The sequence below is a fragment of the Artemia sp. Qi Xiang Cuo genome, chromosome 14 (genome assembly GCF_049724085.1).
Source record: "Artemia sp. Qi Xiang Cuo chromosome 14, ASM4972408v1, whole genome shotgun sequence".
Lineage (NCBI taxonomy): Eukaryota > Metazoa > Arthropoda > Branchiopoda > Anostraca > Artemiidae > Artemia > Artemia sp. Qi Xiang Cuo.
The window spans coordinates 55,232,832-55,354,081 of NC_142807.1; the positions used below are offsets into that span (position 1 = coordinate 55,232,832).

Below are 121,250 nucleotides of genomic sequence, written 5' to 3' on the forward strand. Positions count from 1 at the left end.
TTTCCAAAGTCACTGGTGTTCACACTAAAAGTACAATATGAAAAACCAAATGTCGGAGTTCAGTTCCCATTTTATGACGAAATATTTGTTTCTGCAGTAAAAGAAGACTAAAAGAGAGAAAAAAGATGCAAGACGGAACTACAGTAAAGAAATGCAGTCAAAGATAGTGGACACTGGAGTCCAATTCAGATTTCATGACAATTGATTTAATGCTACTACAAAAGAAAAGAAAACTAAGAGGGAGAAAAGAAATATTAAACGGAGCTACAATTAAGTAATGCAGTCAAAGATGGTGGACACTGGAGTCCAAATTAGATTTAACGGTGATTCATTATTTTGTACGAATGACAGAATTGAGAAAAGTAGAGATGAAAAGAGAAGTGTACAAAAGATACAAAATTTTGAGATTCAGCCTAGAGTGGCGAGAAATAAAAAAATGTTAGATGGCTGTGCCTTGATAACATAAATAATAGGGGGGACAAAGAGGTCCATGAGCCACTGGGAAAATTACGAAATTACAATAAGACGAAAAAACTTAAGAGGGAGGAAAAGACCCATGACGTATTAAGAGAAACTACAGATAATCATGACAGATATTTGACTTGTCAACAACGGGTTACGGAAAGATTGAAAGGTACTGAATTTTGGGTTGGATCGAAGAAATTTGGGAAGAAATCTGATATAGATCTGATCAACTTAAAAGAGGGTTTGTTTCTTTATGAGGGGGAGGAATCCCTTGGGGAAGATTCCCTGCGGGAAGACGTGAAAGATAGCCCTTTTGCTCAATGCACAACTGGCAAACAAGTTGTGACCCCTTTACTGAAGCCTTGTCTTTCCAGTATTCAATATTATTTTCATCCCTCATCGCTGAGCATTATTCATTCGATTATTTTAGGGGATGGGACCCAGAAAAAAGCGATTCATGGTTCGCTCACATTTTACTTCATTTCCCTGTACCCCTATCGTTTTCAGAGGCCTGTGTATTTTTGGCCTGGGATTATTTGAAATTATGCGAAGGGGTAATTTATATTTTAAGTGAGGGGTGGTGTTGTTACCACCGATGGAAATTAAGAGGGTGGTGCAGCCAATTTTTCATGTGGCTGGCATCACCATATGTGCCAAATACTGATTCTCTGCTCCTCTCAAATGTAAATTCGTGAGAGCGAGAAAATTTTTTGTTTTTAATTGTGCTGTGCACAATCATTGTCTGTGCATCTTGGGAACTTCAATTTTCAAAACCAAATGCGGATGCTATATGATCTAGACCATGGTGGTTCTACGGTAGGGACGTGGGGATGACGACGAATCGTGAGCCAAGCGATGGAAGTACAGGCATTGGTGGAAGAAAGAAGCAAAGATACAAGTTTGGAGATTTTGAGTTTAATGTTATTTATTTTGTGTCTGAGTTTCCAGCCAATCCACCGGAGTAGCGGCCATTTATCTTAGGAGGGAGGAGTTGGAACCCTTGGTCCCAATTCGTTCAGATAAATGTCCTTCCCAGATTCTTTTCTTTTGGTCCCTTAATTGTTCTTTTCCCCATGTAATAACTATTAATTTTCCTTTAATTTTGGTGGCGCCATTTTCTGTCCTTTATAATTGCGTAGTTTGTTAAACAGACCACGAGGCATTAAGTGCGCAGTTGGGGATGATTGACCAGTAATTAATAAGCCCTTGGATTGGCTGGAAAAAATTCACCCACCACCCCATCACCCATCGCAGGCACGCGGCCGGCTGAGCGGGCTGGGGAAAAATTGGAAGTGTGATTTAGTTAGTGCCTTTTATAGCGTGACTGAATACAGTAAGATTTCTTATACTATATAATTTTTGACTTTTTAGCCTAGGTAGAGTCCAAGGAGATAGTTAGAAATATTACCGGTAACCCATGGCCTTAAAGTGGCCCCTGGGACCATTCGATCATGCTATCGTACCCTAAGGCAGGGTATATTGTAAATCGGGCACTGCCATACCCGATAGATACGGAACCGTTGGGGTAAGCGCGGGAATCCCACTAACATTTGGGCCGGCAAGGGGTTCTCCCCTCGAGTAAGTGGCATAGCAACATTTTTGCGCCATTTTTGCACCAATAAGTGGTGACCCCCGTATCTTACACTCCAATAAGTGGTGCCAGCGGTATAAATCAACACAATACAAGAGTTGTAAGTTATGCCCTGGGGCATATAAAGTTTTTATTGAAAGCATTGTCGTAGATAATTCAAAAGAGCTCATTCCATTGGAAATTAAAAGGGCTAGTGCCTTATTTAATAGTTGAAAGTGATTGGATAGCGACTAACGCCCCTCTCACGCCCACCATTTTTGAAAACACATCCAATCAAAATTTTGAGATATCCATTTTGTTCAACGTAGTTAAACGTTCTGGAAATTAGGTTTTAGGTTTTGAAAGGGTTGTAAGATATGCCCTGTGGGCATATAAGGTTTATATAGAATGCTGTTGTATAAATCATAGACAGCGCGATTGCGCTGCCTAAGTAAAGAACGGGACCACTCAAGAACGATACAACAAACGGGGACTAAGCAAAGAGGAGGACACTCCCCCACAGTCCTCAGGGCAAGGGTTTTGAGTTATGCCCTGAGGGCATATAAGAGCGATGTTTGCAAAATGTATTTTTTATTAATTTTTTCCTTTAGAGTAGGGCACTTAGTATCGAAGCAGTTGTCATAAAAACTTCGAAAAGCGCTCGTTCAATTGGAAATTTGAGTGGCTTGTGCTCTTTTTAATAGTCAAAAGTAATTGGAAGGCGACTAACACCCCTTCCAAGTCCACTATTTCCCAAAACACATCCAATCAAAATTTTGAGACAGCAATTTTTTTCAGCGTAATTGATTACCAGATAGAAATTGTTTTTGAAGACAGTCTCCTTAGGGCAAGGGTTGTAAGTTATGCCCTGGGGGCATATAAGGTTTCTTATAGAAGGCTTTGTCGTAGAAACTTTAAAAAAGACTCTTTCGATTGGAAATTCAAAGGGCTAGTGCCCTTTTTAATAGTCGAAAGTGATTTGAGAGCAACTACCCCGCCTCTCACGCCCAACTTTTCCCCAAACATCTAATCAAATCTTTGAGATAGCCATTTTATTCGACGTAGTTTTTAGTTTCGAAAATTATGTTTTTGAGAATGATAACCCCACCCCCTCCACAGCCCTCAGGACAAGGGTTTTAAATTATGCCCAGGGGGCATATAAGGTTTTTATATAATGCGTTGTCGTAGAAACTTCAAAAAGGGCTCATTCTATTGGAAATTGAAACGGCTAGTGCCCTTTATAATAGTCGAAAGTGATTAGAAAGCAACTAACACCCCTTCCACGCCCACTATTTCCCCAAACATATCCTACAAATATTTTGAGATAACCATTTTGTTCCACGCAGTTCAAAACTCAGGAAATTATACCTTTGAGCAGGACACTCCCCCCACAATCTTCAGGGCAAGGGTTATAAGTTAGGCCCTGGAGGCATATAAGGTTTTTATTGAAATCTTTGTCGTAGAAACTTGAAAAAAGGCTCATTTGATTGGAAATTCAAAGGGCTAGTGCCCTTTTTAATAGTCGAAAGTGATTTGAGGGCAACTAACCCCCCTCTCACGCCCATTTTTTCTCCAAACACATCCAATCAATATTTTAGATAGCCATTTTATTCAACGTATTTGAAAGTTTTGCCAATTAGATCTTTAAGGAAAACAATCCCCCCCCCCCACAGCCCTCAGGGAAGGGGCTGTAAGTTTTACCCTGGGGGCGTATAAGGTTTTTATTGAAAGCGTAGAAACGTCAAAATAGCTCATTCAGTTGAACATTTAAAGGACTAGTGCCTTTTTAAAAGTTGAAAGTGATTGGATAGTGGCTAACGCCCCTCTTAAGCCCACCATTTTCCCAAACAAATCCAATCAAAATTTTGAGATATCCATTTTGTTCAATATAGTTGAAAGTTCTTGAAATTAGGTCTTTTAGGATTATAACCCCCTCCGAACCCTTAGTGCAAGGATTCTAATTTATGCCCTGGGGCATATAAAGTTTATATAGAAAGTTGTTATAGATATTTCAAAAAGGGATCATTTGATTGGAAATTTGGAATTGCCCTTTTTAACAGTCGAAAGTGAGTGGAAAGTAATTAAACCCCTTCTTACGCCCACCATTTCCCCAAAAACATTCAGTCAAAGTTTAGAGATAGCCATTTTATTCAACGTAGTTGAAAACTCTGAAAATTATGTATTTAAGGATGACAAACCCCCCAGAACTCCAAGGGAAAAGGTTGTAAGTTCTGCCCTGGGGGTATATAAGATTTTTATAGATAGAGTTGTCGTAAAACTTCAAAAGGGGCTCCTTCAATTCGAAATTGAGAGGGCTAGTGCCCTTTTTAATGGTCGAAAGGGATGGGAGGGTAACTAACCCCCTTCTCACGCCCACAAATCCCTCAAACACATCCAATCAAAATTTTCAGATAGCCATTTTGTTCAACGTAGTAGAAAGTTCTGGAAGTTAGGTCTTTGAGAATGAAGATTATTATCTTTTTCCCTGAAAAGACTATGTCAATATAAAACGAACAGAAAATAATTAAAAAAAACTTTTTCCACAAAAAAGTTTTTCAAAGAAAAGTAAAGAACTCTATTAAACAAAAATGAGCAAAAATAAAATAATCTACCAAGCGTGAAACTACCACAAATCAGCATCGATAAATAAACAAAACCCAAAACGAACAGAAATTACAATAATTAACCGAGGCAAACTCAAAACGAGCAGAAATTAACACAAGTTGGGCGCAAAACCCCTATGCCTTCCCAAGGCCAGAACAAAATTTGCACTTTACTGAAAAAATACAAATGTTTTTACTTTTACAACTTTAATACTGACAATGCACATTCATTTGTATTTTTTTCAGTAAAGTGCAAATTTTTTTCTGGCCTTGGGAAGGCAAAGGGGTTTTGCGTCCAACTTATGTTAATTTCTGCTCGGTTTGAGTTTGACTCAGTTAATAATTGTAATTTCTTTTCGTTTTGGGTTTCATTTATTTATCTATGCTGATTTGTGGTAGTTTCACGCTTGGTAGATTATTTTATTTTACTTTTGCACATTTTTTGTTTAATGGAGTTCTTTACTATTCTTTGAAAAACTTATTTTGTGGAAAAAGTTTTTTTTTAATTAATTTAACGAAATGGTCATACGTAAAGGAGTTTTTGTTATATGATCTTTGAACTATTTTTAACAAAAAGGCTACCTCAAATTTTTTATCAGATATATTTGAGGGGAACGGGCTTGGGGGGGGGGGGCATCTGCCCTCCGATCACTTTTGACTCTTAAAAGGGGCACTAGAACTCTCAATTTCCAATGAAATGAGCCCTCTTTCAAGTTTATACAACGACCCCTTCTATATGAAGTGCCCCTGGTAAAAAATAAATGGAGTGTGGGGGGGCCCTAGGAAGTATGAGCCCTCTAGGAAGTTTATACGAGCATCCCTTCCATAACAACCATATATGCCCCCAGGGCATAACTTTCAGCGACTGTCCCTGGCCCCCTGGGGGGTTGTGTCGACCCTAGAGTTTTAATATCTGATGGTTGAATTATTTTTAACAAAATGGTCACCTCAAATTTTTATCGGAAGGGTTTATCCATCCGATACACCCAAAGGCATGGAGGGCAGGAGGGGCTAGTTGCCCTCCGATCTTTTTTCACTCTGAGAAAATGCACTACAACTTTTAATTTCCATTCCAATGAACCCTCTCCAAGTTTATACGAGCATCCCTTTCGTAAGAACCAAATACGACTCCAGTATATACCTGACAATGCCTGTCCCCGGGCCCTGGGGAGATGAGTCGACACCGGGTTTTTGTTATCTGACCTTTGAACTATTTTGAATAAAATGGCTCTCTTAAAGTTCCTATCGGAAGGGTTTGAGGAAAATAGGGCGTGGAGAGGTGGGTTCTGATCTCTTTTGACTCTTAAAAAGTGAACGAGAACTTTCAATTTCCAATCATATGAGCCCTCCGAAGTTCATACGAGCATAACTTCCATAAGAACCATATATGCCCCCAGAGCAATGCTTACAACGTCTTCCCCAAGCCCAGGGGGGTGTTGACACGGTAGTTTTTCTTATCTGACCTTTGAACTATGTTTAACGGAATGGCCATACGTAAAGGAGTTTTTGTTATATGATCTTTGAACTATTTTTTAACAAAATGGCTACCTCAAATTTTTTATCAGATGTATTTGGGGAAAAAGGGCTTGGGGGGGCAGTTGCCCTCTGATCACTTTTGACTCTTAAAAAGGGCACTAAAACTCGCAATTTCCAATCGAATGAGCATCCTTTGAAGTTTACACGACGACCCCTTCTTTAGGAAGTTCCTCTGGGAAAAAATAAATGGAGTGTGGGGGGAGGCTAGCTACCCTCCAATCACTTTTGACTCTTAAAAAGTGAATTAAAACTTTCAATTTCCAATCAAATGAGCCCTCTAGAAAGTTTATACGAGCATCCCTTCCATAACAACCACATATGCCCCAAGGGCATAACTTAAAGCGCCTACCCCTGGGCCCTGGGGGCTGTGTCGACTCTGGAGTTTTTTGTTATCAGGACTTTGAACTATTTTTAACAAAATGTCTATCTCAAAGTTTTTATCTGATGCATTTAGGGCGTGGAGGAGGGGGGGGCTAGTTGCCCTCCGATCTCTTTTGACTCTTAAAAAGTGAACAATAACTTACAATTTCCTATCAAATGAGCCCTCTCCGAAGTTTATACGAGCATCCCATCCATAAGAACTATATATGCCCCTAGAGCATTGCTCATAACCTCTGACTCGGGACCCTGGTGGGTTCTGTTGACACAGGAATTTTTCTTATCTGACTCTGAGGGGGAAGTTTTTGTTATTTAATTTTTGAACAATATCCAAAAAACTGGCTATCTCAAAATTTGTAGCGGATGGTCTTAGGGGGAAAAGAGCGTGGGGCGGGGGGTAGTTGCCCTTAACTCTCTTGGCTCTTAAAAAGTGAGCTAGAACTTTCAATTTCCAATCAAATGAGTCCTCTATGAAGTTTAAACGAGCATCTCTTTCATAAGAACCATACAGGCCCTTAGGGCATAACTTAGAACGCCTTCCCCTTGGTACTGGGGCTTGTATTGACGCCAGATTTTTTCTCATCCGACCTTTGAACTATTTTTAACAGAATGTCTATCTCAAAATTTTCATCAGGTGGGTTTTGAAAAAGTAGGCATGGGGGGGGGCTAGCTGCCCTCGGATCTCTCTTGACTATTAAAAAGTGAGCTCTATTTTAAATGAGGTGAGCTCTTATTTTAAGTGAGCTTTTTGTAAGTGAGCTCTTTTTTTAAAAGTGAGGCTTTTTTAAATGGCTCATTTCCCCAACACATCCAATCAAAATGTTGATATTTCCATTTTGTTCAATGTAGTTGCAAGGTCCAGAAACAAAGTCTTCGAGGATGAAAGCTCCCTCATAGACCTCAGAGAAAGGCTCGTAAGTTATTCCTGGGGCTTATATAGAAAGGTTTTTATAGAAATTGTTGTCGTACAAACTTCAAAAATGGTTCATTTGATTGGAAATTGAAAGGGCTAGTGCCCCTTTTAATAGTAAAAAGTTATTAGAGGGCAACTAACCCCTTCCCGTGGCCACAATATCCCCAAACATATCCAATGAAAATGATGAGATAGCCATTTTGTTCAACGTAGTTGAAAGTCCTGAAATAAGTTGTTTAAGGATGACACCCTCCCCCGACCACAAGCTTCAGGACAAAGGTTGTCAGTTATGCCCTTGGGGTATATAAGGGTCTTATAAAAAGCGTTGTCGTAGAAAATTCAAAAGGACTCATTCAATTGGAAATTGAAAGGGCTAGTGTTTAATAGTCGAAAGTGATTGGAGGGTAACTAACCCCTCTCTCACGCCCATCACACCCGCAAAAACATCCAATCAAAATTGGGAGATAACCATGTTGAAAGTTTTGGAAATTAGGTCTTTGAGGATGACAACCCCCTAAGAACCCTCAAGGGAAGGGTTATAAGTTATCCCCTGGGGCATATAAGATTTTTATAGAAAGCTTTGTCGTAGAATCTTCAAAAAGGGATTTTTCGATTGGAAATAGAAAGGGCTAGCGCCCTTTTTAATAGTCAAAAGTGATTGGAGGGCAACTTACCCACCTCTCACGCCCACCACTTCCCCAAACACATCCAATCAAAATGTTAAGATGTCCGTTTTGTTCAACGTAGTTGAAAGGTCCAGAAATTATGTCTTTGAGGATGACACTCCCCTACATCCCTAAGGGCAAGGGTTTAAGTTATGCCCTGGGGGTATATAAGGTTCTTATAGAAATTGTTGTCGTACAAACTTCAAAAAGGGCTCATTCGATTGGAAATTGAAAGGGCTAGTGCCCTTTTTAATAGTCAAAAGCTAATAAAGGGCAACTAACCCCTCCCGTTCACACCAATTCCCCAAACACGGCCAATCAAAATTTTGAGATAGCCATTTTGTTCAAAGTAGTTGAAAGTTCTGGAAATTAGTTCTTTGAGGATGACAACCCCCTCCCTAGCTTCAGAGTAAGGGTTGTCACTTTTTTCCCGGGGGTATAAAAGGGTTTTATAGAAAGTGTTGTTGTAGAAACTTAAAAAAAGGGTTAATTCGATTGGAAATTGAAAGGGCTAGTGCCCTTTTTAATAGTCAAAAGTGATTGGAGGGCAACTAACTCCCCTATCCCGTCCATAATTTCCCCAAACACATCCAATCTAAATTTTCAGATATCCATTTTGTTCAACGTAGTTGAAAGTTTTGGAAATTAGGTCTTTGAGGATGACAACCCCCTAACAACCCTCTGGGCACGGGTTGTAAGTTATGCCCTGGGAGCCTATAAAGTTTTTATAGAAAGTGTGGTCGTAGAAACTTCAAAAGGGCTCATTCAAATGGAAATTGAAAGGTCTAGTGCCTTTTTTAATAGTTGAAAGTAATTGGATAGTGGCTAACGCCCCTCTCACGCCCATCATTTTCCCAAACACATCGAATTAAAATTCTGAGATATCCATTTTGTTCAACGTAGTTGAAAGTTCTTGAAATTAGGTCTTTCAGGATGATAACCCCCAGCAGAGCCCTCAATGCAAGGTGTTGCAACCCTTGGTCCCAGTATGTTCAGATAAATGTTCTTTCCAGATTCTTTTCTTCTGGTCCCTTAATTATTCTTTTCCCCAAGTAATAATTATTAATTTTCCTTTAATTTTTGGTGGTGCCATTTTCTTTCCTTTATAATTGCGTGGTTGGTTAAACAGACCACGAGGTATTTAGTACGCAGTTGGGGACGACTGACCTGTAATTAGTAAGCCCTAGGATTGTCTGGAAAAAATTCACCCACCACCCCATCACCCATCGCAGGCACGTGGCCGGCTGAGCGGACTGGGGAAAAATTGGAAGTGTTATTTAGTTAGTTCCTTTTATAGCTTGACTGAATACAGTAAGATTTTTTATACTATATAATCTTTTACTTTTTAGCCTAGGTAGAGTCCAAGGAGATAGTTTAGAAATATTACCGGTAACCCTTGGCCTTTAAGTGGCCCCTGGGACCATTTGATCACGCTATCGTACCCTAAGGCAGGGTATGTTGTAAAGCGGGCACTGACATACCCGATAGATACGGAACCGTTGGGGTAAGCGTGGGAATCGCACTAACATTTGGGCCGACAAGGGGTTCTTCCCCTCGAATAAGTGGCATAGCAACATTTTTGCTCCATTTTTGCACCAATAAGTGGTGACCCCCGTACTTTACACTCCAATAAGTGGTGCCAGTGGTATAAATCAACCCAATAATTGGTGGCAGCAAGAAAAGGTCCTATCAGTAAACCTTATAGTAAAAGAATTCCGCGTTTTCGAAGAGACAAATTGAGTTAGCCTACACAGTAGCCATTATGATTATAAATAGAGAGAAAAAAATACGGAATCAATTAAATACAATTATGAAAATCTATAATGGGCTGTACCTTGTTAGACAAATATAAAAAAGAATAACGTGAAATTAATGAATTGAGTTTACAGTAGGGGAATCTCCGTATTGAAAAGTATTACAGGTTTTAAGGACAGATAAGAAAACGTTGAAAGTTGGGTTATTATTTGAGTGAATTGGCGGACTTAGATATAATCTTCAGTGACGAAGGGTATAAGAGTCTTGAAGACGGCAAGTTAGGAGAATTTGTCAGTTTGTGCGCACATTGGACAAGGAAGGTGGGAGGAACCTGTTCTATTGAGTAATCTGCCCAGGAGGGATTATATTTGGAATACGAGTATCCAGGGAGGACACATGATTTGTTTTACAGGGTAGTTCCCCTGTTTGAGTTTAGTCCAGCTAATTCACTAGTGGACCATTCGCGCGGTTTTTCGGTTTACTTTCTCGTCCAACCCCTTTTAATTCGTTTTTTGGAGATATATTTGACTTGCGTAAAACTGCTTGCGGTGAAAGAAGTCGTTAATCACTAATGATTTCTAGATATTCCGGTTATTGGAAATTTGTTGAATATTATTACACGGAGCTGATAATTGATAATATTAATTGCGTACCATAATTTTCGCGTGGCAGTTTTTGAGCTTACCACGATTGACCAATTAATTAGGAGATAATATAATCGGAAAGGAGTATACACGGTAAAATGAGAGGGTACGAAATAAACAAGGAAGAAATAATATGTGAAAAAACAAGACGAACTCATCCCTCAGAGGCTGTGCCAAATGAAGGGGAGATGCGGGATAGAGATACTACAGATATGGAACATATGAATTCAGAAAATGAATTAAGAAGAAATAATGACGCATGGAGTTTTGATATAATGTCAGAGAGAGATAAGATTAAGTCAAGACCGAGAAGGGCGAGTGAAGCCCATAGAAAAAGTTGGAAAATAGAAAGAAAGGCTAATATGGAGGCCTTTGAGAGAGAGCACCGAGAATGTAAAAAAAAAATGCACGCTGATAAAGATGAAATTAAAAAGAATGGAAAACAGGACGAACGGGCTAAAGTAGCCTACAAAGAAAGAAACAATACGGATAGAGAACGAACAGATTCAGAAAATGATATAAGAAAAAATAATGGCAGACTGAATCAAAGTAGTCCGAGTAGAAGGAGCAGTGTTGAATCGAGATCCAGCAAGGGCTCGCAAAAAAGTACTCAAATAGATACGACACAACAAATATTAAATTTCATGAAGGAAGAAAGAAGGGCCAGAGAGGCCCATAGAAAAAGTAGTGAAAGAAAGCACCTAGAATATAGGAAAAAATTACAGGATGAGATAGATCAAATTGAAAAAGATAGTCAAGCCAATGAAATACTTCATCAGGCTCGTATGAAAAAAATTGAAGCCCGTAAGGGAATGTCAATGAGTGAGAGGTTATCAGACATTTATTACACATTAAATGCTAAAACGGAAAATCATGCAACTCCGTTGACTGCGGGGGAAGGTGTACCGGCCCATAAATCAAATGGGGAGGCTGCGCCGCCCTGTTGGAAAAACGAAATACTTGATACGCGTGTTCAAAATGTTTATAATCCACAAAAATGGGATGAGGAAGTAAAAAGACCACACAATATTGAAAATAAGAAGCGCGAGAATGATTTTTGGGAAATTTTCCAGAAAATGGAAAACTTGAAAACACTTTTAATGAATATGAGACGCTAACAAGTACAGGCCAAAATGAAACACAGATTGTATCAGAGAATAAGGAGACGAAATTTATTGTACGCGCTTTTCCTCGTAGAGTTCGAGAAATTTTAGTACAATATGAAAAACCAAATGTCAGAGTTCAGTTCCCATTTGATGAAATATTTGTTTCTACGGTAAAAGTAAAGAAGACTAAAAGAGAGAAAAAAGATGCAAGACGGAACTACAGTAAAGAAATGCAGTCAAAGATAGTGGACACTGGAGTCCAATTCAGATTTCATGACAATTTATTTAATGGTACTACAAAAGAAAAGAAAACTAAGAGGGAGAAAAGAAATATTAAACGGAGCTACAATGAAGTAATGCAGTCAAAGTTGGTTGACACTGGAGTCCAATTCAAATTTAACGATAATTTATTATTTTACGCGAATGACAAAATTGAGAAAAGTTGAGATGAAAAGAGAAGTGTACAAAAGAGACAAAATTTTGAGATTCAGCCTGCAGTGGCGAAAAATAAAAAAATGTTGGATTGGCTGTGCCTTGATAACATAAATAAGAGGGGGGATAAAGAGGTCCATGACCCACTGGGAAAATTACGAAATTACAATAAGACGAAAAAACTTAGGAGGGAGGAGAAGACCCATGACATATTAAGAGAAACTACAGATAATCATGACAGATAATTCACTTGTCAACAACGGGTTATGGAAACATTGAAAGGTACTGAATTTCGGTTTGGATCGAAGAAATTTGGGAAGAAATCTGATATTGGTCTGATCAACTCAAAGAGGGTTTGTTTCTTTATGAGCTGGAGGAATCCCTTGGGGAAGATCCCCTGCGGGAAGACGTGAAAGATAGTCCTTTTCCTCAATGCACAACTGGCGGACAAGTTGTGATCCCTTTACTGAAGTCTAGTCTTTCCAGTCTTCAATATTATTTTCATCCCTCATCGCCGAGCATTATTCATTCGATTATTTTAGGGGATGGGACCCAGAAAAAAGCGATTCATGGTTCGCTAAAAATTTTACTTTATTTCCCTGTACCCCTATCGTTTTCAGAGGCCTGTGTATTTTTGGCCTGGGACTATGTCAAATTATGCCAAGGGGCAATTTAATTTTTATTGAGATTTGGGGTTGTTTCCACAGATGGAAATTAAGAGACTAGTGCAGCCAATTTTTCATGATGGCTGGCATCATCATATGTGCCAGAAACTGATTCTCTGCTCCTCTCAAATGTAAATTCGTGAGAGCGAGAAAATTTTTTGTTTTTGATTGTGCCGCGCACAATCATTGTCTGTGCATCTTGGGAACTTCAATTTTCAAAACCAAATGCGGATGCTATACGATATAGACCATGGTGGTTCTACGCTAGAGACGTGGGGATGACGACGAATCCTGAGCCAAGCGGTGGAAGTACAGGCATTTGTGGAAGAAAGAAGCGAAGATACAAGTTTGGAGGTTTTGAGTTTAATGTTAATCCACCGAAGTAGCGGCCATTTATCTTAGGAGGGAGGAGTTGGAACCCTTGGTCCCAATTTGTTCAGATAAATGTCCTTCCCAGATTCTTTTCTTTTGGTCCCTTAATTATTCTTTTCCCCAAGTAATAACTATTAATTTTCCTTTAATTTTGGTGGCGCCATTTTCTGTCATTTATAACTGCGTAGCTTGTTAAACAGACCACGAGGCATTAAGTGCGCAGTTGGGGATGATTGACCAGTAATTAATAAGCCCTTGGATTGGCTGGAAAAAATTCACCCACCACCCCATCACCCATCGCAGGCACGCGGCCGGCTGAGCGGGCTGGGGAAAAATTGGAAGTGTGATTTAGTTAGTGCCTTTTATAGCGTGACTGAATGCAGTAAGATTTTTTATACTATATAATCATCGACTTTTTAGCCTAGGTAGAGTCCAAGGAGATAGTTAGAAATATTACCGGTAACCCTTGGCCTTAAAGTGGCCCCTGGGATCATTCGATCACGCTATCGTACCCTAAGGCAGGGTATATTGTAAATCGGGCACTGACATACCCGATAGATACGGAACTGTTGGGGTAAGCGCGGGAATCCCACTAACATTTGGGCCGCCAAGGGGTTCTCCCCCCCCCCCCCCCCCGAGTAAGTGGCATAGCAACATTTTTGTGCCATTTTTGCACCAATAAATGGTGACCCCCGTATCTTACACTCCAATAAGTGGTGCCAGCGGTATACATCAACACAATACAAGGGTTGTAAGTTATGCCCTGGGGCATATAAAGTTTCTATTTAAAGCGTTGTCGTAGATACTTCAAAAGAGCTCATTCAATTGGAAATTGAAAGGGCTAGTGCCTATTTTAACAGTTGAAAGTGATTGGATAGTGATTAATGCCCCTCTCACATCCACCATTTTCCAAAACACATCCAATCAAAATTTTGAGATTGCTATTTTGTTCAACGTAGTTGAAGATTCTGGAAATTTGGTTTTTTAGGATGATAATCCCCTCAGAGCCCTCAGTGGAAGGGTTGTAAGATATGCCCTGGGGGCATATAAGGTTTATATAGAAAGTTGTTGTATAAATCATAGACAGCGCGATCGCGCTGCAGTAGTAAAGAACGGGGCCACTCAAGAACGAGACAACAAACGGGGACTAAGCAAAGAGGAGGACACTCCCCCACAGTCCTCAGGGCAAGGGTTTCAAGTAATGCCCTGGGGACATATAAGAACGATGTTGGCACAGTGTATTATTTATTAATTTTTTCCTTTAGAGCAGGGCACTTTGTATCGAAGAGGTTGTCATAGAAACTTCGAAAAGCTCTCATTCAATTGGAAATTAGAGTGGCTTGTGCCCTTTTTAATAGTTGAAAGTGATTGGAAGGCGACTAACACCCCTTCCATGCCCACCATTTCCCAAAACACATCCAATCAAAATTTTGAGATAGCCATTTTTTTCAGCAAAATTGATTTCCAGATAGAAATTGTTTTTGAGGACAGTCTCCCTTAGGGCAAGGGTTGTAAGTTATGCCCTGGGGGCATATAAGGTTTCTTATAGAAGGCTTTGTCGTAGAAACTTTAAAAAAGACTCATTCGATTGGAAATTCAAAGGGCTAGTGTCCTTTTAAATAGTCGAATAGTGATTAGAGGGCAACTAACCCACCTCTCACGCGCACCTTTTCCCCAAACATATCTAATCAAAATTTGAGATAGCCATTTTATTCAACGTAGTTTTAAGTTCTGGAAATTAAGTCTTTGAGGATGAAACCCCCCCCCCCCCACAGCCCGCCGGGTGAGGGTGGTAAATTATGCCCCGCGGGCATATAAGGGTTTTACAAAAAGCGTTGTCGTAGAAAAATCAAAAAGGGCTCATTCGATTAAAAATTGAAACGGCTAGTGCCCTTTTTAATAGTCGAAAGTGATTGGAAAGCAACTAACACCCCTTCCGCGCTCATTATTTCTCCAAACACATCCAATAAAGATTTTGAGATAACCATTTTGTTCCACGCAGTTCAAAATTCAGGAAATTATACCTTTGAGCAGGACACTCCCCTCACAGTCTTCAGGGCAAGGGTTTTGCAAATTAGGTCTTTAAGGATGACAACCCCTCCCCCCCCCCCCCACAGCCCTCAGGGCAAGGGTTGTAATTTATGCCCTGGGGGCGTATAAGGTTTTTATTGAAAGCGTAGAAACTTCAAAGGGCTCATTAAATTGGAAATTGAAAGGGCTAGTGCCTTTTTTAATAGTTGAAAGGGATTGAAGAGCGACTAACGCCACTCTCACGCCCACCATTTTCCCAAACACATCCAATCAAAATTTTGAGATATCCATTTGTTCAACGTAGTTGAAAGTTCTTGAAATTAGGTCTTTTGGGATGATAACCCCCTCAGAGCCCTCAGTGCCAGGGTTGTAAGTTATGCCCTGGGGCATATAAAGTTTATATAGAAAGTTGTTATAGATATTTCAAAAACGGCTCATTTGACTGGAAATTAGAATTGTCCTTTTTAACAGTCGAAAGTGAGTGGAAAGTAATTAACCCTCCTCTTACGCCCACCATTTCCCCAAAAACATTCAGTCAAAGCTCAGAGATAGCCATTTTGTTCAACGTAGTTGTAAATTCTGAAAATTATGTATTTAAGGATGACAAACCCCCCAGAGCCCCAAGGGAAAAGGTTGTAAGTTCTGCCCTGGGGGCATATAAAGTTTTTATAGATAGAGTTGTCGTAAAAATTCAAAAGGGTCTCCTTCGATTCGAAATGGAGAGGGCTAGTGCCCTTTTTAATAGTCCAAAGTTATTGGGGGGTAACTAACCCCCTCTCACAACCCCATTCCTCCAAAATTATCCAATCACAATTTTCAGTTAGCCATTTTGATAAACGTAGTAGAAAGCTATTTAAGTTTGGTCTTTGCGATTGACAACTCCCCAGCCCTTAGAGCAAGGAGTGTTATTTATGACTTTGGGGGAGACACGATTTTTATTGAAATTTTGGTCGCAGAAACTTCAAAATGGCTCATTTATTTGGAAATTGAAAGAGCTAGGGCCATTTTTAATAGTTGAAAGTGATTGGAGAGCGACTACCCTCCCTCTCACGCCCACTATTTCCCCGAACACATCAAATCAAAATTTTTAGATAGCCATGTTGTTTAACGTAGTTGAATGTTCTGGAAATTCGGTCTTAGAGGATGACAACCACCCTAACAGACCATAGGGTGAGGGCTGTAATTTATTCCCTGGGGGCATATAAGGTATTTATAGAAAGTGTTGTCGTTTCCAAAAGGGTTCATTTGATTGGAAATCGAAAGGCCTAATGCCCTTTTTAATAGTTGAAAGTGATTGGAAGGCTTGACATTTTTATAGTAAAGATCGAAGTGGGTATAATGTATTATTTTTGTTCTTGTTGTTGTTTAGACCACGGCACTTCGTATCGAAGGAGTTGTTATGGAAACTTCGAAAAGGGTTCAATCGACTGAAAATAGACAGGGTTGATGCCCTTTTTAATAGTGGAAAGTTATTTGAGGGCAATTAGTCCCCCTTCCATTCCTACCCTCCCACGCCAACCCTCCCATTTCTGCTCTTAAAATTTAACCAAATCAAAATAGCGTAAGTGTATCCCAGCTATCAAAGAAAGTAAACAGAATTTTTTGCGAATGGTATCAAGTTTTTCATTTCAGGTCATCTAGAGGAGGTATGAAACTAAATTAAACAGTACTATTTGTGTCCAGATTTTTAAAAGGGTGTATGTGGTTAAAAATTGCTGAAAATTTTTCTCCAGCATACAAATAGCAGGCCAAACTATAAAGTCTTAAAAAACTAAAAGATTTAAAGTAATATTTTCTTTCTCCCTGAAAAGACTATGTGAATATAAAACAAACAGAAATTGATTAAAAAAAACATTTTCCAAAAAATAAGTTTTTCAAAGAAAAGTAAAGAACTACATTAAACCATAAATGAGCGAAAATAAAATCGAATAATCTACAAAGCGTGAAACTACCACAAATCAGAATCGATAAATAAATGAAACCCAAAACGAACAGAAATTACAATAATTAACCGAGTCAAACTCAAAACGAGCAGAAATTAACATAAGTTGGGCGCAAAACCCTTATGCCTTCCCAAGGCCAAAACAAAATTTGCACTTTACTGAAAAAATATAAATGTTTATACTTTTATAACTTTAATAGATCAAATAATATTAAAATTTTGATTACTAAATATAAGTATATGTGTATAAAACTGACAATGCACATTCATTTGTATTTTTTTCAGTAAAGTGCAAATTTTGTTCTAACCTTGGGAAGGCATAGGGGTTTTGCGCCCAACTTATGTTCATTTCTAATAGTTTTGAGTTTGACTCGGTTATAAATTGTAATTTCTGTTCGTTTTTGGTTTCATTTATTTATCGATGCTTATTTGTGGTAGTTTCACGCTTGGTAGATTATTTGATTTTACTTTTGCTCATTTTTTGTTTAATGGAGCTCTTTACTTTTCTTTCAAAAACTTATTTTGTGGAAAAAGTTTTTTAATTAATTTCACGAAATGGTCATACGTAAAGAAGTTTTTGTTATATGATCTTTGAACTATTTTTAACAAAATGGCTACCTCAAATTTTTTATCAGATATATTTGGGGAAAAGGGCTTGGGGGGGGGGCAGTTGCCCTCCGATCACTTTTGACTCTTAAAAGGGGGACTAGAACTCTCGATTTCCAATTAAATGAGCCCTCTTTGAAGCTTAAACGACGACCCCTTCTATATGAAGTGCCTCTGGGAAAAAATAAATGGAGTGTGGGGGGGGGGGCGGCTAGCTGCCCTCCAATCACTTTTGACTCTTAAAAAGTGAATTACAACTTTCAATTTCCAATCAAATGAACCCTCTAGGAAGTTTATACGAGCATCCCTTCCATAACAACCATATATACCCCCAGGGCATAACTTTCAACGACTGTCCCTGGACCCTGGGGGGTTGTGTCGACCCTAGGGCTTTAACATCTGATGGTTGAATTATTTTTAACAATATGGTCACCTCAAATTTTTATTGGATGGGTTTATCAATTCGATAAACTCAAATGCGTGGAGGGCAGGAGGGGCTAGTTGCCTTCCGATCTTTTTTCACTCTGAGAAAATGCACTACAACTTTTAATTTCCATTCCAATGAACCCTCTCTAAAGTTTATACGAGTATCCCTTTCATAAGAACCAAATACGGCTCCAGTGCATACCTTACAATGCCTGTCCCCGGGCCCTGGGGGGATGTGTCGACACCGGGTTTTTATTATCTGACCTTGGAACTATTTTGAAAAAATGGCTCTCTTAAAGTTCCTATCGGATGAGTTTGAGGAAAATAGGGCGTGGAGAGGGGGGCTAGTGGCCCTCTGATCTCTCTTGACTCTTAAAAAGTGAACGAGAACTTTCAATTTCCAATCATATGAGCCCTCCGAAGTTTATACGAGCATACCTTCTATAAGAACCGTATATGCCCCCAGAGCAATGCTTACAACGTCTTCCCTAAGCCCGGGGGGGTTGACACGGGAGTTTTTCTTATCTGACCTTTGAACTATTTTTAACGAAATGGCCATACGTAAATGAGTTTTTGTTATGTGATCTTTGAACTATTTTTAACAAAATGGCTAACTCAAATTTTTTATCAGATGTACTTGGGGAAAAAGGGCTTGAGGGGCCAGTTGCCCTCCTATCACTTTTGACTCTTAAAAAGGGCACTAAAACTCACAATTTCCAATCGAATGAGCCCCCTTTGAAGTTTACACGACGACCCCTTCTTTAGGAAGTTCCTCTGGGAAAAAATAAATGGAGTGTGGGGGAAGGCTAGCTGCCCTCCAATCACTTTTGACTCTTAAAAAGTGAATTACAACTTTCAATTTCCAATCGAATGAGCCCTCTAGAAAGTTTATACGAGCATCCCTTCCATAACAACCACATATGCCCCCAGGGCATAACTTACAGCGCCTACCTCTGGGCCCTGGGGGCTGTGTCGACTCCGGAGTTTTTTGTTATCAGGACTTTGAACTATTTTTAACAAAATGTCTATCTCAAAATTTTTATCTGATGCATTTAGGGCGTGGAGGAGGGGGGGGGCTAGTTGCCCTCAGATCTCTTTTGACTCTTAAAAAGTGAACAAGAACTTACAATTTCCATTCAAATGAGCCCTCTCCGAAGTTTATACGAGCATCCCTTCCATAAGAACTATATATGCCCCTGGAGCATTACTCATAACCTCTGACTCGGGACCCTGGTGGGTTCTGTCGACACATAAATTTTTCTTATCTGACCCCTGAGGGGGGAGTTTTTGTTATTTAATTTTTGAACAATATCCAAAAAACTGGCTATCTCAAAATTTGTAGCGGATGGGCTTAGGGGGAAAAGAGCGTGGGGGGGGGGGGTAGTTGCCCTTAACTCTCTTGGCTCTTAAAAAGTGAGCTAGAACTTTCAATTTCCAATCAAATGAGTCCTCTATGAAGTTTAAACGAGCATCTCTTTCATAAGAACCATACAGGCCCTTAGGGCATAACTTAGAACGCCTTCCCCTTGGCCCTGGGGCTTGTATTGACGCCAGATTTTTTCTTATCCGACCTTTGAACTATTTTTAACAAAATGTCTATCCCAAAATTTTCATCAGGTGGGTTTGGAAAAAGAAGGCGGGGGGGGGGGCGCTAGCTGCCCTCGGATCTCTCTTGACTATTAAAAAGTGAGCTCTATTTGTAAGTGAGCTCTTTTTTTTAAAAGTGAGGCTTTTTTAAATGGCTCATTTCCCCTAACACATCCAATCAAAATGTTGATATTTCCATTTTATTCAACGTAGTTGCAAGGTCCATAAACAAAGTCTTCGAGGATGAAAGTTCCCCCATAGACCTCAGAGAAAGGCTCGTAAGTTTTTTCTGTTGCTTATATAGAAAGGTTTTTATAGAAATTGTTGTCGTACAAACTTCAAAAATGGTTCATTTGATTGGAAATTGAAAGGGCTAGTGCCCCTTTTAATAGTAAAAAGCTATTAGAGGGCAACTAACCCCCTCCCGTGCCCACAATTTCCCCAAACATATCCAATGAAAATGTTGAGATAACCATTTTGTTCAACGTAGTTGAAAGTCCTGAAATAATTTCTTTGAGGATGACACCCTCCCCTGACCACAAGCTTCAGGACAAAGGTTGTCAAATATGCCCTTGGGGTATATAAGGGTCTTATAAAAAGCGTTGTCGTAGAAAATTTAAAAGGGCTCATTCAATTGGAAATTGAAAGGGCTAGTGTTTAATAGTCGAAAGTGATTGGAGGGTAACTAACCCCTCTCTTACGCCCATCACTTCCGCAAAAAAATCCAATCAAAATTGGGAGATAACCATATTGAAAATTTTGGAAATTAGGTTTTTGAGGATGACAACCCCCTAAGAACCTTCAGGGGAAAGGTTATAAGTTATCCCCTGGGGCATATAAGATTTTTATAGAAAGCTTTGTCGTAGAATCTTCAAAAAAGGATTATTCTATTGGAAATAGAAAGGGCTAGCGCCCTTTTTAATAGTCGAAAGTGATTGGAGGGCAATAAACCCACCTCTCACGCCCACCACTTCCCCAAACACATCCAATCAAAATGTTAAGATGTCCGTTTTGTTCAACGTAGTTGAAAGGTCCAGCAATTATGTCTTTGAGGATGACACTCCCCTACACCCCTAAGGGCAAGGGTTTAATTTATGCCCTGGGGGTATATAAGGTTCTTATAGAAATTGTTGTCGTACAAACTTCAAAAAGGGCTCATTCGATTGGAAATTGAAAGGGCTAGTGCCCTTTTTAATAGTCAAAAGCTAATAAAGGGCAACTAACCCCTCCCGTTCACACCAATTCCCCAAACACGGCCAATCAAAATTTTGAGATAGCCATTTTGTTCAAAGTAGTTGAAAGTTCTGGAAATTAGTTCTTGGAGGATGACAACCCCCCGTCCTAGCTGTCATTTTTTCCCCGGGGGTATAAAAGGGTTTTATAGGAAGTTTTGTTGTAGAAACTTAAAAAAAAGGGTTAATTCGATTGGAAATTGAAAGGGCTAGTACCCTTTTTAATAGTCAGAAGTGATTGGAGGGCAACTAACTCCCCCCTCACGTCCATAATTTCCCCAAATACATCCAATCTAAATTTTCAGATAGCCATTTTGTTCAACGTAGTTGAAAGTTTTGGAAATTAGGTCTTTGAGGATGACAACCCCCTGACAACCCTCAGGTCAAGGGTTGTAAGTTATGCCTTGGGGCATATAAGGTGTTTATAGAAAGATTTATCGTAGAAAATTCAATAGGGATCTTTCGATTGGAAATAGAAAGGGCTAGTGCCCTTTTTAATAGTCGAAAGTGATTGAAGGGCAACTAACCTCCTTCTCACGCCCACCTTTTCCCCAAACACATCCAATCAAAATTTTGAGATGTCCAATCTGTTCAACGTACTTGCCAGGTCCGGAAATAAGGCTTTTAGGATGACATTACCCCCATAGGCCTCAAGGAGAGGGTCATAAGTTATTCCCTGGGGTTTATATAGAATGGTTTTTATAGAAATTGTTGTCGTAGAAACTTCAAAAAGGGCTCATTCGATTGGAAATTGAAAGGGATATTACCCTTTTTAATAGTCGAAAGCTATAAGAGGGCAAATAACCCCCTCTTGGTCTCATCATTTCTCCAAACACATCCAATGGAAATTTTGAGATAGCCACTTTGTTCAACGTAGTTGAAAGTCCTGGAAATTAGTTCTTTGAGGATTACAATCCCCCTCCTCCCCACACACATTCACAAGCTTCAGGGCAAGGGTTGTCAGTTATTCACTTGGGGTATATAAGGGTTTTATAGAAAGGGTTGTCGTAGAAAATTGAAAAGGGCTCATTCGATTGACAATTGAAAGGACTAGTGCCCTTTTTAATTGTCAAAAGTCATTGGAGGGTAACTAACCCACCTCTCACGCCCATCATTTCCGCAAGCACATCCAATCAAAATTGTGAGATAGCCATGTTAAAAGCTTTTGGAAATTAGGTCTTTGAGGATTACAACCCCCTAACAGCCCTCAGGTCAAGGGTTATAAGTTATGTCCTGAAGCATATAAGGATTTTATAGAAAGCTTTGTCGTAGAAACTTTAAAAAGGGATCATTCAATGGGAAATAGAAAGGGCTATTGCCCTTTTTGATAGTCGAAAGTGATTGGAGGGCAACTAACTCACCTCTCACGCCCACCACTTCCCCAAACACATCCAATCAAAATGTTGAGATGTCCATTTTGTTCAACGTAGTTGAAATGGCCAGAAACTATGTCTTTAAGGATGACATTCCCCCCAGAACCCTCAGGACAAGGGTTGTAAGTTATGCCCTGGGTTCATATGAGGTTTTCATAGAAAGTATTGTCGTAGAAACTCCAAAAAGGACTCATTCGATTGGAAATTAAAAGGGCTAGTGCCCTTTTAATTGTCAAAAGTGATCAAAAGGCAACTACCCCAGGCAACTAAAATATTTTGTAAGATCATTTTTAATTAAATTTGCATATAAAGCATTTAGTGTATATTCCCCCAATTCCCTATTTAAAGAAATATTATTATTAATCTTAAGTCTGATTTCAAAGGGACTTGGGGCAATATACACAAATGGTCTATACAGAAATTTAATTAAAAATGATCTTACAAAATATTTTAAAAAACCAATAGACATTAACACAGAACCGGTCACAAAAAGACCTTTGAGGTTAGCTGCAAGAAAGGCGGGATTCTGATTAAGAACGTGTTTTTAAAATATTTTTCTTTCATCATATTGAATCGCTTTATTTCACCTTACTTTTTATCAGTCCTGGCTGAACTTCACTGAAGTAAAGATGCTAGGACTGTTTTGAAAAAATTATTAATTTTTGGTTTTATTGGTTGCATGTTGTTGTGAGTCTTCTTTATTTTATATATTTTTGTCTTGTTGAGGACGGCCCTTGGACATAGGGCCAAAATATTCATTCCAATTATCTCCACTGTCTTGCAAAAAGATTTCCCTATTGTTCTTCGTGCTTTTGTTGTTAGAGAAATCAATTGATATTTGGAACTTCTTTTTTCTAAAAAATTGACTTAGCACCTTTTGGCAAAAGGCCATAGACTTCTTTCACTCAGTTATCGCCACAGACAAGAAGTATTATAATATTACATACCTCTTGTCTGTGGTTATCGCTTTCGAGTTGTGCTGAAACCCGATTTTGTTTCATTGTAATTTTTCCGTAAAATGTGCGGCAATCATAGAATGAAATTTAAATCTACAGAACGTGGAGAATCATTGACAAGACAGGTAATTTTTTTCGCAAAGATTGCAAAGGTCAAAATCTTAGTCAAAGGTTTTTGAGTATGAAAAGCCAATTACCTAGTATATAATACTAGATGTGATAATTTAATGGAACTCCCGGAAAGGGAGCAAGAGCATAAATTGGGCTAAGGTTAGGGCTAGGCTAATTTTGATGTTAGGCCTATTTTCTTTTGCTGAATTGAGAGCTAGGTAGACAGACACATCAGAGAATAATTTCTTTTCTTATTATTACGCCAAAGTGACAAAATAACAACTCAATTCAGTCCTCAATCAACACTTTCAAATCTAGCCTATCCACTCACTAGCCTACCTTCTAAAAAGCTTGCCTCATCCTTCCCCTAATGGTTCCATATATAGCTTTAGGCTATATGCCTACTTCATAATATGCTTAAAATTGCAGTTTAAACATTTTGAAAGCTCTTCCTTTTTACTTTATCCCCACCCCCCTTAATGTGCAAATATAGGATAGGCTAGCCCAAGTTATAGCCTATATTTCCCATGTGTTTTCATTTCTTAGTTTTGTCAGATTGATTCAATCTGCTGGTGCACAGGTTGAAATAAAATTGATGCATTGGTATAATGCATAGACAATGTTTAATTTAGGCTAGGCCTATATATTTGGTAAATTTTTCATAGTTTATATTATTGACTTACAAATAAAGTAAGCATGCTACTCAATGCCTTTTTTATGCTCTTTCCAAATGTAATAATAATTTTTGTCATAAATGAATTTTACCCCTAACCCCTATATATACCAATTCAGGGTATATATTTGCACATTCGGGGGGGGGGGGTTAAAGTTTAAACTTACCTCTCATTTACATCAGAAATATAATTTAACCCCCCACCCCTAATGTGAAAATATATACCCTTAATTGGTATATATACTGGTAATATTAATTTCTGACAAAAATGATTTTTATATTTGGAAAGAGCATAAAAAAGGCATCAAGTGGTATATTTACTTTATTCAACAGAAAAAAATGAAGGTAAAATGAATGTTTTTTTTTTAAATTAAATCATCTAAAGATAATGACAAAAAAAGAAAATACAACAACAAATGAATATAACTCACATTAAAGAACTTCCAGAAATGTAAATCTGTCCAAGATAAAGTGCTGTCTGAGTACTTGGACTCTTATCCCACTTTTAACTCATTTAAAAAAATTTTATCATTGGTATTTCAATAATATTACCTTGACAAATATTTAATGTTTGATACAGTTTATTTCTGGTATTTGCTTGTGAGTGCTTTTGAATACACCAACCATTTATATTTTTAATATTCTGATATATTTTGTATAAGTGGTCCCTATTTTAACCATGAAAAGTGACTCTTGACATATATTGATTTTATATTAATTTTGTTTATGACTCATCTTAATTTATTGAACCTGAAGCAACACATGCTGCTTTAATATTTTTGTTTTACTATTTATTTGTTTTTTGTTTTTGATCCTTTTTTGTATCATGACATGCTCATGTTAGCTCCAGCTATTGTAGTGTATAGATATATTCTATTTTAATTTATCCTAACAGATAAATACATCAACAATTTTCTATCTAGAAAAGAGGTAATTGCAGCCTATTTAGCTCTGACTCACAATAAATACTTAATTAATTTAATAGCTATCAGTAATTGAATGCAACTCAATGATTGTAATTGCCTGTTGAGCACCAAGTGCTACCAAAATTAATTACAATAAGCTTACTGAACATGGGGAATAATTAGCATAGCTGTGTGCTTGAAAAATGAGGAAATTATGTTAAAAATGCCATGTTTATAAAAAAAAAAAGTAGGGAACCACTTCAAGTGTCCAATCACAGTGCAATGCTACCTTTATGCTGGAGGGGGAGGGACAGGTAATAATTTCTTCAAGATTAGTTTGAACTATAAAGAACAATCCCAGAGATATTTACAAGAATTGAGGTAGAAAGAGGCTCATTATCAATATTTCAACCCTCATCCCCTTGAAATGTCCTTCTGATAACCCATCTAAAAGTTAAACCTGTATGTTTATTATTGCAGTTATACTTGCACACTGGATGGGAAGGGGAGCCTGGCCCCTACCTGTCAAAGCTGGTGGGTAGGATTCCCTAAAAAAAAATGGAAAATAGTTGCATGAATGCATTTTTTTCTACTTAAGATGCCTCTTCTCTAAAAAAAGCTCTTTGAATTCCCCCCATTCCCCCCCCCCATATAATATTTATTTCATGTACCTATAGGTATAATCAAGAGATCTAATGATTCTAACAAGCATGTTTTATTTTCATAAAAAACATAAATTTTCACATCCTTTTCTTAAAATATAATTAAAAAATTATTCATATAATAATTTATTTAATATGCAACTCCCCCATCTGTATTCTGGGAAATAATACTGCTTTGTATTTAAGCTGAGATGAATCAACCTAAAGAAGAAATTGAGACACTGGCACAGAGGCTAGATAGAGAATTAGATGAATATATAGACAGTTTGCCATCAAAACCTTATAGGCCTCCTGAAACAAGGGATCCAGAAACATTGCTAAAGGTAAAGTCTTTTCCTTTTGATTATAGTTTAGTGATTTAAGGTCTCAGAGCTATGTTGTGTTAAAAGAAAATTGAATATGCTATGTAACTTATATACAGGGTGTGTATATTGCATATAGATGATATTATGGTGTATATAGACAATAAACTCTTGTTTTTGTGATGTCTATTAGCTAATAAAATATGTATACAATTTTTGGGGAACCTCCTATTTACATAAACCAAGTTTTCTAAATTAGAGGGTGATAAAAGATTTGAAGTACTCATTTTTCATGCCCAAGCTACATTTTGTTATTACTCCACCCCCAGTCCTTGGGGGTGGAGCCACCAGCTAAGTCTGACCATGATGGAGAGAGCAGCAAAGGTGAGTCAAATGAAGTCAAAGCATATTTGTTGTCAATACTTGTCAATATACACTTGTTACAGCAATGTTCTAAATTTATGGTGGCTCCAAGAACATACATCCTCTACCAAAACAACTAAAAAGAATACAATAAATCATGCATTTTGTTTAATGAATGTTCACTTGCATGGGTGAAAGATCCAAAGAGGCTGTTCTTTGGTATGTAATAGACCCAGGAGACACATGTGAGTTTGAATATGGGCAGAGAATGGGGGTTTAAACTTTACTTTTTTTTCCAAAGGGGAATTTATCAGCAAATTATATTGGTATTGTATTGGTACAATACTGATATATCAGTATCAGACACCAAAAATCCATATCAGTTGGGCCCTAGCTGTGACAACTACTGCATATTTTGTTGTCTACTAACTATTTTTTTTACAGTATTATATGATTTCTGATATCTCTGTTATACATAGTTAAACATAGTTATATTTTGTCAAATCTACTATGGGACCCAAAGGTTGTATGGTGTAAGATGTGAAAATGCCCATTTCTCAATGTTAAAAGAAAGAACAGAGAAAAAAATCCAACTGGGCTTTTTGACTATTGCCAATGTTGTCACAATAAATATATGTACTAATTATAGCATATCTGCTTTAAGAAATGTATAAATGTACAAAGTTTCAAGATTGATATAATAAGTGCTGTTGAGAAAACTGAGAATCTAAAACTAGGTATAGCTTACTGAAATTACTTTACTTTTGGGTTTGATTATGCCCATAATTTATACCCTCCCTTTTTTTAGCTGATATCTAGCTGCAGCTGGCCTTTGAGAGCCTACACTGCACATCGTCCTCGTTGTCATCAATTCAACATTTCCCCCAACCCTTTCCTGCATAAGAAATTAGGATTTATGGGCCCTTACCCCACATCATAGCCTGGTTAGGTCTGGGCATGATTGGAAAAATGATACAAAGTTAAATCAAGTTTTTTTCAGCTGAAAGTAAGGAGTAATATTATATTTTTAGGCTCTAAGCTATAGCATAAATGTCTTCAAGTGCTTCGAAAGCAGATCCCTTTTGATGTTCAGTTTAATATTCTGAGGAAGAGAGAAATCATGAAACATTTTGAAAAAAAGTATCTTGCACTGGGCCCCTATGAGGCTTAGGCCCAAAGGATGTGGCCCATTCCCTTTCAACAGTCTTGTGCAGTAGTGACATCAGATACATATTTGTATTCCAAAATTTTTTTATAAATATTTGTAAGTGACTATGTTTTTACTAAATGAGCAATAAAAGTTAGTCAAGCACTATTCTTTTCACTCTACTTTTTCTTCCTTTGCTTTTATCACTGTTTTGTCAGTTTAGTAGACACTAGATGATAGATAGGCTGTTTTGTTTTTTATTTTGCTTTACCATATTTTTTACATGTTATCATAGGTGGAACACATTTGAGGATTCAGGAAACAGGTGACGTTGGGGCTATAGCTTTTGAAATTGTTGGTGCTATTCTGGATGCTTATTCTTTTGATAAAATTAGAATTGGTTCACCCACAAAATTGTTCAAATATGGAATAGTTTTTATTCATTTCAAGCTAAAGTCAGTTAATTAGATAAATTGTTTACACTAAGATAAAGAACAATTTCTAAAGATATATTTTACTAAAAAGATTTGCTGTTGATACAACAAATCTTATGTGTATACCTTTCCATACGTTGCATTCAGAAAATTTCATATTTAGGCTATTCAAATCTTGAATTTAGATGTGCTCAACTGATTAGCCAATCAAAGGCCAGAATTTGGGGAAAACAAGAGAATTTCTACCCTCCCCCAATAAAAAATAGACAGGGGTGGAAAGCAAAATACTAACTGGTACCAAAAAAGGTTCCAATGAAACTTGAGTTAAATATAACTGCCAGCAAGACCTGAGTCAATTTGGACTACAAGCCACCTTCTCCTGTAACCGAATCTTGCCTGTTCCCTCGAGGTTTCAAAACAAATATGCCTGGTTCTATTGCCAAATCCGCTGTGGTAAAGCTTAAAAACTGACCAATGACTTCCATTTTTTTTGCTGTTCTTAAGGATGAAGTTTTTGTGCAACAAAAATGTTTGAGGATTCCTAAATATAGCAAAACAATTTTGATATAAAAAAAGCTCCATTTCTGAACTATTTAATCTAGTGAAAAAAAGAATATCACACACTTAGGAACAAACAGAAACCTTTAAACATCTTGAGGATCAAATAGAACACAAAAAGATGGGTTGGATTAATCAGTAGAACTGTCATAGTTTAAGACAATGGGCTATGTATATAGGATATACACTAAGATGTCACATAACCCCTTTTCTATTCATGCAACCTGAATGCTGGTCTGGTGACGTTAAATCACTGGCAATAAATTAGTTAAATTATAAGCAAAGCGTTATTTTGGCTAGACAAAAATGCAAGAGAGTGCTTTTAGATAGTGACATTTTTTCTAAAGTTTTTGTGTTCGGATTCTTACTTTATTTTGTGCATGAAGTCATCGCTGTCACTCCTTAAAGTTGTCTATGAAATTTTCAAACTTCTGAAATAAATGCCGAAAACTGTCTACTGAGCCTCCCTCCCTAGTCAGTGCCACTAATTGTTTCCCCCCTTTCTCTTGTTTTCTTAGCTTTGTGTATTCTATCTGCGTCGTCAAAAACGAGCCAGTATTTAGTTTTGTTTAGATAAAATGTTAATATTAGGCCTACTTAAAGAGCATAGGTAGCTTATAAGAGTTGAAACTGGTCATAAGAGTGGTAGTGTCGACACAAAAAAATCAGCAACATCTAGGGTTTGGTGACATTTTTTTTTTTCAGTGTAATAATAAAATAATTAATTTAATAAGTGTATTTGCTGAGTTTTGTTTAGTAATAAGTGGTTGATTTAAGTTCCTGGCAAAAAAAAACGATTACGCAGCTTGAAAAAACTGGCAATTACCACCAAATGCTAGATGGCGTTGATAGTTTTTTTCGTTCGACACTAGTGCCCTTCCCCATTCTTATAAGTTACCCATACTCTTTGGGCTTACCATTAAATTCACACTAAATCAGTCAACCAATGCCTTTTTTTTTTATCAGAACTGCTAGTTAAAATTATGCATTAGCCTTTTTTGAGAATTTTCAGTTCTTGTATCTAAGGTTTCTGAGTTAATTTTATCAACACATCATTGCTGTTACGCAGAAAGATCGTGTATGAAATCTTCAAACTTCTAAAATAATTACCAAAAACTGTCATCTGAGCTCCTCTCAAAGAGAAAATCAGCAGGTGAATGTATGTTCAGTCACACCTTATTCCTCTTGGTCTGAATTACCCTGCTGATCCTCTGTTTGAGGACAGCTTAGAAACAGTTTTTGGCAATCACCTCAGAAATGTGAAAATTTCATATATGATCTTTGGGTGCATCAACGACTATTTGCTCTTCAGAATGTTCTGAATTCAGAAAAATTCTCAAGGCTCTTAAGTTTTTTTTTGTTTTTTTTGTATCTTCAGCTGATAACTGACATTGAATAAACAGTTAAAATACCCAATTCTTGTACTTGGTTAGTTTAATTTTTATCGATTGTTTTTAGTGGTTTTTTTGTTTGTTTTTTTTTATTTAAACAAGTCAGATACAGCCTTTGGATTTAACAAGGATAGTTTGCTCTTTAGAGTGTTCTGAATTCAGAAAAATTCTCAAGGGTCTTCAGTAATTTTTTTTTGCAACCTTCACTATCTATTTTGAATACTTAACTTTTATATTTAAAAATATTCACTTTAAAATAAGCCAGTATATTCCAAGACTTCTTGTAAGATAAAATAAAAAACATGGTTGTAACAGTTATTCATTATGTACTCGAAGAACAGTGTGATGCTGCACCCCTATTTAGAATTGTCTGTCAAGAGACGTTTTCCCTAAAAACCCATCTGTTCATGTCTTCATAAGGAGGCTCAACAAACACGATTCAAGGGGAAAAATCTAGGTAATTGAATAAATAGCGGTACATGAGGCCCCATGTTTTTAGCGCCCTAGTGTTATAAGGCACTTATGCCGCTAGGCGCATTTGGTATATTTTTACTCCCTAAAATTGTTATAAGGAAAAAAATGGGTGAATTCCAATCGTAATACTGGTCATATTGGTTTTCATTATACCTATAAGAACATTACCCCCATCCCATCCCCCGAAAAATGATTGCCTAAAAATACAACTTTTTGTATTATGTATTAGGGAAGCGTTTGTACGATTTTACCTTTCATGTTTGAGCTCTATAGCATCTTTTTAGTACTTAAAATTACTATTATTCCTAGTCATGGGTTCACGTTTTGAAGAATGGCAGCATAGAAGTCTTACAGGAGTTTGTTTTGTTCAAGAGGAGGGGTCTTAATGTTTTGGGAGGGGTCTAATTGTTCCAATTGTTTTGGGAGAGCAATTTACATATAAACCTGAAATACGAATAAAAGTAGGGTACTAACAGGAGCTGATCCATGTGGTAAATGTTGCTCCTGAACTCGAATAAGGTCAGTTAGACATGTCACAAGTTTTAGTTTGATTATAGGAGATGGAAGAACACCCAATTTTTATGACCAAACAGCCGGAAGAGGGTGAAGCACTTCCACCATTTCTTGAAGCAATTCAGCAACTTAAGTATGATACTAGTGATAACACCCCTGAAGGTATGTAACTATCTATTGTCACAATAGCATTTATAAATGAACGCTGGTGTGGCAGTTTAGAATTCGATTCAACCCAGTAAATTATGCCATGTCTTTAAACCCCTTGATTACTTGTTCTGTCAGCTGCCTTGACCTAAGACACTTACCTATATTATTCTTGTATATAATCGAAACCTAAGCATTTCTTTATTGATATTTATAAAAGGCTGTAGCACTGAAACACATGTAGATCACGTTTGTGAAGAGGTACTTTCTTGAGGAGTGATGAAAATACCTCCTTCTGTAATAGGTTGGTTAAGTTTGTTAGTGGTTGTAATGCAGATGGCAAGACTTTTTTTACCACTTTTGTGTGAACACAATAAATTCCGGACGCAGATGTACCCCTTCAATTTTTGACAACCATTGAGATGTCAAGGGAAGTTTTGGTAATGACTGCTATTGGCTTAACATACGCTGGACCCATAATATCCTTGCAGGATTTTTGTAGAGAAGTTTTTGTGAGTGCTCCCACAACTTCAATTTGCTCAGCAAGGTTGTCCTGCCAAAAGTAATTTCAGAAGTTTGTTTAGGTCTTTGGTTCGTAATACCGAATTCATTATCTTTCATAGTTTTCTTCCGTCTCTACCACTTTCAACTAGTTGCTTACGAAAACATTCTCTTTTAGCCTTTCTGAGATTTGATTGGAAGTATTTCTTGTTAAATTCATAGATTTCTGCGCCAGCTGCGCTTGATAAGCTACGATTTTTAGCCCTAAGCCAGTTCTTCTTACAAATTCATTTAGGTAAACTCTCAGTAATCGACGGATGAGGCTGAACATTTTTTATTCTATATTTAGCTTCTTTTTTGAAACAATGTGGTTTTAGTAGATTTTAAATTCATCATACAATACTGTGAAGCCTTGTATAATAGATGGTTACTATTATAATCATGAACCATGCGACCTGACTGTTGACATAACATTTCTATTTGTGATTCATTTTAATCTCTTGACCTTGAAGAAGCACTTGCTGTTTTAAAATATGATGTTGTAGTTTTTTTGTTAGTTTTTTCTTCATTCTTGTTTTACTTTGTCTTTTTTTAGCTTTGACATGCTCATGCTAGCTTCAGCTATTTTAGTGAATTAGTATATTCTATTCTATATTTTCTTCATCTAGAACACTATCGTATTTTCTCCAGCTCACCGTGACCTTAAATTTTCTTAATAAGTCAATAATTGGCACGTCTTCTCTTATTTTCAAAAATGATCTTTCCACATGTGATACTTTATATGTAATTACTGTCTATTTTTATATTTTCTGTTCTTGTTTGTACTCCCTGGGCCTTGCGTATAAGAAAGTTTTTGATATAGGGAAATCTATAGTGTTTTGGGTATAGCTGTGTCCTATTCCCAAGGTCTTCCTTATGCCCAAAGCCTTTTGATAGACGTGTTATTGATAAAATGATTATTTGTTATTATTTTTCATTCTATTAAATTCCAGAACTGGCCTCTACATACAAGGAAAATGGAAATTATAAATTTAAGCTTAAAAAGTATCGTAATGCCATTATTGAATACACTGAGGGTTTGAAGCAGAAATGTGAAGATGCAGAACTTAATGCTATATTATATGCAAACAGAGCAGCGTCTCATTTTTACCTTGGCAACTACAGGTAAGTATCCAATACTTCTCTGAATAAATGACTCATTCATTCCTTCACAAAAACAAATCTAGTTTAAAATTATCTACAAAGCAATCCAGTTACGTCAGTGACTATGCAGTTAAAAGTGTGAATGGGAGAGGAGTTTTTACGCCTCTCCCTCTTCTTCAACGGGGCTGATGAAGTTTTGGTAATGACTGCTCTTGGCTTAACATACGCTGGACCCGCAATATCCGTGTAGGATTTTTGTACAGAAGTTATCGTGAGTGCTCCTATATATATAATGGGAGTAAATACCGTAGCCTATCAAGCGCAGCTGGCGCAGAAATCTATGAATTAAACAAGAAATACTTCCAATCAATTCTTAGAAAGGCGAAAAGAGAATATTTTAATAAGCAACTAGTTGAAAGTGGTAGGGATGGAAGAAAACTATGAAAGATAATTAATTTAGTATTACGGTGAAAGACCTAAACTACCTTCCGAAATTACTTTTGGCAGGACAACCTTGCTGTGCAAATTGAAGTTGTGGGAGCACTCACTATAACTTCTCTAGAAAAATCCTACAAGGATATTACGGGTCGAGCGTATGTTAAGCCAAAAGCAGTCATTACCAAAACTTCATCAACATAGTTAAAGAAGATGGAGGAGGCGTAGAAACTCATGGTAACACCCTCACTGATTTGGGAAGGTGGGAAAGGGGAGGCACTAGTAGCAGAGTCTGTTGGACGGCAGGTGTAAAAATAAGGTATGAAAAAAATGTGGGTACAATAAAACTAGTATAATAAAAGTAACACACGGGATAATGACATATAATAACGATATGAAGATGTAATAAAGAATATTAAAAAAAACGTGTTTTTTTTTAAATTGGATGATGTTTACTGACTGAAACTGTTCATATTCTTTTAACTCTTCTCTGTACCTATTTTATTTTTCTTATAAAAGTTAGAACTAGAACATTTTTTTAAACACCTTCACCTCCAAGGGCACACATAAGTTAAAATGTATTTTTGTCCTGCTTACCGACAAAATGGAATTTTCTTGGCTAAAAATAAAGGCGTGAGACTGTAGCGGTTTTGACACAAAAATTCGTCATTTAATAGTTCGCCTTTTCAAAGAGTCGTCATTTAATTTATTATAGAATGTCAGGGTTGCATGTAAATGCACCTACTTGAGTTGCCAATAAAAATTAAAAACTATAAGTTTTGAATGACTGGATGCAAGGCCCACAAAAAGATAAAGTGAAAGCATTTATAAGAAAATAGAGATATGGAAGACAAATTTGGAAAATGTTATCACTTTTGAATTTATGCGCCCAAGTTAATATAGAAGCAAACGAAAATCTATTTGTTGAACACTTGGATGGTTTGTTAATTCATTTTTGGAATTATTTTGATGATATCGATTTTACAAAATATGCATGAATACAAAATGCATTTATCGACGAAGAAGATGACGAATTTGTATTAACAAGTTTTGAGAAAGAAAACTTAATTGAATTATCTTGTGATACTCCTTTAAAACAAAAGTTTCAGAATGTATCTCTGATTCGATTTTGGCTAGATATTAAGAGTGAATATAATATTTTGTCAAATAAAGCTATAAAAGTATTCCTGCCGTTAGCAACATCTTATTTCCGCGAAACAGGATTTTCTGCACTAGCTGCAATCAAATCGGAATATCCTGCTCGTATTCCTGCCGTTAGCAACATCTTATTTCCGCGAAACAGGATTTTCTGCACTAGCTGCAATCAAATCGGAATATCCTGCAATCCTGCTCGTTTGGTTGTAGAAAAGGAGCTTCGAGTCGTTGAGGTTTGGATGACACTAAGATTTGATAGATTTTGCGCTAATAAACAAGCACATTCATCGCATTAAGCGACACTAATAAAATATTATTACTTGTTTTTTCCATATGTATATGAATTTATCTTAAAAAGAAAAATCTCTTAAATTGTTTTTTGTGCTTTTAGTATTATGTAAAATTGAAGGGAGGCGCCATATGATCAAATATTTTTAAGTAAGTAGTGGAAAAATAAGGTTTGGAAACCAGTGCCTTAGAAAAAATTCGTGGAAAAATAAGGTTTGGATACCAGTGCCTTAGAAAAAGTTAAAAAATAGCAATTGTCTTTGTAGTCAAGGGGAGTTTGTAGGTTTTTCTATTTTTTTTTCGTCTGCAAAAAGCTGCAATAAACAGTTCAAACATAAATAAATTGACCAAGGAGACATCAAATGTCTGAAGCAGTATTTTCGGAATTTTTTAGTTTCAAATAAAAGTAATAAAAAGAGGCCAATAAAAACAAAAATCCTTGTAATGAAAAAAAAAATCGTTAAGATGATTGATCTTTCGTTCTGTTTTAGTTTTCTTCGGTTTATATAAAATCAAAAGTGCATGTACACACTTTTTTGTTTGAAATGAAAAACAAGCTACACCAACAAAGCTAAAAACGAGAAAATATATGCTGGGTAATCTAGAAATGTACAACACGGTTGCCACCCTTTCTGATTTATCACCGTTTCTTTTGATTTTTTATATTGCCTAAGCAAAAAAAAAAAAAAAATCAATAAATCAGCACATAAACCGCTAGATCATTGAAGAAAGTCACTAAAGAATCACTGAAATCTAGTGATTTTCTTTTCACCGAGCGGCAGCCCTGACGTACAGTGGTCAAGTATGGTTATGGAACATGGGCGTTTCGAAAGACGGAGGAGGGTTTGTTAGATGTTTCCCAGAGGGATTATCTACGGATTCTTTTGGATACCAGTCTGACTGACTGTATTTTAAACAATAAGGTGTACGAAAAGTTTAGTTCATTCCCGCTTTCTCGGGCGATAATGAGAGAAAAATTGAGATGGCTAGGACACGTTTTGCGGATGAAGGAGGATTGCCTTTTTGGCCAACCATATAGGACCGAACGTAAAAGAGGTCATCGCTGGGAGGAGGTCAGAGGAAGGATTTAAGGGGAATTGGAAATTCTTGGGAGGGTATAAAAAGGGAGGCTCTGAATAGATTGGGACGGGAAAGGTCCTTGCGTAGCTTTGTTGGCCTCAGGTGATTTTGTGTCCCCGGTTGGGTCGTTCCTTGTTGGGATGGGAGAATGTCACAAGTAAAAATTTAATGGAAATGAAAACTTTCCGGGAGGGTGTAAAGAGGGAGGCTGTGAATGGGCTGGGTACGAGAGAGAAGCTTGCTTAGCTATGTTGGCCTCAGGTGATTCTGTGTCCCCGGTTGGCTTGTCCTCTGTTGGGGAGGGAGAATGTCACAAGGAAAAATTTAATGGAAATGAGAACTTCCTGGGAGGGTGTAAAGAGGGAGGCTATGAATGGGCTGGGTACGGGAGAGAAGCTTGTTTAGCTGTGTTGGCCTCATGTGGTTTGGTGCTGCAGAAAGTTTTTAGTAGTAGTAGTAGTCTAGAAACCACAAGAATGCACATAGACAGTAAAAAAAAATCAAATAAATAAAAGCTTCAAGTGGTAAACTATGCATAATCCATTTATTAGTTTTTAAGCTAATGACTTTTCTGCAATTGGATTTGTTGTTGTTCCAGTGTTCAGTAAGCAGTTTAAAATTTCCTCTGATCATTGTATATACTTAACGTTTTTAAGTAATTACTTGAAATTAAGGGATTGATTACTTATGTATCAATTAGTTAAAGCTAAAGTTATCTAAATAAAAAGTAGATAAGAAGGCTTTCTTCGGGACTGTTCAATCATCTGCAATTGATTCCTTGAGTGTCTTTTTGCATCAAAGCCGTCTGGGTATTCCTTTAAGTGTAAGTGTAGAAGATGAAAGTATCGTGTGATTAAATAAGGTGAAAGACTCACGGCATATCAATACTATGTTTTTCCACTTAATGCTAAAGTTATAAAGGAAACGGAAGAGTGGACAACGTTGGAAGAAGTCGTAATCTTAAAAGTCTCTTCACGGAATGGGGCGTAACCATAAAATCGGAGGTTTTGAGCTGGTCTTTGATCTGGGGCCCCTTTTTAGCAACCCCTCGTGAGGGCAAGTCACATATTATTCTTATAGTAAAGAATGATTGTCGGAAAGCTGCAAATTTGGTTATTCTGGAAGCAGATCAGCGTTGCCAACAATTAACATAAATTAAATAACTTGAATATTGCCATACACTTTTCGTGGGAAAAGGGACCAAGTCAAAGCTAGTCAGAGCAAAATCTTGTTGTAGAGTAATCTAAAAGTTGTATTCTTTCTTTTAGATCATCTTTGAATGATTGTCAAGAAGCTGTAAGGCTAAATAAAGATTACAAAAAAGCTATTTTGCGAGCTGCTCAGTGTTGTCAAAAGCTCTCTCGTTTTGAAGAAGGAAACGAATGGTGTGACCGTGGGCTAATTCTGGATAAAAAAGACGAGCGGTTAATTCAAATAAGAGCGCAATTAGCCAAAGAAAAGGTTGGTATAAACAACAACGAACTAAATTTCAAAATATAATTGTCGCTTAGGAAAAGCTTGAAATGTGCATAGAAAGAAATTTTTTTCTTTGAAATAAAGAATCTTAATTAAATTAACTAAATTACAGTTTACCCAATTAGCTAAGTATAATTAAAATCGTTGTTCCAGCCGTGCCAAATCAAGATTTCATCTTCTTTTCTTTTAAGTTTCAGATTAATTTTGTTACAAGAAATCAATAAGTAATTTACATAGTCTTTAATTTGAATTAAATTATTAATTTAATTAATTTCAAACAAAATTGTTTTACCACAGCTGGGCATCATGCTCGTTTAAAGTCACCTCCGTTACAAATGGATATCGTCTAGCCCACTATCGGTATCAGGTTAACAAAGAAAGGAGGGGGATAAACTGTATTAAAAATTATTGGACCAACGATTTTTTTTTTTTTTTTTTTTTTTTTTTTTTTATTTATGCCAGACTATCTTTGAACAGCTAAGAAGATAATTTGACGAAATAAGATCTTTTTCAGCAAAATCAATCCGTAGAAAAGTTCAGCATCAATCAGCATTCACTACTTGCTAATCAGTATTCTTTATTGTGATTGCTGCTTTTCAACTCTTAACACAAATTAAATAAAAAAACAATTTTTTTTCAACTGAAAGTAAGGAGCAATATTAAGACTCAAAACGAGTAGAAATTATTTCGTATATGAAGGGGTTCCACCCCTCCTTAGTACATTAAGATAAACTGTATTAGAGATTATTGGACGGAGAGTTAAAACCAAAGATTATGCCAAAAATCATGGTTGCAGCAATAACTGTAACCTAATAAAGAATACTACTATATATATATATATATATATATATATATATATATATATATATATATATATATATATATATATATATATATATATATATATATATATATATATATATATATATATATATATATATATATATATATATATATATATATATATATATATGTGTATAAATAGTAGTATTTTTCATCACAGTAAATCCTCACTATTGTAATCGTAAAATATCCATTTTAGGTAAAAATAGAAAAATATCCATACATACTTGAAAATACCTTATCTTTTACTTTTTGTTAATTAATGAGTCGTGTTTGTACTCGTATCACAGTTATTACTTTCTAATTACCCCCCCCCCTAAATTACCCCCCACCCCCACCCTTTAACTTTATTTAATCTCTCGGGCTAACTTTGATGGTCCTTTACAAATATATTTGTTCCACTCCATCAGAGGAGTTATAAAAGTTCGTTTCTGAAAGAGCAAAGTCAATCATTTCGTTAAAACACAGCCTGGCAGGACTATCACAATTATTTGCTCATTTTGCAGATTAATTTGCACATGAGAAATATATTTCTTTTGTTCAAAATTTGTGCTTACAAAGCACATTGGATCTAAGTATATTTGGCATAAGGGAATTATTTTCCTTTTTCTTATTCCGGAGCACTTTCTCCGGTTACAGAAGTTTAAGGGGTACAAAATTTCTAATAAATAATCTAACGTTTATAATCATTTTGTGATTTTTGAAAGTCTGTCTTTATTAAAATAAAGTAGAGGGTGCAGTTGGCAGTAGGTATAGGCAAATTGAATCCAAAATTTTAGGATATTCCCCGTCAGGAATACCATCAAATGAGCTTCACCCGACTAGCATCTTGGAATAGCCTCCAATCAAAGCTAATTCCTGAAAATCCTTGAATCCCTGAAAATTCAAGCGAAGGCACAACAAATGCATCAAAGCTGAAAATAAAATGAGGAAATTACCAGGACTAGCGGAATATCCTCATCGTTGATGGAGCCGTGAGAATTGTAATAAAATATAAAATCTATATACAGTATATATATACTGTATATAATAAATCCGTGATTGTCGGTACCGTGTATAACCCTCCAACTTACCAGATTACCAGCTACCTTGAAGCCTCCGTCGATTATATTCGGGGAAAGCGTACTGAGTCTGTCGTTATCTTCCCGGGAGACTTTAACTTCCGTCCTAGAGTGTGGCTTCGCTACAAAAATTATGATTGGGAGGGTTCGGATTTGTATGATCTATCTCTCTCTTACGGGCTGGAACAACTTTTCGATTTTGGCACGTATCACGGCCCAAACGAATCATCTCGTCTTGACCTCTTCCTTACAGATCACCCTGAATCCTTTAAGGTAGACGCTCACGCTTTCACCAGTGACCACGTTGCCGTCGTTTAACATGGAAACCTACGTATTCCACCTCCACTAAAGCATGAGCGAACAATCTGGCTATACAAAAGTGGCGATTGGGACGGTTTGAGAAACACTCTTTTTTCTCAGCAGTGGAGAGCCTTCCTTCTGGAAGGCCCAGAGAAAGCTGCAGATAATTACCAGCAGGCCATAGCTGACTCTGTCGAAAAGCATATCCCTTCAAAACGGATCCAGGTGTCCAGTAAGGACAAACCTTGGTTCAACGCCCAGTGTAAGAAGACAATCCGAGCAAAGCAAAAGGCACACAAGCGATGGCTACTTTCGAAGAGCGAAGAGGCAGAATTGCATTCATAAATGCGCACAAAGATGCAGTTCGAGCGATTCGGCAGTCCCGGGTTCAGTATAAGGAGAAATTCGCCACCAAGCTTCAACTTGCTTCGGCAAAGAGTTGGTGGAAAATTGTCAAGGAGGCTTTACCGTCGTCCAAGGGGACCACCAGTACGTTTCTCTAGACTACCAATTCAGTGGCAAAAGATCCGCCAGAAACGGCAGTTGCTATTCGTTATACTTTCGCCGACGTCTTAAATCCGGAGGACAACGGGGAAGACGTACCACATTTCTCCAACTAACCCAACACTGTACTGGCCCGTTTAAATTTTTCTACCCCCAGTATCCCTTGTAGTCTCTCGCGTTTTCATATAACCAAATCCACGGTTCCTGACAACATAGCAAAGTTTGTCTTCAAGTCCTGCAGTGCTGAACTAGCTGGACCCTTGTCATCGCTTTTCCGAATGTGCTTTTGCTCCGGAACCTTCCCACGAACATGGAAGTCCGCCCATGTTATACCTACGCTAAATCCAGAGGGCGATCCAATGAGCGTGGGCTCCTACAGGCCTATTAGCCTTCTCTCCTGTGTTGGCAAAATCTACGAGAGCGTCTCCATTAAAACACTTCATCAGTACCTGGAATCAAATGTCCTTCTAGGCGATCGCCAATATGGATTCCGCCGGAAACGCTCAACATTTGACTGCCTAGTGGCCTAGTATCAGGAGTGGATAGAACATCTGGCAATGGGATACGACATCAGGCTATTATCCTTCGACATTGCGAAAGCTTTTGACAGAGTATGGCACCGTGGCCTGCTAAGGAAACTCTATGTGTATGGTGTTCGTGGATGTCTGTTAAAAGTGGTTGAGCGCTTTCTTTCCAATCGTTCAATGCGGGTTGTTCTTGGCGGGTTTGTTTCCTGCGAATACCCAGTGAAATCAGGGGTACCCTAGGGCAGTGTCTTGGGACCTACGCTTTTCTTTACCTACATAAAAGACATGGGAAACAACCTTACAAACCCTCTGCATCACTTTGGCCGACGATACCACGACACACTCAGCCGTCCCTAAACACGAACCCAACACAAGCCTCCCTTTCCCTACTGAAGGATCTTTTGAAAATTGAAAAGTGGTCTGATGCATGGATCATCAACTTAAATGCATCGAAAACAAAGGAGGTTCTAATTACCCGATCAAAGGTGCCACGTGAACACCCCAGTTTCATCTTCAAAAATGAAGCTATAAATAGAGTTGACGAGCTTCGTCTACTGGGGATTCATTTCTCCACCGATCTCTCTTGGAAAAATCACCTTGATCGGGTGAGAACCTCCTGCGCAAGAAAGCTGGGAGTTACTCTTCGCTGCAAAAACCTCCTGCCATGAAGCTCGATCATTCCACTCTACAAGTCTTGCATCAGACCCATAGCTGAATATGGATGCCCGCTATATGCTGGTGCTCCGAAAACGCTGTTGGCACCACTTCATAAGATCCAGAATAGGGCAATTAGGGCGGGCTGCGCCTCTACACAAGAATCGCTCCAGCCTCTAAATGAAAAGTTTGATGTAGCGTCGATGGCTGTTTTCTACAAGTACATGAATTCGCCTCCCTCGGACGAGCTCTCTCGAATTGTTCCCCCCTTTGTCCCGCCGACAAGGCAGACACGAAGGCACACAGCTCGGTCCAATTATCTAAAGGAGGATACGCCAAAAACCGAGTACTTGAGGAATAGCTTCATCCGGCGTTGCACTTCTATCTGGAATGATCTTCCTGGGGATATTATCCCTGCAAATCCCTCTGTTGACACCTACAAAAGAAGGTTTAATAGACATTTAATACCTCGAGGCCATTGAACGAGGTAAATGAATACCGGCATATCAGATACTTTGAAGTACCTGGCGCCGTGAATATTGGAATAAAAAAAAAAAAAATAAGGTTGGGTATCTGTGTGTGCATATATATCTATATAAACTAATCTTAATAATATATTGTTATAGAAGCTGAAAATTATGAATAAAATCTTTCAAAAATAGGAAGTACGTAGTGATTTTAGGAAAACTTTGATTAGACCCCTTTCTAAGATAGGTGATAAAAATGAGGGTTGTAATTATAGAGGTTTTAGCTTGGTTTCTGAAGGAAACAAAGTACTTAGCTTAATGATGCGTCCGACGCCGTAAGCCTGATAAAACAATGTGACAGTTGTATCGAATATTGAAATCGATCAATATATTTACTGTCATAATAAGCAAATTATTTATTACACATTTGAATTATATCAATTTTGTTTTAATTTGTATGCATTTGAAATATAATCATAAGTTATTGTAGAATTATGGATAAAGGGATTTTGTTGCGACAGCTTGATGTTATTCTGTTTTTTTTTTTTTTTTTTTTTTTTTTTTTTTTTTTTTTACTCGTCATTTCATTCTGAGACCTACGAAGCTACGAACCAACAGGAAATTAAAATATTTAATTGATCCTTTTTTGCCTTTTTGAGGTCTCGTTGTGATATGGAACTACAATATAACATACGGACAGGTATGTCACTTTAAAAAAATGAAGCTTGCTGTTTTATCAGCCAAAATAATCTTCATGTTTTTGTTTGTGTTTTTTTGGGGGAGGGAGGTGCGCTGAAAAAGTAAGTGCAAAAATAAAAATAAAACCAGCAAACTCTGGATTTAGCCTAGGGCTGAATCCAGGAATTGGGAAAGGAGGGGAGCTGAGATTCAATGACAAAGATAGTCAAAGATAGCAACTAAAATATTCGAAAAAAGCGTTGAGTGGCAAATGGAATACTTGCAAATTAATCGACTCTCCAAAAAATCTACTGAATGTTCTCTTTTTTTCATATGCTCAAAAATTTTACTAAAGCAAATGTTTGTGTGACTCTGTTCCCAAGAGATTGGATTTTCTGTGAAGAATAAATCCTTGGAGTCTTGCAGCTAAGCCAAAAATTAATCGTTTTAAGCTCAGATTTTCTACATGGTTTTTGAAATCCGAAATTGGAAGTTGCTTTGGTCTCGAGTTTACTCATAATACCATTTTTAGTCGAAACTGACGGCGATTTTCAAGAAGAGAAGGACTTTTTGTAGTCGAATATAAAAAGGTTAAAAGTCTACTAAAATGAATTTTGATATGAACCCTTGTTTAAGGGTGTTTAATGAACCCTTGTTTGAAGAGAAAGACTTTTTTGTATTCGAATATAAAAAGGTTAAAAGTCTACTAAAATGAATTTTGATATGAACCCTTGTTTAAGGGTGTTTAATGAACCCTTGTTTGAAGAGAAGGACTTTTTTGTAGTCGAATATAAAAAGGTTAAAAGTCTACTAAAATGAATTTTGATATGAACCCTTGTTTAAGGGTGTTTAATGAACCCTTGTTTGAAGAGAAGGACTTTTTTGTAGTCGAATATAAATAGGTTAAAAGTCTACTAAAATGAATTTTGATATGAACCCTTGTTTAAGGGTGTTTAATGAACCCTTGTTTGAAGAGAAGGACTTTTTTGTATTCGAATATAAAAAGGTTAAAAGTCTACTAAAATGAATTTTGGTATGACCCTTGTTTAAGGGTGTTTAATGAACCCTTGTTTGAAGAGAAGGACTTTTTTTGTAGTCGAATATAAAAAGGTTAAAAGTCTACTAAAATGAATTTTGATAAGAAGCCTTGTTTATCCTTGTTTAATGAACCCTTGTTTCCCCTTTTCGGACTACTCTCCTCCCAAGGGATTTGAATTTCCGTGAATAATAAAACTCTTAGAGTTTTTAAGTTAAACTAGTCATTAAAGCCTTTTTATCCTCCAATATTATGTATTCTTTTTGAAAATCTAAGAACGAAAATGTGCTTTAAGGGGATACGATTCCTTACAAGTTATTTTGTGAGCCTTATTATCGGCTGACCGCATCAAAGACAAAACGGTTCATTAGTGAATTCTCCAAGGGGACTAGCTACCATCAAAAGCAGTCGATAATCCGTGATTAGACTTAAATTTGACTAAAAAGCCAGTGAAATTTACTTTCATTTTGTAAACTAGCTTTTAAATCAAAGCGAGTAGCACCACAGAGAACTCCCAAAGGGGTCCAATCGCTCACATGATAATTCTTTTGAACTGATTTTTAGTGTTTGTTGAATAGTTATGGTAGAACATTTTTCTTGCCCTTTCCTGAAATTTAAACGAAAATTCTGTTCTGTTTAATAAAAAAAAAAAAATGTACTATATCATAATAGAAGTTCACTATAACTAAACATCTCTGTCTACGGCGCAAACGGGGAAAGTGTAACAGTTTTTCAAAGATTCCCGGGATAGTTGGTGTCTTTTAGTTTTCTGTCGTTTATTCGGATATCTTATCCAAGCTCTGCAAGATATGGAAAGACCGCCCAGTTAATTCTATATAGTTATATCTATATAGTTAATTCTATATAGGGTCACACAAACTAAAAAAGTTTCTGATGGACGAGATAGGGTGATTTTTGAAGATATTGTATGACCTTAATGTTAAGTTTGTCCATAATACCGATTTTTAGTCGAAACTGACGGTGATCTTTTAGAGGAGAAGGACAACTTTTTTTTTGTAAACGAATATATAAAGATTAAAAGTTCTAAATATAAAAGTATAAAGTAATAGAAATTGTGTAAATAAAAGGTATACAATCTGTAAAATAAAATGATAACACACAAAAAGTACAATAATGTATGAAAAATATATAATAAATAAAGTATATTATAAAATATAAAGAGTATGCAAAATACAAAAATGTGTAAAATATAAAACAAATACGAAATATAAAAATAGAAAAAGGTACTAAAGGAAATATTCAACGAAGCTTCTACCATAATATTGCCAAGAATTACCAGATAAACGATAAATGTGTAAATTCGTTTGCCTATAAATGTTTATATTCAACAAAGCATCTACCATCATATTGCCAAAAGTTACCAGATTAACTATAAATGCCTGGGCATCATAGTACCGATCTATTGGCGCTGCCAAGATCTGACCCAGGGAGCCATTGTTAAATCTTTCGAAATCTTATTCTATAATGAAAAATGAAAACTGGCTCTGACTTCTTTTTACACACTTTTCAAACGAATCTTATTATCCACAAAAATTGAAGGTGATCTCCTGCATGGCAGTCGCAGATTTGTACAATAAGAGCAATGTGCAACATACGCAGAACTTTGATTGAAGGAGAGCCAAATCTGTTAAAACAGCATAAAGTAGGTAATTGCGTTTTAGTTATAGTTACATACCGAAGAAAGAAGATAAAACAATTACATTTTAAAGAGATGATCCCTCCCTTTCCCCCATGTATAAGACTAGTGACAGATCTTCGATTTCCTATATATTTTTCATATAGAGATGACTCCGCCCCTTCCTCACATGTATGGGACTAGGGCAAGATTTTTTATATCATATATTTCTCTCAGTAACATAAACCTATATTGTCATATAGATTGTCCTTTCTATTTCAATTTATCATTATGAGAGACAAACTTGCTTTTTTAAAAGGACATTTGTCCTTTTTGATTGAAGGAGATTGATAACATATCGACAGCATATCGTAGGCTGTCGTAGCTTGGTGATGGAGTTGCCAGTCTAATTAGCTGATAGTGATATGTTTTACTGAAACGGACGGCAATTTTTTATAAGGCAGATTTGCTGCCATAAAATTTGCTGTATATACAGATTTGCTTCTATAAAGTTTGCTTTATATGCAGATTTGCTGCCATAGAATTTGCTGGATATTTAGATTAGCTTCCATAAAATTTGCTATATATGCAGATTTGCTGTATATGTAGATTTGCTTCCATAAAATCTGCTGTATATGCAGATTTCCTACTATAAAATTTGCTGTATGTAAAGAATTGCTGCCATAAAATTTTCCGTCTATGCAGATTTTGCTCCATAAAATTTGCTGTAGATGCTGATTTGCTGCCATTTGCTGTATTTTTCTGTATATGCAGATTTGCTCCCACAAGATTGGCTGTATGTAGGGATTTACTATATATTCTGCTCTGGTTGTTGACTATCAAAAATGTTGGATTCTTTATTTTTAGTCTATCAAAGACCGGAATAGAAGGAAAGCTGACATAGCAGAAAGGAAACTACTTGCATCGCACAAGACAATCCTGACTGCAATAAAAAATCGGGGGATACAGGTTGATGGTGGTTTAAGTATGGAGAGACTTGAGCCGTGTCATCCAGCTGCTGTCAACAAAGGTGTACACTTGGAAGGAGAGACTCTAGTTTGGCCCGTTTTATTTATGTATCCAGAATATGGGGAAACTGACTTTATTGCAGAGTTTCATGAAAATACCACGTAAGTTTGTCTCTTCTGTATGATCGTTGAAGAAAGAAATGTATTGGGAACTTTAGAAACATGGGATTCATATGCATCCTTAATGTCTGTGCAAATATGAACAGTGGCGCGCTCAGAAAATAATTATGGGGTGGGGGAGGCTAACCCAGTGTCTCTGGGCCAACCAACGGAAAACCTTAAAAATTCCTTAGAAAAACTGGTATTTTAAGGCATTACTTACATTAAAAGAATGTAATTTTTTTTTTTTTTTGCAGAACGAAGAAGGTGAAATCTAAGAGAGGAAAAATGACTAGAGAAAAGCAAATTTCTTCGTGTTTACGTATTTATTTGAATCTTGTTGAATCTGTTCAATCTGCTGTTGTCCCTCTACGCCACAAGGAGCGACCCTTACTCATAACGGGTCTAGAATTTTTTGTCAAACCACGTGCAGCTATTTAATTTAAATTTTGCTTCTATTGATTTTGTTTGGGATGAGTGTTATTTTGATCGTTATAGTTTTTTTTTTTTTTTATTTATTTTTTAAAAAGTATGTATGTCTATGATGTATTTCTTTACAGACCTAGGGTCCTTTTATGGGTTAGTACCCTGTATTCGTTGTATGTTTTTGTCAATTATGAATACAGGGTTGTATTGGGAAACCCATGTTTCGTCGCCAGTTATTACGGCATCTAAAAAATCTGCTTCACCTTCAACAACCTCCACCATTTCACGGCAGAGGTCAACTCGTCGTTTTTTTCTTTTCATCACTGAGCACTTTTGGCACCAATTTTGCACAAACTTGTATCATGTTGAAATTCTCGGTTACAGTGTTGTGTACCGTCGACTTGCACATGTTAAGGTCTTCCGCAATGGATTGCAGACTCAATCGACGGTTGGAGTCCAAGAGTCCTTTAACTTTTGATACGTTTTCATCCGATGGACTCATTGAGGGGCGTCCAGATCGATCTTTGTCCTGAACTTTGTCCTGATCTTTGTCTCCCGTCCGTCTTTGAAGTCCTTGTGCCAACGTAAAACCTGGGCTTTCGACATGGCATGGTCTTCGTAGGCCTGCTCAATCAAGGCAAGAGTCTGAAGCAGTTTTGCCCAAGAGAAAGCAAAATTTTATGATGCATCGCTGCTCTGTCGTCCGCTCTATTTTTTACTTTTTATCCCGTGACCAAAATGAAAAAAACACACTTTGCGGAACTATCAATCCTCACTCTCTCACTGTCCAGAAGTGACTGTTGCGGGGTGCGATGCTTTGGCAAGACCCCAATCACCGATACCGCCTGTTGGGAGCGCTCTGGTGGCGATTGGAAGGTAGCGCGTCGGCCAGTCTCATTAATCTTTTGACGCACCTTGTATATCTCATCTTAAGTTATCAGTAGTATGGTAAATCCATTTAAAAGTACTTAAGTTTGAGTGCTTCACAGTACTCAGAGTTTTTACACAAGTTAAAACAAAATAAGGGGGCTGTGAATGTAGAACCTAAGCTTTAGAATTGCCTATAATCGAATAATCTTTATAATAAGCTTTTGAATGGTCTGTGTTTGGAATAACCTTTTCTTTCAGCCACCAAGCTAAAAAGATCCCACATAATTTAGAGAAATAAGGGGGTAAGTCTTATAGGTCAACTGTCAAACCGTGCTTTTTACCTTCTTTTTTTGCATGAGTAGTAAAACCTGATTCCCAACAATTTGGTAATTTACAGTGGAGGTACATCTACATGGAGTATTGGAAACCTGAAGGAAAGTAGAAAGTAAAGATAGAGAAAAGTATAGGAAACTTGCAATGAAGGAAACCTGTTTTCCAACTATTAGGTAACTTACAGAAGAGGTACCTCTACCCAGAGTAGAGGAAACTAAAGGAAAGTAGAGAGGGAGTAGAGTAGAGGAAACTGGCAGTAGAGCAAACCTGATCTCCAACAATTTGGTAACTTACAATTGAGGTATTATCATTAAAAAGTAATGACAAAGGCTCTGAAAGATTATCGGATTACTGATCGCTTCGTTTTGGGAAAGTAAAGTGATTGCTAAAATATGCGGTTTTTGTTGTTAACTGTGGGAGCTAGATGGGAGCAACAGAACAAAAACGTGGTGGAGGAATGCCACTGTTTTTAGGATGAAAATTTGGGCCCATTTGGGTAGCGAATTACAAAGGAGAGCTCTACTACGCCTGAGGGGAAAAGAGGACACTGGGAAGTTTTCTGAGGTAAGTTGACTCGACAGGGAACAACAGGGCATGACATATGATGAATAAAGAGTAATAAGTGCAATTGGGATCAGGAATTCAACAAAGGATCTGGGGAGATTCTGCTGGGTAAGTATAGAGCACTTTAAAATTGGAGATGGAATTTCTGGGTGGATATGAGAAGTCACTGGAACAATGCATTAGCTCCAGTAGTCGAGACGGGTCAGGCAACATTTACGGCACCCGACAGTCTGAGCTGACCTTTCAGTGAACCCTAGATGGCAAAGTGAACCTCACCCAATTTCACCATATAGTACTGGCACTGGGTCCCATTTGTTTTGTTTTTTTTCACAAAGTCACGAAAAAATACAGTCTTCAATGGTTTTTTAAACCAATTTTAACTTAGAAGTACAAATCTTTAGTTTTGTCAATCTTGTTTGGAGTTACTGATTACTTCAAAACTTATCATTAAACTGGGCCATTTTCCGCAAGTGTTTGCATTACCGGTATTGCTTCGGTTCTTTTTTACAGGAAGGAGGCTTTTCCTGTGAGTGTGGCTTTTTCTTACAAGGATGGAGTCACTGTGACATGAATGATTCTATGAGTAAAAGTCCACTAGTAGACCTGGGGTCACTTGATTACTTCAGAATTTACCATTAATCTAGTCCATGTTCGACTTAAAAAAAAATGTTTGCTTTAATGGGATTGGTTCGGTCCTTTACCACAGGAAGGTGGTTTCTCCTGTGATTGTGGATTTTCCTTACAGGAATGGAGTCACTGTGACATAGAGGCTTCTATGAGTTACAAGTCTACTAGTGGACTTGGGGTCACTTGATTACTTCAGAACTTACCATTAACCTAGGCCATGTTCGGCTTGAAAAAAAAGTGTTTGCAGTAATGGGATTGATTCGGTCCTTTACCATAGGAAGAAGGTGTTTCCTGTGATTGAAGTTTTCCCTTACAGGAATGGAGTCACTTTTACATGGAGGATTCTATGAGTAAAAGTCCACTAATGGACTTGGAGTCACTTGATTACTTCAGAACTTACCATTATCCTAGGCCATTATCGACTTGAAAAAAAAATGTTTGCTTTAATGGGATTGGTTCGGTCCTTTACCACAGGAAGATTGTTTTTCCTGTGATTGTGGATTTTCCTTACAGGAATAGAGTCACTGTGACATTAGATGATTCTATGAGTTACAAGTCCACTAGTGGACTTGGGGTCACTTGATTACTTCAAAACTTACCATTATCCTAGGCCATGTCCCGCTGGAAAAAAAATTTTTGCTTTAATGGGATTGGTTCGGTCCTTTACCACAGGATGATTGTTTTTCCTGTGATTGTGGATTTTCCTTACAGGAATAGAGTCACTGTGACATGGATGATTCAATGAGTAAAAGTCCACTATGAGTAAAAGTCACTTGATTACCTCTGAACTTACCATTATCCTAGGCCATGTTCGACTTGAAAAAAAAATGTTTGCTTTAATGGGATTGGTTTGGTCCTTTACCACAGGAAGATTGTTTTTCCTGTGATTGTGGATTTTTCTTACAGGAATAGAGTCACTGTGACATGGATGATTCTATGAGTAAAAGTCCACTATGGGTAAAAGTCACTTGATTACTTCAGAACTTACCATTATCCTAGGCCATGTTCGACTTGAAAAAAAAATGTTTGCTTTAATGGGATTGGTTCGGTCCTTTAACACAGGAAGATTATTTTTCATGTGATTGTGGATTTTACTTACAGGAATATAGTCACTGTGACAAGGATGATTCTATGAGTAAAAGTCCACTATGTGTAAAAGTCACTTGATTACTTCTGAACTTACCATTATCCTAGCCCATGTTCGACTTTAAAAAAAAATGTTTTCTTTAATGGGATTGGTTCGGTCCTTTACCACAGGAAGATTGTTTTTCCTGTGATTGTGGATTTTCCTTACAGGAATAGAGTCACTGTGACATGGATGATTCTATGAGTAAAACTCCACTATGAGTAAAAGTCACTTGATTACTTCTGAACGTACCATTATCCTAGGCCATGATCGACTTGAAAAAAAAATGTTTGCTTTAATGGGATTGGTTCGGTCCTTTACCACAGGAAGATTGTTTTTCCTGAGATTGTGGATTTTCCTTACAGGAATAGAGTCACTGTGACATAGAGGATTCTATGAGTTACAAGTCCACTAGTGGAATTGGGGTCACTTGATTACTTCAAAACTTACCATTATCCTAGGCCATGTTCCGACTGGAAAAAAAATGTTTGCTTTAATGGGATTGGTTCGATCCTTTACCACAGGAAGATTGTTTTTCCTGTGATTGTGGATTTTCCTTACAGGAATAGAGTCACTGTGACATGGATTATTCAATGAGTAAAAGTCCACTATGAGTAAAAGTCTCTTGTTTACTTCTGAACTTACCATTATCCTAGCCCATGTTCGACTTGAAAAAAAAATGTTTGCTTTAATGGGATTGGTTCGGTCCTTTACCACAGGAAGATTGTTTTTCATGTGATTGTGGATTTTCCTTACAGGAATAGAGTCACTGTGACATTGGAGGATTCTATGAGTTACAAGTCCACTAGTGGACTTAGAGTCACTTGATTACTTCAGAACTTACCATTATCCTAGGCCATGTTCGACTTGAAAAAAAAATGTTTGCTTTAATGGGATTGGTTCGGTCCTTTACCACAGGAAGATTGTTTTTCCTGTGATTGTGTATTTTCCTTACAGGAATAGAGTCACTGTGACATGAATGATTCAATGAGTAAAAGTCCACTATGAGTAAAAGTCACTTGATTACTTCTGAACGTACAATTATCATAGTCCATGTTCGACTTGAAAAAAAAATGTTTGCTTTAATGGGATTGTTTCGTTCCTTTACCTCAGGAAGATTGTTTTTCCTGTGATTGTGGATTTTCCTTACAGGAATACAGTCACTGTGACATAGAGGATTATATGAGTTACAAGTCCACTAGTGGAATTGGGGTCACTTGATTACTTCAAAACTTACCATTATCCTAGGCCGTGTCCCGCTGGAAAAAAAATTTTTGCTTTAATGGGATTGGTTCGGTCCTTTACCACAGGATGATTGTTTTTCCTGTGATTGTGGATTTCCCTTACAGGAATAGAGTCACTGTGACATGGATGATTCAATGAGTAAAAGTCCACTATGAGTAAAAGTCACTTGATTACTTCAGAACTTACAATTATCCTAGCCCATGTTAGACTTGAAAAAAAAATGTTTGCTTTAATGGGATTGGTTCGGTCCTTTACCACAGGAAGATTGTTTTTCCTGTGATTGTGGATTTTCCTTACAGGAATAGAGTCACTGTGACATGAATGATTCTATGAGTTAAAAGTCCACTAGTGGACTTGGAGTCACTTGATTACTTCAGAACTTACCATTATCCTAGGCCATGTTCGACTTGAAAAAAAAATGTTTGCTTTAATGGGATTGGTTCGGTCCTTTACCACAGGAAGATTATTTTTCCTGTGATTGTGGATTTTCCTTACAGGAATAGAGTCACTGTGACATGGATGATTCTATGAGTAAAAGTCCACTATGATTAAAAGTCACTTGATTACTTCTGAACTTACCATTATCCTAGGCCATGTTCGACTTGAAAAAAAAATTTTTGCTTTAATGGGATTGGTTCGGTCCTTTACCACAGGAAGATTATTTTTCCTGTGATTGTGGATTTTCCTTACAGGAATAGAGTCACTGTGACATGGATGATTCAATGAGTAAAAGTCCACTATGAGTAAAAGTCACTTGATTACTTCTGAACTCACCATTATCCTAGGCCATGTTCGACTTGAAAAAAAAATGTTTGCTTTAATGGGATTGGTTAGGTCCTTTACCACATGAATATTGTTTTTCCTGTGATTGTGGATTTTCCTTACAGGAATAGAGTCACTGTGACATGGATGATTCTATGAGTAAAAGTCCACTAGTGGACTAAAAGTCACTTGATTACTTCAGAACTGACCATTATCCTAGGCCATGTTCGACTTGAAAAAAAAATGTTTGCTTTAATGGGATTGGTTCGGTCCTTTACCACAGGAAGATTGTTTTTCCTGTGATTGTGGATTTTCCTTACAGGAATAGATTCACTGTGACATGGATGATTCTATGAGTAAAAGTCCACTATGGAGTAAGAGTCACTTGATTACTTCTGAACTTACCATTATCCTAGCCCATGTTCGACTTGAAAAAAAAAATATTTGCTTTAATGGGATTGGTTCGGTCCTTTACCACAGGAAGATTGTTTTTCCTGTGATTGTGGATTTTCCTTACAGGAATAGAGTCACTGTGACATGGATGATTCTATGAGTAAAAGTCCACTATGAGTAAAAGTCACTTGATTACTTCTGAACTTACCATTATCCTAGGCCATGATCGACTTGAAAAAAAAATGTGTGCTTTAATGGGATTGGTTCGGTCCTTTACCACAGGAAGATTGTTTTTCCTGTGATTGTGGATTTTACTTACAGGAATAGAGTCACTGTGACATAGAGGATTCTATGAGTTACAATTCCACTAGTGGAATTGGGGTCACTTGATTACTTCAAAACTTACCATTATCCTAGGCCATGTTCCGCTGGAAAAAAAATGTTTGCTTTAATGGGATTGGTTCGATCCTTTACCACAGGAAGATTGTTTTTCCTGTGATTGTGGATTTTCCTTACAGGAATAGAGTCACTGTGACATGGATTATTCAATGAGTAAAAGTCCACTATGAGTAAAAGTCACTTGATTACCTCTGAACTTACCATTATCCGAGGCCATGTTTGACTTGAAAAAAATATGTTTGCTTTAATGGGATTTGTTCTGTCCTTTACCACAGGAAGATTGTTTTTCATGTGATTGTGGATTTTCATTACAGGAATAGATTCACTGTGACATGGATCATTCTATGAGTAAAAGTCCACTATGGGTAAAAGTCACTAGATTACTTCAGAACTTAACATTATCCTAGGCCATGTTCGACTTGAAAAAAAAATGTTTGCTTTAATGGGATTGGTTCGGTCCTTTACCACAGGAAGATTATTTTTCCTGTGATTGTGGATTTTCCTTACAGGAATAGAGTCACTGTGACATGGATGATTCTATGAGTAAAAGTCCACTATGAGTAAAAGTCAATTGATTACTTCTGAACTTACCATTATTCTAGGCCATGTTCGACTTTAAAAAAAAATGTTTTATTTAATGGGATTGGTTAGGTCCTTTACCACAGGAAGATTGTTTTTCCTGTGATTGTGGATTTTACTTACAGGAATAGAGTCACTGTGACATATAGTATTCTATGAGTTAAAATTCAACTAGTGGACTTATGGTCACTTGATTACTTCATAACTTACAAATATCCTAGGCCATGTTCTGCTTGAAAAAAAAATTTTTACTTTAATGGGATTGGTTCGGTCCTTTACCACAGGAAGATTGTTTTTCCTGTGATTGTGGATTTTCCTTACTGGAATAGAGTCACTGTGGCATGGATGATTCTATGAGTAAAAGTCCACTATGAGTAAAAGTCACTTGATTACTTCTGAACTTACCATTATTCTAGGCCATGTTCGACTTGAAAAAAAAATGTTTGCTTTAATGGGATTGGTTCGGTCCTTTACCAAAGGAAGATTGTTTTTCCTGTGATTGTTGATTTTCCTTACAGGAATAGAGTCACTGTGACATAGAGGATTCTATGAGTTACAAGTCCACTAGTGGACTTATGGTCACTTGATTACTTCAGAACTTACCAATATCCTAGGCCATGTTCTGCTTGAAAAAAAAATGTTTACTTTAATGGGATTGGTTCGGTCCTTTACCACAGGAAGATTGTTTTTCCTGTGATTGTGGATTGTCCTTACTGGAATAGAGTCACTGTGGCATGGATGATTCTATGAGTAAAAGTCCACTATGAGTAAAAGTCACTTGATTACTTCTGAACTTACCATTATCCTAGCCCATGTTTGACTTGAAAAAAAAATGTTTGCTTTAATGGGATTGGTTAGGTCCTTTACCACAGGAAGATTGTTTTTCCTGTGATTGTGGATTTTCCTTGCAGGAATAGAGTCACTGTGACATGGATGATTCTATGAGTAAAAGTCCACTATGAGTAAAAGTCACTTGATTACTTCAGAACTTACCATTATCCTAGGCCATGTTAGACTTGAAGAAAAAATGTTTTCTTTAATGGGATTGGTTCGGTCCTTTACCACAGGAAGATTGTTTTTCCTGTGATTGTGGATTTTCCTTACAGGAATAGATTCACTGTGACATGGATGATTCTATGAGTAAAAGTCCACTATGAGTAAAAGTCACTTGATTACTTCTGAACTTACCATTATCCTAGCCCATGTTCGACTTGAAAAAAAAACATTTGCTTTAATGGGATTGGTTTGGTCCTTTACCACAGGAAGATTGTTTTTCCTGTGATTGTGGATTTTCCTTGCAGGAATAGATTCACTGTTACATGGATGATTCTATGAGTAAAAGTCCACTATGGGTAAAAGTCACTTGATTACTTCAGAACTTACCATTATCCTAGGCCATGTTCGACTTGAAAAAAAATGTTTCCTTTAATGGGATTGGTTCGGTCCTTTACCACAGGAAGATTGTTTTTCCTGTGATTGTGGATTTTCCTTAAAGGAATAGAGTCACTGTGACATGGATGATTCTATGAGTAAAAGTCCACTATGAGTAAAAGTCACTTGATTACTTCTGAATTTACCATTATCCTAGGCCATGTTCGACTCGAAAAAAAAAATGTTTGCTTTAATGGGATTGGTTCGGTCCTTTACCACAGGAAGATTGTTTTTCCTGTGATTGTGGATTTTCCTTACAGGAATAGAGTCACTGTGACATAGAGGATTCTATGAGTTACAAGTCCACTAGTGGACTTGGGGTCACTTGATTACTTCAAAACTTACCATAAACCTAGGCTATGTTCGGCTTGAAAAAAAGTGTTTGCATTAATGGCATTGATTCGGTCCTTTACCATAGGAAGAAGGTTTGTCCTGTGATTGAGGTTTTTCCTTACAGGAATGGAGTCACTGTGACATGGATGATTCTATGAGTAAAAGTCCACTATGAGTAAAAGTCACTTGATTACTTCTGAACTTACCATTATCCTAGGCCATGTTCGACTTGAAAAAAAAACGTTTGCATTAATGGCATGAGTTCGGTCCTTTACTGTAGGAAGATGGTTTTTCCTGTGATTTTGGCTTTTCCTTACAGGAATGGAGTCACTGTGACATGGATGATTCTATGAGTAAAAGTCCACTAGTTGACTTGGAGTCACTTGATTACATCTGAACTTACCATTATCCTAGGCCATGTTCGACTTGAAAAAAAAAACGTTTGCTTTAATGGGATTGGTTCGGTCCTTTACCACAGGAAGATTGTTTTTCCTGTGATTGTGAATTTTCCTTACAGGAATAGAGTCACTGTGACATAGAGGATTCTATGAGTAAAAGTCCACTATGAGTAAAAGTCACTTGATTACTTCTGAACTTACCATTATCCTAGGTCTTGTTCGACTTGAAAAAAAAATGTGTGCTTTAATGGGATTGGTTTGGTCCTTTACAACAGGAAGATTGTTTTTCCTGTGATTGTGGATTTTCCTTACATGAATAGATTCACTGTGACATCGATTATTCAATGATTAACACTCCACTATGAGTAAAAGTCAATTGATTAACTCTGAACTTACAATTATCCTAGCCCATGATCGACTTGAAAAAAAAAATGTTTGCTTTAATGGGATTGGTTCGGTCCTTTACAACAGGAAGATTGTTTTTCCTGTGATTGTGGATTTTCCTTACAGGAATACAGTCACTGTGTCATAGAGGATTATATGAGTTACAAGTCCAATAGTGGACTTGGGGTCACTTGATTACTTCAAAACTTACAATTATCCTAGGCCTTGTTCCGCTTGAAAAAAAATTGTTTGCTTTAATGGGATTGGTTCGGTCCTTTACCACAGGAAGATTGTTTTTCCTGTGATTGTGGATTTTCCTTACAGGAATAGAGTCACTGTGACATAGAGGATTCTATGAGTTACAATTCCACTAGTGGACTTATGGTCACTTTATTAATTCAGAACTTACCATTAACCTAGGCCATGTTCGGCTTGAAAAAAAAAGTTTTTTCATTAATGGGATTGATTCGGTCCTTTACCATAGGAAGATGGTGTTTCCTGTGATTGAAGTTTTCCCTTACAGGAATTGAGTCACTTTGACATGGAGGATTCTATGAGTAAAATTCCACTAATGGACTTGGAGTCACTTGATTACTTCAGAACTTACCATTATCCTAGGCCATGTTCCGCTAAAAAAAAAATATATATTTGCTTTAATGGGATTGGTTCGGTCCTTTACCACAGGAAGATTGTTTTTCCTGTGATTGTGGATTTTCCTTACAGGAATAGAGTCACTGTGACATGTATGATTCTATGAGTAAAAGTCCACTATGAGTAAAAGTCACTTGATTAATTCTGAACTTACCATTATCCTAGGCCATTATCGACTTGAAAAAAAAATGTTTGCTTTAATGGGATTGGTTCGGTCCTTTACCACAGGATGATTGTTTTTCCTGTGATTGTGGATTTTCCTTACAGGAATAGAGTCACTGTGACATAGAGGATTCTATGAGTTAAAATACCACTAGTGGACTTGGGGTCACTTGATTACTTCAAAACTTACCATTATCCTAGGCCATGTTCCGCTGTAAAAAAATTGTTTGCTTTAATGGGATTGGTTCGCTCCTTTACCACAGGATGATTGTTTTTCCTGTGATTGTGGATTTTCCTTACAGGAATAGAGTCACTGTGACATGGATGATTCAATGAGTAAAAGTCCACTATGAGTAAAAGTCACTTGATTACCTCTGAACTTACCATTATCCTAGGCCATGTTCGACTTGAAAAAAAAATGTTTGCTTTAATGGGATTGGTTTGGTCCTTTACCACAGGAAGATTGTTTTTCCTGTGATTGTGGATTTTCCTTACAGTAATAGATTCACTGTGACATGAATGATTCTATGAGTAAAAGTCCACTATGTGTAAAAGTCACTAGATTAATTCATAACTTACAATTATCCTAGGACATGTTCTACTTGAAAAAAAAATGTTTGATTTAATTGGATTTGTTCGGTCCTTTAAAACAGGAAGATTGTTTTTCCTGTGATTGTGGATTTTCCTTACAATAATATAGTCACTGTGACATGGATTATTCTATGAGTAAAAGTCCACTATGAGTAAAAGTCACTTGATTACTTCTGAACTTACCATTATCCTAGCCCATGTTCGACTTGAAAAAAAAATGTTTGCTTTAATGGGATTGGTTCGGTCCTTTACCACAGGAAGATTGTTTTTCCTGAGATTGTGGATTTTCCTTACAGGAATAGATTCACTGTGAAATGGATGATTCTATGAGTAAAAGTCCACTATGAGTAAAAGTCACTTGATTACTTCTGAACATAACATTATAATAGGCCATGTTCGACTTGAAAAAAAAATGTTTGCTTTAATGGGATTGTTTCGTTCCTTTACCACAGGAAGATTGTTTTTCCTGAGATTGTGGATTTTCCTTACAGGAATAGAGTCACTGTGACATAGAGGATTCTATGAGTTACAATTCCACTAGTGGAATTGGGGTCACTGGATTACTTCAAAACTAACCATTATCCTAGGCCATGTTCCGCTGGAAAAAAAATGTTTGCTTTAATGGGATTGGTTCGATCCTTTACCACAGGAAGATTGTTTTTCCTGTGATTGTGGATTTTCCTTACAGGAATAGAGTCACTGTGACATGGATTATTCAATGAGTAAAAGTCCACTATGAGTAAAAGTCACTTGATTACTTCTGAACTTACCATTATCCTAGGCCATGTTCGACTTGAAAAAAAAATGTTTGCTTTAATTGGATTGGTTCGGTCCTTTAACACAGGAAGATTATTTTTCATGTGATTGTGGATTTTCCTAACAGGAATATAGTCACTGTGACATGAATGATTCTATGATTAAAAGTCCACTATGGGTAAAAGTCACTTGATTACTTCAGAACTTACCATTATCCTAGGCCATGTTCGACTTGAAAAAAAAATGTTTGCTTTAATGGGATTGGTTTGGTCCTTTACCACATGAAGATTGTTTTTCATGTGATTTTGAATTTTCCTTACAATAATAGATTCACTGTGACATGTAGTATTCTATGAGTAAAAGTCCACTATGATTAAAAGTCACTTGATTACTTCTGAACATACAATTATCCTAGGCCTTGTTCGACTTGAAAAAAAAATGTTTGCTTTAATGGGATTGGTTCGGTCCTTTACCACAGGAAGATTGTTTTTCCTGTGATTGTGGATTTTCCTTACAGGAATAGAGTCACTGTGACATGGATGATTCTATGAGTAAAAGTACACTATGATTAAAAGTCACTTGATTACTTCTGAACTTACCATTATTCTAGCCCATGTTCGACTTGAAAAAAAAAAGTTTGCTTTAATGGGATTGGTTAGGTCCTTTACCACAGGAAGATTATTTTTCCTGTGATTGTGGATTTTCCTTACAGGAATAGAGTCACTGTGACATAGATGATTCTATGAGTAAAAGTCCACTATGAGTAAAAGTCACTTGATTACTTCTGAACTTACCATTATCCTAGCCCATGTTCGACTTGAAAAAAAAATGTTTGCTTTAATGGGATTGGTTCGGTCCTTTACCACAGGAAGATTGTTTTTCCTGTGATTGTGGATTTTCCTTACAGGAATAGAGTCACTGTGACATGGATAATTCTATGAGTAAAAGTCCACTATGAGTAAAAGTCACTTGATTACTTCTGAACTTACCATTATCCTAGGCCATGTTCGACTTGAAAAAAAATTTTTTGCTTTAATGGGATTGGTTCGGTCCTTTACCTCAGGAAGATTGTTTTTCCTGTGATTGTGGATTTTCCTTACAGGAATACAGTCACTGTGACATAGAGGATTCTATGATTTACAAGTCCACTAGTGGACTTGGGGTCACTTGATTACTTCAAAACTTACCATTATCCTAGGCCGTGTTCCGCTTGAAAAAAAAATTTTTTCTTTAATGGGAGTGGTTCGGTCCTTTACCACAGGAAGATTGTTTTTCCTGTGATTGTGGATTTTCCTTACAGGAATAGAGTCACTGTGACATATAGTATTCTATGAGTTACAAGTCAACTAGTGTACTTATGGTCACTTGATTAATTCAGAACTTACCATTAACCTAGGCCATGTTCTGCTTGAAAAAAAAATGTTTACTTTAATGGGATTGGTTCGGTCCTTTACCACAGGAAGATTGTTTTTCCTGTGATTGTGGATTGTACTTACAGGAATAGAGTCACTGTGACATGGATGATTCTATGAGTAAAAGTACACTATGAGTAAAAGTCACTTGATTACTTCTGAACTTACCATTATCATAGGCCATGTTAGAATTGAAAAAAAAATGTTTGCTTTAATGGGATTGGTTCGGTCCTTTACCACAGGAAGATTGTTTTTCCTGTGATTGTGGATTTTCCTTACAGGAATAGAGTCACTGTGACATCGATGATTCTATGAGTAAAAATCCACTATGAGAAAAAGTCACTTGATTATTTCAGAACTTACCATTATCCTAGGCCATGTTTGACTTGAAGAAAAAATGTTTACTTTAATGGGATTGGTTCGGTCCTTTACCACAGGAAGATTGTTTTTCCTGTGATTGTGGATTTTCCTTACAGGAATAGACTCACTGTGACATGGATGATTCTATGAGTAAAAGTCCACTATGAGTAAAAGTCACTTGATTACTTCTGAACTTACCATTATCCTAGGTCATGTTCAACTTGAAAAAAAAATATTTGCTTTAATGGGATTGGTTCGGTCCTTTACCACAGGAAGATTGTTTTTCCTGTGATTGTGGATTTTACTTGCAGTAATAGAGTCACTGTGACATGAATGATTCTATGAGTAAAAGTCCACTATGGGTAAAAGTCAATTTATTACTTCTGAACTTACCATTATACTAGGCCATGTTCGACTAGAAAAAAAAATGTGTTCTTTAATTGGATTTGTTAGGTCCTTTAACACAGTAAGATTGTTTTTCCTGTGATTGTGGATTTTCCTTAAAGGAATAGAGTCACTGTGACATGGATGATTCTATGAGTAAAAGTCCACTATGAGTAAAAGTCACTTGATTACTTCTGAATTTACCATTATCCTAGGCCATGTTCGACTCGAAAAAAAAAATGTTTGCTTTAATGGGATTGGTTCGGTCTTTTACCACAGGAACATTGTTTTTCCTGTGATTGTGGATTTTCCTTACAGGAATAGAGTCACTGTGACATAGAGGATTCTATGAGTTACAAGTCCACTAGTGGACTTGGGGTCACTTGATTACTTCAAAACTTACCATAAACCTAGGCTATGTTCGGCTTGAAAACAAGTGTTTGCATTAATGGCATTGATTCGGTCCTTTACCATAGGAAGAAGGTTTGTCCTGTGATTGAGGTTTTTCCTTACAGGAATGGAGTCACTGTGACATGGATGATTCTATGAGTAAAAGTCCACTATGAGTAAAAGTCACTTGATTACTTCTGAACTTACCATTATCCTAGGCCATGTTCGACTTGAAAAAAAAACGTTTGCATTAATGGCATGAGTTCGGTCCTTTACTGTAGGAAGATGGTTTTTCCTGTGATTTTGGCTTTTCCTTACAGGAATGGAGTCACTGTGACATGGATGATTCTATGAGTAAAAGTCCACTAGTTGACTTGGAGTCACTTGATTACATCTGAACTTACCATTATCCTAGGCCATGTTCGACTTGAAAAAAAAAACGTTTGCTTTAATGGGATTGGTTCGGTCCTTTACCACAGGAAGATTGTTTTTCCTGTGATTGTGAATTTTCCTTACAGGAATAGAGTCACTGTGACATAGAGGATTCTATGAGTAAAAGTCCACTATGAGTAAAAGTCACTTGATTACTTCTGAACTTACCATTATCCTAGGTCTTGTTCGACTTGAAAAAAAAATTTTTGCTTTAATGTGATTTGTTAGGTCCTTTACAACAGGAAGATTGTTTTTCCTGTGATTGTGGATTTTCCTTACATGAATAGAGTCACTGTGACATTGATTATTCTATGAGTAAAAGTCCACTATGAGTAAAAGTCACTTGATTACTTCTGAACTTACCATTATCCTAGGCCATGTTCGACTTGAAAAAAAAAATATTTGCTTTAATGGGATTGGTTCGGTCCTTTACCACAGGAAGATTGTTTTTCCTGTGATTGTGGATTTTCCTTACAGGAATAGAGTCACTGTGTCATAGAGGATTCTATGAGTTACAAGTCCAATAGTGGACTTGGGGTCATTTGATTACTTCAGAACTTACCATTATCCTAGGCCATGTTCCGCTTGAAAAAAAAAATGTTGCTTTAATGGGATTGGTTCGGTCCTTTACCACAGTAAGATTGTTTTTCCTGTGATTGTGGATTTTCCTTACAGGAATAGAGTCACTGTGTCATAGAGGATTCTATGAGTTACAATTCCAATAGTGTACTTGGGTTCACTTGATTACTTCAAAACTTACCATAAACCTAGGCTATGTTCGGCTTGAAAAAAAGTGTTTGCATTAAAGGCATTGATTCGGTCCTTTACCATAGGAAGAAGGTTTGTCCTGTGATTGAGGTTTTTCCTTGCAGGAATGGAGTCACTGTGACATGGATGATTCTATGAGTAAAAGTCCACTATGAGTAGAAGTCACTTGATTACTTCTGAACTTACCATTATCCTAGGCCATGTTCGACTTGAAAAAAAAAACGTTTGCATTAATGGCATGGGTTCGGTCCTTTACTGTAGGAAGATGGTTTTCCTGTGATTTTGGCTTTTCCTTTCAGGAATCGAGTCACTGTGACATAGAGGATTCTATGAGTTAAAAGTCCACTAGTGGAATTGGGGTCACTTGATTACTTCAGGACTCACAATTAACCAAGGCCATGTTTGGCTTGAAATTTTTTTTGGATTAATACCATTTGTTCGGTTCTTTACCACAGGAAGAAGGTTTTTGCTGTGATTGTGTGTTTTCCTTACAGGAATGGAATCTCTATGACATGGAGGATTCTATGAGTTGGAAGGCCCCTAGTGGTGGACTCCCTATTGTCTTTACTAGCACACCTCCGATGGTTTTCAATAGCAGATCTTGAAATCCATTCATTCATAGTTAAGTCCGTCCTTTTAAGGGGGCCCGAGACGGTCAATCATTTTAATCCAAAGCTTCCGTCAATCGATTGATTCAAACATGATTGACCGTCTAGGAATCTGTTTGACGCTTGATTCACGCATTGACGGTAAAGACATTGAAACCGGATTATGCAGTTTCCGAACTTAAAAAGAAAATTAATGTTTTGAGAAGAAATTTCAACCGGGAGCACAAGGCGATCGAGGAGAAAAAGAAATCTGGAGCGTCAGCAGATGATATCCCACAACCTTCCCTTTGGTACCTGACCATCTATGTGGTACCTAACCAATACATTGTACAACATTCAGTGCAATGCCCTTGCATTCATCAGGGATCAAATTGAAATTTCTGAAACAGAAACAACAGGGGTAAGAAACAACAGGACAAACACTATGCTGCTTGTAAAAGTTTTATTCGTCCATACCCTCTCTTTATTATTTTCACTGAATGTGACGTCCTTTTTTATTGAATTTCCTTCCTTGAATATGTCTCTGATTGAAAACTGACTTTCTTTAGTCTCCGCCTGAATACATTTAGGTATAGACAAGAAATAATAATAAAGAATGTATCTTTAAAAGTTTTATGTTGAAAAGATAAAACTCTCTTGATTTTTTTCGAGATAACACTTTTAAATTAGTTGTTGTTTTCTTAGACCACACTGCCGTTCTAAGATGAACAAAAAAACTTTCAAATGGGGATAAATCCATTTATTTAGACAGTGAAAAGACAGGTTCAAAAGTCCAGATATTTCGGTCACATATACAGTGACCGTCTTCAGTAGAAATTTCTACTGAAGACGGTTGCTGTATATGTGACCGAAATATCTGGACTTTTGTACCTGTTTTTTCACTGTCTAAATAAATGGATTTATCCCCATTTGAAAGTTTAATTGTTTCTCTTTATTTTTTTATCAGGCACTGTCCCTGAAATTATGCACTTAAAACTCCTTTTTTTTTTGAAAGTCAACGAACTGCAAAGTCAAAGATTCCTGTCGAAGCGGATTGTACAGAATCGTAACCATTTTATTGACTTAGTATCCCTTTTTCATTTAATTTGTAGAATTGATGATAATAGGTAATGTTGTCATGATTGTATAATCTTAAATAATAATAATCGTCTATTTTCACCCTCTTTTGTAACATTACAAAAATGCACTAGAGGAGTATAAATAGAGAAAGAAAGGAAGAAAAACAAACAAACCAAAAAAAAGGGAAAAATACGAATAATTATCGACTATATGGTAAAGTGACCAACATATTTGACACAGAAAGAACAACAACTAGAAACTAAAACCACTATTAACACAAAGGAAATATCAGTCTGCCCTACCGTATGGTTTAAGCCGGAAGTCGGATATTTTCTTTCACTAGTCTTCAAATCGAGCCAATAATTCCTCCATCTTTACACAAATATTTAAAAGTGGTGGCCGGCGTTTACCCCCTCCCCCGGAAAATACCCGCCCCCCCCCCCCGGAAAATACCCCCCACGGAAATGCCCCCCTCCCCCCCCCCCGTGGAAAATAAGGCTTTCCAAATTTGAGAATTTTATTTGAGTTTTATTTTTTAAATTTCCGTAGGGGGAAGGAAATTTGGTACTTGTGTATTAAGCCCCACTCACTCAAGTTTACGCTGTGTAAAATTTGAGGACACAGTGTTTTTTTCGTTAGCTTCTTCGTTACTTTAGAAATAAATTTGGGTAATAGATTTGCACATTAAAGGGGGGGGGGGGAACAGTATAGCGGGTCTGCATGCAAAATTTGTTTGGTACAATTATTATGCATATTAGATAGATATTTAAATAAGTGTATTTTAAAGCCAAATATACGGCCATGAACACAGTAAAATAACATAAATGAAAGGCACAAATAACATAAACTTAGATCAGCGATCATCATAAAACACTTAAATGAAACACTACAATAACCTAATAATTGTACTTAATAGCCTACTTGGAGAAACGGTCATTGAAAAAAAAAACACTCACTTGGAAAAAATCCTAAATGAAACATTACATTTACTTTATATATATATATATATATATATATATATATATATATATATATTTTTTTTTTTTTTTTTTTTTTTTTTTTTTTTTTGTTAACAAAATTTCCAGGTACCTCACTATTCTTCTGTAATTTTTTAGTGGCCATATACCTAGAAAGAATTGTTTTTTACTTCAAACTGTCGAAATACTTTACCCCCTGGTAAATACCCCCCCCCCCCCCACTTCTGGCACCCGCTTCTGCCAAATATTGCAAAAGTTCATATGGAAGTCTTTTCAACACAAATGGATTTGTGTTTTTTTTCTAAGTTTTTAAGATACTTCTGGTGTTTAAATTCCTCTTTCTCCCGTTCCTTAGCACTTTTCAACGAAACTAAAAAAAAAGAAATAAAAGATTAAAATTTAAAAACATTATTTTCCACAGGGGAGGGGGGTTCCGCGAGGGTATTTTCTGTGGGGGTTAATTTCCGTGGGGGGCATTTTTCGTGAGGGGGACATTTTCCGGGGGGATGGATTTTCCGCGTCGGGGTATTTTCCAGGGGGTTAAATACCCCCCCTCCCCCATTCACTATATTCATTTATGTTTTATTACTGTGTTCATGGCCTTATATTTGGCTTTAAAATCCACTTATTTATCCATCTATCTAATATGCAGAATAATTGTACCAAATAAATTTTGCATGCAGACCCGCTATACTTTACCCCTCCCCCCTCTAATATGCAAATCTATAGGCCAAATTTGTTTTTAAAGTAATCAAGAAACTAACGAAAAAAACCGACGTGCTCTCGAATTTTGCATAGCGCAAACTCGAGTGAGTGGCGCATTATACACAAGCACCAAATTCCTTCCCCCTACGAAAAGCAAAAATAAAACTCAAATAAAATTCTCAAATTTGGAAAGCCTTATTTTCCACGGGGGATATTAGAGCCATCTTTGATGGTTCTAACACATAGAACCATCAAAAGAATGGTATTTATTTTTCTTTTTTTTTTACTAATGTGTGAATTCTTGAACCCACAGAGCTGAACTATTTTTCAGCGATTTGGATTTGAGAATATAAAGAATTATATTTTTATTATATAATCTGTTGGTATTCTCTGGTTATTTATAACTATTGTTATAGGTTGCAAGATCACTTGCAGGTTATTTTTGGTCCAGAATCTGAGCCTGCCCCTTGGGATGCTGAAAAGAAATATACTGTTGATAAATTGAGGGTGTACTTTGAAGACAGGAAGACGAGTACGCTTTTAAACGTGCCTTTGACAAAATCACTAAATGAAATACTGACGAACCAAAGGTAATATTTATTTTTGAAATTAAATTTATTTTTCTCTTCATTAGTAACAGTTACTTATAGAAACCATTGAAGTTTTTTTTCTGCTCAAAAATTTGCATTGCCATTCTGTTGACAAGCTTCGATGTATTTGAAAATATTCTCTGAATATTTTTCATCGTCCATAAATTGCTTTCTATGCAAAGTAACACAAGAGACGAAAATTGACGAAACAAGAGAGTAGTGAAGAATTATGGTAAGGAAAATAATATTTGGCAGGGATAGTCACTTCCCCTGAGAAGTTCACGCGCGGAAATTTCTCTCTCCACGAAATGTTCTTCCCATGGAAACCCACCCCAAGATCGAAAGAAATATACAGTTTTTCTTCCCATGGAAACCCACCCCAAGATCGAAAGAAATATACAGTTGATAAATTGTGGGTGTACTTTGAAGACAGGAAGACGAGTACGCTTTTAAACGTGCCTTTGACAAAATCGCTAAATGAAATACTGACGAACCAAAGGTAATATTTATTTTTGAAATTAAATTTATTTTTCTCTTCATTAGTACTTCATTAGTAATCTCCAAATAATTAGTAAATTATTTGGAAAACAATTCTTACTTAATAATATACAGAATAATTGTAGCTAACATGTTTTGCATGCAGACCTGCTATACTTTACTCACACCCCCCCCCCTGAGTGTGCAACTATATAGCCCAAATCTGTTTCTAAAGCATTATATTTCACCTCTCTCCCTCAAATGTTTGTCCGACTCGTAAAAACCCATCAAAAATGAATATAAAGAAAATTTTGATGTATTTCTAAAGTTTTTTTGTAAACCCTTCTCCTGGAATTTTTTTTGTACCCCGTCCCCTCCCGAAAAGAAATCCTGGATACGACCCTGTTCCTCCATCTAAGTCTATTCATAGATTCGCTCTCTACCCCCGCCCGTTATCTCCTTTATTGTAACTCCGAAACTCCTTTCTTGTAACTTCTCCCTACAACATTTGAAAAACGTCATGTTATTTGTTCGGTCCAAAAGGGATATCAACAGGGATTATTCATCTGTTAGGCGTTACGTAACTATATAAATCTTTCTTTCATTCCACGTTTTTTGAACGGCTTATTATTTGATATGATCATTCAAACTAGTTCCTAAAAAGATCACTAGATTATTTCTCTGGAAAACATCAATCTTCCTTAACCTTGCAAAGTGTTCTCATATCAGAGTCATGCTTGACTACTATCATCCCCGTGACTTCTACCATTAGAATCAAACAGTTCATGGTAACGAACTGTAAGTAACGAGCGACCCGGCTCAATAGTAACCGAAACTCTAAAAATCAGAATTTTGATACCAATAAATACATCAAAAGAATCAGATTTTAATGTTGATTTCAAATATATAAGTTTCATAAAGTTTAGTCCTATCCATCAAAAGTTACGTGCCTGAGAAAATTTGCCTGATTTTCGAAAATAGAAACAACCCCTAAAAGTCATAGAACCTTAGTGAAAATCACACCATCAGATTCAGCGTATCATAGAACCCTACTGTAGAGGTTTTAAGCTCCTATCCAGAAAAATGTGGGATTTTGTATTTTTTGCCAGAAGAAAGATACGGATGCGTGTTTATTTGTCTTTTGGTTGTTTTTTCTTTCCAGGGGTGATTGTTTCGACCCAGTGGTCCTAGAATATCGCAGGATGGCTCATTCGAACGGAAATTAAAAATTGTAGTGCCTGTTTTAAGTGACCAAAAAAAGGGAGGGCAACTAGGCCTCTTGACACGCCCATTCTTTCCCAAGGTCCCTTGATAAAAACTTATAGAGTGCCGTGTTGTTCAACTTGGTATAAAAAAACAATAATTTTATCTTTGATGAATAATTAATCCCTCACAGTCCCCGGGGGAAGGGAAGCAAGTTATGAACTTTGCCCAACGTTTACATATAGTTTTGATTATTGGGAAGTCTACAGACGTTTTAAGGGGGATTTTTCGGGTTGGGGGGGGGGGGTTACGCTGGAGGATCTTTCCATGAGGGAAGGAACATTGCTATGAAGGGGTCGCCGGTTTTCCCAGCATTTATTAAAAAAAAAACGATCAGAAATTAAATTAAAAAAATAAGTTTTTGAACTAAAAGTAAGGAGCAACATCAAAACTTAAAACAAACAGAAATTATTGCCTATATGATTGGATTTGCCCCCTTGTCAATACCTCACTCTTTACTCTAAAGCTTTTTAGTACTTTCATAAGAGCTATTTATTCTAATCAACGGCCTTTGTGATTAAAAGGTCATTTTTAAAGAATTGGAACACATTTCGAAATATAGCGTAAAGAGTGAGTTATTGACTAGGGGCCGAAACCCCTAATATGCGTATTAAAAATATTTGAATATAGAAGTTCGTTACGTAAGTTAATTCGTAAGTTACGTATATTTATTACTAATAAAAACGTTCGTAAATAAAATTAAACAACTTTCGAGTAAGCCATTTAGCCAAAAAAAGTAAAATTAATATGCAAATTTCGTTTTAGTTATTCATGTACGTTGAGCCAAAATCAAAACCTGCATTAATTCAAAAACGTTCAGAAATTAAATAAGAAACACATTTTTTGAACTGAAAGTAAGCAGCGACATTAAAACTTAAAACGAACAGAAATTATTCCGTATATGAAAGAGGCTGTCCCCTCCTCAACGCCTCGCTCTTTACGCTAAAGTTTGACTTTCTCTATTTTTTAAAACAACAAAAAATTTTAGCGTAAAGAGCGAAGCTTTGAGGAGGGGACAGGCTCTTTCATATACGGAATTATTTCTGTTTCTTTTTAAGTTTTAATGTCGCTCCTTACTTTCAGTTAAAAAAACTTTTTTTTTATTTAATTTTAATCTAAAGACGAATCTTTATGAACTTTTTTCAAATAAAGAAAAATAACCTGCGCCTTGTCCATTTTATCTTTTACATCTTCACTCCGTGAGCCACTGTATACGCCATACGCCAACCTATTACTAGGCTACGTGTTTGTTAACAATCCAGAACACACTCAAGAAGTTTGCTTTGTTTGATCTGAGTAAACCGGTTTTTCTCTCGCATTCGGTTATAATTAGCTTATTCTTTCGTGAAATAAACTAAGATACAGGTATATTTTAATTGAATATTTGATATATAGAGGTGGTTAGGTTAGGCTAGGTATTTAATATAATGCGTTGTGGGTGCCCTCCTTTCCTTAATTCTCTGTTGTAGTTTTCATAATTCTGTTACTAAAATATTATATTTTCATCATATTTTGTTATATTTCCTTATGATATATCTAACTTGACTTCTTGAGTGTGTTCTGGATAGTTAACAAGTACCCTAGGCTACTATGTTTACTTACCAATGTCCGAACGAGTTGTCTCATTCAGTGTTTTTAGGTAATTTTAGGTTCAACAATTTTCTGCAGGGGTATTTGGGTATTTGGCAGGGGTACAGGGGTATTTGAAATAACAATTTTTCTATCTTGGTGACGGAATATGGGAGTATAAATTGGAATTATAAGTGCACCATTACCATTATCAAAAACTCTGAATTGGTATTTACAGGGCACCACCTTAAATAACAAGAAAAATTACATCTTCTGCATGCATCACTAATGTCTCGTCTTTATTTTAGAAGCGTTACGTATTGAATACTGTAAAACAGTTCATTTGACTGGATATTAAAAGTGCCCTTTTATATGCTTCGAAGTACATCACGCAACATAGAAGTGCCGTTTTCTGCTATTCTGTGCCACAAAACATTCATTTTGGCCGATATAGATTTTGAATTCAGTAAAATACAATTTCTGAGATAGCCAGTCGATATGTCCGAGTCAAATATCCTTAATTAGAGTTTTAGAATCTCCCATCTTGAAAATAAAAAAAATGTATTTTAGCATGGCTAATAAGACTATTGTCACACCTTTCTCCCCAGGGGTAATCTTATTGGATCATTAGAACTTGAACTGAAAGTTCTAGGGCTTCTTTTAAGTCACAAAAGAGACCGTCCCACAACTAAGTGTAACTTTCCACCTTATACCACAATTTTGGCTGAATGGACTAACAATGCCAGGGAGTGGAAATTTTAGGACAACCAGTCCATTGAAAACTATTTCAAAGCTTTTAATAGAGTTCATTTCTCCCAAAACCTCTCCCACTAATATCCAAATTTTTTACTCATTTCCCTGCAGTTTGACCTATTAAGCACAATTCTTACAATACTCTTGAACCCACACTTTAAAGTCTTTTAAAGTGTGTACCTTTTTTCTTTCCCTTCAAAGGGCACTGAACTTTCATAAGCTTAGGTAAACTTTGCATTTTTTTTTTACTCCAATAGTTTCATATAGTTTAATCTTAACATATGGACACAAAAATTCAAGCCTTGAAGATTGCCCGGTATTTTCTATAGAAATCAGTTAGAAAGTATGGAATTTTATCTTTAAAAAATAATGATATATCATTTATTGATCCGAAAACACCACTCCCCACTAGCCCATTAAGCATATACCTTTGCAGAGTAGAAGGGGGGGGGGAGAAAAGGGGAAGGACCACCTCCAGGTCCTTGGGAGACTCAAAATTTGCAGAGTGTGCCATTTTTTGCAATATTAAGAATTATTTAGCGGTTTTACCAAGATATCCTATTTGTAAACTTCCTTTCTCTCGTTCATTACACTCCCCCTGGAATGTCTGTGAGTGTCCTTAGAGGATAGAAAATAAGCAATAGCAAATTCTTCATGCCATTTGACATTTGATTTTTCTAAACAATTATAAAAATTCAATACAATATAGAAAAGTTTGCAAATAAAGGTTTTTTTTATTATTTTGCTAGCTAAATGATGAAAATAGGCCTACACTTGATGTGATAGTGCATTCCAGTTAAAATTCTAGGTATTGTATGAGGATTTTTGCTAACATGAAAATTAGTTACATTAGGAGAATAAAACTTTCAGATTAATGCCATAAGTGATGCAAATATAACAAAATTTGGCAATTTTCACTTTTTTTTTATTCTGTTGCTATCTGAAGGATTAACATAGGCCTACAACACAATGTAATAGGTCCCAGTGCATTCAAGTCAGAGCTGGAGTTAGGCTTTCACTCAGGGGGAGGGGGCAAATGTAGACTTTGCTGCCCCTTGCTACACCATCAGTACTGTAAATATTACAATTTTTGCTTATTTTGACGCCCGGGGCGCTTTATCCCTCTGCCCCTTCCCCACCTAGATCTGGTCCTGAATCCAGTTAAAATTCTAGATGAAAGGTTCTTTCCTGGTAGGGAAAGAAGATGGGTAAGGAGAATAAAACTTTCAGAGCCTTTAGCTTTAGTGAGGAAAAATATTTTCCCTTATTTTTGTTTGAGTCAACCTTTCTTTGACTTTTGGTTTAAACCAATGAATTGAGGAGAATTTTAAGCCATATTTTTTTTTTTTTCAAAAAAAAAAAAAAATCTAAATCCTTTCATATTTTGTGTAAGTCAGGATTTTGGAAAGGTATGTCCTGGACTTCATTTTTGTCGCAGATTCGTTTCTGAAAATTCCTTTTTCATAACACAAAGTATATTCTAATTCATCGATCAGTCCCTTCAGAGACAGATGGGTGGAGGTAGATGCCTCGAAATACCTTCCCAAAGCATATATTTGGCTCTGGATCCATTCCTGCAAATTTCAGCCTCTTAACTACAATCTATTAAGTTTTACATATTTAATTATAGTTTTACGGTTTTATTCATATTATTAGTAATTTTTCTGGTCGAGTATTTACCTACACAAAATTTATAGTAAATTGTATATTTTCTTAGTGAATCTGATATTTTGGGCTTGGGAAGGACTTAGTTTTATATAACAATGAATTTGCAATCTGAGCCCTCTCAATGATACAGGTGATAATATATAGCTCAGGATTCTTATCTATACCTGAAATTTGCATACAATCTGGTTGGAAAGCTGATTGTGTCCAAAATAGATCCCCCCCCCGCTATATTTTCGTAAATTGGTCCACCTGGAAACAGTGGATGTGGACCTTTTTGTTATCTTGGCCTAATTTAGACAAAGATCTTTAGTCTGGTTAATTATTGGGAAAACACTAAAACAGGGCATAATTATAACTTATTACGTTATATTTTCATCAAAATATAACTTTTGATGAAATTAAAGGCCGAAGTTGAAACAAACTTGAAACAAAGAAACATTGTTGCTTAACAGCCTCAGCAACATTTATCGACAATACTAGCTCAAATAATCCGTCTCAGAATATTGTCCTGCATAGTAGAATTTTGAAAAACTGCCGTTTTACTGAAAACACGAAGCCCGCGAATTGATTTAGGGGGGAAAATGTCCTTAAACAGTCTACATGAAATAAAATTCTAATTTATAAGGCTCTCTCTCAGACACCTTCACTTCAGATTTGTCTTAAAAATTACAATCTACAGTCCTACTCAAATTAAGGGAATTCAATTCATGTTAATACCGTGGATTGTCTTACTTTTCTACTGCGAAAAGCATCCAAAAAGCTTTTGTATATCCAATGTACGAAATCAAATACTATTTGTTTTCAGTAAAGCGCTGGCGTTCCCAAAAATATGGCGAAACATCAAAGTCAATTTATTTGATCTAGTTTTATAGATTTGTTACCGTGAATGTCCGAAATTCCATTTTCTCTGCTTGGGTTCAATTAGCTTGGCGAGTCAGCTTTTTCAGTCTTGTGCAAGCTTTGATGGTAAAAGTTAAAGTTAGGTTAGATTATGTTAATTTAGGTTAAATTTGGGGTACTTGTCTATTATATACAACATACTCGAGAAGCGAAGTTTGGTGAAAATAAAATATGATAAAAATAGAATTATTAGCAAAATTGTGAAGGTCATTTGTGAATTATTAAATTGTGAGCTTTGGCGTCGGCTGACCGTCTCAAAGACAAAGAAAAGTTCATTATTAACGCGATTCTTGACCTAGTTCATTTTAGTTCATTATTAACGCGATTCTTGAGGACACCGGTTTGTTTGCTTTGACTAGTGATAGAATATAGTCTCACCATGGATGTTAAAGAATCATTTCAGATTGTTGGAAGGGCTACAACACAACTGAACTGGAACAAGCAGGTTTCACTCATTTAAAAGTGAACCACAAAAATAATTTTATCGACCCAGAAACTGGTGCCTCTATCCAAAAAGTAGAGAGAATGTGAGGTTCCGAAAAGTGAAGGAACAAACGGCACCGAGGTACATCCCGCCATCATTTACGTTTATGCTTAGTAGAGTACATGTGGCGGGCGGCAGTAGAAGTAGAAGGCCAAGTTCATTTTAAAGTAATTCTTGAGGACATTTCTTCGTTCTGAGAGCATATTTCCAAGTTGTAGTTTTCACAATTTTACTAATAAAGTATTCTATTTTCATCATATTTTCTTTTTGTTACGTTAAACAGATTTGGTTAGGTTAAAATAGGGTTGTTTAGGTTACTTATTTAATATACGCTATGCTCCACCCCCCTAATGTGCATATATATAGCCCAAATTTGTTTCTAAACTATAATATTTCCTTCAGATTTTTTTTTTCATTAGCATTCACCAAACATCATCAACCTGTCGTCATCAAACCTTGCATTAAATTGAAAAAGTTGACTGGCAACGCTGACTAAATCCAAGGAGAAAAAAAAGGTATTCTGGGCATTCACCGGCGAATGTCGACATTCACGAATTTTAAACATTCACGGTAATAGATATATGCTCCAGAGGCTGTAAAGCAGTTATTATTACTCGTTTTGAGTTTCAATTTACTCTACTTCAATATTTTTTTTTTTTTTCTGAATAAACCCATTACGACAGAATCTTATACAAGACATGTTACATGTCCCATACAGATAATAACGCATACACTAAGGTTTCAAAATTCTGCCACTAGTTGGACACGTTTCAAATAGTAAAAACAATCATGCCTGAGAATGAATTTAGTTAATTACTCTACGCTGGAAGGAAATTTGTTAATCTTGATGAGAATGCTTAGTGACAGGTATGAAATTAACTAAACACGATTGCGCAAAATTACCAGTTCCCTGAAACATGCTTTCTTTAAAATTCGCCTTCCCGGTTAGGTAACCCATAGCAGAAATAATGGGTGCACCCGTAATTTTCAAAAAAAAGGTGTGTCTGACAATGTCACATCCGGTGTGGGGGGGGGGGTAGTTACCAGGTTTGAACCTCCCGCAAAATTGTTGAATTGACCCCCTCGAAAAAATTTAATATGGCATTGGTGCTTGGTACAGCATCTAAATAAAGCATTTATAAAAAGAGTAAAAGAGCTTTATTGTGATGTGTCTAATTAGGATAGCGTTAGAATGTTAGGAGTATAGTTAAAGATAACCAAGAACGTAAATAGAGAAAACAGATACGTAGATACCTAGGCACGTAGATAGCAGATGCATAGTTCTTCAACACCCCCCACCCCCCAAAAAAAAGAAAATTTTAGTCCCCTTAAACACATTTTCTTTAAAATTGGCTACATTAAATTCTTGATTGAGTAACCCATATCAGAAATATTCTTGCTCAAAATTCTTAAGGAAGAAATGGTGTAATTGGTAGTGCATCAAAGTAAACCTTTTTTAGGAATGGTGTCATAATTATGTCATAATATGGTATACTTGCCCACCCCCTCCAGCTGGTTAGTTTCCGAAGGAAACTCTAGCCACGTCCATTTGATAAATTTATATGTAACCTAAGCTTCAATTAAAGTCTAGATCGTATATTGTGGACTGGTCATCCCGAAAAAAAAAATGGAAAAATTAAAGCCCACCAACCACTTTCAATAATACAAGTATTTGGTTCATGAGAGACCAGGGGCTTAATTTGAATGATTTCTTTCGTTCTCTCATCATCACCAGTGGTTAAACGAGGTTTATAACACGATTTTCCTTAGGAAGAGGACATTATTCCAGTAGAACCATTTTTTTTAGGAAGAAGAAGAATTGTGTTTAACAGCTAAGCTAGTTTCCATAGTCAAAACATGTATTGCAGATTTATTACGGAAATCAATCCCATGAATTTCAGATCAAAATTGTTGATAGCAACGTAATCAGATGCCAAATTGTCTAAAACCATAGCACAAAGAGCGGAGAAAATAAGGAGAAAGATTATTTGTAGGTTTTGATTTTGGTTCACCAATCCCTTGATAAGAAACACATTTATATGTTTTCAGAGCCATTCCGTGTGTTGGTGGCACCTGAGGAAAGCTTCTCGTCCCGCCGCCACTCCCTCCGAAATACTTTATGCAAATAGAAAATGACGTTCGTGATCACCAGAAATCTCGACCGCACCTCACTGCCTAACGGTGCCCTGGCAGCTTGCCCGGCCGCACTCTTTTTGAACAATCTGGGCCGCTGTTTTATCTCAGCCTTATGGTAAAATGAAATTGTGCATACGTAAATAAATATTTAAGCGTGGCTTCGATAGATATTATCATTAAGTAAACAGCGCGTGGTGTTACAGTTTGCAAGATCATAGGCAGCGCAATAGCGTTGGCTAAGTGAAGAACGATGTTGGCACAATGTATTATTTTTTTTTCTTGGTCTTACACCAGGGCACTTCGTATCGAAAGAGTTGTCGTAGAAACTTCGAAAAGAGCTCATTCGATTGGAAATTGGAATTGCTTGTGCCCTTTTTAATAGCCGAAAATGATTGGAGGGCAACTAGCCCCCTCCAAGCCCATCATTCTCCCAAACCATTTTTTTCCTTTAGACCAGGGCACTTCGTATCGAAGAAGTTGTCGTAGAAACTTCGAAAAGGGCTCATTCAATTGGAAATCGGAGTGGCTTGTGCCCTCTTTAATAGTCGAAAGTGAATGGAAGGCAACTAACACCCCTTCCACGCCTACCGTTTCCCGAAACACATCCAATCAAAATTTTGAGATAGCCATTTTGTTCAGCGTAGTTGATTTTAAAATAGAAATTATGTTTTTGAGGAGGACACTCCCTCACAGCCCTCAGGGCAAGGGTTGTAAGTTATGCCCTTGGAGCATATAAGATTTTTATAGAAAAGGTTGTCGTAGAACTCCAAAAAAGGCTCATTCGATTTAAAATTGTAATGGCTAGTGCCCTTTTCAATAGCTAAAAGCAGCTGAATGAGATCTAACACCCCTGTCACGGAAACAATTTTCCAAAACGCATCACATCAAAATTTTAAATAGCCATGCCGGATAACGTAGCTTTAAGTCAAGGAATTAGCACCTCTGATTTGAACACTCCCCCCACAGTCTTCAGGGCAAGTGTTATAACTTATTCCCTGGGGTCATATAAGTTTTCATTGAAATCTTTGTCGTAGAAACTTGAAAAAGGCCTCATTCGATTGGAAATTCAAAGGGCTAGTGCCCTTTTTAATAGTCTCGAGAGTGATTTGAGGGCAACTAACCCCCTCTCACGCCCACCTTTTCCCCAAACACATCCAATCAAAATTTTTAGATAGCCATTTTATTCACCGTAGTTGAAAGTTTTGGAAATTAGGTCTTTAAGGATGACAACCCCTCCACCCCCATAACCCTTAGGGCAAGGGTTGTAAGTTATGCCCTGGGGGCATATAAGGTTTTTATAGAAATCAATGTTGTAGAAAGTTTAAAAAGCACTCATTCGATTGGAAATTGAAAAGGCTAGTGCCTTTTTAATAGTCAAAAGTGACTGAACGGCAACTAACCCCCTCTCACGCCCACCATTTCCCCAAACACATCCAATCAAAATTTTGAGATACCCATTTTGTTCAACGTAGTCGAAAGTTCTGGAAATTATGTCTTTTAGGATGATAACTCCATCAGAGCCCTCAGTGCAAGGGTAGTAAGTTATGCCCTGGGGGCATATAAGGTTTATATAGAAAGTTGTTGTAGAAATTTCAAAAGGGGTTCATTTCATTGGAAATTGAAATTGCCCTTTTTAATAGCGAAAGTGATTGGAGGGCAACTAAACCCCCTCTCGCGCCCACCATTTCCCCAAACACATTCAATCAAAGTTTAGAGATAGCCATTTTTTTCTACGTAGTTGAAAGGTCTGGAAATTCTGTTTTAAGGATGACAAACCCACCACAACCCTCGGGGTCAAGATTTTAAGTTATGTCCTGGGGGTATATAAGGTTCTTATAGATAAAGTTGTCGTAAAAACTTCAAAAGGGGCTCATTCAATTGGAAATTGAGAGGGACAGTGCCGTTTTTAATAGTTGTAAGTGATTGGAGGGTAACTAAACCCCCTCTCACGCCCACCATTCCCCCAAACACATCCAATCAAAATTTTCAGATAGTCATTTTGTTCAACGTTGGCGAAAGTTCTGGAAATTAGGTTTTTGAAAATGACAACCCCCCCCCACCCCTCCGGGCAGGGGTTGTAAGGTTTGCCCGGGGGACCTATAAGCTTTTTATATATAGCGTTTTCGTAGAAACTTCAAAGGGGCTCATTTGACTAGAAATTGAAAGGGCTAGTGCCTTTTTTAATAGTTGAAAGTACTAACGCCCCTTTCACGCCCAACATTTTCCCAGACACATCCAATCAAAATTTTGAGATAGGCATTTTGTTTAACGTAGTTGAAAGTTCTGGAAATTAGGTCTTAGAGGATGACAACCACCCTCAATGCCCTTAGGGCAAGGGTTGTAATTTATGTCCTGGGGACATATAATGTGTTTATAGAAAGTATTGTCGTAAAAACTTCAAAAGGGGCTCATTCAATTGGAAATTGAGAGGGACAGTGCCGTTTTTAATAGTTGTAAGTGATTGGAGGGTAACTATCCCCCCGCTCACGCCCACCATTCCCCCAAACACATCCAATCAAAATTTTCAGATAGTCATTTTGTTCAACGTTGCAGAAAGTTCTGGAAATTAGGTTTTTTAAAATGACAACCCCCCCCCCAGCCCTCAGGGCCGGGGGTGTAAGTTGTGCCCGGGGGGCATATAAGCTTTTTATTTAAAGAGTTTTCGTATAAAATTCAAAGGGGCTCATTTGACTAGAAATTGAAAGGGCTAGTGCCTTTTTTAATAGTTGAAAGTACTAACGCCCCTTTCACGCCCAACATTTTCCCAGACACATCCAATCAAAATTTTGAGATAGGCATTTTGTTTAACGTAGTTGAAAGTTCTGGAAATTAGGTCTTAGAGGATGACAACCACCCTCAATGCCCTTGGGGCAAGGGTTGTAATTTATGTCCTGGGGACATATAATGTGTTTATAGAAAGTATTGTCGTAGAAACTCAAAAAGGGCTCATTCGATTGGAAACGAAAAGGGGTTGCCCTTTTTAATAGTCAAAAGTGATTGGAAGGCTTGACATTTTTATAGTTAAGATCGATGTAGGTATAATGTATTATTTTGTTGTTGTTGTTGTTTAGACCAGGGCACTTTGTATCGAAAGAGTTGTCTTAGGAACTTCGAAAAGGGCTCATTCGATTGAAAATAGATAGGGCTGATGCCCTTTTTAATAGTCGAAAGGGATTGGAGGGAAACTAATCCCACGCCCACCCTCCCAATTACCTTTATGTTTGAAAACTAAATGTTGCCATAAGATTAAATCAAAATTCACTGTTAATGCTAATTCCCAATAAGGCATCTCAGCAGTATCCCAAGAACGACTGAGGTTATTAAGTTCAAACTTCTGGGGCTACTTCTGTTCTTAAAATTTAACCAAATCAAAATAGCGTAAGTGTATCCAAGCTATCAAAGAAAGTAAACAGATTTATTTCGAATGGTATCAAGTTTTCCATTTCAGGTCAACTAGAGGAGGTATGAAACTAAATTAAACACTAGTATTTGTGTCCATATTTTTCAAAGGGTGTATGTTGTTAAAAATTGCTGAAAATTTTTCTCCAGCATACAAATAGCAATCCAAACTATAAATTCTTAAAAAAAGAAAATATTTAAAGTATTATTTTCTTTTTCCCTGAAAAGACTATGTCAATATAAACTGAACAGAAATTACTTAAAAAAGCCTTTTTCCACAAAATAAGTTTTTCAAAGAAAAGTAAAGAACTCCATTAAACAAAAAATGAGCAAAAATAAAATAAAATAATCTACCAAGCCTGAAACTACCACAAATCAGCATCGATAAATACATGAAACACAAAACGAACAGAAATTACAATAAATAACCGAGTTAAACTCAAAACGAGCAGAAATTAACATAAGTTGGGCTCAAAACCACTATGCCTTCCCAAGGCTAGAACATAATTTGCACTTTACTGAAAAAAATACAAATGAATGTGCATTGTCAGGGTCATATAGGCTACATATACTGATGTTTAGTAATCACAATGTTAATATTATTTGATTTATTAAAGTTATAAAAGTAAAAACATTTATATTATTTTCAGTAAAGTGTAAATTATGTTCTGGCCTTGGGAAGGCATCGGGGTTTTGAGCCCAACTTATGTTAATTGGGGGAAATGTTGGGCGTTAGGGGGGGGGGGTTAGTTGCCCTCCAATCACTTTTGACTTTTAAAAAAGGCACTAGCCCTTTGAATTTCCAATCGAATGAGCCCTTTTTGAAGTTTCTGCGACAATTCCTTCTATAAATACCATATATTCACCCAGGGCATAACTTACAATCCTTGAACTGAGGGCTGTGGGGGGAGTTGCCCTCCAATCACTTTCGACTATTAAAAGTGGCACTAGGCCATTTCAATTTCTAATCGAATGAGCGCTTTTTTGAAGTTTCTACGACGACGCGTTCTATAAAAACCTTATATGCCCCCAGGGCATAACTTATAATCCTTGCCCTGAGGGCAGGGGGGGAGGGAGTGTCCTCCTCAAAGACATAATTTCAAGATCTTTCCATTACTTTGATCAAAATGGCTATCTCAAAAATTTAATTGGATGTGTTTGAGGAAATGGTGAGTAGCAACCTATATGCTGATTTGAAACTTACATGGAAACTTACACCTGAGACACTACAGTTTCACGTGGACATTTTAAAAAAGCTGGCAAACCTATAAAGTAGTCAAACACGTTTTGGAAGTATGGTTGTTTGTTTTTTTTTTTATCGAAAACTAGAGATTGTCAAATTACGTATTTAGGAATGATTTTGTAGGAAAAGCTGTCTATCACCCATGCGTTATCCACTGTTCCATTTCTTTGAAGTATGTGCTATCAAGAGCGGTTTCTGATTTATTTGGACAATTACCTTTAGCCAAGAATAGTTTGATATGAATGTGTCGGTAGATAACATTCGCGAATTGGATCGTATGAAGGTGGGGAAAAAAAGGGGTGGTCTTGTGACTTGACCTAGCTTTGTTTCTTCGATTTTTACTTTATAATACACAAGTGGTCTTGGAACAGTGTTGTCAATTTAAAGTTGAATTTAACGTTATACTACACTAAAAAGTTGATACTACGAGAAATGTAGATGGCAAGAAAAGAATTTTAATAACGAATAGCTTTACTTCTTCGATGTGTTCTGTATAATGCACAAGTGGTGGGGTGATGGGAGCGGGGTGTCTTAGACTACTTATAGTGCTGTACTGTGGGCCGAGTTGCTAGCGAAAAACCCGAATGGATGACTTGAAAATAAATTTTTTAACGAGATATGGATGAAAAGTGTTTTGGGGGAGATGGGTTGATTGGCAGAAGGATGTCTTAGCGTAGTTATTGGGTTATAGTGGGGGGCGAGGTACGAGTGAAAAACCTGTGGGGAGGATATGAAATAAAAATTTTTAACAAGAAATCTCTTAAAAAATATTTTTGGGGGGTAGGGGTGATGAGAGCGGGGTGTCTTCGAGTACTTATAGTGCTTTACTGTGGGCCGAATTCCTAGTGAAAAACCCGAGTGGATGACTTGAAAATAAAATTTTTAACGAGAAATGGCTGAAAAATGTTTTGGGGGAGATGGGTTGATTGGCAAAAGGATGTCTTAGCGTAGTTATAGTGTGATAGTGGGGGGCGAGTTGCTAGAGAAAAACCCGAGTGGATGACTTGAAAATAAATTTTTTACGAGAAATGGATGAAAAGAAATGCAGAAGGATGTCTTAGCGTAGTTATAGTGTGATGGTGGGGGGCGAGTTGAGAACGAAAAAACTTAGTTGAGGAATTGAAATAAAAATTTTTTACAAGCAATCTCTTAAAAAATATTTTTGGGGGGCGGGGGTGATGGGAGTGGGGTGCCTTAGAGAACTTACAGTGTTGTGCTGTGGGCCTAGGTGCTTGTGAAAAACCTGAGTGGATGACTTGAAAATAAAATTTTTAATAAGAAATAGCCGAAAACTGTTATAGGGGAGATGGGTTGCTTGACAGAACGATGTCTTAGCGTAGTTATAGTCTGATAGGGGGGGCTCGAGTTGCTAGCGAAAAACCCGAGTGGATGACTTGAAAATAAAATTTTTAACGAGATATGGATGAAAAGTGTTTTGGGGGAGATGGGTTGATTGGCAGAAGGATGTCTTAGCGTAGTTATAGTGTGATAGTGGGGGCGAGTTGCTAGTGAAAAACCCGTGTGGATGAATTGAAATAAAAATTTTTAACAAGAAATCTCTGAAAAAATATTTTGGGGGAGGATGGGGTGATGGGAGCGGGGTGTCTTAGAATACTTATTGTGCTGTACTGTGGGCTGAATTCATAGTGAAAAACCCGAGTGGATGACTTATAAAATTTTTAACGAGAAATGGCTGAAAAGTGTTTTGGGGGAGATGGATTGATTGGCAGAAGGATGTCTTAGCGTAGTTATAGTGTGGCAGTGGGGGTCAAATTGCTAGCGAAACACCCGTGTGGATGACTTGAAATAAAATTTTTAACTAGAAATGGCTGAAAAGTGTTTTGGGGGAGATGGATTGATTGGCAGAAGGATGTCTTAGCGTAGTTATAGTGTGATAGTGGGGGGGGGGCGAGTTGCTAGCGAAAAACCCCGTATGGATGACTTGAAATAAAAAATTTTAACAAGAAATCTCTGAAAATTTTTTTGGGGGGATGGGGTGATGGCAGAAGGATCTCTTAGAGTAGTTATAGGTTGATAGTGGGGGGCGAGTTACTAGCGAAAAAATCCGTGTGGATGAATTGAAATAAAAAATTTTAACAAGAAATCTCTGAAAAAATGTTTTTGGGGGGATGGGGTGATGGGAGCAATTTTTCAAAGTTCATTTTGGATTTCTTTCGTTGAAATGCAAGTGTTAGAATATTTCAGTAGTGTTTTGTCGTGGTTTACCTTGTCACAGTTACATTCTCTTGATTTTTCAAAGTTCATTTTTGAATTTCTTTCGTTGAAATGCAAGAGCTGGAATATTTCAGTAGTGTTTTGTTATGGTTTACCTTGTCACAGTTAACTTCTCTTGATTTTTCAAAGTTCATTTTGGATTTCTTTCCTTGAAATGCAAGAGTTGGAATATTTCAGTAGTGTATTGTTGTGCTTTACCTTGTCACAGTTACATTCTCCTGATTTTTCAAAGTTCATTTTGAATTTATCTAGTTGAAATGCAAGAGTTGGAATATTTCAGTAGTGTTTTGTTGTGCTTTACATTGTCAGAATTACATTCTCTTGATTCTTTAAAGTTCATTTTGAATTTATTTCGTGAAATACAAGAGTTGGAATATTTCAGTAGTGTTTTGTCGTGGTTTACCATGTCACTGTTACATGCTCTTGATTTTTCAAAGTTCATTTTGAATTTGTTTCGTTAAATTCAAGATTTTGAATATTTCAGTAGTGTTTTTTCGTTTCTGAACTATCCAAAGTGACAATCTCTAGTTTTTTAATATTTCATCTTTGTTTTAATTACTTTACATGAATTATTTTTATTATATATGCATTGTCTTTTCGTGTTTTAAAATTTAACTGTTACTTTCTCTTGATTTTTCAAAGTTCATTTTGGGATTTCTATCGTTGAAATGAAAAGAGTTGGAATATTTCAGTAGTGTTTTGTTATGGTTTACCTTGTCACAGTTACATTCTCTTGATTTTTCAAAGTTCATTTTGAATTTCTTTCGTTAAAATGCAAGAGTTGGAATATTTCAGTGGTGTTTTGTCGTGGTTTACCATATCACAGTTAAATTCTCTTGATTTTTCAAAGTTCATTTTAAATTTTTTTCATTGAAATGCAAGAGTTGGAATATTTCAGTAGTGTTTTGTCGGGGTTTACCTTATCACAGTTACATTCTCTTGATTTTTCAAAGTTCATCTTGGATTTCTTTGGTTGAAATGCAAGAGTTGGAATATTTCAGTAGTGTTTTGTTGTGGTTTACCTTGTCACAGTTACATTCTCTTGGTTTTTCAAAGTTCATTTTGAATTTCTTTCGTTGAAATGCAAGAGTTGGAACATTTCAGTAGTGTTTTGTCATGGTTTACCTTGTCACAGTTACATTCTCTTAATTTTTCAAAGTTCATTTTGAATTTCTTTCATTGAAATGCAAGAGTTGGATATTTCAGTAGTGTTTTGTTGTGCTTTACCTTGTCACAGTTACATTCTCTTGATTTTTCAAAGTTCATTTCGGATTTCTTTCGTTGAAATGCAAGAGGTGGAATATTTCACTAATGTTTTGTCGTGGTTTACTATGTCACAGTTACATTCTCTTGATTTTTCAAAGTTCATTTTGAATTTCTTTTATTGAAATGCAAGAGTTGGAATATTTCAGTAGTGTTTTGCCGTTGTTTACCTTGCCACAGTGACATTCTCTTGATTTTTCAAATTTCATCTTGAATTTCTTTAATTGAAATGCAAGAGTCGGAATATTTCAGTAGTGTTTTGATTAAAATAGGTTAGGTTAAGTTAGGTTAGGTTAGCCTACGCACGCGTGTGTACGTAGGCTAACCTAACTTAACCTAACCTAACTTAATCAAAACACTACTGAAATATTCCAACTCTTGCATTTCAATGAAAGAAATTCAAAATGAACTTTTAAAAATCAAGAGAATGTAACTTTGACAAGGTAAACCATAGCAAAACACTACTGAAATAATCAAACTTTTGCATTTCAACGGAAGAAATCCAAAATGAAGTTTTAAATATCAAGAGAATGTAACTGTGAGAAGGTAAACCACAACAAAACACTACTGAAATATTTCAACTCTCGCATTTCAAAGGAAGAAAACCAAGATGAATTTTGAAAAATCAAGAGACTGTAACTGTGACAAGGTAAACCACGACAAAACACTACTGAAATATTCCAACTCTTGCATTTCAAGGAAAGAAATCCAAAATGAACTTTGAAAAATCAAGAGTATGTAACTGTGTCAAGGTAAACCATGACAAAACACTACTGAAATATTCCAACTCATGCATTTCAATGAAAGAAATCCAAAATGAACTTTGAAAAATCAAGAGAATGTAATTGTGACAAGGTAAACCATGACAAAACACTACTGAAATATTCCAACTCTTGCATTTCAAGGAAAGAAGTCCAAAATGAACTTTGAAAAATCAAGAGAATGTAACTGTGACAAGGTAAACCATAACAAAACACTACTGAAATATTCCAACTCTTGCATTTCAATGAAAGAAACCTAAAATTAACTTTGAAAAATCAAGAGACTGTCACTGTGACAAGGTAAACCACGACAAAACACTACTAAAATATTCTAACTGTTGCATTTCAAGGAAAGCAATCCAAAATGAACTTTGAAAAATCAAGAGAATGTAACTGTGACAAGGTAAATCATGACAAAACACTACTGAAATATTCCAACTCTTGCATTTCAATGAAAGAAATCCAAAATGAACTTTGAAAATTTAGGAGAATGTAACTGCGACATGGTAAACCACGACAATACACTACTGAAATAATCTAACTCTTGCATTTCAATGAAAGAAATTCAAAATGAACTTTGAAAAATCAAGAGAATGAAAGTGTGACAATGAAAACCAAAACAAAACACTACTGATAAATTCCAACTCTTGCATTTCACTGATAGACAATCTAAATTGAATTTTAAAAATCAATAAAATGTAACTGTGACATGGTATACTATGAAAAAACACTACTGAAATATTCAAACTCTTGCATTTCAACGAAAGAAATTCAAAATGAACTTTGAAAAATTAAAACAATATAACTGTGACAAGGTAAACCACAACAAAACAGTACTGAAATATTCCAACTTTTGCATTTCAACTAAAGAAATCCAAAACAAACTTTGAAAAATCAAGAGAATGTAACTGTGACATGGTAAACGACGACAAAACACTACTGAAATATTCCAACTCCTGCATTTCAATGAAATAAATTCAAAATGAACTTTGAAAAATTAAGAGAATGTAACTGTGAAAAGGTAAACCACGACAAAACACTACTGAAATATTCCAACTCTTGAATTTCAAGGAAAGAAATCCAAAATGAACTTTGAAAAATCAAGAGAATGTAAAAATCCAAAATGAACTTTGAAAATCAAGAGAATGTAACTGTGACAAGGTAAACCACGACAAAACACTACTGAAATATTCCAACTCTTGCATTTCAAGGAAAGAAATCCAAAATGAACTTTGAAAACTCAAGAGAATGTAACTGTGACAAGGTAAACCATAACAAAACAGTACTGAAATATTCCAACTCTTGCATTTCAACGAAAGAAATCCAAAAATGAACTTTGAAAAATCAAGAGAATGTAACTGTGTCAATGTAAACCACGACAAGACACTACTGAAATATTCCAACTCTTGCATTTCAAGGAAATAAATTCAAAAAGAACTTTGAAAAATCAAGAGAATGTAACTGTGACAAGGTAAAGCACAACAAAACACTACTGAAATATTCCAACTCTTGCATTTCAACGAAAGAAATTCAAAATGAACTTTGAAAAATTAAGAGAATGTAACTGTGACAAGGTAAACCATGATAAAACACTACTGAAATATTCCAATTCTTGCATTTCAACGAAAGAAATTCAAAATGAACTTTGAAAAATCAAGAGATTGTAACTGTGACAAGGTAAACCATAACAAAACACTACTGAAATATTCCAACTCTTGCATTTCAACGAAAGAAATCCAAAAATGAACTTTGAAAAAATCAAGAGAATGTAATTGTGACAAGGTAAACCACGACAAAACACTACTGAAATATTCCAACTCTTGGATTTCAAGGAAAGAAATCCAAAATGAACTTTGAAAAATCAAGAAAATGTAATTTTGACAAGGTAAACCACGACAAAACACTACTAAAATATTCCAACTTTTGCATGTCACGAAAGAAATTCAAAATGAACTTTGAAAAATCAAGAGCATGTAACAGTGACAAGGTAAACCACGACAAACCACTACTGAAATATTCCAACTCTTGCATTTCACGAAAAAATTCAAAATAAACTTTGAAAAATCAGGAGAATGTAACTGTGACAATGTGAAGCACAACAGAATACTACTGAAATATTCCAACTCTTGCATTTCAATGAAAGAAATTCAAAATGAACTTTGAAAAATCAAGAGAATGTAACTGTGACAAGGTAAACCACGACAAAAAACTACTGAAATATTCCAACTCTTGCATTTCAAGGAAAGGAATCCAAAATGAACTTTGAAAAATTAAGAGAATGTAACTGTGACAAAGTAAACCATAACAAAACACTACTGAAATATTCCAACTCTTGCATTTCAATGAAAGAAATTGAAAATGAACTTTGAAAAATCAAGAGAATGTAACTGTGACATGGTAAACCACGACAAAACACTACTGAAATATTCCAACTCTTGCATTTCAACGATAGAAATCCAAAAATGAACTTTGAAAAATCAAGAGAATGTAACTGTGACAAGGTAAACCACGACAAAACACTACTAAAATATTCCAACTCTTGCCTTTCAAGGATAGAACCTCCAGATTAACTTTAAAAAATCAAGAGAATGTCACTGTGACAAAGTAAACCACGACAAAACACTACTAAAATATTCCAACTCTTGCATTTCACGGAAGAAATTCAAAATGAAATTTGGAAAATCAAGAGAATGTAACAGTGACATGGTAAATCACGATAAAACACTACTGAAATATTCCAAACTCTTGCATTTCACGAAAGAAATCCAAAATGAACTTTGAAAAATCAAGAGAATGTAACTGTGACAAGGTAAAACACGACAAGACACTATTGAAATATTCCAACTCTTAAATTTCAAGGAAAAAAATCCACAATTAACTTTGAAACGTCTCTAGAATGCAACTGTGACAAGGTAAACCACGACAACACACAATTGAAATATTCCAACTCTTGCACTTCTACGAAAGAAATCCAAAATGAACTTTGAAAAATCAAGAGAATGTAACTGTGATATAGTAAACCACGACAAAATAATACTGAAATATTCCGACTCTGGCATTTCAACGATAGAAATCCAAAAATGAACTTTGAAAAATCAAGAGAATGTAACTGTGACAAGGTAAACCACGACAAAACACTACTGAAATATTCCAACTCTTGCATTTCAAGGAAAGAAATCCAAAATGAACTTTGAAAAATCAAGAGAATGTAAAAATCGAAAATGAACTTTGAAAAATCAAGAGAATGTAACTGTGACAAGGTAAACCACGACAAAACACTACTGAAATATTCCAACTCTTGCATTTCAAGGAAAGAAATCCAAAATGAACTTTGAAAAATCAAGAGAATGTAAAAATCAAAAATGAGCTTTGAAAAATCAAGAGAATGTAACTGTGACAAGGTAAACCACGACAAAACACTACTGAAATATTCCAACTCTTGCATTTCAAGGAAAGAAATCCAAAATGAACTTTGAAAAATCAAGAGAATGTAAAAATCCAAAATGAACTTTGAAAAATCAAGAGAATGTAACTGTGACAAGGTAAACCACGACAAAACACTACTGAAATATTCCAACTCTTGCATTTAAGCGAAAGAAATCCAAAAATGAACTTTGAAAAATCAAGAGAATGTAACTGTGTCAATGTAAACCACGACAAGACACTACTGAAATATTCCAACTCTTGCATTTCAAGGAAAGAAATTCAAAATGAACTTTGAAAAATTAAGAGAATGTAACTTTGACAAGGCAAAGCACAACAAAACACTACTAAAATATTCCAACTTTTGCATTTCAATGAAAGAAATTCAAAATGAACTTTGAAAAATTAAGAGAATGTAACTGTGACAAGGTAAACCATGAAAAAACACTACTGAAATATTCCAACTCTTGCATTTCAACGAAAGAAATTCAAAATGAACTTTGAAAAATTAAAACAATATAACTGTGACAAGGTAAACCACAACAAAACAGTACTGAAATATTCCAACTTTTGCATTTCAACAAAAAATAATCGAAAATTAACTTTGAAACATCAAGAGAATATAGCTCTGAGATGGTGAACAACGACAAAACACTACTGAAATATTCCGACTCATGCATTTCAATTAAAGAAATTCAAAATGAACTTTGAAAAATTAAGAGAATGTAACTGTGGCATGGTAAACCACGACAAAACACTACTGAAATATTCCAACTCTTGCATTTCAATGAAAGAAATTCAAAATGAACTTTGAAAAATCAAAAGAATGTTACTGTGACAAGGCAAACCATGACAAAACACTACTGAAATATTCCAACTATTGCATTTCAACGATAGAAATCCAAAAATGAACTTTGAAAAATCAAGAGAATGTAACTGTGACAAGGTAAACCACGACGAAAAACTACTGAAATATTTCATCTTTTGCATTTCGAGGCAAAAAATACAAAATGAACTATAAAAAATCAAGAGAATGTAGATGTGACAAGGTAAACCACGACAAAAAACTACTGAAATATTCCAACTCTTGCATTTCACGAAAGAAATTCAAAATGAACTTTGAAAAATCAAGAGCATGTAACAGTGACATGGTAAACCACGATAAAACACTACTGAAATATTCCAACTCTTGCATTTCACGAAAGAAATTCAAAATGAACTTTGAAAAATCAAGAGAATGTTACTGTGACAAGGTAAAGCACAACAAAAAACCACTGAAATATTCCAACTCTTGTATTTCAAGGAAAGAAATCCAAAATGAACTTTGAAAAATCAAGAGAATGTAACAGTGACAAGGTAAACCACGACAAAACATTACTGAAATATTCCAACTCTTGCATTTCAATGAAAGAAATCCAAAATGAACTTTGAAAAATCAAGAGAATGTAACTGTGACAAGGTAAACCACAACAAAACACTACTGAAATATTCCAACTCTTGCATTTCAATGAAAGAAATTCAAAATGAACTTTGAAAAATCAAGAGAATGTAACTGTGACATGGTAAACCACGACAAAACACTACTGAAATATTCCAACTCTTGCATTTCAACGAAAGAAATTCAAAATGAACTTTGAAAAATCAAGAGAATGTAACTGTGACAAGGTAAACCATAACAAGACACTACTGAAATATTCCAACTCTTGCATTTCAACGATAGAAATCCAAAAAGGAACTTTGAAAAATCAAGAGAATGTAACTGTGACAAGGTACACCACGACAAAACACTACTGAAATATTCCAACTCTCGCATTTCACGAAAGAAATTCAAAATGAACTTTGAAAAATCTAGAGCATGTAACAGTGAAATGATAAACCACGATAAAACACTACTGAAATATTCCAACTTTTGTATTTCACGAAAGAAATTCAAAATGAACTTTGAAAAATCAAGAGAATGTAACTGTGACAAGGTAAAGCACAACAAAACACTACTGAAATATTCCTACTCTTGCATTTCAAGGAAAGAAATCCAAAATGAACTTTGAAAATCAAGAGGATGTAACAGTGACAAGGTAAAGCACAACAAGACACTACTGAAATATTCCAACTCTTGCATTTCAACGAAAGAAATTCAAAATGAACTTTGAAAAATCAAGAGAATGTAAAAATCCAAAATGAACTTTGAAAATTCAAGAGAATTTAACTGTGACAAGGTAAAGTATAAAAAAAAACTACTGAAATATTCCAACTCTTGCATTTTAAGGAAAGAAATCCAAAATGAACTTTGAAAAACAAAGAGAATGTAACTGTGACAAGCTAAACCATAACAAAACACTACTGAAATATTCCAACTCTTGCATTTCAACGAAAGAAATCCAAAATGAACTTTGAAAAATCAAGAGAATGTAACTGTGACAAGGTAAACCACGACGAAACGCTACTGAAATATTCCAACTCTTGCATTTCAAGGAAAGAAATCCAAAATGAACTTTGAAAAATCACTCCCATCAACCCATCCCCCCAAAAATATTTTTTCAGAGATTTCTTTTTAAAAAAATTTATTTCGAGTCATCCACACGGGTTTTTTCGCTAGCAACTCGCCCCCACCTATCACACTATAACTACTCTAAGAGATCCTTCTTCCACCAACCCATCCCCCCCAAAAATATTTTTTCAGAGATTTCTTGTTAAAAAATTTTATTTTCAAGTCATCCACTCGGGTTTTTCGCTAGGAATTCGGCCCACAGTGCAACACTATAAGTACTCTAAGACACCCTGCTCCCATCACCCCATCCCCCCCCCAAAAAAAAAAATTTTTTTCAGAGATTTCTTGTTAAAAAAATTTATTTCAAGTCATCCACACGGGTTTTTCGCTTGCAACTCGCCCCCACTATCACACTATAACTGCGCTAAGACATCTTCCTGCCAATCAACCCATCTCCCCCAAAACACTTTTCAGCCATTTCTTGTTAAAAATTTTATTTTCAAGTCATCCACTCGGGTTTTTCGCTAGGAATTCGGCCCACAGTACAGCACTATAAGTACTCTAAGACACCCCGCTCCCATCACCACATCCCCCCAAAAATATTTTTTCAGAGATTTCTTGTTAAAAAATTTTATTTCAAATCATCCACATGGGTTTTTCGCTAGCAACTCGGCCCCCACTATCACACTATAACTACGCTAAGACATCCTTCTGCCAATCAACCCATCTCCCCCAAAACACTTATCAGGCATTTCTCGTTAAAAATTTTATTTTCAAGTCATCCACTCGGGTTTTTCGCTATGAATTCGGCCCACAGTACAGCACTATAAGTACTCTAAGAGACCCTTCTGCCATTAACCCATCCCCCCAAAAATATTTTTTCAGAGATTTCTTGTTAAAATTTTTTATTTCAAGTCATCCACACGGGTTTTTCGCTAGCAACTCGACCCCCACTATCACGCTATAACTACGCTAAGACATCCTTCTACCAATCAACCCATCTCCCCCAAAACACTTTTCAGCCATTTCTCGTTAAAAATTTTATTTTCAAGTCATCCACTCGGGTTTTTCACTAGGAATTCGGCCCACAGTACAGCACTATAAGTACTCTAAGACACCCCGCTCCCATCATTCCATCCCCCAAAAAATATTTTTTCGGAGATTTCTTGTTAAAAATTTTTATTTCAAGTCATCCACACGGGTTTTTCGCTAGCAACTCGCCCCCCACTATCACACTATAGCTACGCTAAGACATCCTTCTGCCAATCAATCCATCTCCCCAAAACACTTTTCAGCCATTTCTCGTTAAAAATTTTATTTTCAAGTCATCCACTCGGGTTTTTCGCTAGGAATTCGGCCCACAGTACAGCACTATAAATACTCTAAGAGACCCTTCTGCCATCAAGCCATCCCCCCAAAAATATTTTTTCAAAGATTTCTTTTTAAAATTTTTTATTTCAAGTCATCCAAACGGGTTTTTCGCTAACAAATCGGCCCCCACTAACACGCTTTAACTAAGCTAAGACATCCTTCTGCCAATCAATTCATCTCCCCCATAACACTTTTCAGCCATTTCTCGTTAAAAATTTTATTTCAAGTCATCCACACGGGTTTTTCGCTAGCAACTCGACCCCCACCATCACGCTATAACTACGCTAAGACATCCTTCTGCCAATCAATCCATCTCCTCCAAAACACTTTTCAGCCATTTTTCCTTCAAAATTTTATATTCAAGTCATCCACTCGGGTTTTTCACTAGGAATTCGGCCCACAGTACAGCACTATAAGTACTCTAAGACACCCCGCTCCCATCACCCCATCCCCTCCCCAAAAAAATATTTTTTCAGAGATTTCTTGTTAAAAAATTTTATTTCAAGTCATCCACTCGGTTTTTTCGCTAGCAACTCGCCCCCCCACTCTCACCCTATAACTACGCTAAGAACTCCTTATGCCAATCAACCCTTCTCCCCCAAAACACTTTTCATCCATTTCTCGTTAAAAATTTTGTTTTCAAGTCATCCACTCGGGTTTTTCGCTAGAATCTCACCCTCCCCTATAACAATTGAACGGCTCTAAGAATAACTTCTACTAAGAACTATATCTCCCCCAAAACAGGTTTCAGTTCGTTCTAGTTAAAATTTTATTTTCAATTAATCCAATTTGTGTTTTTTCTAGGCATGAACTCCACGCTACAGTTCTGTAATTCATTGAAGACACGCCGAGCTCCTCACCCCAACACTTGTGTATTATACAGAGCACATCAAAGAAGTAAAGCTATCCGTTATTAAAATTCTTTTCTTGCCATCTACATCTCTCTTAGTATCAACTTTTTAGTACAGTATAACGTTAAATTCTATTTTAAATTGACAACACTGTTCAAACAGCACTTGTGTATTATACAGTACACATCGAAGAAGTAAAGGTAGGTCAAGTCACAAGACCACCCCTTTTTTTCTCCACCTTCATACGATCCAATTCGCGAATGTTATCTACCGACACATTCATATCAAACTATTCTTGGCTAAAGGTAATTGTCCAAATAAATCAGAAACCGCTCTTGATAGCACATACTTCAAAGAAATGGAACAGTGGATAACGCATGGGTGATAGAAGGCTTTTCCTACAAAATCATTCCTAAACACGCAATTTGACAATCTCTAGTTTTCGATTAAAAAAAAAAAGAAAAACAACCATACTTCCAAAACGTGTTTGACCACTTTATAGGTTTGCCAGCTTTTTTAAAATGTCCACGTGAAACTGTAGTGTCTCAGGTGTAAGTTTCCATGTAACTTTCAAATCAGCATATAGGTTACTACCTACTATACTTTCGGCTATTAAAAAGGGCACAAGCCCTTCCAATTTCCTATCGATTGAGCCCTTTTCGAACTTTTTACGATAATTCATTCGATACGAAGTGCCTTGGTCTAAAAGAAAAAATGGAAGAACCCCCCCCCCCCCAAAAAAAATAAAAATAAATAAATATTACATTGTGCCAACATCGTTCTTTACTTAGGCAGCGCTATTGCGCTGCCTATGATTCAAGGCGTGGACCTGTAAATATCCATTCAGAGTTTTTGACAATGGTAATAGTGGCGGTGGTATTTTGGTAATGGTAATGGTAGTGGATTTATTGACGTTATAAAAGAGAAAATGTGAAAAAAAAATTTTGATTTCAGTTAAGTGCAAATAACACTGATTTTGAAATTATTCACCACTCTCTTCAAGTTGTTATTCGGAATTCTCATAACTTCTCTCTTGATTTTTTCTTTCGGTCAGTCAATTGCACCTGGGTTGCCGTCATAATCCTTCAGGTACCCCCCGATAAAGAAATCTGGCGAGCTCAGGTCAGGGGATTAGGGTGGCCAAGGATTGTTGGTTCTCTCTAAATTATTCAGTCGCCTGGAAAGTATTGTCTTTGGTGTTAAAGAGGTCAGAACAGTGGGGTGATACACCATCCTATTGAAACACAACTGTGTTCAAATCTGATTCCCCTTTTCTTCCTTAATTCTGGAATGAAGCTTCACCGATACAATCCGATGTATCGGTCTGCATTCATCACTACAGGGTGACCATCATTATTTTCAAATCGTATGGACCGAAAATACTATTATTTCCAAGTGCAGATCATTGATTGTGAAATACTTTTTTAACTAATGTATGGACGCAGGTACTTTTTCAGACATGCAATATAAGCGGTGAATATAAATGTTTAGGGGAGGGGACGTGTAGAAATTTACCTCTAATTCCTCTTGATTTCTAGGGATCAAGTAGGAACGCTGGAACGTCATTAGTTACTAAAGTAGGTGCGAGAGGTCCGAACGGCTGTAATAGCGAAATGCCCATTTTACTTGATTAATTAAAAATTTACTGAAAAAATATAAATGTTTTTTCTTTTATAACATTAATAAATCCAATAATATTAACATTGTGATTACTAAATATCAGCATATGTATATTAAACTGACAATGCACATTCTTTTGTATTTTTTTCAATAAAGTGCAAACTATGTTCTGGCCTTGGGAAGCCATAGGGGTTTTTGAGTCCTACTCATGTCAATTTCTGCTCGTTTTGAGTTTGACTCGGTTATTTATTGTAATTTCTGTTCATTTGGGGTTTCATTTATTTGTCCATGCTGATTTGTGGTAGTTTCACGCTTGGTAGATTATTTGATTTTATTTTTGCTCATTTTTTGTTTAATGGAGTTCTTTACTTTTCTTTGAAAAACTTATTTTGTGGAAAAGGGTTTTTTAATTAATTTCTGTTCGTTTGGGGTTTCATTTATTTATCGATGCTGATTTGCGGTAGTTTCACGCCTGGTAGATTATTTGATTTTATTTTTGCTCATTTTTTGTTTAATGGAGTTCTTTACTTTTCTTTGAAAAACTTATTTTGTGGGAACAAGGTTTTTTAAATAATTTCTGTTCGTTTTATATTGACATAATCTTTTCAGGGAAAAAGAAAATAATACTTTAATCTTTTCCTTTTTTAAGAATTTATAGTTTGGCCTGCCGTTTGTATGCTGGAGAAAAAATTTTCAGCAATTTTTAACAACATACACCCTTTTAAAAATATGGACACAAATAGTAGTGTTTAATTTAGTTTCATACCTCCTCTAGTTGACCTGAAATGGAAAACTAGGCCTTCTGATTTCCAATCGAATGAGCCCTTTTTGAGTTTCTACGACAAGACTTTCTATAAACACCTTATATGCCCCCAGGGTATAAATTACAACCCTTACCCTAAGGGCTGTGAGGGTGGTTGTCATCCACTAAGACCTAATTTCCAGAACTTTCCACTACGTTAAACAAAATTGGCTATCTCGAAATTTTTATTGGATATGTCTGGGAAAATGGTGGGCGTGAGAGGGGCTCTCCAATCACTTTCAACTATTAAAAAAGGCACTAGCCCTTTCAATTTCCAATCAAATGAGCCCTTTTGAATTTTCTATAACTACACGTTATATAAAAGCCTTAAAGGCCTCCAGGAAATAAATAACCCGCCTGCTCCTGTGGGCTGGGGGGGGGGGGTATCATTCTCAGCGATCAAATTTCCAGAACTGTCTACTACGTTGAACAAATGGGCTATCAGAAATTTTTTATTGAATTTGTTTCGGAGAATGGTGGGCGTGAGAGGTGGCCAGTTACCCTCCAATCCCTTTCAACTATTAAAAAGGGCACTAGCCCTCTCAATTTACAATTGAATGAGCCCCTTTTGAAGTTTTTACGACAACTCTATCTATAAAAACCTTATATGCCCCCAGGGCATAACTTAAAACCTTTGCCCTGGGGGCTCTGGGGGGTTTTTCCATCCTTAAATACATAATTTCCAGAACTTTCTTCTACGTTGAACAAAATGGCTATCTCAAAACTTTGATTGAATGTGTTTGGGGAAATGGTGGGCGTGAGAGGGGGGTTAGTTACTCTCCACTCACTTTCGACTATTAAAAAAGGAAATTTCAATTTCCAATCAAATTAGCCCCTTTTGAAATTTCTACAACAACTTTCCATATAAACCTTATATGCCCCCAGGGCATAACTTACAACCCTTGCACTGAGTGCTCTGATGGGGTTATTATCATAAAAGACCTAATTTCCAGAACTTTTGACTACGTTGAACAAAATGGATATCTCAAAATTTCGATTAGATGCGTTTGGGGAAATGATGGGCGTGGGAGGGGGGTTGGTTGCCCCTTAATCAATTTCGGCTATTCAAAGGGCACTAGTCCTTTCAATTTCCGATTGAATTAGCCCTTTTTGTTGTTTCTACAACATGGCTTTCTATAAAAATCTTATATGCCCCCAGGGAATAACTTACAACCCTTGTCCTGAGGGCTGTGGGGGTGGATTGGTTGTCATCCTTAAAGACCTAGTTTCCAGAAGTTTCAACTACGTTGAATAAAATGGCTATCTAAAAATTTTGATTGGATGTGTTTGGGGAAAATGTGGGCGTGAAATTGGGGTTAGTTGCCCTCAAATCACTTTTGACACTATTAAAAAGGGCACTAGTCCAATCGAATGATCCCTTTTTACAGTTTCTACGACAAAGATTTGAATAAAAACTTATATGTCCCCGGGGAATAACTTATAACCCTTGCCCTGAAGACTGTTGGGGGAGTGTTCTAATCAAAGGTATAATTTCCTGAACTTTAAACTGCATGAAACAAAATGGCTATCTCAAAACTTTTATTGGATGTGTTTGGGAAAAATGGTGGGCGTGGAAGGGGTGGTAGTTGCTTTCTAATCACTTTCGACTATTAAAAAGGACACTAGCCATTTCAATTTCCAATCGAATGAGCCATTTTTGAAGTTTCTACGACAACGCGTTATTTAAAAACCTTATATGCCCCAAGGGCATAACTTAACCCTTGCCCTGAGGGCTCTGGGACGGGGGGGGGGAGTGTCATCCTCAAAGACCTAATTTCCAGGATTTTCAACTACGTTGAACAAAAAGGCTATCTCAAATTTTTATTGGATGTGTTTGGGGAAAAGGTGGGCGTGAGAGGGGGGTTAGTTGCCCTCCAATCACTTTTGACTATTAAAAAGGGCACTAGCCCTTTGAATTTCCAATTGAATGAGCCTTTTTTGAAGTTTCTACTACAACGCTTTCTATAAAAATCTTATATGCCCCAGGGCATAACTGACAACCCTTGCTCTTACGGCTGTGGGGGAGTGTCCTCCTCAAAAACATAATTTTAATCTGGAAATCAACTACGCTGAGCAAAATTGCTATCTAAAAATTTTGATTGGATGTGTTTTGGGAAAATGTGGGCGTGAGAGGGGGGTTAGTTTCCCTCAAATCACTTTCGACTATTAAAAAGGACACTAGCCCTTTAATTTCTAATCGAATGATCCCATTTTAAGTTTCTACGACAAAGAATTCAATAAAAACTTTATTTGCCCCCAGGGCATAACTTATAACCCTTGCCCTGAAGACTGTGGGAGGAGTGCCCTTCTCAACGGTATAATTCCCTGAACTTTAAACTGCGCGGAACAAAAAGGCTCTCAAAATTTTGATTGGATAAATTTGGGGAAATGGTGGGCGTGGAAGGGGTGTTAATTGCCTTCCAATCACTTTAGATCGTTAGAAAGGGTACTAGCCATTTCAATTACCAGTCGAATGAACCCTTCTTGAAGTTTCTAAGATGACGCGTTCTATAAAAGCTTTATATGCCCCCAGGACATTATTTACAACCCTTGCCCTGAGGGCTGTGGGGGGGGTGTCATCCTCAAAGACCTAATTTCCAGAACTTTCAACTACGTTGAACAAAATGGCTATCATAAAATTTTGATTGGATATATTTGGGGAAAAGTTGGGCGGGAGAGGGGGGTTAGTTGTCCTCGAATCACTTTAGACTATTAAGAAGGGCGCCAGCCCTTTGAATTTCCAATTGAATTAGCCTTTGTTGAAGTTTCTACGACAACGCTTTCTGTTAAAACCTTATATGCCCCCAGGACATAACTTACAAACCTTGCCCTGAGGGCTGTGGGGGAGTGTCCTCCTCAAAAACATAATTTCTATCTGGAAATTAACTACAGTGAATAAAATGGCTATCTCAAAATTTTGATTGGATGTGTTTCGGGAAATGGTGGGCGTGGAAGGGGTGTTAGTTGCCTTCCATTCACTTTCGACTATTAAAAAGGGCACAAGCCACTCCTATTTCCAATTGAATGAGCCCTTTTCGAAGTTTCTACGACAACTTCTTCGATACGAAGTGCCCCGGTCTAAAGGAAAAAAAGATAAATAATACATTGTGTCACCATTGTTCTTATATGCCCCCAGGGCATAACTTAAAAGTCTTGCCCTGAAGGTTTTGGGGGAGTGACCTGCTCAAAAACATATTTTCTACCTGGAAATCAACTACGCTGAACAAAATGGCTATCTCAAAATTTGGATTGGATGTGTTTCAGGAAATAGTGGGCGTGGAAGGGGTGTTAGTTGCCTTCCAATCACTTTCGACTATTAAAAAGGGCACAAGCCACTCCAATTTCCAATTGAATGAGCCCTTTTTGAAGTTTCTACGACAACTTCTTTGATATGAAGTGCCGTGGTCTAAATGAAAAAATAATAAATAATACATTGTGCCTACATCGTTCTTATATGCCCCAGGGCATAACTTAAAACCCTTTTCCTGAGGGTTGTGGGGGAGTGACCTCCTCAAAAACATATTTTCTATCTGGAAATCAACTACGCTGAACAAAATGGCTATCTAAAAATTTTTATTGGATGTGTTTGGGGGATTGAGGGGGGGGGAGGGGGGGGGCTAGTTGCCCTCCAATCACTTTCGACTATTAAAAAGGCCACTAGCCACTCCAATTTCCAATCGAATGAGCCCTTTTCGAAGTTTCTACGACAACTCCTTCGATACGAAGTGCCCTGATCTAAGACCAAGAAACCAAAAACTAAACAATACATTGCGCCAACATCGTTCTTTACTTAGGCAGCGCTATTGCGTTGCCCATGATTGTATTAAAGAATTTATGAAAGTGGTACAGAAGTAACAACCCTCTCTGCTTTTCTATCGCAGCAAGAAAAACATGACTTAAAATTACGTTTCACCCAAAGTTTAAAGTTTTGCTTATTTATATGCCCACTACCACTACATTCACTACCACCGGGAGACCATCATCATTTTCGAAATGTATGAGCGAAAAATAACATTCTCTCCAAGTGTACACCATACCGTCGTTTTCTTCTACACTTTGAGGTTTCTTACCATGTTCATGAGGTTGCTCACTGACCCAAAAGCTGAAGTTTTGGTCAATTATATGCTCTCACAAATGGAGTTTTGGCTTGTTGCTGAAGAGAAGGCAGTCCAAAAGCTGTTGTCGCACTCAATACGATCCTTTATCGTCTGGCCAAACTTGTATTCTTCGATGTTGTCGGCTTGAAATTTGCGCTTGAATAATCTACAATTTGTAGGGAAACGGTTTCAAATCACAGTGGATAATTCGGCCCAAACACCTGCGAAAAGTAACCACTTGTTGTGACTGCCGTCTGGCGGACTGTTGTGTGATTGTTCTAACCTGTTCCTGATGTCTTCAATACAGTCCGGCGCTCTCACTGTAAATTTTGGAACTTAATTGTCCTGGTTATTGTTAACCTCACCTCCCGTGTTTTTAAACTTTTCTACCAAACATGAGATCGTATTGTGGTGGGGAATATTCGTCCCAGAATATTTTCGTCGAAACTACCTCTGAACAAGGGTAGGTGACTTTGTTTCAAATTACAGTACCACAATCTTACTCCTCCCTTGTGCCGAAAAAAGCTCATATTGCTTCAAATTGGTATCTGGTAATACTTACTAGCCTCTTCTGTAACTCACCTAAAAAAGGAAAAGAAACAATTACTTCTCTGCAAAACATGAATCTTTATTTTTATCCCTCTTTTTTGCCCCATTTATATATGAGGCTGATATTTCAAGAAAATGTACATTTTAAAAAAATATATATATTTATATATATTTTATATATTAGGCTTTATTTCAGTTTGGAGAAGGGGTCACGTTTATTGTAAATCTTGTTGTTTACTCTATTTTCATTAAGTAGTTTTTATGGCAGATATTGTCCCAAATTTTTACCCTCACACTGGCCTTCTTTCAAATGATGTCCCTGAATCAGATGAAGGTCATTATTTTCTTGCCCCCTCCCTAATAGGACCCTGACTTGCAGACAGTTTCTTGAGAAGACATTAAAGTTTAATCTCTTTCTCGAATCTTAAATTCTTCACAGATGCTTTAGTGCTCTTTCAATGTTTTTGCTTAGATTCATGGGTCTCAGGAACTATCAAATTTCTTCGTTTTTTTTCACGCTATGGCAATTAATGTTTCTCTCTTGCAGATACTGCGTCATTGCTGGAACACCTGGTTTTATTGTACTTGTTGAGGGCTCAAAATTTCAGGAGGAGTTTATCAAGAAGTACTAGTTTTGTACTATTTTCATTTAATAAAAAAAAAAAAAATAATAAAAGAACTCGTTTCCAGCAAGATACTTATCTGCTGGGCAAGATTATTTCTCCCCTCTTTTTCTCAGACGTATTAGGGACATCAAAACTTAAGAGGGCTGCTGATGTTTAAAAACGCCATGGTGACCCTGCAAAAAGCAAGGATGGTGATCTTTGGTTGGCCCAATGCCAAGGTTCCACCATCCCCCTAGAAAGGAAATATATGGCAAAAATAAATTCGCTAGGAAAAATATTGCTTTTCCTGGAGGAAAATTCTTATTTCAAAGTTAAATACTCCCTTCTAGATTATTTTCTTAGGTATATCCCTCCCCCCTTCGCTGCAAAATTCATGCGGGTGCCTTTGTACTGGACAGATGTAGTTCTTATTGCTACGAATCATTGCCGCACAAGCAGGCTATAAGCGGTTACTTAGTGGTAGGCATGAATGAAGGGAAGGGGCTTGGTCCCTGTGCCTTTCTCGCGAAACTAGTATATTTTTGCAATTTCTTTGTAAGTTATATCCCACACAGAAATATTGTTTCCTGTGTATGTGCCTGTCTGGAATGTTTCCCTATAAATTGTTGAGTTGCACGTATGCTTGCAATTCTTTTTTTGCTTTTTTTGCCAGAATCCCCTACCGAGCGTTCTGGATAGGAGTTTCAAAAATATTTCAGAGCATATTGAAGCTTCCAACTTATATTTTCTAATTCGTAATTTGTTCTATTTACTTCTCATTCTTTTTTAAATCTTTTTCTGTTTGTATACCATTTGTGACCCATATTAAAAAAAAAAAATCGTAGATGGTCCTTAGAAGACTCTGGACCAGTGGGGGCAACTATTTTTCGGCTCTGGGGTCTGGGGTCAACTAAAATCTGGTTTTTGCAGGGGCGTTTGGGTCAATAATACTGTCGTTTTAAAACAGTCTTTTAGCGTATGTAATTTCATTAACTGCAATGGCAATTATGACCGAAGATCCTATCCTATTCATTAAATTAAAAAAAAAAACTATACGAAAAAAAAGTTTTTAAAATAAAAGTAAAGAACATTTTAAACTTTAGGTCAGATTATAAGAATACCTTTTAAAATTCAAACGCAAAAAGACTATAAACTACTATTAAAGATTAAATGAAACCCAAAACCAACAGCAATTAAATAAACAATCATAGCAAAAACATACAACAAGGAATAATATAAATTAATAAATAGATCTTAAACCGAGTAATGCTTAGATTGAATATGAAAATCAAGCTTAAAACGAAAAAAAATATTTTGCTATTGAAGTATAAATGAAACTTTTTTCCTGGCCATAGAGCCTTACGGGGGAGTTTATATTGAAGTGTATTTTGTTGTGTTTATTAATTGAATAAACATTGATTGATTGATTGACTTAGAACGAACAGAAATTAAATAAACAATCAATGCAAACAAGTGTACAATAGATATTAATGTAAATTAATAAATAAATCTTAAAACGAGTGAACCTTAAATTGAATATGCAAATCAAGCTTGAAACGAACAAAAATCGCCACAAACAAGGGTTTGGGTATGACCTACTTCTCTCACTGTAAAAGTCTCAAGCCTACTGTGTCATTGGCGCTTTATTGAAAACCAATTTTATGACAAATTTTTTCTTTTGTACTTAATATTGAAAATAAACATTAAAACTATAGTAACATTTTGAACTGAGAACTGATATTCATTTTAATTTATTAGCTCTTTTTAAAGTTGTTAAAGACGAATATAGTTTCCCTACAAACAAGTGTTTCGATACTGCCTCCTCTCCTAACTGTAAATAAAAACCAAAAGCTTACTGCATCATTGGTGCTTAAATGAAAACGGATTATATTACAAATATTTTCTTTTCCAGTTCTTACAGCATTGAAAATAAAAATAAATTACAGTGAAATAATTTCTTGAACTGATGGATCTTTCAAAAATTAATATCGTTATACATAAGAAATTCAATTTGATGTTTTTTATTCTTTCCAAGATTGTTCAAGACGCATCTAATTTTTTGTAAAGCTTCTATGACACAGTAGGTTTTAGAATTTTACAGTGAGAGAAGGAGGTCATACCCAAATTCTTGTTTGAGATGATTTTTGTTCATTTCAAGCTTGATTTGCATATTCAATTTAAGTTTCACTCGTTATTTATTAATTTACATTAATATCTATTGTACGCTTGTTTGCATTGATTGTTTATTTAATTTCTGTTCGTTTTAAGTTTCATTTATACTTCAATAGGAAAATATTTTATTTCGTTTTAAGCTTGATTTTCATATTCAATCTAAGCATTACTCGCTTTAAGATCTATTTATTCATTTATATTATTACTTGTTGGTTGTTTTTTCTATGATTGCTTATTTAATTTCTGTTCGTTTTGGGTTTCATTTATTCTTTAATAGTAATTTTTAGTCGTTTTGAGTTTGAATTTGAAAAGGTATTTGTATCTGCTGAGTTTAAGGTTATAATTGGCTTTATTTTTCTTTGAAAAAATTATTTTTCGGGATGTTTTTTCTTTCAATTAATTTTTTTTAGTTTTTTCTTGCAAAAAGTTTCAAGTTCTTTAAAATTCATTATTTCAAAATAAAACTAAAAAAAAAAAAAAAAATCAAATATTCATCGAAGTATCAAAACTGGTATCGAAGTAACAATGTCAAAGTGGAAAAATGGGTTTGTGTCAACCTCAGAGTTTTTATTAACTGATTTTTGAACTATTTTTAACAAAATAGCTATCTCAAAATGTTTATCGGACGGGTTTAGGGAAAAAGGGCTAGGGGGGACTAGATTAAGCTTCGGTCTCTTTTGACTCTTTAAAAGTGAACTAGAACTTCTATTTTCAATCAAATGAGCCCTCTCTGAAGTTTATACGAGTATCCTTTCTATAAGAACCATATACATCCCCAGAGTGTAACTTACAACGCCTGTCTCTGGGCCCTGGGGGGTTGTGCCGACCCTGGATTTTTAATATCTGATGGTTGAACTATTTTTAACAAAATGGTCACCTGAAATTTTTATCGGATGGGTTTATCCATCCGATACACCCAAACGCATGGAGGGCGGGAGTTGCCCCCGGATCTTTTTTACTGAGAAAATGAACTATAACTTTAATTTCCATTCAAATAAACCCTCTCTGAAGTTTATACGAACACAACTTCCATAAAAACCATATATGCCCCCAGATCAATACTTACAACGCTGGCCTCGGCCCTGGGGGGGGGGGGTTGTTTCGTCACAGGAGTTTTTCTTATTTGACCTTTGAACTATTAGCAATGAAATGACCATACGTAAAGGAGTTTTTGTTATATGATCTTTGAACTATTTAACTATTTTTAACAAAATGGCTACCTCAAATTTTTATCAGATGTATTTGGGAAAAAAGGGTTTGGGGGGACAGAGCCCCCTTTGAAGTGTATACGACAGTAGAGATCTAAGTACCATTCCTATGGATGCCCTAGGAAAACATTTCTATGGATGCTCTACACCTTTTCAAAGAGAGTCAGAACTCCCTCACACAGTTTGACGAGATTACGTTCCTTGGCACCTTTTCAGAGCATGTACTTTTGCAACGTGATTAAACACGCTTTTACAATCGGAATTCATTGATTGGCATTTGCAAAAAGGGGGTAATTAGTGATTGGATAATTTTTTAACATGAAATCTCTGAATAAAATATTTTTTGAGCATGTACTTGACGATGGAGAAAAAGGGTTAAAATGATTAGCAATTACGAGCGGGGATTCCCCCACTGGTTCCCTGCACTAGGCTACGCATATCAAGTTGAAAATTTGACAGAATGAGGTATTTGAGGTGGAACTTGAACTAAATCAAAATACGCTATGTGCACGCAGATTTTCAAAATGGCATATCTCAAAAAGGGATTTGTGTATTAAGTTGGAACTTTCGGAGAGTGCTTAAAGGAAAAGTCGATTCACCAAAAGGAAATATGTGCACGCTCAGGCCTGGATTTACCATTAGGTCCTTAGGCCCGGACCTAGAAGCGCATAATGCTAGCGGGAGCAATAAATTATCACTGTGTAATTTTTTCATGACAACAACTGGACTGATGTGATTTATCATCGCCAGGCGAACTCTGCCGCCACGCTGCCTATTCACAGAAAAAAGACTTTAAAACAACACAGGAATTCCATGGTCACTTATAAACTGTCAGATGTCTCCCAAGAATGGTAGCTGAGAGTTCAGTATTACCCTTCTCTTTCATCACTTTTTGCTCATCAGTTGTGTTCTGTTAAAACACAGTAACATGGTTACACACAGTTACAGTTACATGGGGGTACAGTTACACGGGGGTTTAGTTAAATAGGGTCGAGTTGCACGAGGGTTCATTAGCACGAGGGTTCAGTTGCACGGGGGTTCAGTTGTACGGGGTTTCGGTTATACAGGGGTTCAGTTACATGGGGGTTCAGTTGCACGGGAGTTTAGTTAAATGGGGTTGAGTTGCACGGGAGTTGAGTTGCACGAGGGTTCAGTTGCACAGGGGTTCAGTAGCACGAGGGTTCAGTTGCACGGGGGTTCACTTGCACGGTGGTTCAGTTACATGCGGGTTCAGTTACACGGGGTTAATGGATTTGTGAATTGGAGTGTAGGTTTGACATCACCAGGCACGTGCGAGGGAAATTTTTTGTTGGTGGGGGGCCTAAAAAGGCAAAAATTGGTGAACTACATTAGTTTATAAGACGGATCGTGAAAATCCCAATGTTTTGTATACCAAGAATGGACCAGAGGTAGCCTCCCCTGCATACACGAATGGATATCGCTAGAATATTTTAAGACGGGCTTTGTAAATTACAAAATCGGATGCTAAACTCAGACAAACAAAGGGATTGTAACGCCTGATTGGTTCGTTTATTTCTCATGTTATTTCAAAATTCAAGTAAGATGAATAAATGTCTGAGTGTAGGTTTTAAATCACCCGACACGCGCAAGGAAAATTTTTTCTTGGTGAAAGGGCTTAAAAAGACAAAAATGGGTGAACTACATTAGTTTATAAGATCCCAAGGTTTTGTGTACCAAGAATGGACCGGAGGTAGCCTCCTTTAGGATTCATTAACTTTAGTGTTGCCAGTCAAAAGCTATGAGCTTGAGAAAATTGCCTGATTATCGAAAAATGGAGAAACACCCTCCAATAGTCACCCGGACCGGGCGGGACGTGAGGGGGGACGTGACACTTGCCCCTGTGGAGGGTATTTTTACGTGAAAACAACATCAACCGCGCCAAGCTCACCGTAATTAGAAATTAAATTATAAAAAAGTGTCTCAAGTTGAAAGTAAGGAGAAAAATTAAAAATGAAACGGGCAGAAATAGAGGCTGTTTCCAAAGATTTTGGATTCATTAAATTTAGTGTTGCCAGTGAAAAGCTATGAGTTTGAGAAAATTGCCTGATTATCGAAAAATGAAGAAACACCCTCCAAAAGTCGACAGGAATGGGATTGTCTTGAGGGGGAATTTTCCATGGAAGAGGGGGAGGGCATTTTTACGTGAAAACAACTTCAACCGTGCCCAGCCCCTCGCGATCAGAAATTAAATTATAAAAAAGTGTCTCCAACTGAAAGTAAGGAGCAATATCCAAACCTAAACGGGCAGAAATAGAGGCTGTTTCCAAAGATTTAGGATTCATTAACTTTAGTGTTGCCAGTCAAAAGCTATGAGTTTGAGAAAATTGCCTGATTATCAAAAATGAAGACACACCCTCCACAAGTCGACAGGAAGGGGGGGGCCGTGAGGGGGGAATTGTCCATAGACGCGGGGGAGGGTATTTTTACGTGAAAACAACGTCAACCATGCCCAGCCCCCCGCATTTTTAACATGAAAGGGCTGAAAAGTGTTTTGGGGGGGGGATGGTTATTAGTCTCTCAGAGGCGTGTGTTGTCTGAAACCTATAAAAATAAACTATTTCCGTAAAATCTGAGCTAATAAGGGTTTTGACAGTAAACTCTAGTTTTTTTGTAAGAAAATTATGGAAAATACAATTCTCTGGAACAGCTGTGAAACTTAAGTCTATTTTTGCATTGAAACATAAAAATTTACCCGTAAAATCTGAACTGGTAATTCAATATTTTTTTTTTCATAAAAACAAACTTTTTTTTTTAAACTTAAAAATTTTTCAACTTTATTTATTTTTTTCTTTTTGTACATATATTAAAATGTCAAAATATGCATATGTCTCTAACAATTGTGCTCTATGATTGGTCAGAGACATGATGTGGCTTTCCCAGTGGCATTCTATGTCCGGTTATCGACACTACGTAGTCTATTGCATGTATTAAATCACTATTTTTTACGCAGTGGAACGATAAACGCATAAGTCATATCTTTAAAAAAAAAAGTGAAGATGGAACATTTTAATAGAGTGTGTTCAAATAACAAGGTTGTTGTAGCATTGAATGCCGACAAGGAGAAGTATTTAAACTATGAAACAAGTACAAGTGGTAGCACTATCGGAAGCGTATGCTTGCGTTGTCATGACAGTGAGAGTTTAGATTTCTTTGGAGCACCCAAGAATTTCTATTATAGAAATACTGGATATGCGAAATTATCATTTCCAGAGATGGTTACACTCAAAGAGAATGCTAACATAAAAATAATTGTTGATGATAGAGGACATCTCCTTGCTACTGGTGCAGGTAACACATTACCTTCGGATACATCCAATCATCAGCTTTCGGGTATTAGCATTCAACGGAAGGCTAATAAAAGAAAGGCCTACTCTGCTACTAATATCGTAAACCATATCTTGTTTACGTGCCGAAACTGTTACCCGTGTAGAAATAGTGTGTTAATAGACAGTGAAATGGTCAGAAAAATAAAAATGGCATTGTCAGAAAATATCACTACGGAATATAAAGATAAAACGATGAAAAACAAAGCACCAGCAAACGTTACTGGCATTGATCAAACAGTCAATGAATCAAATAATACCAAAGACGAAAAACATATTGAGCTTGTCGATGATACACCAGTAAAAATTGTGTATGATTCAAAACAGAATAATGATTATTCTACTGATTACGAACTAAGAGAAGACAATAGCTATAGTATCAAGAGAGAACATGGTGAACCATTTTATGGAACAGATTCAAAATGTCCAAAGTTGTTCATTGATATTAATAATGTATAATAATATATATTTTTTGTATTAATATTCTACATGACATTATTTCATTAAAAATATGTTATGCATAACATTGTTATGTGTTCATCATTTTTAGAGTAAGCTAGCATATCGAACGTTCGTTTTTCAATCAGACTGTTTTTCGAGACAAAAATAAACTAAAGTTTCAGATTTAAACCAGAGGAATTGTATTTTCGAAAATTTTCTTACAAAAAACTGGAGTTTACGGCCAAAACTCTTTTTAGCTCAGATTTTATAGAAATAATTTAATTTTTCGATCAGAAAATAGACTAAAGTTTCAGATTTCAACCAGGGGATTGTATTTTCCATAATTTTCTTACATCTTTGGAAATGGTTAACGATAACAAACATGTTTTCGACCAGATGGGTTTTTGAAAGCACATTCAGCATGGCGTGCGCTATTTTTTTTATCAAAACTTAAACGGGCAGAAATAGAGGCTGTTTCCAAAGATTTAGAATTCATTAACTTTAGTGTTGTCAGTCAAAAGCTATGAACTTGAGAAAATTGTCTGATTATCGAAAAATGGGGAAACACCCTCCAAAAGTCGACAGGAATGGTATTGTCATGAGGGGGGGGGAATTTTCCATGGAAGAGGGAAAGGGTATTTTTACATGAAAACAACTTCAACCGTGGCCAGCAATCAGAAATTAAATTATAAAAAAGTTTCTTCAACCGAGAGTAAGGAGCAACATCAAAACTTAAACGGGCAGAAATAGAGGTTGTTTCCAAAATTTAGGATTGATTAACTTTAGTGTTGCCTGTCAAAAGCTATGAACTTGAGAAAATTGTCTGATTATCGAAAAATGGGGAAACAACCTCCAAAAGTCGACAGGAATGGTATTGTCTTGAGGGGAGGAGGGGGAAATTTTCCATGGAAGTGGGGAAGGGTATTTTTACATGAAAACAACATCAACCATGGCCCGCAATCAGAAATTAAATTATAAAAAAAGTTTCTTCAACTGAAAGTAAGGAGCAACATCAAAACTTAAACGGTCAGAAATAGAGGCTGTTTCCAAAGATTTAGAATTCATTAACTTTAGTGTTGTCAGTCAAAAGCTATGAGCTTGAGAAAATTGACTGATTATCGAAAAATGGGGAAACACCCCCCAAACGGCGACAGGAATTGTATTGTCTTGAGGGGGGAGGGGGTAATTATCCATGGAACAGGGGAAGGGTATTTTTACATGAAAACAACTTAAACCGTAGCCCGCAAACAGAATATAAATTATAAAAAAGTTTCTTCAACTGAAAGTAAGGAGCAGCATCAAAACTCAAACGGGCAGAAATAGAGGCTGTTTCTAAAGATTTAGGATTCATTAACTTTAGTGTGTAAGTCGTCACTTTGTGTTTGCGTCGTCTCTGTGTGTGTATGTCCTCTGTGCATGTGTCGTCGCTATGTGTGTGTCGTCTCTCTCTGTGTGTGTGTCGTCTCTGTGCATGTGAGCCCCCCTCCGGCGCCGGAGGGGGGCAATAAATAGTTGAATTTATGCTGACACACACATACACATACACAGAGACGACACACACATAACGAGGACACATGCACAGAGACGACACACACACACACAGAGAGACGACACACACATAGCGATGACACATGCACAGAGAGGACACACACACACACAGACGACTTACACACTAAAGTTAATGAATCCTAAATTTTTGGAAACAGCCTCTATTTCTGCCCGTTTAAGTTTTGATGTTGCTCCTTACTTTCAGTTGAAGAAACTTTTTTATAATTTAATTTCTGATTGTGGGACTCAGTTAAAGTTGTTTTCATGTAAAAATACCCTTCCCCTCTTCCATGGAAAATTCCCCCCCTCCCCTCTCCTCAAGACAATACCCTTCCTGTCGACTTTTGGAGGGTGTTTCCCCTCTTTTCGATAATCAGGCAATTTTCTCAAGCTCATAGCTTTTGACTGACAACACTAAAGTTAATGAATTCTAAATCTTTGGAAACAGCCTCTATTTCTGACCGTTAAAGTTTTGATGTTGCTCCTTACTTTCAGTTGAAGAAACTTTTTTTATAATTTAATTTCTGATTGCGGGCCATGGTTGAAGTTGTTTTCATGTAAAAATACCCCCTCTTCCATGGAAAATTCCCCCCTCAAGACAATACCATTCCTGTCGACTTTTGGAGGGTGTTTCCCCATTTTTCGATAATCAGGCAATTTTCTCAAGTTCATAGCTTTTGACTGGCAACACTCAAGTTAATGAATTCTAAATCTTTGGAAACAGCCTCTATTTCTGCCCGTTTAAGTTTTGATGCTGCTCCTTACTTTCAGTTGAAGAAACTTTTTTATAATTGAATTTCTGATTGTGGGCCACGGTTGAAGTTATTTTCATGTAAAAATACCCTTCCCCTCTTCCATGGAAAATCCCCCCCCCTCGAGACAATACCATTCCTGTCGACTTTTGGAGGGTGTTTCCCCATTTTTCGATAATCAGGCAATTTTCTCAAGCTCATAGCTTTTGACTGACAACACTAAAGTTAATGAATTCTAAATCTTTGGTAACAGCCTCTATTTCTGCCCGTTTAAGTTTTGATAAAAAAAAATAGCGCACTTTTTGCTGAATGTGCTTTCGAAAACCCATCTGGTCGAAAACATGTTTGTTATCGTTAACCATTTCCAAAGATGTAAGAAAATTATGGAAAATACAATTCTCTGGTTCAAATCTGAAACTTTAGTCTATTTTCAGATCGAAAAATAAAACTATTTCTATAAAATCTGAGCTAATAAGGGTTTTTGGCCGTAAACTCTAGTTTCTTGTAATAAAATTATGGAAAATACAATTCTCTGGTTCAAATCTGAAACTTTAGTGTATTTTCGGATCGAAAAATAAAACTATTTCTATAAAATCTGAGCTAATAAGGGTTTTTGGCCGTAAACTCTAGTTTTTTGTAAGAAAATTATGGAAAATACAATTCTCTGGTTCAAATCTGAAACTTTAGTCTATTTTCAGATCGAAAAATAAAACTATTTCTATAAAATCTGAGCTAATAAGGGTTTTTGGCCGTAAACTCTAGTTTTTTGTAAGAAAATTACGGAAAATACAATTCTCTGGTTCAAATCTGAAACTTTAGTCTATTTTTGGCTCGAAAAACAGTCTGCTTGAAAAACGAACGTTCGATATGCTAGCTTACTCTAAAAGTAATGAACACATAACAATGTAATACATAATATATTTTTAATGAAATAATGTCATGTAGAATATTAATACAAAAAATATATATTATTATACATTATTAATATCAATGAACAACTTTGGATATTTTGAATCTGTTCCATAAAATAGTTCACTATGTTCTTTCTTGATAATGTAGCTATTGTCTTCTCTTAGTTTGTAATCAGTAGAATAATCATTATTCCGTTTTGAATCATACACAATTTTTACTGGTGTGTCATCGACAGGCTCAATATGTTTTTCGTCTTTGGTATTATTTGATTCATTGACTGTTTGATCAATGCCAGTAACGTTTGCTGGTGCTTTGTTTTTCATCGTTTCATCTTTATATTCCGTAGTGATATTTTCTGACAATGCCATTTTTATTTTTCTGACAATTTCACTGTCTATTAACACATTATTTTTACACAGGTAACAGTTTCGGCACGTAAACAACAAATGGTTTATGATATTAGTAGCAGAGTAGGCCTTTCTTTTATTAGCCTTCCGTTGAATGCTACTACCAGAAAGCTCATGATTGGATGCATTCGTAGGTACTGTGTTACCTGCAGCAGTAGCAAGGAGTTTTCTTCTATCATCAACAATTGTTTTTATGTTAGCATTCTCTTTGAGTGTAATCATCTCTGGAAATGATAATTTCGCATATCCAGCATTTGTATAATAGAAATTCTTGGGTGCTCCAAAGAAATCTAAACTCTCACTGTCATGACAACGCACGCATACGTTTCCGATAGTGCTACCACTTGATCTTGTTTCATAGTTTAAATACTTCTCCTTGTCGGCATTCAATGCTACAACAACCTTGTTATGTGAACACACTCTATTAAAATGTTCCATCTTCACTTTTTTTTTTAAAGATAAGACTTATGCGTTTATCGTTACATTGCGTAAAAAATACTGATTTAATACATGCAATAGACTAGGTAGTGCCGATAACCGGTCATAGAATGCCAGTGGGAAAGCCAAATCGTGTCTCTGACGAATCATAGAGCACAATTGTTAGAACCGTAAGCATATTTTGAAATTTTAAGATATGTACAAAAAGAAAAAAAAAATAAAGTTGAAAAATTTCGAAGTTTTAAAAAAAGTTTGTTTCTATGAAAAAAAAAATATTGAATTATTAGTTCAGATTTTACGGATACAGTTTTATTTTTCAATCCAAAAACAGACTTAAGTTTCACACCTGTACCAGAGAATTGTATTTTCCATAATTTTCTTACAAAAAAAAATCTAGAGTTTACGATCAAAACTCTTATTAGCTCAGATTTTACGGAAATAGTTTATCTTTATAGGTTTCAGACAACACACGCCTATGAGAGACTAATACCCATCCCCCCCAAAACACTTTTCAGCCATTTCATGTTAAAAATGCGGGGGGCTGGGCACGGTTGAAGTTGTTTTCACGTAAAAATACCCTCCCCCTCTTCCATGGAAAATTCTCCCCTCAAGACAATCCCTTTCCTGTCGACTTTTGGAGGGTGTTTCTTCATTTTTCGATAATCAGGCAATTTTTTCAGACTCATAGCTTTTGACTGGCAACACTAAAGTCAATGAATCCTAAATCTCTGGAAACAGCCTCTATTTCTGCACGTTTAAGTTTTGATGTTGCTCCTTACTTTCAGTTGAAGAAACTTTTTTATAATTTAATTTCTGATCGCGGGGGGCTGGGCACGTTTGAAGTTATTTTCACGTAGAAATACCCTCCACCTCTTCCATGGAAAATTCCCCCCTCAAGACAATCCCATTCCTGTCGACTTTTGGAGGGTGTTTCTCCATTTTTCGATAATCAGGCAATTTTCTCAAACTCATAGCTTTTGACTGGCAACACTAAAGTTAATGAATCCTAAATCTTTGGAAACAGCCTCTATTTCTGCCCGTTTAAGTTTTGATGTTGCTCCTTACTTTCAGTTGAAGAAACTTTTTTATAATTTAATTTCTGATCGCGGGGGGCTGGATACGGTTGAAGTTGTTTTCACGTAAAAATACCCTCCGCCTCTTCCATGGAAAATTCCTCCCTCAAGACAATCCCATTCCTGTCGACTATTGGAGGGTGTTTCTCCATTTTTCGATAATCAGGCAATTTTCTCAAGCTCATAGCTTTTGACTGGCAACACTAAAGTTAATGAATCCTAAAGGAGGCTACCTCCGGTCCATTCTTGGTACACAAAACCTTGGGATCTTATAAACTAATGTAGTTCACACATTTATATCTTTTTAAGCCCTTCCACCAACAAAAAATTTTCCTCCTGAATGTCGTGTGACTTAACACTTAAACTCCAAAAATTCTTCATCTTACTTTAACTTAGAAATAACGTGAAAAATAAACAAACCAATCAGGCGTTACAATCCTTCTGTTTTTCTGGGTTTAGCATCCGATTTTGTAAATAAAAAAGCCCCGTCTTAAAACATTCTAGCGATATCCATTCGTGTATGTAGAACAGGCTACCTACGGTCTCTTCTTGTTACACAAAACCCTTAGATTCTCATGATCCTTCTTATAAACTAATGTAGTTCACCCATTTTTGTATTTTAAGCCCTTTCACCAAGAAAATATTTTCCTTGCACGTGCCTGGTGACTTAAAACCTACACTCCGAAATTTCTTCATCTTAATTGACTTTAGAAATATCATGCAAAATAAACGAACCAATCAGGTGTTACAATCCTTCTGTTTGTCTGAGTTTAGCATCCAATTTTGTAATTTACAAAGCCCGTCTTAAAACATTCTAGTGTTATCCATTCGTTTGTGTAGAAGAGGCTACTTCCTGTCTCTTATTAATACATGAATCCTTGAGTATCTCATGATCCGTATTATGAAATAATTCATTAAACGAGTTTTTGCATTTTTAAGCCTTCCCCCCCCCACCAACAAAAAATTTCTCTCGCACTTGCCTTGGGATGTCAAATCTACACTCCGACAATTCTTCATATTACTTGACTTTAGAAATAATGTACAAAAGATACAAACCAATCAGGCGCTACAATGCTTTTTTTTGTCTGAGTTTAGCATCCAATTTTGTAATTTACAAAGCCCAGTTCAAAAACATTCTCGCGTTATCAATTAGTTTGTGTAGGAGAGGCTACTTCAGGTCTCTTCTTAGTACATGAAACCCTTGGATTCTCATGATCCGTCTTATAAACTAATGTAGTTCACCTATTTTTGCCTTTTTAAGCCCCCCACCAACAAAAAATTTCCCTCGCACGTGCCTGGTGATGTCAAACCTACACTCCAATTCACAAATCCATTAACCCCGTGTAACTGAACCCGCATGTAACTGAACCACCGTGCAACTGAACCCCCGTGCAACTGAACCCTCGTTCTACTGAACCCCCGTGCAACTGAACCCTCGTGCAACTCAACTCCCGTGCAACTCAACCCCATTTAACTAATGTATAATGTTTTAATTTAATGTTTTAATTCAAGCTAGAAAAAACGTGAAAATTTTAAAATTAGTTTGTTTTTTTGTTTGATAAAATCAACTCGCTACGTGATTAAGCTTGGAGGTTTGAACGTAATCAGATACATAATGCCAGTAGGAAGGCCGAAAAAAGAAATGTGCAATTATTACAAATGATGATTCTCTATTTTGGCAAGTGATTACAACAATTCAAAAACCTTGAAAATGAAAACCAGAAGCTTCAAGTTTAGTACATATCGTTGTTAGAAATCGGAGTAGCTTCAATAATCAAATATCTTAAAAAAAAACAGTAGTATGAAAAGACATTAAATTATGGAAAGAGCAAAAAACTTGCAAATGCAAAAATATTTGTATAAATTTTAACAGGGGATTACAACAATTCAAAAATCTTAAAAAAAAACTTTTTGAACGCAACCAGTTGCATAATGCCAGAAGGAAGGCCCAAAAAACGAAAATTTGCCGCTATTACAAATGATGATTATCTGCTTTAACAAGGGATTACAACAATTCAAAAAGCTTAAAAAAGAAAACTAAAAGTTTGAAGCTTAGTACATATCGTTGTTAGAAACCGGACTAGCTTCAATAATCAAATATCTTTGAACAGACGTAGTATGAAAAGATATTAAATTGCGGAAAGAGCACAAAACTGGTAATTGAAAAAATATTTATATATATTTTAACAAGGGATTACAACAATTAAAAACGATAAATAATAAAATCAAACTTTTGAAGCTTAGTAGAAATCATTGTTAGAAATTAGACTTGCTTTAATTATCAAATATCTTTCAAAAGACATAGTATAAAAAGAAATTAAATTGCGTAAAGAGCAAAAAATTGACAGTTACAACAATATTTTATATATATTAACAATTGATTACAACAATTCAAAAACCTAAAAAAAAAAAAAAAGTTTGCAGCTTGGTAGATATCTTTATTAGAAATCGGACTTGCTTAAATAATCAAATATCTTTGAAAAGACAGCAATTTGTCTCAAATTGTCTGCGGCTAGAAGACAAGCGACAATGAGAATCCATGTATAGAAGATTGCCGCGTGCCGAATGCCGGGGCGCGGCGACAAGGCTGCCGGGTTCCCGGTTCTATATATATATATATATATATATATATATATATATATATATATATATATATATATATATATATAAGTAGTAAGGCATCAATAGATAGTGGTAGTGATTGCGTAATTTGTCTTACCTCTCGCCTGAGGCATGAATATACAGTGTAGTCTAACCGGTACATTGGCTTGCCACGGGTCAAGCACCTATTACTACGAACGATACTTGTCCTACCAGACGGGTTTTCTAATGTGGCACTCATTTTTTGGCGGTCAAACTCATGGTTACATGTTAATTTTTTTTTTTTTTTAAACTGGTCTTTTTTAAAGGAAGCCCATAACACTTTGCAGAAACCCGTGAATGTAGGAGTGAAAGTACGTTCGTAGTAAATCTGAATCCAATTACTAATAAAGTTAGTGTGACCGCCATTTTTCGATATGGTTAGGTGGGTATAATCTGGTTTGGTTCGTTAATGTGAGAGGGTTACTCAATTTACATCTTAGTGTTAACTGGGCGATGACCAGAATTATTTGATTAACATTTAAAAAGGGGTAATGAGATATTTGATCTGTATAATACACTAGTGATGTTTGATAAGTATTGTCAATTTAAAATAGGATCTAACGTTCCCTTCGTTCCCCCATTTCTGAGGGCAGGGAGGGGAGGGGTCAATTTTGGAGGGAAAACATCTGCATCAAGGGGAAGGCTCAGAGACCCTTCGTTCCCACATTTCCGAGGGCAGGGGAGGGGAGAAGGTGATAGTATTCTGATACAATAATTCAATTATAATATAATTTATACTCCTAGTGGAAAGCTCGTAAAACCTGACCCCCTCCCTATTCTAAGATTATTGCCTTTCTTTAATTCTTACGAATGAGAATTAGTGAGACAGTATTATGATACACAAATTCTTCCTTAATAGAATAGATCCTAAAAGTGGAAGATTGTAAAACCCTACCCCCGCTCTTGCACTTGGATTATTGCCTAGCTGTGATAATGGATATTACCTCTAAATACAGAGAATTAAGGTGATAGTATTCCGATACAATAAATCAAGCATACTAGAATTTATGCTCCTAGTGGAAGCTCGTAGAACCCTTCCCCCTCCCTGCACAAGGATTATTGCCTAGCTATGACAATGGATATTACCTCTACTGACATAGAATTAAGGTGATATTATTCCGATTCAATAAGTCAAGTATAATATAATTTATGGTCCTAGTGGAAACTCGTGAAACCCTCCCCCCCTCCCCGCGCTAGGATTATTGCCTGGCTGTGCCAATGGATATTACCTCTAAATACAGAGAATTACGGTGATAGTATTCCGATACAATAAGTCAAGTATACTAGAATGCCTCTAGTTGAAGCTCGTAAAACCCTTCCCCCTCCCAGCGCTAGGATTATTGCCTAGCTGTGACAATGGATATTACCACTAAATACAGAGAATTAAGGTGATAGAACTCCGATATAATAAGTCAAGTGTAATAGAATTTCTTCTCCTAGTGGAACCTCGTCAAACCCTTCCCCTCTCCCGCACTAGGATTATTGCCTAGCTGTGACAATGGATATTACCTCTAAATTCAGAGAATTAAGGTGATAGTATTCCGATACAATAAGTCAAGTATAATAGAATTTATTATCATAGTGTATTTTCGTACAACCCTTCCCCTTCCCCGGGCGATGAGTATTGCCTAGCTCTTACACTGGATATTACCTCTAAATAAAGATAATTAAGGTGATAGTATTCCGATACAATAAGTCAAGTATAATAGAATTTATGTTTCTAGTGGAACCTCGTAAAACCCTTCCCCTCCCCGCACTAGGATTATTGCCTAGCGGCGACAATGGATATTACCTCTAAATACAGAGAATTAAGGTGATAGTATTCCGATACAATAAGTCAAGCATACTAGAATTTATGATCCTAGTGGAAGCTCGTAAAACCCTTCCCCCTCCCCGCGCTAGGATTATTGCCTAGCTATGACACTGTATATTACCTCTAGATACAGAGAATTAAGGTGATAGTATTCCGATACAATAAGTCAAGTATAATAGAATTGATGCTCCTAGTGAAAGCTCGTAAAACCCTTCCCCCCCCCCGCGCTAGGATTAGTGCCTAGCTATGAAAATTGATATTACCTCTAAATAAAGATAATTAAGGAGATAGTATTCCGATACAATTAGTCAAGTATACTAGAATTTATGCTCCTAGTGGAAGCTCGTGAAACCCTTCCCCCTCCCCGCGCTAGGATTAATGCGTAGCTTTGACAATGGATATTACCTCTAAATACAGAGAATTAAGGTGTTAGTATTCCGATACAATAAGTCAAGTATACTAGAATTTATGCTCCTAGTGGAAGCTCGTAAAACCCTTCCCACTCCCCGCACTAGGATTATTGCCTAGCTGTGACAATGGATATTACCTCTAAATACAAAGAATTAAGGTGATAGTATTCAGATACAATAAGTCAAGTATAATAGAATTTATGCTCCTAGTGGAAGCTCTTAAAACCCTTCCCCCTCCCGCTCAAGGATTATTGCCTAGCTTTGACATTGGATATTACCTCTAAATACAGAGAATTAAGGTGATAGTATTCCGATACAATAAGTCAAGTATAATAGAATTTATGCTCCTAGTGGAAACTCTTAAAACCCTTCCCCCTCCCCACGCTAGGATTATTGCCTAGCTGTGACAATGGATATTACCTCTAAATACAGAGAATTAAGGTGATAGTATTCCGATACAATAAGTCAAGTATACTAGAATTTATGCTCCTAGTGGAAGCTCGTAAAACCCTTCCCAGTCCCCGCGCTAGGATTATTGCCTAGCTGTGACAATGGATATTACCTCTACATACATAGAATTAAGGTGTTAGTATTCCGATACAATAAGTCAAGTATAATAGAATTGATGCTCCTACTGGAAGCTCGTAAAACCCTTCCCACTCCCCGCGCTAGGATTATTGCCTAGCTGTGACAATGGATATTACCTCTAAATACATAGAATTAAGGTGATAGTATTCCAATACAATAAGTCAAGTATACTAGAATTTATGCTCCTAGTGGAAGCTCGTAAAACCCTTCCCCCTGTAAAATCGGAGCTAATAAGGGTTTTTGACTGTAAACTCTAGTTTGTTGAAAGAAAATTATGGAAAATACAATTTTCTGGTTCAAATGTGAAACTTAAGTCCTTTTTTGGATTGAAAAATAAAACTATATCCGTAAAATCTGAACTAATAATTCAATATTTTTTTCATAAAAACAAACTATTTTTTTTTTTTTAACTTCGAAATTTTTCAACTTTATTTATTTTCATTCTTTTTGTATCTATCTTAAAATGTCAAAGTATGCTTACGGTTCTAACAATTGCGCTCTATGATTGGTCAGAGACACGATGTGGCTTTCCCACCGGTATTCTATGACCGCTTATCGTCACTACCTAGTCTACTGCATGTATTAAATCAGTATTTTTACACAGTGGAACGATAAACACATAAATCATATCTTTTAAAAAAGAAAGTGAAGATGGAACATTTTAATAGAGTGTGTTCTCATAACAAGGTTATTGTAGCATTGAATGCCGACTAGGAGAAGTATTTAAACTATGAAACAAGTACAAGTGGTAGCACTATTGGAAATGTATGCATGCATTGTCATGACAGTAAGGAATTAAATTTCTTTGGGATACCGAAAAAATTCAACTCTTATGATGGTGGTTATGCGAGATTGAGATCTCCAGAGATGATTGCACTCAAAGAGAATGCTAACATAAAAATAATTGTCGATGATAGAGGACAACTCCTTGCTACTGCTGCAGGTAACACATTACCTACGGATACATCCTATCATCAGCTTTTGGGTATTAGCATTCAACGGAAGGCTAATAAAAGAAAGGCCTACTCTGCTACTAATATCGTAAACCATATCTTGTTTACGTGCCGAAACTGCTACCTGTGTAAAAATAATGTGTTAATAGACAGTGAAATTGCAAGAAAAATAAAAATGGCAATGTCAAAAAATATCACTACGGAATATAAAGATGAAACGATGAAGAACAAAGCACCAGCAAACATTACTGGCATTGATCAAACAGTCAATGAATCAAATAATAGCAAAGACAAAAAGCATATTGAGCCTGTTCATGAGTCACCAGTAAAAATTGTGTATGATTCAAAATGGAATAATGATTATTCTACTGATTACGAACTAAGAGACGACAATAACTACAATATCAAGAGAGAACATGGTGAACTATTTTATGGAACAGATTCAAAATGTCCAAAGTTAATCATTGATATTAATAATGTATCATAATATATTTTTGTATTAATATTCAACATAGCATTATTTCATTAAAAATATTATATTGTTACGTGTTCATTATTGTTTTAGAGTAAGCTAGCGTATCAAGCGTTTAGAATGTATATTAAAACATCGGAGATGTAGGAAAAGGAATTTGCGTACATCTATTGTCAGACACCCTATTTCCGTAAAATCTGAGCTATTAAGGGTTTTTGACCGTAAACTCTAGTTTTTTTTAAAGAAAATTATGGAAATACAATTAGTTGGTTCAAATGCGGAACTTAAGTCTATTTTTGGATCGAAAAATAAAACTATTTCCGTAAAATCTGAGCTAATAAGGCTTTTTCGACCGTAAACTCTAGTTTCTTGTAAGAAACTTCCCCCCAAACTCAAATTTTCCAAAATTCTACTTTAGAAGCTTTTAAAATATTTCTAAAGCACTAGTAGATAGAGTGCTAAAAACATCAGAATCGACTTCAGAGGACATGTTATATCACGGGAAGAGGTTTTGAAAATCCCCCTTCCCCCCAACCTCAAAATTTTCCCGAATTATACTTTAGAAGCTTTTAAAATATTTCTAAAGCACTAATAGATACAGTGCTAAAAACATCAGAATCGACTTCAGAGGACACGTTATATCACGGGAAGAGGTTTTGAAAATCCCCCTTCCCCCCAAACTCAAAATTTTACAAAATTTTACTTTAGAAGCTTGTGTGTGTGTCTCTTTGGGCTTTTTGTGTCTCTTCGGACTGTGTCTATGTCTCTACAAATGTAGAAAAACCCGTGTGGGTGAGTTGAAATAAAAAAAATTTAACAAGAAATGACTGAAAAGTGTTATTCTTTGGTTCAAATGTAGAAAAAACCCGTGTGAGTGAGTTGAAATAAAAATTTTTTTTAACAAGAAATGACTGAAAAGTGTTTTGGAGGAGATGGCTTGATTGACAGAAGGATGTATTAGCGAAGTTATAGTGGAGGGCGACAATGTCTTCAAAGTCAAGGCTATAAGAAAAAAAAGTTCAGAATATTTTTTTCGGTTTGTAGTTTACGCACTAATATCAATATCAGTAACGATTCTATTTGAACTTTCTCCAAGTTGATCAAATTAGTCTCTAAGCGGTTCATGATAAAAAAATAGTTTGGGACAAGAAAAAAAAAACTAAAATAATTTCGTGAAATCATTTTCAACACTCAGAGAAGTTTTTTTTGTGGGTGATTTTTTATGTTTGTTTGTTTTAGTTGTGTGTGTGTGTGTGTAAGTTTTTTTTTGTTTTTGTGTAAGTTTTTTTTTTGTTTGGGTGTAAATTTTTTTTTTTTTTGTGTGTGTGAGTTTTTATGTGTGTTTAAGTTTTTTTTTTTTTTTTTTGTGTGTGTTTAAGTTTTTTTTTGTTTGTGTGTAAGTTTTTATGTGTGTTTTTAAGTTTTTATGTTTGTGTAAGTTTTTGTGTGCGTGTAAATTTTTGTGTTTGTGTGTGTAAGTTTTTGTGTGTGTGTAAGTTTTTGTGTTTGTGTTATTTTTTTTGTGTGTGTGTGTGTTAGTTTGTGTGTGTGTGTGTGTGTGTATTGACAGAAGGATGTATTAGGGAAGTTATAGTGGAGGGCGACAATGGCTTCAAAGTCAAGGCTATAAGAAAAAAAAGTTCCGAATATTTTTGTCGGTTTGTAGTTTACGCACTAATATCAATATCAGTAATGATTCTATTTGAACTTTCTCCAAGTTGATCAAATTGGTCTGTAAACGGTTCATGATAAAAAAAATAGTTTAGGACAAGAAAAAAAACTAAAATAATGTCATGAAATCATTTTCAACACTCAGAGAAGTTTTTTTTTGTGTAATATTTTATGTGTGTATGTGTAAGTTGTGTGTGTGTGTAAAAAAATTTTTTTGTGTGTGTGTGAGTTTTTATGTGTGTAAGTTTGTTTTTTTGTGTCAGTGTGTGTAAGTTTTTTTTTGTGTGTGTGTGTAAGTTTTTATATGTGTGTGTAAGTTTTTATGTGTGTGTAAGTTTTTTTGTGCGTGTAAATTTTTGTGTGTGTGTGTAAGTTTTTGTGGGTGTGTAAGTTTTTTTGTTTGTCCAATTTTTTTTGTGTGTGTGTGTGTAAGCTTGTGTGTGTGTGTGTGTGTGTGTCTGTGTGTGTAAGTTTTTATGTGTGTGTGTAAGTTTATGTGTGTGCGTGTGTGTGTGTGTGATTTTTGACCATAAACTCTAGTTTCCTATATTAAAATTATGGAAAATACAATTCTATCGTTCAAATGTGAAAATTAGTTCCATTCTATGTTTCAAATGCAGAAAAACCCGTGTGGGTGAGTTGAAATAAAAAAAATTAACAAGAAATGACTGAAAAGTGTTTTGGGGGGATAGAGACTGTTTCCAAAGATTTAGAATAAGAAAAAAAATTGTCTGATGTGGGACTCGAACCCACGACCCCATATGGGGTTGATGTTAGTTTTGTCAGTCAAAAGCTATGACCTTGATAAAAGAGCTTGAGAAAATTGCCTGATTATCGAAAAATGGGGGAAACATCCTCCAAAAGTCGACAGGAATGCTCCCCTCC

The 121,250-nt window shown here is 36.3% G+C and overlaps 1 protein-coding gene across 1 annotated transcript; it reads left to right on the top strand.

Moving 5' to 3' along the window:
* Positions 1–23,363: 23,363 nt before the first annotated feature.
* Positions 23,364–99,633, top strand: LOC148944649 (hsp70/Hsp90 co-chaperone CNS1 homolog). The gene is made up of 8 exons (XM_089099825.1): positions 23,364–23,382; positions 25,795–25,931; positions 30,835–30,952; positions 32,431–32,602; positions 36,808–37,000; positions 45,589–45,851; positions 65,390–65,563; positions 99,463–99,633. The coding sequence occupies exons 2-8, from the start codon at positions 25,800–25,802 to the stop codon at positions 99,545–99,547; spliced, it is 1,137 nt and encodes a 378-aa protein (XP_088955951.1). The 5' UTR covers positions 23,364–23,382; positions 25,795–25,799; the 3' UTR covers positions 99,548–99,633.
* The last annotated feature ends 21,617 nt before the right edge of the window (positions 99,634–121,250 follow it).

Bases quoted from the DNA above. Each gene is read 5' to 3' on its own strand.
- LOC148944649 (XM_089099825.1), top strand. From the start codon at position 25,800: ATGAATCAACCTAAAGAAGAAATTGAGACACTGGCACAGAGGCTAGAT. The intron at 30,953-32,430 runs GTATGTAACTAT...ATTAAATTCCAG, and splicing joins TAGTGATAACACCCCTGAAG to AACTGGCCTCTACATACAAG. The intron at 32,603-36,807 runs GTAAGTATCCAA...TCTTTCTTTTAG, and splicing joins TTTTACCTTGGCAACTACAG to ATCATCTTTGAATGATTGTC.